A 122,571-nucleotide genomic window follows, 5' to 3' on the forward strand; every position below is an offset into this window, starting at 1 on the left:
GTATGCATTTTGAGTCCTACCCCCCGGTGTCTTAGTCGAAGCTTCATCACTGGTCATGTCACTTAAATCAAATTTACATATTTTAATAAGTAACAATTTATTTTCCTCTGTTTTTTATTCGATTATAGAAGTTTCATAATTCTTCTTTTTTCCTTTGACATTTATGCAAGTCAAATTAACTGTTTAGTCCTTTAGTTTACTTTCTGGTAAAAGGGAGGTCCACTTTTTAACTAGGCATTGCTTTTTAGGTTAAGAAACTATACATTTTGTTTTATATTAATAAAATATTGATTATCTTATATATTTTTAATTTGTAGTGTTGCTTATTAGTTATTAGTGCCACATATGATGTTGTTTTGCACTTTGATATCCTTTTCCACTTAAGAAAATAAAATATTGGGCTAATCAATGGATTAAAGACTGAAATTTAATGACAAGTTTGGCAATCCTTAGGCTGAGGGGTGTGGAGCGCTAGGAAGGGCGCAAGAGGCCAGACGCTCGCGCCCCGGGGCGCGAGCACCACACCACCGAGGCGCGAGAGGGGCGCGAGAGGGGCGCGAGAGCGGAAAACGAGGCAGGCGCCAGGGTGCTAGCGGCTGAGAATGGCGTGAAGTTTTCTTGGAAAGCGTGAATAGAGCCGTTGGGGGGGTGATTTATTAAAAAAAAAAAAAAGTTTTTTTTTCCTATATATAATAACAAACCCATATCAAACCCATATCAAACCTATATCAAACCCGATTTTGTTTCTCTGTATTAAACATATATCAAACCCAAACCAATATCACATACCACACCCAAAACCCGAAATCACCCCATCTTCCAAACCTTTTTTTAAAAACATGGCTGGAAATTGGTACCCAAACCTAGATTCAGATTACAGTTACGACGATTTATGGTCGGCACCGGACCAACCGATGTTTTATTCGGGGTCGCAACAATCATCCGGCTTTCAACCATCCAACATACAACCGTCTCCTAACTTTGTAGTTCCGGAGACACAAGAACCAGAACCAGAAGGTGAAGCTGCGGGACAAAGAAGACGCGTCCACCGGAAAAAACAAGTTGCAACGGACGGGTCGGGTTCGACTTCGACTGGAAGGGCGAAACGGAAAATCACTCCGTGGTCATCGGATGAGAAGGAAGCCCTGTGTCGGGCTTGGATAGCCATTTCTGAGGATCGGCGTTGCGGTAATTGTTTTAACGTTTTTAAAAATGATTTTAAAAAAAAGTTAAATAAAAAAGTTAAATGACTTACAAATTTATTTATGCATTTTGCAGCCGACTACCAAAAGAGCAAGGTCTTTTGGACAAAGGTTAGGGAGACGTTCTATTCGCTCGTTGGGAGTACAGAGCGGAACCCCGATATGATTTCGGGTCGGTGGACCGAAATCAGAAAATTTGTCGGCTTGTTTACTAATCTGTTCAACAGGAACGCCGGTCGTATGAGACCAAGTGGCAGTGACGATTTGGCGGTCTATAATTTCACTGTCGAAGATTGGAAGCAGGAGTGCCTGCGGAGGTATGGGACGGTGAAGACGTGGGACGGTGTAAAGGTGTGGGAGAGGTTGAGAAGGTGTTCCAAGTGGGTTGAGCTGGTGGCGCCGGACCTTGATGCGGAAGTAGGGCCGAAACGGACTAAAACTAGTTCGTCTGGAGCGTACAGCACTTCCGCCGGGTCGGATTGCCGGGTTGGATTCGACCTAAACGTTGCGGGGGAGGAAACGTCTTCACCGCCGAGGAGGCGGCCATTGGGAAGGGACGCCAGGGGGAAAAAACCTGCTGAGGGGGAAGCCGTAAACATCAACGATCTTGTTGAATCCCTCAATAAATTCAACAAAACCATGGAGGTGGTCTCTATTGACAAAAAGGAAAAAAAAAGAATGAGAGATTTGGACTTCCTTGTAAGAGACTTCAGCCACCTAAATCCGGTCGACCAAATGCTGATGGAAAAACAAAAGAAACGTATCCGGAAGAGGTTGATCGAAGAAGACGAAGCCGAATAATAAGAATAATGTTTTTCTTTAGTACTTTAATTTTTTTTTATATATTAATGTGTTTTTTTAATTAATGTGTGTTTTTTTAAATAATTTCTTGTTTTTTTAATAATACGTTTTTTTAATACATTTATAAAAAAATAAAAAAATAAACCGCTCGCGCCCCCTCTCGCGCCCCTCCACACCATGGCCCGGGGCGCTATCACCACTACCAACACCCATCTTATCAAGTTTCTCTCTCTGCCACACGTCACAATATTATTGGCTGGCGCCCCCACTCACGCCCCCTCTCGCGCCCCCACACCCCTCAGCCTTACTCTATAAACCAAATTATTATATTCTAAAATAATGTAAAGTCAATGTCAATGTTGTAGAAAGTTGGCTCAACCACAATTTGGTGGATGATAACTCAAATTAGGGACCAGCCTCAATTTCACTATTCACATGAACCCTTATCCTCAATTACATTCCCTTGTACCATACTTCAAGCTTGTCTCTACAAACAAAGTAAATGACCAAATCCAAAGACATTCCTCAAGGACTAAATCCAATGCCATAATGCTCTAATGATGTATACGTAACGCAATGGAAGTTGTACATTGTTCTTGAATATAGCATTTAGATATGGCAAAGCAAAGTTTGTGTTTGAATGGGAAGATAATTGGGTAGGTTTGTAACAGTTGGTTTGGTTTTTGTTAACAATCATCATGAATTGCCATAAATTGCCTTGGAATGTACTTTATATTTGCTAGCAACTTTTAGGTACAATGTCTAAGCTTACTTGATAGTACATGTTTATGATCATTTATTTCATAGTTTATTGAAACGTAGGCATCATTCATTTAATTTACGATTCAAGTAAAACCAAATTTGAAAAAGATTGTTTTATGAGAAATTCGGAAATTATACTACATATAAGAAAACCATACATAGAATTCCATCAAGAAGAAAACACAATGTCTGAAACCAGAGACAAGAGTATTGCAAAATCTCCAAGTCTAGAGCCGGAGGTCCGGATCAGAAAAATTGTAGGCGGGTATGGGTCTTGACAGGGTCAGGGCATATGTATAATCAATAATGTATGAGGGCCCTACAGTATTTAAATTACTAGTCCTGGACTGGACTGTAAGTTGGATCCAAAAACCATATATTTTGAGTTAACATTAAAATCTGAAAAGGCATTAATGATGTATACTTTACATTTTATAATAATCGTTTTCAAATGAATACCAACTCCTCTAGTTTGTAGACATCAATCCATTATTATTAATCAAAACTACATGGACTTAAATGTCCAATGTCCAGTGTCCCCCCAAAATAGTTGTATATTCAATAATAAAACAACAAAGAAAATCTAAACGTGTAATCTTGTCACAAGTTATACTTCAGGATCAAAGATGACAAGTTGAACAAAGTTTGTTTTATTTTCCTAATTAAATTATAATTGTTATGGTTGTGCATTGGCTACAAAGTTAGGTTAATATATATATATAAAACAATTATTGTAGGACATAACTTTTTTAAGTGATTTTTTTTGGTTAAGCGTTTGGGAGTTGCCCAATTTCACATTTTGTGTTCATATCAATTCTAGAATTGGATTGGTATCAGAGCCAAAATCAAAAGGAAGATCAAGATAACGAAGAACATGTTCAAGAAACTGAAGAACTCAAGAAGTCGATCGAGACTTGATCAAGAATTGTTCAAGAGGCCAATCAAGACTTGTTCAAAAAGCAATCAACATTTATTTAATAAACGACCAAGACTCGATAGGAAAACAATCAAGAAGCTTGGAGATCAAGAAGCCCATCCAGTGTTTAGCATCTAAGAATCCAATCCAAACTACAAGTCTACGACTGGAACAAGTTGATTCAAGTGGATGGATCAAGAACCGCTTACACCCGTTACTTAAAGTCAAAGAAATCGGACAAAGCATGGCAATCAACCTAAGAACCACGTCTCTTTGGGAGAGCTCTTGGATGGCTATTCACTTGGTAATGACTAAATGCAAATTTCAAGCATAAACTATATTATATAAAATTAACAAAATAATAATATTAGTAAAGTCAATTCAACCATTATATTTCGAAAGTGACATCTCTAATTACGGTTAGATGTTTCTTGAAAATCAAATTTCTTGTATTTATATTGACATCTCTACAAGTTTATTAACACCATCAAGAATTCAAAAGAAAAAATCTTCCTTTTTCTTCTCTTTTTATCTTCTTTTGGGCCATAATGTTGAAACAATGACCATAATGCAATCTTGATGAGTGTATGTGCAAAATCTTTAGAGAAATCTTGATAAAACCTAAAAGTTACTTGAAAAGACTAGAAATCTAACGAACATTTTGGCTTTCTTCATTTGATTTGATATCAATTTTCTGTGCTAAATGTTTTTCCAAGATTCTATCATTTTTTTGTGAGTGATATTTATTCAATAAAAATATATATGACAATACAGATTATAAGTTTTAGTTTACAACCATGCAATATGTGAAAATCGTAACGTACTCAGAAATATATCATAAAAAAATGCATTAAAATGTACAGACCACACTTCACCTTTTTACTTTAATTAAAAAAATTGAATTCTCGAAAAAGTTTCATAAACTCCACAAAACTTTTGAGTACTCAACAAAATAAAATATAAAGTAATACAGGATAGCATATTGGGCTTTTAAAAGAAATCTATCATTCAATAAAATAAAATAAATATATATAATTTGTTTACATTCATGGCTATCAGTTAAATGACTATATATGTTCCAAAAACACTAAAGTATTATTGTTTGTGTCTCAACTAAACTAAAAGAGAAATTTTATAGGATCACAGTCCAATCAACCACGTGCAACTATGTTATATGGTATATATAGTTGGGTCATTAAAAAGACACACGCACGTAAGACAGAGGTAACAAAGATGATGATGATGTTGAGGGCAGTGAGGTCGTTGTGTGGTCACACAAAGTTAGACCCGATAAAAAAAAAGGTTTGTTTAGGAAAATGCTAGGGGTGGCTAGTATATCAAGTGATATAAGAGAGAATATGTTGAGATGGTTTGAATATGTGAAATGGAGGTAGGAGATGACGCCGATTAGATAGTGTAAATCTTGAATATGGAGGAGAGATTGGTGGAGCCAGACCCAAACTCACTTGGGAATTAGACAGAATTTGGTAAAGTCACATCTCTTTGAGGACGTAGGATTATGGTTAAGGATGTTTCGGGAATGGTAACTTTAACTGGACTTTGCTTACTATTTTCTTATGCTTACATTGTATATTTGTTGTTTTATGATGTTCTATCTAGTATTTTTTTTAACTATTTCATGGCATCCGTTGCTAGTGGTAACTTCTAATTATTTAGTTTTGAAACCATCAGTCATCACCAACACATTAACACTATATATTGTCGTACTACGCTTTTTGATGCATGTATTTTTTAGAGTCAGCGTCTCACTAGAAACAACATCTCTATCAATTTGGATGGAGCTATGGTTTACCTATATTTCGTCATCCATACACTCTATCAATAACTTTGCTACATGTAAGATTTTTATTGGTATGGTGTTGTTTCTAATATTATGTGTACATTAATGTGAAATTATTCATTCATTGAGTTCTCAACTACAAGTGTTGGGATACCTAAAGTTAAATAGGTATAAGCAATGAAACAAAATTCTGAAATGATTCAATGAATCAAGAAACTTGATGATTAAATTTATCAAAATGGTAAGGAAAATATGAAGAAAAATAGGCTGAAGCAAACTAAGCTTCTTTTTATCTCTCATCAACCCTTACAAGATTTTCCTTACCATGTTACAACCTCTTACTATTAACTAATTTTACAATGCTGCCGCCACCAGATTCTCGAAATTAATCTAGAATTATACAATCAATTTTTGTAGAAGACATCAATGTATCTTCTATCTCTCTATACAGAATTACAGATGCCACTTTTACTTTGGGCCTCATTAATAATCCATCCATCATTTATGCGAAGTGATATGTTTCATAGCTCAACTTTCATTTGACCTGCAAAAAGTCCATAAATAAATAAAGTTGACTTTTTAACACACATGAAGTCAAACCTTAGAAAAAAAAAGTCAACTCACCATGAAAGCCTTCTGGCTGATCCTGGCTTAATGCCATCTTTACAACACTTTGAAGGTCATTTTCCCAAAATGTAGCCTGAATAAACAAAAAATAATCTTGATAAACACCTTGCAATACATTATCTTGGAATATATTATATTGATTGAATAAATCAATTTACCTCACCAAAGCCATCAATGTGAGATGGCTTAGTAACTGAGCTGCAGTGCATTGCTGCCACCAATGGGTTCATGGAATATTGATTCTTGGGTCTATCGAGAATCATCCCGTTTATTTGGGATTGCAATCCGTAAGGGAATGACTGTACCGAGGTATCGAAAGGATTCACATTGTCTGGTACAGAAACCTGAGGCCGAAACATCTGAAAATTTGCACAAAACCACACAAAATTACTCTCCAGATTTTAAATAAATACACCCATGAATATTTTTTTACGCAAACCAAAACTGACACCTTTTTAAAATGGCCCGTTTTTACCCGAACAAAAAAATGATAACCTTTTTAAAATGGCCCATTTTGACCAGAATTCATTTTTCTTATAACTCGTTTTGACCTGAATCCGTTTAAACGTTACCCGGCCCGCCGTTTAGACACGTGTTTAAACTTTAAACTGATTGGTCAAGGATTCAATAAAAAGCTTACATCTTTAGATAAAAGTGCTTCCATACTTTCATCCATCGTAGGATTAACAGTTGCGAGTTTCATAGACAAGAACTGCAAACGAAGAAAACCCGAAACAACATTTAAAAAAATAAATAAAATGATTTGTACTATAATTATTTAGTATTAGATCCTTCTTAATTACCTCAACTTGTCTCTGCAGTGACTGTACATAGTTTATAATCTCATCAAGCATAACAGCTTTACCTGTAACCTATAAAATCAAAATCCCACCTCAAATTACAACCTCAAAGTCCAAAATATTTAATTTTGAGTTAAAAATGTGAAGAAAAATGATAAAGCTTGAAACTTTATGCTTACCTTATTACAACCAGGAACAAGATCTTGAAGAAACTTCATCCTCTCACTAATTTTCTCTCTTCTGACCTGAATTTGTGAATTATGATTATAAATTTATAATCTTTTTCAATAATCTTGCTAATTTTGTAAAGTATATCTTACTCTTTCTGCAAGACTATGGCTATCAGTAGCTTGACCTCTTCTAGCTCTAACATGAATATAATCCTTTGGTGGTTCAGTTGACTTTTCTTTTGACTTTTTTTCATCATTTGACTTACTTCTTTTTGCATCTGATTCCTCTTTTTCCACTTCTGCCACAACCTGCAAAACATAAAGATTTTCTTAAACCATCTTGAACAAAAAGTAGCTGATACAGATAAACTGATGAAATGACTAAACTAACCTTGTCATCTTTAGTACTAGATTGTGTTTCTTTTCCTTTTCTCTTTCTTCCATTACTATTAGTATTATTATTAGTAGTACCTTGTCCTTTCACTTCAGTTTCAGATACTGATACTGATGATTCCTCTGGGATTCTTGTGAATTGAGATCCAACAGTTTTAAAAGACTGATTACTTGACACCCTTGATAGCTGCTTTCCTTCAATCTTGCCACCAAAAGCTGAAAACTTTGCTGCTCTTTCAACAAATCCAGGATCCAACACTCCATTAATCTTTGGTGGTGAGTTTAAAGGAGTGTTGTAGCAAGAATTGTTGGGACTAATGTTTCCATTAATATTATTATTATTGTTATGGCATATACTTCCTAGTCTACCAATTAATTCCTTGAGAACAATGTTCTCACCAGAACCCGAGATTCGGGTTCCGGAGTGGGAATTGGACTCAAAAAGATGTCTTTGGTCCATTGGGTTGTTAAGAAATGAATTGGTACAAGTCACTTCATTTTCTTGAATTCCCATTCCAAAGATGGGGTTCCAATTAAGGATTTCAGTTCCTTGATTAGTGAAAGGCTTCTCCTTTTCCATAATTGGAGTGAATTGCCAAATGGGTGTTGTGTTTCTTGGAGAATTGAGTTAGAAAGATTGGAACTTGAAGGGGATTTGATGGTGTTTTTTGGTTATTCGAATTCACTCTCAAGTGTGTGAAAGATAAAGGGGTAGTGTGTGTGTGAGAGAGAAGGGGTGTTGTGACTTGAAGTTGTGAGTTGAAGATATGTATGTATAGGTAATATAAGTATATAACATTATAACTAATCCTATAGAAGCATAAAGAAAAGACAGGGGAGATAGGAAAGTGTTGAGGAAGCAATGATAGAAAACATGAATAATTAGAAGGAATGTTCATTTGACCTCAATGGGTCTTCTTTATGTTAGATGTAACTTGCGTTGTGTTGCATAGACTTGATTTCCATGTTACCCATATACTCAGTGCTCTAAAAATTGTCAGTCGAGCAGTGGTGTGTGGACTAGCGATTAATCGAGATTAATTGAATCGGACTTTAATGTATAATTTTCAGGTTTTATATACACACACACATTTTTATATGTAATTTTCAGTTTTATACATACACAAGCATATTTTGGCTGGAATCTCGCTTGAACTGCTGGTTTTTGCTTGAATCTCTCGCGAAACAGTTGATTTTGGTCAGAATCTCGCCGGAAGCCGCTGATTTTGGTCGGAATCTTGTCGAAAACCGCCGATTTTGACCGGATTTGACCGGAAACCGCCGATTTTGGCCAGATTTGACCATTGACAGATTAATTGGCCAACGAGCCTAAAACTAATCAGTGAAATGATGACTAGAGATTAATTGGTGACTACCCGGGATTTTTGCAACACTGCCTATACCTTAAAATCTAATATCCCCCCCCCCCTCTTTATTTTTTTTATCTATCTTCCTACCAAGTATAAACGCCAATGTCTATGAGCGGAATTGTTTTAACAATCAATCTCGTATGCTACTCCTAAACTATCTTTGTTGGGTTGTCTATTTATGTTCGATGGTTGTTTTAACCTTATTTACCTATTTATTTATTTATTCAAACTCTTATCAACCGATTCATTTATATATATATTGTTTATGACTTCATTCGAAATTTTAAAGCATGCATGGTAAGTAGAATAATAAAACTTGTTTAATAATCGAGTTGGTTACGTTAAAAACAAGCCGGTCAAAATGGATAGAAGAATAACATTTCACACTTATTTCTTAATGATATTGTAACTTGGCATCTGAAGAAACACTAACCGGACCCCGGGCAGATTACGGATAACCTGGGGGTTAGATAGCTGTTTCCCACAAGGGGTTAGACCCTGAGAAGATGGTTCTTCTGATAACCTGCAAAACAGACACCGTGAGCTTGTCACTGAGAAGGGGGGGGGGTTCCTCCTTGTGACCACCCTCCGGCGTGAGAATCAGACTAGATTGCTCTTTAAATATAAACGTATATTAAGAGATTGCTAGAGCAGATATCAGGTATAATATAATGATATAAGATAGATATGATGGTCATACCATTTGTGGTATTTATAGCCGAAGGTAGGTTTCCAAGGAGGTATGGCCGGCTGCAACAGTGTTCCTGTTCTACCAACAGTAGCCTACGCACGTGCCCTGCTGGTAGTTGGTGGGTAGGTAGCGGCTGATAGCGACCAGGCCTGCTGTATACTATTCCTTTTCCACCAACTGCCGGCTACGCACGTGGTATGACAAGAGTTGGTGAGTAGGCAGCGGCTAATAGTGACATACAGTGTAGGAGCATGCTGCTCGCCATACTGTTGTCCATAAGCTGTCGTATCTTTAGTCAGATCTTTTTCCCATACCTCGTCAGGTACAGTACAGAAGATCTTCCCATATCGTACGGACTGGCTTATTTGGGCGGGAGTATTCCCCCTCCCGCCCTTGTGCGGGATTGTTCCCGGCTTCGCTCATTCCTTCAGGTGACACTGAATGAGAGCTAAGTGCCTTGTGCGTGTAGCCTTGCTGCGCGGGTGGCCTTCCCTAATGGCTTGTATCCGAGGCTGCGGGGACAGGCGGAGTCCTTCACCATTGGGAGGCATTTTTTGCGGGACCAGCTTGCGTACTGCGCGTAAGGACGTCACGTCTCTGAGCATGGTTGGTCCTGCGGATCCAGTTGGTTTCTGCGCAGACGTCCCTGTTTAAGGTGAGTCTTGCGGGTCCAACTGGGCTCTGCTGGGACCTACCTCTTCAAGTCCCCCCAGTCCAATGTTCTTCTCATGCGTGTTTAATAAAGTGAAGTGAACTTTTGGACTTAAGCAAAGGGTTTTGAAAAGGGTTTTTTAAGGTTTTCCATGGGGATTCTTCCCGCGGAAGTCCTTGTCACTTGCAGAAATTCCCGAGTTTCCTGCTTGGTCTTTAGGTATGATGCGGGTAGGTCTGTAACCTCCTCGCAAGTCAGGAGCGTTGAGTCCCACTTGTGTGGACTCTCCATGAGGTTTTGGTAGTTTTGAACATAGTGATCAATTATGTTAAAACCACCAATTCCATCCTGGAGCTTCAAACAACGTAGTTCTCGACGTTCCCGCTATGCGGGGATGTTATTTCCGTTTCCGCAAGCATTGCCCAGAAGATCCTTCTTGGTTTCAATTCCCAGCGGAGCGCTAGGTATGTGAAGGGTTTTGCCTTAACACTGTACCAGCGCTCGTCTTACGGTTACTTTACTTCCAAGGTATTCCTGGCGTCAATTCCCTGCGGGTGCTAGGTATGTGAAGGGTTTTGCCTTTACACTGTACCCGCACCCGTCTTATAGTTACTTGGTTGCCGAGGAATATTTGGCTTCAATTCCCTGCGGGTGCTAGGTATGTGAAGGGTTTTGCCTTTACACTGTACCCGCATCTGTCTTACGGTTACTTGTTCGCCAAAGTTAACTTGGCTTCAATTCCCTGCGGGTGCTAGGTATGTGAAGGGTTTTGCCTTTACATTGTACCCGCATCCGTCTTACGGTTACTTGTTTGCCAAGGTTTTACTTGGCTTCAATTCCCTGCGGGTGCTAGGTTCGTGAAGGGTTTTGCCTTTACACTGTACCCGCATCCGTCTTACGGTTACTTGTTTGCCAAGGTTTTACTTGGCTTCAATTCCCTGCGGGTGCTAGGTATGTGAAGGGTTTTGCCTTTACACTGTACCCGCATCCGTCTTACGGTTACTTGTTTGCCAATGTAAGGGGTATTTTCCCGCTTACTTATTAATATTTTTAAATTTTGAATTTCGAAATTCGAAAGGTTGGTGGAAAGATAGGAACAGTCCAAACCTCTGAAACGTCGTGCGACGGTTTCTTCTGACTGTGTCAGGACGTGCAGGAAGTTATGGTGACGTGACAGTTCATGGTCATTCCAGACGCTTTTTCAGGCGCGTGGGCGCGATTTTTCGGGCGCGTGGCCGCGAAATTAATGGTACGCGTCCTGTCAACAGCTGTTGCCAGCTTGCTTTTTGCCACGTGTCATAATTTCATTGCACCTTCGATTTCTCTCTCCTCCGCATTAAATTCATCGCATTAATTGCGATTAGTATATAAAGGGGGAGAGACCTCTTTGTAATCCACACTTTCACCCTTCTCTTCTTCTTCTTAGCGATTTCCGGCAAATACTCCCCTTTTCAGGCAAGCATTTTCCCGAAATCGCTTTCTTCTTTCTGCAAGATGTCTTCACGTGATCTCGAGTCTTCGGCCGATGACAAGAGTACTGCTGGCGAGTGCCAGTGTGCTCTGCCCGGCGATCTGTACCGGTATGTTGTCAGGAAGTTCATGCTCGATCATCTCGAGCCTGAGTTTCCTGAACCCCATCAGACCGTATACGATGCCCCCAGAGGCAAGATCGGGGTTTATGCAGCATTCTTTGTCTATGGGAATCTTAGGTTCCCATTGACAAAGTTTGTTTACCGTGTCCTTGAGAGGCACGGTGTTCATTTGACCGAGTTGCACCCCATGGCGATCGCCAAGATTCGCCATTTTGAGTGGGTGTGCCGGATACTGGGTGTTGAGCCCTACGTTGACCGCCTGATGACCTTCTACACTTGGAGGTGCATCCAGGGGTGGTACACGTTGACAACCCGGATTAAGGGTTTAAAGATCTGCGCGACGGAGCGCAGTCTTCGCGCATGGAAGAGGGAGTTTTTCTTTATCTCCGCCCGCGCCATTCCCCTTGCCATGAAGTTTAAAAATGGGCAAGCTCTCCCAAGCCTTCACGCCTCCAACTACCAGGAGGCGGAATGGTTTTCGAGGATATCTCGGATCCAATCTCCGGTTTACCGGTTTGCGGAGTCCGGGATGGTCATGTTGGGGATGAGCCGGGTCTGGAAGGCGGCGGACGCGCAGAAGGTTCCGATCGTCCTCGAATATGGTTCGAACTCTGTTCCTTACGGTATGCTTTCTTTCCCTTTGTTGATTTTAAATTTCTTCTAATTTTTTCTGTTTATTTCAGAGGGGAACGACCTGAAGTCGCTCCTCAACCCGCGGGAGGCTGACGGTCCCGTACGGATGGGTACTCGCGCTCTTGACGAGAACGAGTTGCCCATCCTCGAACAAACTGCGGATCGGTTCGTGGAGGTCTATCCGCAAGGCCATGAGATCCTTAGCGCCAGGCGGCCAGGTAAGGCGCTCTTCAACCCTCGACCCCTCAATGTTGAAACCTCTGCTGGAATTCCTCTAATCGTCTGTTCTGATGAGGAATCCGCAGATGGTCCTCCGTTGGTGCGGAAGAAGAAGGCTGCCGGCGGGAAGGTAAAGGAGAAGGTGGCCTCCACTGCCGATCCGGTGCCTCTGTCTGACTCGGAGACAGAGAGCGACGAGGTGGCGGGGAATCCCGTGGTGATAAGACCACGGCTCCGGAGGTTGCGACTGTCCCCTCCGGAGAGCCCAAGAAGACGACGGTGACCGGCGCAAAGAGGCCGGCTCCATCGGGTTCGTCCCCGCCCGTCCGTACTTTCAGGCTCAAGAAAACCCGTAAGTACAACTTCCTTCAGCTTTTATCTTCATAGTTCAATATTCTTTTAACACTTTTCTTCTTTACGCAGGCGTGGATGTTGACGCATTCCAGGGTGGAGTGCCGAGTACTATCTCCCCGCCGATGACGGTAGGCTTGGTCAGCCTACCAGAGGCGACGACCCAGGCGCCTGCGCCTGCTTCCGCTGGTCCAGTTGCTCACTCTGAGCCGACTGTTCCAGCCGAGTTGGCGTCTCCGCCGGCGGTGAGTGCGATTTTTACAGCATCCTTCACCGAGCCGGCGGTTACCATTGCTGCGGATTCTGCGGCAGTGACTGCGGCGGCTGCCACCATGCCCCCGCCACCGGCACCGACGGCCGGCCCATCAGGTACGCATGGGGGCTCTCGCCAATCTTTGCCACCTTCCCATCTGCCTGACCTTTTGTATGGATTTCCTTTGGGTTCAGGTGATGGGTTCGGCGGCTATCGGCCTGTTATAGACCCTACAGGTGCGTAGGGTTCCTTTGGCCCTTTTTCACTTATATTTTTTATCATCTTTTTCCAAACTGCTTTTTTGTTTTTTGCAGTGTCGGATTCCAATGAAGTGTATGTTCCGCGATGGAACATACGCCGAGGAACAACCCTTCGTACCCCTGTGGAGTGCGTGGAATGGGCTCGTCACGCTGCTCCCAGTGGTGCGTTGGGGGAAGCCATGGCTAGCTACCAGGAGGGTAGGCTAAGCAATGAGCTTCGGGTTCTCCTCGCCCGGATGCAGCCGCGCGTCGAGCTGCTTTGTCGTGAAAACGACAAGTTAAAAGCAGCTCGCGCTAAAGAAGTAGCTCAGGCGCGGGCTATCCGGGAGGAGAACCAAAAACTCTCCGCAGCGGCTGCGGAGAAGGAGAAGGCCTTCAAGGCCCTTGAGGTTGAAGTTCAGGCTCGACTCGAGGCCCGTTCCAAGGCTGCCCAAGCTGTTAATGAACAGCTTCGGCTGGCTAAGGAAACTGCGAGGAACGCAACCGAGAGGGCCACCAAGGCTGAAGCTGTTGCTGAGCCTCTACGCGTGGAGAATGAAGAGCTTAAAGCAAAATTAGAGGCTCTTCAGCAGGCTCATGATGCCTTGGCAATGGAGGATGCAAAGAAGCTTCAAGAAATCCTGGACCAGAGGGGGGTGCTTGACCATACCGAGCGTAAGCTAAAGGGCGTCGAAGAGGCTGCGGCTAAAGAGGTGTTGCTTGCCAACCTCAACAAGAGTGAAGCCGAACGCGCCCGTAACGAAGCTCAAGCTGCCCTCCAAGAAGCTCTGGCTGCCAAGGAATGGCTTCTTCGAGAAGCGTTGTCTCAGGTATGTTTTCACGTCTTCACGCTTTTCTTTGTAAATAGAAAAGGTTTTAACACTTGTATATTTTCTTTTGTAGGTTGTGCATCGGGTCTTCTCAGAGACATCCTACGACGATGCTATGAGCGCAGCCCTCAACGCTTCTCACGATGATGGGGAACGGGCCGGCTTCCTGCTTGGTCTAGGGTTCGTTGAGAAAGGCGTCCCGCCTTCCAACTTCCCTTTGTACAATGTTGATACTGAAGCCATATATGACCAAGCAGTAAATCAATACGCCGCCTTCCCGCATTCGGTGGTGGAGAAGGTAAACGAAGTTGCTGCTGCTGATGATGGGCTAGCTATCCTCAAAGCTTTCCTTGAACTGCCACGCTCTACTGATGGGGCTGGTCCAAGTGGAAGTGGCCCTGAAGCCTGATCCTGAAGATCCCTTCCCACTGCTATGATAGTTTTAGCTTGTATAGATTTATTTTCTTGTAGGCGGGTAGTTACCCGGCCATTTTTGTAACGAATATTTATGAAATATCTCGGTGACGCTTTTGGTGAGCGGCGTCCACCTGGAGTTCTTGGACTGTACGTTATCCCTTCCGCCTAACCGATGCTGCAAGCCGGATGAGTTGTCAAAGTTTACCCTTGACTGCCAAATGCCTAGCTTCCGCTTTTTGTTTAATCGGGCGGTGAGAACGTTGTCCTCTCTTGTTTTCTGGGTGTAGAGGTTTGTGCTCTGTGGGAGATCTCTACCCAGTTGCTTCTCCGTTTCCGCAAAGCGTTTAGCTGCTGTCATGATGGCATCCCATGTGGATGGCATGCCATCTTTACCTGTTAAGGTGCGGATGAGCTCTGGGTCGTTCGCGCCCTGTATGAAAGCAGCGCGAACAAGATCTTCGCTAATGTTACCCAGACTTAGCTTCTTCGAGTTGAAGCGAGTGATGAAGTCCAGCAAAGATTCATCTGTCTCTCGAACGCATTTGAGGATTGTCCATTGCTCCTCTGTATACTTTCTTTGCTGGCTGAAGTGCTGGCTAAACTTCTGTTGGAAGTCTGCCCAGTCGTAGATGTGGTTGACCGGTAGACGATCGAACCACGCTCTAGCAGCCCCAACCAATGTCATTTGGAACATGTAACACCACGTAGGTTCCGTCCAACTACTGACGGTTGCCCCCGCTATGAATCTGTTCAAATGATCATCGGGGTCAGATATACCATCATATGTGCCTATGCTTGACATTTGTTTGGCACTTTTTGGGGCGATTGCTTCCGCAATGTCCCTTGCAAATTTGGACGTTCCCGCATTTGCAACGTTTGGTCTGAACGTTTTGGAGAAGTCTCGTGGACTTCCACCTGTGCTTTTTGGTTTGAAGGCTTGTCCAAAATGCCTTTTCGGTTGGGATTCCGTTTCCTTACGCTTCCCTTTTGCCCTATGGCGAGGGTTCGCGTCGGAGTCGGATTCCTCCGAGTCATCCTCCCAGTATTCGAATTCGTCGGCCTGTTGTACGGAACGCAAGCGTTCGTCCAACTCAGCCTGGAATTCCTTTTGTCGTGCCTCCGCCCATGCCTTAACTTCATCGAGAGTTTGGCGGGGGAATCTTCGTTTCTCAAACTGGGTATCAGTGGATCCCAGTAGGCGATCATTTACTGCACTTGCCCCAGCATGAGTAACTGGGGTAGTGTTCGTAAAATTTACTTCACTTGCCCCGGCTTGGGTAACCGGGGTAGTGTTTGTAAAAACTGTGTTGCCGGTATTCCCCCCAGTAGCTGGGGTTGTGGTTACCGGAATTTCTCTAACCATCTTTGTAGAAGTTTGAAAAAACTGGAGAAAAATGTAGTTCTACCTTTATGCACGGATGGCGCCAATGAAGAAACACTAACCGGACCCCGGGCAGATTACGGATAACCTGGGGGTTAGATAGCTGTTTCCCACAAGGGGTTAGACCCTGAGAAGATGGTTCTTCTGATAACCTGCAAAACAGACACCGTGAGCTTGTCACTGAGAAGGGGGGGGGGGGTTCCTCCTTGTGACCACCCTCCGGCGTGAGAATCAGACTAGATTGCTCTTTGAATATAAACGTATATTAAGAGATTGCTAGAGCAGATATCAGGTATAATATAATGATATAAGATAGATATGATGGTCATACCATTTGTGGTATTTATAGCCGAATGTAGGTTTCCAAGGAGGTATGGCCGGCTGCAACAGTGTTCCTGTTCTACCAACAGTAGCCTACGCACGTGCCCTGCTGGTAGTTGGTGGGTAGGTAGCGGCTGATAGCGACCAGGCCTGCTGTATACTATTCCTTTTCCACCAACTGCCGGCTACGCACGTGGTATGACAAGAGTTGGTGAGTAGGCAGCGGCTAATAGTGACATACAGTGTAGGAGCATGCTGCTCGCCATACTGTTGTCCATAAGCTGTCGTATCTTTAGTCAGATCTTTTTCCCATACCTCGTCAGGTACAGTACAGAAGATCTTCCCATATCGTACGGACTGGCTTATTTGGGCGGGAGTATTCCCCCTCCCGCCCTTGTGCGGGATTGTTCCCGGCTTCGCTCATTCCTTCAGGTGACACTGAATGAGAGCTAAGTGCCTTGTGCGTGTAGCCTTGCTGCGCGGGTGGCCTTCCCTAATGGCTTGTATCCGAGGCTGCGGGGACAGGCGGAGTCCTTCACCATTGGGAGGCATTTCCTGCGGGGACCAGCTTGCGTACTGCGCGTAAGGACGTCACGTCTCTGAGCATGGTTGGTCCTGCGGATCCAGTTGGTTTCTGCGCAGACGTCCCTGTTTAAGGTGAGTCTTGTGGGTCCAACTGGGCTCTGCTGGGACCTACTTCTTCAGCATCTTTTGACAAAACTCAAACGTAAATAGAAAACAAAATCAATCAATTATTCGCCAAATGAAAGTTGATGCCTTTAGATCATTAGATGTACAAAGAACCTTCAATTGGAAAACCTTAATTAGCGTCGTGTAAAGTTACCGTTTAAAAGTAAAATAATTGTAATAATGAAACGAGAAAGTTACCATAGAAATAATCATAATGAAAGAGCAAGTAAAGAATATTTAGAAGTTGGTAAAGGAGTTAAGCGTCAACTGGCACATGACACTCTGTTAGTACTGGCACTATTTGTCATAATACGACTCAATCATTAAGGCTGAGGGGTGTGGGGGGCTCCAACGGGGGCGCGAGTGGGGCTCCAGCCAATAATATTGTGACGTGTGGCAGAGAGAGAAACTGGATAGGGTGGGTGTTGGAGCCCCCGCTGGAGTCCCTGGCCCTGGTGTGGAGGGGCTCCAGCGGATTTTTTTTTTTTATTTTTTTATAAATATATTCAAAAAAACGTATTATTAAAAAAACTCATAAATTATTAAAAAAAACACACATTAAAAAAAAACACATTAATATCTAAAAATAAAAAAAATTAAAGTACTAAAAAAACATTATTCTTATTCTTCGGCTTGGTCTTCTTCGATCAATTTCCAGACATGTTTTTAAAAAAAAGTTTGGAAGATGGGTTGATTTTGGGTTTTTTTTTGAAGTTGTGGTAATTGTTTTATGTGATTTTGGGTGTGGTAATTGTTTTATGTGATCTTGGGTTTATATATAGGAAGAACACTTTTTTTTTATTAAATTAAAGAGCCCAACGGCTCATTTCTCATCTCCCAATGTCCCTTTACGCCTACAGGTCCCGCGAACCGCCTAGCGCCTGCTTTGAATTCCGTGCTCGCGCCCCGGTGGTGTGGTGCTCGCGCCTGGAGGCGCGAGCGGAGGGGCTCTCGCGCCCCCGCTGAAGCCCCACACCCCTCAGCCTAACCCCCAGTTTCATAGGGTAAAGTGTCTGCTACTTGCAAATTACAATATTATTTACAAAAAAAAAAAGATTAATACACTTAAAAAATATAATAATATGGATCGAATAAATTATCTAAAGTTATTTTTTTTCTTGATTATTGTCCAACAAATTTAATATTTTTAACTTTATATTTATAAAACCTCTTAAACCTTTAAATCCATTATTTTATCCTTCTTAATAGTTTTTTTTTTTTTTTTTAATTTGATTTTGATAAACTCAACCAATGATATAATAAAACATTCCAACATTACGATTTAGTGTACGTTTGCCAAAATTTTTTTATCTTGAACCATTACATGACTTAACATAGTTTTGAAACTTAGTTATTAAGAAGCTTCATGAGTCGTCTTTTTAATAAACAAACAAGCTCTACCGCAGTACATCTATTGATTCAGAGGTAGCTTTTAATAGAATCATTAAGTGGCTACCAAACAAACCCTTTACAAGTTTACATGTATATGTGTTTCGTTGTAAATGCAAATAAAATAAAGATAGAGCATGTAAAATGAGACAAACCCGTACAAATAATATGGATTTTAAACTTTTTTTGTCTGTAAATATTTTGAAATAATCATTTTATACTTTAAGATTAACATGAATACATTATATGATACAAAAGGAATATAATTGCTTTTGATTGTCCAGTTTAAACACATTTGTTTTATATTGAAAGCGGTGTGGGAGAATTGTAATTTTATTGTTCTCTTGTTCTTTTCTTGTTTAAAATAAAATAAAAAATATTAGTGGAGATAGGAAAGATCAAAAGGGATAAAAACAAATCTAAAGGGTTCAAAAACGATAGGGAAAAGGAATCTTGGGATATAAACTAATGTTAATTTTATATTCATTCTTTTATTTTAGATTATTTTAAAATAAAAAAATATTGCTTTTTTATTATTTACAAGATTTTGTCAAAATACTCATAATCAATTCAAAATAAATAAAATATATATTTTTATAGAGTAAAAACATCATTTTATTTTAAATTGTATATGGCATTAATATTGTGGTGTAGACTGAATTGTTTGGTGTAATTTCTTTCGACTTAGTTTGTGTTAGTATTCCCTGTTTTTAATATAAAGTTGTTATTCCGGAAAAAAAAGATGTCTTAAGAAATATAGAAGTACTTACTACATTAGCTTCCATGGAGGTGAAAACACTTGGATTGTTGATGCTCTTATTAAACATATTAGATTTTTATTAGTAAAAAATACAAACAAACCTAACATAAGACAACATAGGACAAACTTCGCTATCCTCTTAAAAGATGAAATAAACTCTTAAAAGGAAATAAATACATGTTGAAAAAGTTTAAGAATGAATTCTAAAATAAGGACGGTTAAAACTCAACTATCTACAAAGCAATGACATGACGCTTTTACTAATATTTATTTGTCAAACCATAACATACAATCTTATAATGATAAAAATGAAGATATATATGTATCTTAAAATTCTAATATAAAACAGAAACATGAAATAAATAGTTATAACTTTGAAAATGTGATTTATACAGGAAATAATTCATATAATTTAAAGTTATATACGTACGTCATTTGAAAAAGAAAAACATATAAATAATAAAGTGAGAATAGTTTAAAAAGTAATAATAATATAATAATAATAAACTAATCTTATAGATCTGAAGGTGGCGTTAAGCTGTTAATCATTGAAGTATACCCTAATAATGTTTTGACTCAATAATTAACCCCCTTAAACACAATTAAATATTATTATAATTATCATTTTTATTAGACCGAACACGAATTACTATGCTTGTCCCCGATAAAATAATGATTTGTATTTTTAAAATAGTATTTAAATAAAAAATAAGCATATGATTTAATATATTATGTTTCTATGTGTGTAATTATAAATAAGTTTTAATAATAATGTACTTACAATGATCTGTTTTATGTGATTGCATTAAGGTCAGAACATCCAAAATGTTATGCATAAAAAAAATACAAGAAACAAAAAATAAAGTGGAACGACACGACATCAATCTTCCTCTTGCGTATGAATTTACGGGGTGTTTGGGATTCCTTATTTTAGCTCCTTACATCTTATAATTTATTGGTTATAAGTTATAAGGTGTTTGAGAAAGTTAGGTTTTATGAGTGTATAAGATATAAGGAGGTAAAATAAGGAATCTCAAACACCCCCTTAATCCAATTACGAAGTAAGACTATTAATTCGATTTAGATTGCTGATGAGAAATTTTTTATTAATAAAAAAATGCGAATGTGATTATTTACATCGAAATAGAAGGCAAACAACAAGCAACAAAGTATGCCCGTTTTAGAATTGATTTAGCCACCTTAAAAAAATAGACTTTTATATTATCTCTATAAACTTTTTATTTTGAAAAGTTTAATAATGTATTTCCTTTGTATTTTCTAATCTTAAATTTTATTAAATTGCTGCATGCTTTTAAATTTATTTTTCTAATATGGTTGGTTTTTATTGTGTGTGTTTGCCATATCAATTTGTTGCATTTTGATAATTTATTCGGTTTTCTTTATATTTTCGGAATTTGTTTACAATTTTTGAATTTGGTTGGTAAATGTGTGTATAAGGTTATAACCAAACTGTTGTTCATTCATTTAATCTTAATTCTTAACCGAACGTACACTAACAAATAAACAAACACTTATTCTTGTTCATTTATCAAGAAAATAAACGTTTTCGTGTTTGGTTATTTTCATTCTTTAGTAGTTTAAATGAACATAACAAAACTAAAATATGAATTCAACTAATGCGAACACGTGAAAACCGCATGAGCCTAGAGCCCAAGAGTTTGTAATGTAAACGCGAGATGGCTGATAAGTGATAGCTTAAAAACATTTGGACTATCGCTAGTTGAAATCGTCTAGTTGCTTTCAAAATGGTTTGTACCCGCTTTACTAGTACGTACTATCATGTAATTTATCTTCATGACATGTAAATGAACAGAAACTAACCAACCATAAAGGACAGATATATACGAATATCAATCAGTGAACGACACATGTAGTCATAAACATTAATGCATGAGCAAAAATAACCATCAGTTTATATTTGTTGATTTCACTATATGAATAACATATTTTGGTCATGTACGTTTATTTATTAAATAAAAAAAAACTCAACGAATTTTTCATCAAAGGTTTAATAAATGTTCGGTTACTGAAGAAACACTAAGTGACCCCGGCAGATTATGGATAATCTTAGGGTTAAGTAGATGTTTCCCACGAGGGTTAGGTCCGGCAAAGAAGGTTATTCTTCTTGACCTGCAAAACAGACACCGTGAGCTCGTCACTGAGAAGGGGGGGTTCCTCCTTGTGACCACCATCCGGCGTGAGAATCAGACTAGATTGCTCTGAATATAATTGTATATAGAGAGAAATAGCTAAAGATAAGATTATATGAGATGCCGATACCGTTCCAAGGTGTTGGAGTATTTATAGCCGAAGGTAGGTTTCCAAGCAGGTACGGCCAGCTGTATAATATTCATTTTCCACCAACTATGGGCTATGTACGTGCCACGATGGGAGTTGGTGGGTAGGCAGCGGCTGATAGTGACATTTTGTACTAGAGCGTGCTCCTCCTCGTACTATTGTCGGTGAGCTGTCACCCTGTGATTGGTTCATGGGCTGCTTTGGTCAGATCTTGTCTATTTTGTCCATACCTTGGCAGGTATAGTACAAAAGATCTTCCAGAAGCGTACGGACTGGCTCTTTTGGGCGGGAATATTCCCGCCTTGCTCATTCCTTCAGGTGACATTGCTGAAGTTAAGAGTTAGTGCCTTATGCGTGTAGCCTTACCGTTAGTGCGGGTAGCCTTCCTTCTTGGCTTGTACCCATAGCTGCGGGAACAGGCAGGGTACTGTACCAAGGGAGGCTTTCCTGCGGGAACAGCTGGCTTACTGCGTGTAAGGTCTTCATCTTTGAGCATGGTGGGTCATGCGGGACCAGTTAGTCTTTGCGCAGACGTACCTCTTCAAGGTGTGTCTTGCGGGTCCAACTGGGCTTTGCGGGGACCTACCTCTTCAAGTCCCCCCAGTCCATTGTTCTTCTCATGAATTATTAATAAGTGAGGTGAACTTTTGGACTTTAAGCAAGGGGTTTTAAAGAGATTTTTGTTTTTTAAGGTTTTCCGTGGGGATTCTTCCCGCGGTTTTCCTAATGTCACTTGCAGAAATTCCCGACTTTTCTGCCTGATCTTTGGTTATGATGCGGGTAGGTGTTTAACCTCTTCGCAAGTCGGGAGTGTTGAATTTCACTTGTATAGACTCTTCACGAGGTTTTGGTAGTTTTGGACATAGTGATCAGTTATGTTAAAACTACCAATTCCACCTTGAAGTTTCAAACAATCTAGTTCTCAACGTTCCCGTCATGCGGAGGTGTTATTTCCCTTTCCGCAAGCATGGCCCATAAGGTCCTTCTTGGCTTCAATTCACTGCAAGTGCTAAGTATGTGAAGGGTTTCGCCTTGACACTGTACCCGCATTTGTCTTATGGTTTTTTGCTTCCCAAGGTAAGGGGGTATATTCCCTCTTATTTTTGAATCTTTTTAAAATTTAAAGAGTTGGTGAAAGGATAAGAACAGTCCAAACTGTTGAAGGGACGTTAGCGTCTTCTGACGGTTTCTTCTGGCAGTTCAGGATGTGCAGGAAGTTATGGCGACGTGACAGTATATGGTCATTCCAGACGCTTTTTCAGGCGCGTGGGCGCAAGTTTTCGGGCGCGTGGGCGCGAATTTTACGGCACGCGTCTTGTCGACAGCCGTTGCCAGCTTGCTTTCCACGTGTCGTCATCTCATTGCACCTGCGCTCTTCTCTCTCCCCCGCATTAAATTCATTGCATTCATTGCGATGAGTATATAAAGGGGGGAGAGGATGCATCTTAACTCACACTTTCACTTATTCTTCTAAGCGATTTCCGGCGAATACTCTACTTTTATCGAGCATTCTCCTGAAATCTTTCTTTACATCTAAATCATGTCTTCCATTCACGATCCTGAAGTTACTGCTGAAGAGTCCGACGTGTATTCCGAGAACCCGACGTCCACGTCTGACAAGGACGATAAGAGTACTGCTGGCGAGTGCCAGTGTGCTCTTTCCGTCGACCTGTATCACTACATCGTGAAGAAGTTCATGCTCGAGCCCTTCGATCCTGAGTTTCTAGAGCCCCACCAAACGGTGTATGATGCCCACAAGGGCAAGATACGGTTGTGAGTTCACCTCAAGTGAGTTCACCTCCGATGGTTTCTACCGCGGTGGCTTCTACCGTGCCTCCTCCGGCACCGGCGACTACCTCGTCCATGGCCGGTTCCTCAGGTATGTCCAGGGTTGGGGCTTCTAGCCAATCTCTGCCTCCTTCCCATCTCCCCGACCTCTTGGATGGATATCCCTTAGGTTCGGGTGATGGGTTTGGCGGCTACCGGCCTGTTGTCGACCCTACAGGTGCGTAGGGTTATTTTGGCCTATTATCTTTTTATTTTTATCATTTTTTCCTAACTGTTTCTTGTTTTTGCAGTTTCAGATTCCAATGAGGTGTATGTTCCACGGTGGAACATCCGCCGGGGAACAACCCTTCGAACGGCTGTGGACTGCGTCGAATGGGCGCGCCACGCCGCCCCAAGCGGTGCGTTGGGGGAGGCCATGGCTAGCTACCAGGAGGGTAGGCTAACCAACGAGCTCCGAATCCTCCTTGCCCGGATGCAGCCGCGCGTCGAGTTGCTTTGTCGTGAAAACGACAAGTTAAAGACGGCGCGTAGCCTGGAAGTGGCTCAGGCGCGAGCTATCCGGGAGGAGAATAAGAGACTTGCCGCCATCGCTGCGGAAAAGGAGAAGGCCTTCAAGGACCTCGAGGTTGAGGTTCAGGCCCGGCACGAGGCCCGTTCCAAGGCTACCCAAGCTGTTAACGAACAGCTTAGGTTGGCTAAGGAAACTGCACGAACGCAACCGAGAGGGCCACCAAAGCTGAAGCCGTTGCTGAGCCTTTACGCACAGAGAACGAAGAGCTTAAAGCCGGATTAAAAGAGCTCCGACAGGCTCATGATGCTTTGGCCTTGGAAGATGCCAAGAAGCTCCAGGAGCTACTGGACCAGAGGGGTATGCTTGACCGTGCTGAGCGTAAGCTGAAGGGCGTTGAAGAGGCTGCAGCCAAAGATGTGTTGCTTGCTAACCTTAACAAAAACGAAGCCGAACGCGCCCGTGATCAAGCTCAAGCTGCCCTCCAGGAAACTCTGGTCACCAAAGAATGGCTTCTACGAGAAGCGTTGTCGCAGGTATGCGTAGTTCCGTAGTTTCTTTACGCTTTTCTTTATACTAAGAAAAGTTTGATATATTTCTATTTTGTAGGTTGTGCATCGGGTTCTTACGAACACATCTTATGACGATGCCATGAGCGCGGCCCTCAACGCTTCTCATGAGGATGGGGAAAGGGCTGGCTTCCTGCTTGGTCTAGGGTTTGTTGAGGAGGGCATCCCGCCTTCCAACTTCCCTCTTTATGACGTGGACACTGAAGCTGCTTATGACCAAGCAGTGAACTAGTATGCTGCCTTCCCGCATCCGGTGGTGGAGAAGGTGAACGAGATTGCTGCTGCTGATGATGGGCTAGCCATTCTCAAGGCTTTCCTTGAGCCGCCACACTCAACTGATGGTGCGGGTTCAAGTGGGTTTGGAGGGAGTGGTCCTGAAGCTTGAACCTTTAGATCCCTTCCCACCGTTAGAATAGATTTATATTTTTGTATGCGGGTATATGCCCAGCCATTCTTGTAATGTTTGAATTTTTATGAAATATTAATGTTTTGTTAATTTCTTTGCCTTGTAAACCTTATATGTTTTTCGCATGCATATTTTAGTTTAACTTATCAATTTCTTAAGTATTTTGGATAAGTTAACCTTTCAACGTGATAGATGATAAGTTAAAGTTGTTTCCTCCCTCATGATTGTGCGGGTAAGACCGTCACTTTCATATGGTAGGATGGCCAAACTTTACCTACATCTGACCTGCGTGAAGGTTTTTCTCATCTTCCTTAGAAATTTTTACCGTTTTTATGTTTATGCGGGTTTTGCCGCCTTCCACACGCAACGACTTACTTCTTTTCACACTTATTTAGGCGGTGAATACCGGCATATCAGTGTGGAAAGTTCATAAGTATAGAGGTAAGGCTATCAACACAATGTGATAAAGGAGAATCATTTCCATTAGAAGTGGCTCTGGGCCTTTTCTTTACAAGTTTGGAATTGATCTACATGTAACATTTGCGTAATTGAGCTCCATTCCATGTTCTTGGGATGGGGGCGCCATCGAGCCTTTCGAGCCGGTATGCGCCCTTTCCCAAAACTTCTTTAATAGGGTATGGCCCTTCCCAGACCGGGGCCAGCTTTCCTGGGCGCTCTTGGTTCGAAGCCTCGTTGTTACGCAGTATGTAGTCTCTGACATTGAAGTTGCAGAGTTTTACCCGCGTGTTGTAGTACTTTTGCATTTGTCGCTTATAATTTTCTTCGCGCGCTGCGGCTAAGTCTCTGCGTTCTTCGGTTAGCATAAGGTCTAATCGTCTTTCCGCATCATTGTCTTCTGGTTGAGTCAAGACCCTTGGTGAGGGTAAACCAATTTCGACCGGGACCATGGCTTCAGTGCCATAGGTGAGGCTGAACGGGGTTTCTCCCGTACTTGCCTTTTTTAGCGTTCTGTTCGCCCAAAGGACATGTGGAACTTCATCCACCCAGCCAGATCTATGCTCCAAGAGTCTTTTCTTTATGCCGTCGACGATGCTCTTATTTGCTCTTTCCACCTCACCATTACCCTGCGGGTGTGCCACTGAGGTAAAGGTGTGGATGATTTGAAGTTCTTCCAGCCACTTTTGTAGCTTCTTGTCAGCAAAGTTGGTGCCGTTATCGCTCACCAAATTCTGTGGAAGTCCAAAACGACAAATAATAAATTCCCAAATAAATGTTTTGATATGCTTTGCGGTTGTTTGGGCCAAGGGTTTTACTTCTATCCACTTGGTAAAGTAGTCGATGGCTACCACTAGAAACTGAACGTTTCCTGCTGCCGTGGGAAATGAGCCTGTCACATCGATGGCTCATTTCTGAAATGGCCATGAGGAGGTGACTGGAATAAGTTCATTTTTCGGGCGATGCGCGTTGGGTGCGTAGAGTTGGCAAGACCTACATTTTCTGACGTATGCCAGCGCATCCGTATGCATCCCCGGCCAAAAGTATCCCGTGTTGTTTAGCTTAGCCACAACAGCGCGTGGACCTGCGTGTATTCCGCAGACGCCTTCGTGTACTTCCCTTAGGAGGTAATCAGCATCTTGGTTGTCCACACATCTTAGGAGTGGGCCAAGAAAATTACGTCTGTAAAGGATGTCATCAACGAGTTGATAGTTCAGTGCTTTACAGCGTATCTTTCTTGCCTGTGTTTTTGACTCTGGTAGTATACCCGCCGCAAAGTAATTTATGATTGGTGTCATCCACGTTTCCGTGCCGGTTTGGATGACACAAATTTCCTTGTGCCGGACTGATGGTGCTCTAAGGAGTTCAACGCGAATATCCTTTCCCAAGTGGGTGAAGGCTAACGATGCAAACTTGCTTAACGCATCCGCAGATTTGTTTTCGCTACGCTTGACGTGTATGACTTTACAATCGTTAAAATCGCGCATAAGGGTTTTTGCTTGTGCGAGGTACAGGGCCATTGTGTCGTTCACGGCCGTGTACGTCCCGTTTATTTGGTTGGCTACTAACATGGAATCCACGTGGGCTTCCAAGTTTTTCACTCCCATCTTACGCGCAATTCTCAACCCGGCCAAGTGTGCTTCATACTCCGCTTCATTATTCGTACTTGGAAAATCCAGTCGAATAGCGTAAGTGTATTCTTGGCCTGCTGAGTTGGTTAGTTTCAACCCTGCGCCTGAACCCTCGTTGTTGGCTGCTCCATCAGTGTAGAGTCGCCAGACATCATCGATGTCCTGTGCTGGAGAGGGTTGAGCCTCCTCCTGGCACTCTTTCTCCTGCGAAGCGGGGACTTCTGTAATAAAGTCGGCCAAGACCTGGCCTTTTATGGCTGGTCTTGGATTGTACTTTATTGCGTACTCTCCCAATTCTATTGCCCATTTGGCTAGACGTCCTGACAACTCGGGTTTGCCTAGGACGTTTGCAAGTTTGAAATTGGTGAGAATGGTGATTGGGTGGCCTTGGAAATATCGTCTCAGCCTGTACAAGCGCTAAGACTAATTTTTCCAGGGTAGAGTACCGGGTTTCTACGTCTGTTAAGACGCGGCTAACGTAGTAGATTGGCATCTGGATGCCTTTCCGTTCTACTAGTAGAACTGCCCCGGTTGCTCTGTTTGTGGCGGAGAGGTATAGGATTAATTCCTCCCCCGCTTCTGGTGCTGTGAGCGTTGGGAGTTCGATAAAGCGTGACCGAATTTCCTGAAAAGCTTCTTCCGCTTCTGGTGTCCAGCGGAAGTGCGTTTTCTTTAAACAGTTTCTCAATGTTGATACGAATGGGAACGACCTATCCGCATGGTTCGCCAAAAAGCGATTAAGTGCGACTAGTCGTCCATTCAGTGTTTGAGCTTGTTTGATGGTAGTAGGTGATTCCATTTTGATAATGGCTTCGACCTTTTCAGGGTTCGCTCTGAAGCCATCTTTGGTAACAACGACTCCTAAGAACTTCCCTTCTTCCATCCCAAAAGAACACTTTCTCGGATTGAGCTTCATGTTTATTTTTCTGAGCGTGTTGAAAGTTTCTTCAATGTCTTTCAACATCGCTTCTGGCTAAAGGCTTTTGATGACCAAGTCATCCATGTAAACTTCCAAGTTCCTCCCAATTTGGGCATGAAACTCTTTGTCCATCAGGCGTTGGTATGTGGACCCGGCATTCTTAAGTCCGAATGGCATCATTTGATAACAAAATGTGCCATCGGGCGTCCGAAATGCGGTTTTGTCCTGATCGTCGACGACCATGTGGATTTGATGGTATCCCTTATACGCATCAAGGAAGCATTTAAGACGAAACGGTGCTAACGAATCTACCTTAAGGTCAATTTCGGGTAACGAGTAACAATCTTTGGGGCACGCTTTGTTTAGGTCTTTGAAATCTATGCACATGCGCCATTGTTTGTTAGATTTCGGTACCATGACGGGATTTGCAACCCATGTTTGATATCTGCTAACGCGTACGATGCCTGCGTCAAGGAGTTCCTTGACTTGGGTTCTACACCGCGTTAGCCTGTTCCGCCCCCATTACTCGACGCTTTTGTATGATTGGCGTAAAAGCCGGGTCGCACTTGAGCTTATGCTCTGCCTTACTTCGAGGTACACCAGACATGTCAGCTGGTGTCCATGCGAAGATGTCAGCGTTTTTCTGCAGTAAGCGTTTGAGTAAGGTGTGTGTAGGATCGGTGATTGTTGGGCCAATGGTAACAGCCTAGTCAGGGTATTTGCCATTGAAGGCCCATTCTTCTGGTTCAGTGATGGTTGGTTTAGCCATCTTTGGTTTGGGTTTAGATAAGACAGATGCGATGCATACCTGGGGAATACCGGTGATCATCGCTACACCCTCAGCTGTTGGCCACCCCATCATGCCGTGGACTGAAGACACCATGGCATTGAATCTTGCCATCCCATCTCTCCCAAAGAGAATGTCGTATGTGTGGTGTGGCTTCCTCATTACGACGAAGTCCACGTCTTCTGTGCGGGAGTGTTTCCCGTCCGTGAGAGTGACGGGGAAAGATAGGATACCCAGGGGGGTATTTGTGCTGCTATCGAACCCTTCCATCGAGGCGTATACCGTTTCCAGACGTTCCTTGTCTTCGTCGTCTAGCTTGTCGAAGAACTGCCTGTACATGACCGTTGACGAAGCACCGTTATCAGCAAGAGTGCGGGAAGTGATGTAGTGCCCTAGCTGGCTTTTGATAACTATAGGGCCTTCTTTGTTGGGCCCTCCTGGAACTCTCGGGAAGCGCACTTCAGCTTCCTTCCACGCACATGGTTCTGTCGTTCGTCGTTTTCTTCCTCTGACGTTACCATGAACCATGTGGATGCTGATGTCAACAGGCTTTCGTCCATTGCCCTTGTACCGATTGTCGTTCCTCCCTCCATTCTTGATTGATGCCACAAGGTGTGTAAGTTTTCCATCTTTGACGAATGTTTCGACAACATCCTTCAAAGATGTGCACTCCTCGGTGGTGTGGCCCTTTGTCCCGTGGAAGTCACAGGATTTGCTCTGATTCGCATTATGACGCTGCCGGATCATTGGAGCTTTTGGCCATGGGAGTTTCTCAGTGGCAAATATCTTCGTGACGCTTTTGGTGAGTGGCGTCCATCGGGGGTTTCGGTTTGATGGGTGCATGTTATCCCTTCTGCCTAATAGAGGGCTAGAGCTGGATGAGGTGTCAAAGTTTACCCTTGACTGCCAAATACCTAGCTTCCTCTTCTTGTTTTGTCGGGCGGTGCAGACATTATTCTCTCTGGTCCTTTGCGTGTAGAGGTTTGTACTCTGGGGAAGATTTCTACCCAGTTGCTTCTCCGTTTCGGCAAAGCGTTTAGCTGCCGTCATGATGGCATCCCATGTGGATGGCATGCCATCTTTACCCGTCAGTGTGCGGATAAGCTCTGGGTATTCGGCGCCCTGGATGAAAGCGGTGCGAACGAGATCTTCACTTTTGGTGCCCAGACTCAGCTTCTTTGAGTTGAAGCGAGTGATGAAGTCTAGCAAAGATTCATCCTCCTATCTAACGCATTTGAAGATCGTCCACTGCTCTTCAGTATATTTTCTCTGTTGACTGAAGTGTTGGCTGAACTTGTGCTAGAAGTCTGCCCAATCATAGATGTGGTGGACCGGTAGACGGTCAAACCATGCCCTGGCCACTCCGACCAGCGTCATCTGGAACACATAACACCACGTGGGTTCCGTCCAGTTGCTGACGGTTGCCCCCGCTATGAATCTGTTCAAGTGATCGTCTGGGTCGGATATGCCATCATAAGTGCCGGTGTTGGACATCTGTTTGGCACTCTTCGGGGCGATTGCTTCCGCAATGTCCCTCGCAAACTTGGACGTTCCCGCATTTGCAACAGTTGGCCTGAAAGTCTTGGAGAAGTCACGCGGGTTTCCCTCCGCGTTCCTTGGCTTAAAGGTTTCTCCAAAATTTCTTCTCGGCTGGAAGTCTGCTTCCTTACGCTTCCCTTTCGTCTTATGACGAGGGTTTGTGTCACTGTCAGATTCTTCCCACTCATCATCCGAATACTCGCAATCATTGCTCATGTTGAGCTGTTGTCGAGTGCTTCCGAGTTCGTCATTAGCCTGTTGGAGTGAACGTAAACGTTCATCCAACTCAGCTTGGAATTCTTTTTGACGTGCTTCCGCCCAAGCCTTAACTTGATCAAGTGTTTGGCGGGGGAGCCTCGTCTGTTGTTTCTCCAACTGGGTATCAATGAATCCCAGGGGAGGATTGTTTACTGCACTTGCCCCGACTTGAGTAACCGGGGTAGTGTTCGTAAAAATCGTGTACTCGCCGGTGTTCCCCCCAGTAGCTGGGGTTGTGGTTACCGGAGTTTCTTGGTCACTCGGCCTTGTCATTGGAGTAACCTTAACCATCTTTCCAGAGGTTTTGAAAAAACTGAAAAAGAATGTCCTAGCTTCTATGCACGGATGGCGCCAATGAAGAAACACTAAGTGACCCCGGCAGATTATGGATAATCTTAGGGTTAAGTAGATGTTTCCCACGAGGGTTAGGTCCGGAAAAGATGGTTATTCTTCTTGACCTGCAAAACAGACACCGTGAGCTCGTCACTGAGAAGGGGGGGGGGTTCCTCCTTGTGACCACCCTCCGGCGTGAGAATCAGACTAGATTGCTCTGAATATAAGTGTATATAGAGAGAAATAGCCAAAGATAAGATTATATGAGATGCCGATACCGTTCCAAGGTGTTGGAGTATTTATAGCCGAAGGTAGGTTTCCAAGCAGGTACGGCCAGCTGTATAATATTCCTTTTCCACCAACTATGGGCTATGTACGTGCCACGATGGGAGTTGGTGGGTAGGCAGCGGCTGATAGTGACATTTTGTACTAGAGCGTGCTCCTCCTCGTACTATTGTCGGTGAGCTATCACCCTGTGATTGGTTCATGGGCTGCTTTGGTCAGATCTTGTCTATTTTGTCCATACCTTGGCAGGTATAGTACAAAAGATCTTCCAGAAGCGTACGGACTGGCTCTTTTGGGCGGGAATATTCCCGCCTTGCTCATTCCTTCAGGTGACATTGCTGAAGTTAAGAGTTAGTGCCTTATGCGTGTAGCCTTACCGTTAGTGCGGGTAGCCTTCCTTCTTGGCTTGTACCCATAGCTGCGGGAACAGGCAGGGTACTGTACCAAGGGAGGCTTTCCTACGGGAACAGCTGGCTTACTGCGTGTAAGGTCTTCATCTTTGAGCATGGTGGGTCATGCGGGACCAGTTAGTCTTTGCGCAGACGTACCTCTTCAAGGTGTGTCTTGCGGGTCCAACTGGGCTTTGTGGGGACCTACCTCTTCAGTTACTTTATGATTCAAGGTTTTCGTATATTTGAACATCGTTAACCATGTACAATGTCTATCATTATTGGTCTTTGTTATACCTCAAAACGTTTATACTTAATAATTACACAAAACAAAAACTGATTAACAAGATCTTATAAACATCCTTGACACATTTTATTAATTTGCTAAGAAATATAAAAAAATGTAAAATGAAAATGATGAGAGTACTTGAAGCATTGAATTTCGCATTACTTCCATACGAATCAAAGAAAGAAAGAAATGAGTGGAAAGGGACATGATAGATCGTCCTTAAAATGTTTGTCGGAATATACAATCAATCATATTGAAGTGAATTTTCCGATATGTCCCATCGTACCAAAGCACAAGTACTAATAACATCAACATCGGTATCGTTTTTAGGAAGTAGAACGGTACATCAAACTGAACCATTGAAATCAGTATTTGATTTATAGATTTGTATATGATTGGTGTTCCCTTAAATGTTTTTCTTTTTGCAATTTAAGTCTACATGACCAAAGCCTAGATTGTGCATAAAAAATCTAAGCATATTACAAACATTATAATCAACAAACAAACATTATATATAAGTATAAATGAGTCAAACATTGAGCTTAGCTCGCGTGTCTCGTAACACGCTCGTAAGTTATATATAGGGGTGTAAACGAGTCAAGCTCAATTTCTAAACCTCATAAACGATCTATTTTTAACCCTCGTGAAAGAGTCAAACATTCAGCTAAGCTCGCGTCACAAGTTGTATTAGGGGTGTACGCGAGTCGCCTAGTCGAGCTCTCTTTTTAAATTTTAAACAATGAGCTTAGCTAGTGAGGGGTACATTGATGGGTTTAACGACCATAGTTAACGGGGTTAACGGATTTAATTGCAAGTGAAAACAAAACTATTCGAAAACCGCATATTTGAAACTCTTTGACTAAAACCGAATATTTGGTCAACCACGACGACGAAAACCGCAATTATCCTCAGAAGATATTAAATAGATCAAGATTCCATGGATAAATGATGAATTCTTTTGGGTTAAGCAACCCATTTAGAGATGAAGCCATTGTGCTTTCTTTTAGGCCTGTTTGCCTCGGTTTGTAGTGTAGACTATAGAGTAGCATTCTAGGCCCAATATATATCTATCAAAACCATTTTAGAAAAAATAGCTAGTCCAGTGTTCATTTATTTTCTTTCATATGCGTGTGTTCGTGTTCAATTCAAGTTCATTTAATACGTGTATGTGTTTAGTTCATTTATAGTGTGTTTGGAGGCTTGCATGAATTGATTCATTTCAAGTTCTTGATATACTCGAATTATTACACTTCCTACTTATTCTACAGAAATCAGAAACCACATCAAACCTGTAACTATGCATAATGATGTATGTAATCTTGATAAACTCGTGGCATCAGCATCTTTATTCTAAAACTGAGTTCTTGAAAAGATTTTAAACTGGCCAACATCAAACCTGTAACTATGCATAATGATGTATGTAATCTTGATAAACTCGTGGCATCAGCATCTTTATTCTAAAACTGAGTTCTTGAAAAGATTTTAAACTGGCCAACTTCAAACGAAAACCCTAGGAACAGATGGCGGTGGGTCGGAGGAAGGCTTGCAGTCAACCTCCCGTAACACAGTTTTGAGCCCGACCCCTGCTGCATTCGCTTTCGGGTGGATTCCGTGGGCTAAACCCTCCATGTACGCCCTGTTCTCCTTTTCCTTCTGGAAGGAGACACCATATTTAGACTCCACATCTGCAATCATTCAACACAATTAGTATGAATCGAAGTACGTAGCTGATTGAAGAAACACTAACCAGACCCCGGGCAGATTACTGGTAACCTGGGGGTTGGAGAGCTGTTTCCCACGAGGGGTTAGACCCTTGGAAGATGGTTCTTCTGATAACCTACAAAACAGACACCGTGAGCTCGTCACTGAGAAGGGGGGGGGTTCCTCCTTGTGACCACCCTCCGGCGTGAGAATCAGACTAGATTGCTCTTTAAATATAAAAGTATATTAAGAGATTGCTAGAGCAGATATCAGGTATATATGATAAGATAAGATGTTGTAAGATGATCATACCATTGGGGTATTTATAGCCGAAGGTAGGTTTCCAAGAGGTTTAGCCGGCCCAACACGCTACCAACTGTAACCTATGCACGTGCCCTGCCTGTGAGTGGTGGATAGGTAGCGGCTGACACAGAGCATGCGTGTCGTGCACTCTTCCTCTTCTGCCAACTACAGGCTAGGCACGTGGTATGGCAGGAGTTGGTGGGTAGGCGGCGGCTATTGGTCACAGTGCTGTGGCGTGCTGTCTGCCATGCTGCTGTCAGTGAGCTGTCGCATTCTTGGTCAGATCTTTTGTCTGTACCTCGTCAGGTACAGTAAAAGATCCTTCAGTATACGGACTGGCTTATTTGGGCGGGAGTATTCCCCCTCCCGCCTCTGTGCGGGATTGCTCCCGGCTTGGCTCATTCCTTCAGGTGACACTGAACGAGAGCTAAGTGCCTTGTGCGTGTAGCCATGCTGCGCGGGTGGCCTTCCCTAATGGCTTGTATCCGAGGCTGCGGGGACAGGCGGAGTCCTTCACCATTGGGAGGCATTTCCTGCGGGACCAGCTTGCGTACTGCGCGTAAGGACGTCACGTCTCTGAGCATGGTTGGTCCTGCGGATCCAGTTGGTCTCTGCGCAGACGTCCCTGTTTAAGGTGAGTCTTGCGGGTCCGACTGGGCTCTGCTGGGACCTACCTCTTCAAGTCCCCCCAGTCCAATGTTCTTCTCATGAGTGTTTAATAAAGTGAGGTGAACTTTTGGACTTGAGCAAAGGGTTTTGAAAAGGGGTTTTGTAAGGTTTTCCATGGGGATTCTTTCCGCGGAAGTCCTTGTCACTTGCAGAAATGCCCGAGTTTCCTGCTTGGTCTTTGGGTATGATGCGGGTAGGTCTGTAACCTCCTCGCAAGTCAGGAGCATTGAGTCCCAGTTGTATGTATTTTCCATGAGGTTTTGGTAGTTTTGAACATAGTGATCAATTATGTTAAGACCACCAATTCCATCTTGGAGCTTCAAACAACGTAGTTCTCGACGTTCCCGCTATGCGGGGATGTTATTTCCGTTTCCGCAAGCATTGCCCAGAAGATCCTTCTTGGTTTCAATTCCCAGCGGAGCGCTAGGTATGTGAAGGGTTTTGCCTTAACACTGTACCTGCGCTCGTCTTACGGTTACTTTACTTCCAAGGTATTCCTGGCGTCAATTCCCTGCGGGTGCTAGGTATGTGAAGGGTTTTGCCTTTACACTTTACCCGCACCCGTGTTATAGTTACTTGGTTGCCGAGGTACTTGGCTTCAATTCCCTGCGGGTGCTAGGTATGTGAAGGGTTTTGCCTGAACACTGTACCCGCATCCGTCTTACGGTTACTCGTTCACCAAGGTTTTCTTGGCTTCAATTCCCTGCGGGTGCTAGGTATGTGAAGGGTTTTGCCTTAACACTGTACCCGCATCCGTCTTACGGTTACTTGCTTGCCAAGGGGTAAGGGGTATTTTCCCGCTTACTTTTTAATATTTTCAAATTTTGAATTTTGAAATTCGAAGAGTTGGTGAAAAGATAACAGTCCAAACCTCTGAAACGTCGTGCGACGGTTTCTTCTGACTGTGTCAGGACGTGCAAGAAGTTATGGCGACATGACATTATGTGGTCATTCCAGTTGCTTTTTCAGGCGCGTGGGCACGGGATTTCGGGCGCGTAGCCGCGAAATCTCTGGCATACGTCCTTGTGACAGATGTTGCCAGCTTGCTTTTGCCACGCGTCATAGTTTCATTGCACCTTTGATTTCTCTTTCTTCCGTATTAAATTCATCGCATTAATTGCGATTACTATATAAACGGGGAGAGGGTTATTTGCAATTCACACTTTCCACTTTCATCTCTTCTTCTCAAGTAATTTCCGGCGAATTTTTCTGTTCAGTAAAGCATTACCCTGAAATCTCTTTTCATCTTTCTTCCACCATGTCTTCTCATGATGCTGATGACCAGAAGACTGCTGGCGAATGCCAGTGCTCTCTTCCTGTCGATCTGTACCAGTATATCGTCAGGAAGTTCATGCTCGAGTCTCTCGAGCCTGAGTTTCCTGAACCCCACCATACTGTGTACGATGCCCCTAGTGGCAAGATCGGGGTTTATGCTGCATTCTTTGTCTACGGAAACCTTAGGTTTCCGTTGACAAAGTTTGTGTACCGTGTCCTGGAGAGGCACGGTGTGCACCTGACAGAGGTGCACCCCATGGCCATTGCCAAGGTCCGGCACTTTGAGTGGGTGTGCCGGATACTGGGCCTTGAGCCCCTCGTTGACCGTCTGATGACCTTCTACACTTGGAGGTGCATCCAGGGGTGGTACACTCTTACAACCCGTATCAAGGGTTTAAAGATTTGTACCACCGAGCGGAGTCTTCGCTCATGGAGAAGAGAGTTCTTCTTCATATCCGCTCGCGCCATCCCCATCGCCATGAAGTTCAAGAATGGCCAGGCGCTTCCGAAGCTTCCCGCCCTCAACTACGAGGAGGCGGAATGGTTCTCGAAGATATCCCGGGTCCAGTCCCCGGTTTTCCGTTTTCCGGAGTCGGCGATGGTGATGCTGGGGATGAGCCGGGTGTGGAAGGCGGCGAATGCGGATAAGGTTCCGATCGTCCTTGAATATGGTTCGAACTCTGTCCCTTATGGTACGTCTTGTTTCATTTTGCTGACTTCGATTTTTTCTAACTTTCTTGTTGATTTCAGAGGGGAACGATCTTCAGTCGCTCCTGAACCCGCGGGAGGAAGATGGTCCCGCGCGGATGGGTACTCGTGCTCTGGACGAGAACGAGTTGCCCATCTTAGAGCAGACCGCGGGTCGGTTCGTGGAGGTTTACCCGCCAGGCCAAGAGATCCTGAGCCACCGACGGCCAGGTAAGCCGATCTTCTACCCTGAACCTCTCAATGCTGTGCCTGCTGCTGGAGTTGACATTTCTTCTTCTGAGGAATCCGCAGAAGGTCCTCCACTGGTGCGGAAGAAAAAGGCTGCCGTCGGGAAAGGCAAGGAGAAGGTGGCCTCTACGGCCGACCCGGTAGTCCTATCTGACTCGGAGTTAGATAGTGCAGAGGTGGCGGGGAAGCCCGGTGGTGAGGAGACCACCGCTCCGGAGGCTGTAGCTGTTACCTCCGGGGAGGCAGCGACGACGACGGTTACCGGTGTCAAGAGGCCGGCTCCATCGGTTTCGCCCCCGCTCGTCCGTACGTTCAAGCTCAAGAAACCCCGTAAGTACCCCCATAATTCTTGTCTAGATTTGTTGTTTCAAATAAATTTTTCTAACACTTTTGCTTGTGCAGGTGTGGATGTTGACGCATTCCCGGGTGTAGTTGGAGCAAGTATTCCCCCGCCAATGAGGGAAGGCTCGGTCAGCCTTCCCGAGGCGTCGACCCAGGCGTCTGCGCCTGCTTCCGTTGGTTCCAGCCTTCCTGAGGCTGTTCCAGCTGAGGTGTCTCCGCCGGCCGTGAGTGCAATTTTTACAGCATCTTTCACGGAGCCGGCGGTTACTGTTGCTGAGGAGGCGACGCCAACAATGGCTACCACAGCGGCTGCCACTATACCTGCGCCACCGGCACCGACGGCCGGACCATCAGGTACGCGCCGGGCTTCCCGCCGATCTATGCCACCTTCCCATCTGCCTGACCTGTTGGATGGATTTCCTTTAGGTTCAGGTGATGGGTTTGGCGGCTATCGGCCTGTTATTGACCCTACAGGTACGTAGGGTTCTTTTTCCTTTGTATATTTTTGTCTTCTTTTCCTAACTGCCTTTGTTTTTTTTTTTTTTTGCAGTGTCGGATTCCAATGAAGTGTATGTTCCAAGATGGAACATACGCCGAGGAACAACCCTTCGCACCCCTGTGGAGTGCGTGGATTGGGCTCGCCACGCTGCTCCTCATGGTGCGTTGGGGGAAGCCATGGCTAGCTACCAGGAGGGTAGGCTAACCAATGAGCTTCGGGTTCTCCAAGCCCGGATGCAGCCCCGCGTCGAGCTGCTTTGTCGTGAAAACGACAAGTTAAAAGCAGCTCGCGCCAAAGAAATATCTGAGACGCGGGCTCTGCGGGAGGAGAACCGGCAGTTGGCCGCTGCCGCCGCCGAGAAGGAGAGAGCATTCAAGGCCCTCGAGGTTGAAGTCCAGGCGCGACTCGAGGCCCGCTCCAAGGCTGCCCAAGCTGTGAATGAACAGCTTCGGCTGGCTAAGGAGACTGCGCGAAACTCAACTGAGAGGGCTGCCAAGGCTGAAGCTGTTGCTGAGCCGCTTCGCGAAGAGAATGAGCAGCTTAAATGCAAATTAAAGGCTCTTCAGCATGCTCATGACGCCTTGGCAATGGAAGATGCCAAGAAGCTGCAGGAGATCCTTGACCAGAGGGGGGTGCTTGACCGCACTGAAAGGAAACTCAAAAGCGTCGAAGAGGCTGCCGCCAAGGAAGTTCAACTTGCCAACCTTGATAAAAGCGGAGCCGAACGTGCTTACAAAGAAAGTCAAGCTACCCTCCAATGGCTGCTTCGAGAAGCGTTGCCTCAGGTATCTTTATCTTTTTCTTTACGCTTTCCGCTCGTAATTAGAAAATGTTCTAACTTGTATTCTTTTGTAGGTTGTGCGTCGGGTCCTTTCAGAGACCTCTTATGACGATGCGATGAGCGCAGCCCTCAACGCTTCTCATGAGGATGGGGAGAAGACTGGCTTCCTGCTTGGTCTAGGGTTTGCTGAGAGAGGCTTTCCGCCCTCCAACTTCCCTTTATTCAATGTTAATACTGAAGCTGCTTATGACCAAGCTGTGAACCAGTACGCTGCCTTCCCGCATCCAGTGGTGGAGAAGGTGAATGAAGCTGCTGCTGCTGATGATGGGCTAAACATCCTTAAGGCTTTCCTTGGGCAGCCGCTCTCTGACGGTGCTGGTCCAAGCGGAGGTGGCCCTGAAGCCTGATCCTGAAGATCCCTTCCCACTGCTAGGATAGACTTAGCTTTGTATAGATTTCTTTTAGGCGGGTAGTTACCCGGCCACTGTTGTAATATATCATTGAAATATACGATTGTTATTCCTTTCATTGGATTCTTTGCTTTATAAACTTATGACTTGCATACTTAGTTTAAAATAGCAATTTTCCAAGTGTTTAGAATAAGAACCTTTGAACGTGGTTGATAGTGGGTTAAAGTTTCGCTTCCTCCTTCGTGATTGTGCGGGTAGAACCGTCACTTGCACTTGGTAGGATGGCAAAACTTTACCCATACCTGACCTGCGTGTAGGTTTTTCTTATCTTTTTAAGAATTTTGTTTTGAACCGTTCGACGCGCGGTTGTCGATAGGTTAGTGTTCATTTTCCTTTCATGATTCATGCGGATAGACCGGCACTTTCATTTAATGGAATAATTGAACTCTTCTCCTTCAACTGACCTGCGTGAAGGTTTGCCTGTTGAGGATAAGTTAACCTTTGAACGTGGCTGATAATAGGTGTGAAGTTTTGCTTCCTCTTTCGTGATTGTGCGGGTAGACCCGTCACTTGCACTTAGTAGGATGGCATAACTTTACCCATATCTGACCTGCGTATAGGTTTACCTTTTCCTCTTAAGAATTTTGAACCGTCCCACGCGCGGTTGTTGATAGGTTGGTGCAGTTCCCTCGAATGATTCATGCGGATAGACCAGCACTTTCATATGGTAACTTTTTTCCCCTTCAACTGACCTGCGTGAAGGTTTATCATGCTTTTTGGGTTCGTGCGGGTAGGACCGCCTTCCCATGCAATGACGTTTTTTGTAATTATGCGGTGAAAACCGGCATGTTAGTGTGTACAAAAGTATAAATGTAAATCATCAGCTTCGACGTTTGAAAGAGAATCATTTCCATTAGAAGTGGCTCTTGGCCTTTTCTGTACAAATTGGAATTGATTACATGCAAACTGTGTAATTGAACTCCCTTCCATGTTGGGACAGGAGTGCCATCGAGCCGACACGCACCTGTTTCGGGATCTCGTTCTTTACGCAGCATGTAGTCTCCATATTGAAGCTGATTTTTTATTCGTGTTTACCCCAGCCATGGTTCCACACGCACCTGCCTGCCTGCTTAGCTTTTATTTCGCCACGAGGTGCGCGAGCGTCCCATCTCTGACGAATGTTTCGACCATGTCTTTTACGTCTATGCATTCTTCAGTGTTGTGGCCTTTTGTTCTGTGATAGTCACAGTACTTGCTCCGATCAGCATCGTGACGATGTCGGATTACTGGAGGCTTTGGCCATGGGAGCTCTTCAGTAGCAAATATGTCAGTGACGCTTTTGGTAAGTGGCGTCCATCTGGAGTTCCGGTGCAGCTTTACATTATCCCTTTCACCCAATCGGTGCTGTAAGCCGGATGAGGTGTCAAAGTTTACCCTTGACTGCCAAATGCCTTGCTTCCGTTTTTTGTTCAATCGGGCGGTGAGGACGTTGTCTTCTCTCGTCCTCTGGGTGTAAAGGTTTGTGCTCTGCGGAAGGTCTCTACCCAGTTGCTTCTCCGTTTCCGCATAGCGTTTGGCTGCTGTCATGATGCCATCCCATGTGGATGGCATTCCATCTTTACCCGTTAGGGTGCGGATAAGCTCTGGGTCCTGCGCACCCTGGATGAAGGCTGCGCGAACAAGATCCTCGCTGATATTGCCCAAACTTAACTTCTTTGAGTTGAAGCGAGTGATGAAGTTTGGCAGAGATTCATCTTCTTCCCGTATGCATTTGAGGATTGTCCATTGCTCCTCGGTATACTTTCGCTGCTGGCTGAAGTGTTGGCTAAACTTCTGCTGGAAGTCTGGCCAGTCGTAAATGTGGTTAACCGGTAAACGATCAAACCAAACCCTAGCAGCCCCCACCAGCGTCATTTGAAACATGTAACACCACGTGGGTTCCGTCCAGTTGCTGACGGTTGCCCCTGCTATGAACCTGTTCAAATGGTCGTCTGGGTCGGACATACCATCATAAGTGCCTATGTTGGGCATTTGTTTGGCACTTTTTGGGGCAATTGCTTCCGCAATGTCCCTTGCAAATTTGGACGTTCCCGCATTTGCAACGTTCGGTCTGAACGTTTTGGAGAAGTCTCGTGAACTTCCACCTGTGCTTTTTGGTTTGAAGGTTTGTCCAAAATGCCTTCTCGGTTGGGAGTCCGTTTCCTTACGCTTCCCTTTTGCCCTATGGCGAGGGTTCGCGTCGGAGTCGGATTCCTCCGAGTCATTGTCCAAGTATTCTTCGAATTCGTCGGCCTGTTGGACGGAACGCAAGCGTTCGTCCAACTCAGCTTGGAATTCCTTTTGTCGTGCCTCCGCCCATGCCTTAACTTCATCGAGAGTTTGGCGGGGGAGTCTTGTTCGTTTTTCAAACTGGGTATCGGTGAATCCCAGTGGGCGATTATTTACTGCACTTGCCCCAGCTTGGGTAACTGGGGTAGTGTTCGTAAAATTTACTTCACTTGCCCCGGCTTGGGTAACCGGGGTAGTGTTTGTAAAAACTGTGTTGCCGGTATTCCCTCCAGTAGCTGGGGTTGTGGTTACCGGAGTTTCTTTAACCATCTTTCTAGAAGTTTGAAAAAACTGGAGAAAAATGAAGTTCTAGCTTTATGCACGGATGGCGCCAATGAAGAAACACTAACCAGACCCCGGGCAGATTACTGGTAACCTGGGGGTTGGAGAGCTGTTTCCCACGAGGGGTTAGACCCTTGGAAGATGGTTCTTCTGATAACCTACAAAACAGACACCGTGAGCTCGTCACTGAGAAGGGGGGGGTTCCTCCTTGTGACCACCCTCCGGCGTGAGAATCAGACTAGATTGCTCTTTAAATATAAAAGTATATTAAGAGATTGCTAGAGCAGATATCAGGTATATATGATAAGATAAGATGTTGTAAGATGATCATACCATTGGGGTATTTATAGCCGAAGGTAGGTTTCCAAGAGGTTTAGCCGGCCCAACACGCTACCAACTGTAACCTATGCACGTGCCCTGCCTGTGAGTGGTGGATAGGTAGCGGCTGACACAGAGCATGCGTGTCGTGCACTCTTCCTCTTCTGCCAACTACAGGCTAGGCACGTGGTATGGCAGGAGTTGGTGGGTAGGCGGCGGCTATTGGTCACAGTGCTGTGGCGTGCTGTCTGCCATGCTGCTGTCAGTGAGCTGTCGCATTCTTGGTCAGATCTTTTGTCTGTACCTCGTCAGGTACAGTAAAAGATCCTTCAGTATACGGACTGGCTTATTTGGGCGGGAGTATTCCCCCTCCCGCCTCTGTGCGGGATTGCTCCCGGCTTGGCTCATTCCTTCAGGTGACACTGAACGAGAGCTAAGTGCCTTGTGCGTGTAGCCATGCTGCGCGGGTGGCCTTCCCTAATGGCTTGTATCCGAGGCTGCGGGGACAGGCGGAGTCCTTCACCATTGGGAGGCATTTCCTGCGGGACCAGCTTGCGTACTGCGCGTAAGGACGTCACGTCTCTGAGCATGGTTGGTCCTGCGGATCCAGTTGGTCTCTGCGCAGACGTCCCTGTTTAAGGTGAGTCTTGCGGGTCCGACTGGGCTCTGCTGGGACCTACCTCTTCACTGATACATTTGGATTTTCATAGGCTAAAATATTTATTTAACCTATAGTAGTCGGTAATGACAATGTGATTAACCGATAGTAGTCGGTAATGACAATGTGAACAACACCAATTAACCGACAATAATTCGTAACAATGTAACAGGATTTAAGTAACTTAACCCCAGGGGTTCCGGCGGAACCAGATGGGGTCAAGAGGGTCCACTGGCCTCCTCATGAGAATTTATTGGATTTTTATATATAAAAAAAATGAGATTTTTGTAGAAGAAAACATAATTATGACCCTCTAGTTTTCCTCATGAGAATTTATTGGATTTTTATATATAAAAAAAATGAGATTTTTGTAGAAGAAAACATAATTATGACCCTCTAGTTTAGCCCATAGAGAACATGACCTAATGATTGCGCCCCTGGTTAACATTTTTTGGTTCTGTCACGGTTAAACCCTAACCAATAACCGAAAATAATTCAAAACGACAATGTGAACAACAATTTAAACTTACATAATTTTAATAATCTAGATCATACCCAAGTAAACCGATAACAATTCATAATAACAATGTGAACCTCAGTCTAAGCTTCCACTTTCGCTGCAATCGAGTTATTGCAAATTCTTAAATGGGATTTTAATAATCTATATCCTTCATGGGTGGCTCGTGCGACAGCGAAAACAAGTTAGGGCTTTAGACCCCCACTCAGTTAAGGCATCCAAATAAAAAAAAACATTATATATAGATATATTATAATGGGTATGATAAACTCAAAGTAATGTATTGGTGTGGTAGGCTTGGTTGTTAATAAAGTATAGGTTATGAGTTCAAAACTTGTAATAATCAAAATTTTTTTCTTAACAACTGTTATAAAAAGGCCTCAAAATCTTGTTTTGATTTAGGCCTCCACATTCATTAAGCCGGCCATGATTTTCTTAACCCATTAATGGATAATGATTCAAAATGGCAATATGAATATCACTCACAACTTTCACCGACGTTACAAGGGCAACCCTACACTATCAAAGTATGCTCGTCCTTAACAAAGGTTGCCTTTGTAACAAAAACAAGTGTTTGGAGTGTCATTAGTCACTTTAAATTGTTAAAAAGTATATTCGGCCAATGGTCCTAGTTTAAATTACATATTATGAATAAAAGTTGTAAACATTAAAATGCATATTGTTAGGAAACAATACCTTTAGCAAGGTTAGGGTAGAGTTGTCCATCTCGCGTTAGAGCCATCATCACCTGCGGCAAACCAAGTGGTAATTCATCACCTCTATCCACCTGCCAAAAATGAATCGTCTTCCCGTACGTTTTCGCCACTTTCTCCAAGTCTTTTCGTTCAACCGGACCGGGAACACCAGGGAGGAAAAGCACACCACTCTTCACCTCATACTCGTGGCTATGCCACAACGGTTTCTCCTCATCAGGCAAAGTTAAAAACAATTCTTCAGTCACTAAATATTCCACTCCAATCAACCGTGCATCTGCATCGGGACTGTCGTAGATCAAACATTGCCTCACTTCGTCGTTCAGATGCCCGCAGTAGTGATGAGCTTCCACTTGTCGAGTCATGTCATCTGCGTAAAAGTGAAACCTGAACCAGAATTAATAAAATCAGTAATTACTAAATTAATTAAAGAGTAGCTTTTACGTCGAAAGACACAAAGACAAGAAGTTGCACCGCTAGCAATTTTTTGAATAGCAAAGCAAAGTCTCTTTCAAAAACTACGTTACGCATGGTGGTAAGCCGATTAGTCGTTAGTCGGTAGCCCACCAACTAGTCACCCATGGATCACTATTTGATCATAATTGAAAATCTTACATATAAAATTTGATACATATAAATTTCAATACAACTCCTATTAATCCTAGTCTTTTCGATCAAGGCCTAGCGAGTTCTATAACACTGGGGTCACGTGATAAGTAATACGATTGATAACGTAAATTTGGACGTACGCAGTTTTTAAACATATGATAAGTAATAAATTGATTTCTTACTTATCATAATCTCAAATCTCATAGAATATCGCTGATTATAGCCAAATTTCATCAAACGTAATTAATCATTTTGACGATCTGTTTTTACATAAATTATAAGTAGAAAAACAATAAGAATTAAAATGAGCATGAACACAGTAGGAGCAATAAATGCAAGAATATTTTTACTTCCATAATCTTGTCGTTTTTTTTCTTTAATTTCAAAATAACTGTCAATTCAATGAATTCATTACCTATCGATGATCTTAAATAACAATATTTGTCTTACATTCATACATCTTGGGGTCACACTAATAATAATATAAATAAATTTAGACTTACGCGCATAGGTGTTGATGGATCTGTTTGGTTGGACCAAACGATTGGATGGTGGACGCGGCGGTGTCGACGATAGAGGTACCGATTTTGGTCTTCTCTCCGGGGACGTCTTTGACGACATTTGCGTGAACAGGGTCCATTTTATTAGTCTAAAGATCGGATCAGATGAACAAAGATTATTGATAAGTGAGGTTGATGGATGGGTTCTTAAAGCTCGAAGAATGTAAATGACTAGCTGACGTTTGTAGTTTTGGTTTCACAGGTGGCGTTGGGGTGGACATAGGTGGCGTGTTGTGTTCGCCACGTGGTATGGGACGTGTCTTGTATTACCTTAAATGCTTATATGGTCAAACAACTGTTTTTTGTTGACTGTTTCTTCGGGAATTGTCGGAAGAGGTGGACACGTGGAAAAGAGTGTGACACGTGGAAGCCGGTTTACTTGGACAAATTGTTCGAATCTCATGGGTGTTAGTGCAGTACAGTTAATTATCCAATAATTATTAATTTATTATCTACATAACCGAGAATATTACTTTTACTCTTTTGGTAATGTAGATATTAATATCTTACTCTATTTGAGTGTTTTCATTCATTCACCTTCTTCATTTCCCTACTAGTTGTAGGGTGTAAAATAAATAACTTTGAAAACCATTATTACATCATCATCATCATCTAAGGATTTCACTAATTCAAGATCGAGTTATTAACAATGGAGTTGAGTTATACAATAAACTTACCTTATCATAATATTCTTTTAAATGTGTTATTGTGTTTAAACTTAGGATTTGTGAAGTTTTGGGTTTGAGCTTAAATAGGCAATAAGGAGAACAGGCTTGGGCCATTATTTGTTGATTGTTTGTTAAAGTAATGGTTCATGGGCTGATCCGTTAACTTTATACCTTTTTAAAGTATGATTTATGTCATAATAAACTAAAATGAATTGAGTTTTTTTTATGACATGTTTTAAAAAGAAATCAACATTAAATTTGTAGTTATGTGTTTTTTTTTTGTTATAAATTTACAATTTTAGATTATAAAACTTAAAAAAACATTAATAAATAATAAAAACAATTGGAAACCATGAAACATAACGTGTTTGTGTAAACACGTGAAAACTCGTGTGTGTTCTAGTCTATGGATTTATCAGTGACACAATTTTGGGTTGGTGTCGTGTTCAAACTTGTGTTAATGACCTAGAAACCTTATATGTTACAATTAAAAAAGTAATAAAGATATGTATTTATATGATTTTTATAATATTTTATTAAATTGGTTCGTATTAGGTCACCTCAAGTTTCTTTGGAGTCACAAAACGCATCATAAAATTATTAACTTAATGAAAGTTAATCTTGAAACAAGTTAAAAAGAAAGTTGAAGGGACCAAGTGAAATAACTAAATTAATTAATATTAAATTAATAGTTTAAGTGTATAGAGTCATCGATTAGTAAGGTTGTGTATCTTATTAGTTTGTTTTTCCTATAAAGTAGGAGTTCGAGTCATCGTATGTTTAGGAAGTTAATTAGTATAAATAGATGATTAGGGTATGAAATAACAATGTCAAGAACTATAATAAAAAATTAGTCGATCCGTGTTGAGATCAAATTTCATTCGTGTTATTGGGCTGATACTCAACCGTCATTTTCTTAAGAAAAACTGATTTCGATCTTGTGACTATATGTATTTAATTATATACCACAAACATTTTCGTCAAACATTTTTAAAACCAAACTCACACCCTTTCGTATTAAATTCCTTTACATTGACGTAAAACAAAACTTAAAATCAACGACGTGCAATTAAATTAAGTTTAATAATAGCCAACCTACCTTTCCAAAAAACTTTTAGACAAACCTTTTGATCTATACTAATACTACAAACAACAACAATAAAAATAATATAAACTTGACCATAAGTCACAAAATATATAATTTAATATTACTTAAAATAATACACACACGTTGACTATTCAGTCTATTCTGTTTCATTTCGGCTTGGCCGGTCCTGGTCGGTAGGCGGAGATTGCGAAAAAGTCTTCACAACGCCGTGCAGTTACAACTGTCGCTAAATCCACTCTTTTTCGTCGCTATAAGTAATAATTATAAAATATTAATAATAATAATAAAAATAAAAACGTCTAACCTACCTCCAATTTCTGCTTCATTTAGTAAAATCAGCTTAAACGTCCTTATCAATTATCATCAATATAATCAACCAATTCACACTTCATTATATCAATCAATCAATCAATCAATCAATCATGCCTAGTAAAATCTCACCGACAGCAAAGCTATAAGTAGGGTCTGGGGAGGGTGGGATGTAGGCACACCGTACCTCCATCCAAAGGAATGAAGAGGTGGCTTCCAGAGAGACCCTCGGCTCTAAGTACATGTGTATGAAGCAAAATAAAGGAAATCAAAGTTTAACAGTTATATACAAACTACTACTAATTATAATAATATTAATAATAAGATCACAGTTTAACAGCTATATAAAAGCTAATAATAATTATAATAATAATAATAATATATGTAAGGGAAATACCATTATGGTATGCGACCTAAATAAGTTAAGTCTAAGCCCTAAGGTATTCAATTCTCTCTAAAAATCCTTAACTTTAATTCTACTTCTCCACGAATTCCTATCCTCAACCATGTCCTCGGAGAGGTTTAGGTCTATCAAATCATGCCTAATCCTCTCATCCCAAGTCAATTTCGGTCGTCCTCTACCCCTCCTCCCCTCTATAGTAATGTATTCTACGGATCTAACAGGATTCGTCGTCTGTCTTCTCTTTACATGTCCAAACTATCTCAATCTCCACTCTCTTATCTTGTCTGCTGTGTTCGCCACCCCTAATCTCTCGCGAAACACAACGTTTCTTATTCGGTCTAGCCTTGTGTGCCCACACATCCAACGTAGCATTCTCATTTCTGCTACCTCCATCTTCCGCACTTGTGCCTTCTTGATGGCCCAGCACTCTGATCCATATAGCATTGCAGGTCTAACTGCCACCCTATAGAATTTTCCCTTTAGTTTAGTCGGGAAACTCTTGTCGCACAATATACCTGTGGCTGCTTTCTATCTACACCATCCTACCTGAACTCGGTGGGTGACATCACTGTCTAATTCCCCATCGCCCTGTACAAATGATCCTAAATACTTGAACTTCGTTACCTGCGGGACCACCTGCCCTTCAATTGCGATCTGTGCGTCTTCATTGTCGTTTATCCCACCAAAATCACAGTGGAGGTACTCCGTCTTAGATCGGCTAATCTTTAAACCTTTTGTCTCTAAGGTTGTTCGCCACTCCTCAAGCCTTATGTTTAGATCTTGTTTTTTCTCAGCAAGTAACACAATATCGTCTGCGAACATCATGCACCACGGGAGAGTCCCCTGAATCGACTTTGACAACTCATCCAAGACTACTGCAAAAAGAAACGGGCTCAACGCTGACCCCTGGTGAAGACCTACCTCTACAGGAAAGAAATCAGTATCCCTCACTGGCGCACGGACACTTGTTTCACCCCTGGTATACATATCTATAATTATCTCTATGTATTTCCTGGACACTCTTCTACCCTCCAAACATTCCCAAAGCACGTGGCACATCTGTTGATCATAGATCACACTTCATTATATAATATATCATTATTATTATTATTATTATTATTATTATATACATATACACCAATTCAACCAATTCAACACTTTGTTCACTGTTTTATGGCTGTTAATCCTGTTCATTAATCAGTAAACCTATAATTTGATGGATTATTGTAATCAGCCGATGGAGGTTAGGGCTTTGGAGTCGTTAGGGTTAGGGTTTGACCTGGCGAGTGATTTCCGATTGAAGTTTGCGAAGCGGTGTCCTGACGGCGGCCGGCTGGTGGAGCTGGATGAATGACGGACGAGAGACATTGTGTTTCCGGGAGGTGGTCCCACTGTTTCTGGTGTTTGTGAAGATATTCGGTGCGATAAAGGCGATCGGGTCCGGTTCAAATCGGATGTTTTGGAGTTCAATAAGGTATCGAATCGTTTCGTTGCGTAATTGAGTTTGTTTTGTATAATTAGGGTTTTAATTTACTGATTGGACTTTAATTTTGGAAGTAGTTATTAGAATATGTTGTGTATTATCAATTATGATCAGTTGTGTTTTGGTAAAAGTTTTGTTTTTGGAAGCTTGTGAAGTGTTATAAACTTATAATTATAAAGTAAGGCAAGTTGCAATATGACTTACTCAACTGTTGATGAACTTTAACTTTTGACAAATAAAAAGAGTATGGAGTATTATAATTATAGGGACCTGCTTATACTTTTGTTTCATAATACTGCTTAGGCAACTAGGGGTGTGCAAAGTCAGTTTGGTTCGGTCCCCGGTTATGGGTCACCTCTAATACTAGATTACTAGTGTTACTTGTAATATTTTTTTGTCCAGTGTATTTTTTTAATAGTCCAGTGTATTTTTTTATTATTTTTTTGTTCCTTTGTTCTATTTGAAATTGGTTCGGTTATTGTGTTCCAAGCTCAATTATGAAGTTTTGAAGCTGAAATATGCCGGCAATAGCTTGGTAATGTTAATTGGTGTTCCAAGCTCGGTTATAGACACTTGCAGCATGAATTTAACGAAGACACATTAACCATAACCGAATGGTCGGTTGATTCACTTAACTATAACCAATTGGTTTTGTCGTTTATGGTTAATTTTGGTTAACGATTCGATTTTCGGTTATGGTTTGGTTTGGCTTTTGCTCACCTCTAATACTAGATTACTAGTTCTACTTGTATCTTCTATCATCATGTTGATAATCAAACTTTCATATTTTGTTTTTATCATGATCACTGTAGTAATTGCTGATGTTTATCTTTCAGATGTCAGAACTACTCAATCAAAAATCATCAATACAAGGAAAAGTGCCATCAGGATACTTCAATGCATTATTTGATTTAAGCGGATCATGGTTAAATGATGCAACTGGTGCCAAATATCTTGCTTTTGATGGTTATTTTATCTCTCTGTATTACTTGCACCTAACAGCGTCACCACTAGTACTTCAAGAAAGTGTGAAGAATGCTGTTCCAACAAGTTGGAACCCGTTACTGCTCGCTAGGTAAGTATGCTTTACATTGTGAGTCTCAGTTACCATATAACCCGTTTGACCCGTCTGTTCATTCAGGTTTATTCAGACTTATGGCACACACATTATTGTGGGAATGGCTGTTGGTGGCCAAGATTTAATATGTGTTAAACAGAAACCGTCGTCCACTATTTCTACTGCAGACCTTAGAGGATATTTGGATGATATTGGAGATACCTTGTTTTCAGATGGGAGGAGTCCTTCTCTAATCGATATGAAATCAAGAGACGGCAAACAAAACGTAATCTCATCTTTATAATTTGATAATGTTTATTATTATTATTATTATTATTATTATTATTATCATTATTATTATTTTTTTAATATGTGGAACTATCTTCTAAGTTTTGTATTGATATTTTCGACTCTTTTTTAGGTGCCAGAAGTCTTCAGTCGTATGTTGCAGCCACACACCAAGCAGTTCACCAACATTACAGAAACTTCAAGCAAGGATGTAAGTTAGAAAATGTAGTTAGTTTTTTTTTAGAGTTAATTAGTCAAATGGTGCCAGTGGTTTGGCAAAAGTTTTTGGTTTGGGGCCTAACTTTGAGAAGTAACAAGCTTGAGATTTATGGTTTCAGTTTTGTAACACTTATAGGTACTAACAGTAACATTTGTATTATTTTAATCTTTGTAGAATGAGATGAGGGTTGATCGAGATAGTTGTGAGATAATTTTTTGAGATAAGTAGTATTATAATAAATGTCTTTTAATTTATCTTTTATTAATTTTTTAATTTCTAAAAAATGAATAGGAGTAATATTAAGAATGACCAAAATACCCTCTTGTGCAAGGGTCTTTTCTGTTAAAAATAAAAGTAAACAGAAGTTAGTGTTACAAAACTAAAACTAAAAACTGTTACAAAACTAAAACCGCAGTTCCCAAACTTGTTACTTCTCAAAGAGTCAAAGGTAGGCGACAACCTTGTTCCTTTTGGCAAAGCACCGGGACCATTTGCATAATTAATTATTTTTTTAAAAGTAACAGTTTTGACCCTTTTATGGACCGGTGATGTTTGGTTTATGTGAAAACAGGGCATTACAGTAATTGAGTGTAAAAGAGGCGGTGATGTATTTTCAGACAGTTATTCAAAGTGGCTTCAAACAGTTGGTACTAATCCTGAAGCAATGCTTTTCAAGTTTGTTCCACTTACTTCTCTTCTTAACGGGTGGAAGTGGTTTTCTCAGCCATGCTATAAACTTGTATTTACGGTGTAAGTTATTTAAATAATAATTTTGCCGGTTCAAGTTTATGATTTATACTGACGTAACCTTTTAATCTTTTGTTTTTAATAATGCAGATAAGCCTGCTCTAGAAGACTTGCAGTATTTCTTGGAGTATCAAGTTCCTAGACAGTGGGCCCCTTTGTTTTGTGAATTAACCCTTAGGCATCAAAGGAAAAAAACTTCGTGTCCTTGGCTTCAGTTTAGTTTCTTGGGCCCCAAGATATACGTAAGCACGACCCAGGTATGTTATATGCAGACATATCGAATGATTTGCGTTGCTTGTTGTGTCAAGTGACTCCGCTTGTTTTCACAACTGAACTTTAACCCAAACTCTTCTAACGTGTTTTTTTTTCAGGTTTCATGTGATGAAAAACCAGTGATTGGTCTCCGTTTATTTTTGGAAGGGAAAAAAAGCAATCGATTAGCAATGCATTTACAACATCTCTCAAGTCCTCCAGATACCATAGCACACGCCCTTTCAAAATCCACCACAACCCGTAGACCATCTCAATGGCGATGTTCTGATGAATATGAGCCTCGGGCCCAAATTCTTGAACCAGTCAGATGGAAACGATACTCAAACGTGTGCTCATCGGTAGTCAAACATGACCCAAACTGGTTAAAACAAGACCCAACCGGAGGCGTGTATATTGTAACCGGCGCCCAGCTCATCATCAAAGGAAAGTGGCCTAAAACCGTACTACACCTTCGGTTTCTATACACCCACCTGCCTAACTGCACCGTTCGTAAAACTGAATGGGCCAGTGCACCAGCAGTGTCTCGGAAATCTAGTATTTTTGCCAACCTAAGCTCGACTTTTAGTTTCACACAGCGGTCGGTTGCTAATGCACAGAAGCAACAGAAGCAGTCTGCAACTGTTAACTCAGGTGTGTTTGCTGATAGCCTGCCGGTGCCGGTTCGGTCCACAAAACTGTGTAAGTTTGTGGATATGGATGAGGTGGCGCGGGGCCCACACGACTTGCCAGGTCATTGGTTGGTTGTTGCGGGTAAGTTGGTTATGGATGGCAGTAAGATTGGGTTGCATGTCAAGTTCGCGTTACTAGATTTTGCTCAAGAATTGTAAGCGCGGTTTTGGTATATAGAGTGCAGGAGGTTTGCCATTCTTGTTATTTTGCGCAATGCTTTAATGCAAAACTGGTTAGATTGAATTATTTAATGGGTGACCGATGGTTCGGTGTAGATAACCGGCTTCCAATTTTGGTTTCCTGAAATCGATTGTGAACGTGTAATCGGTTTGTGAATTCGCTAAAGTTGGGCTCGAAATCAAAGATAACAGTATTCATGATAGTTTTAACAGTTTTAACGAACTAAAGACAACAAACTTCATCATAACATCACATGAAAGAACATTATTCAGCTCCATGCGATCACACGGATTCCAACAAACGAAAGATAACAGAGTCCATCATAACATAACACAGAAACAACATTATTAAACACCATGCGATAACTCGGGTTTCCATGATGACAAAGGTGAACTTTCAATGCTCTTGTCTATCCAAAATCTGTTTGCACATTCTAGGACCCTTGAACGAAGCCGAGGATTCAAGCTCAGCCATCTCATCAGCCGTGAGATGTTCTGGTTCCAATGTTCCGGTTCAGGTATCGATCTTGGTTGTGCCAGGGATTGGGCATACATCATCCCTTGGTGTAGGACACAAGCCAGTGCTAGTTGAGCCAGGGTGCACCCCTTTCTTTCTGCCATTTCACTGACTCGCTCAAATACACGTATGCTGTGATCAAAGTTCTCTCCTTGTAGCCTTGGTTGAGTCTTAAGAAACAAAAAAAACTTAAAAAGGTTATGCTCAAAAACAATTATACTATTATTATCATATTAATACAGTTTTTGTATAATGATATTAATCAAACCTTTCTGTAGAAATTAAGCAGCGTATAGGGTATGATATCAGTAAAATATCCCTCCTTAGCTTTTTAAATACTCATATAACAGACCATCTGAAATTGATAGGGGTGTTCACGGTCCGGTTTTCGCGGTTTTAGGGTCAAACCGCGAACCAAACCATTAGTAACGGTTTTTAGTTTTTGCAAACCATAACCAAACCGTAGAACATTTAAACCGAACCGAACCAAACCGTTACTAACGGTTTGGTTTAACGGTTTGGGCCTTTCGGGTTTTTATACAAATTGTTCGACATATGGTATGATATATTTATAGTAAAGTTGTCAATAATTTGCAAATATCAAACATGTTTAAACACGATATGTTCATGGTTTAAGTGTAAACACAACTTGTTCGAAACACACATCAAAATAATCATGTGAACAAACTTTAATATGCCAAAATACATCAAAAAGTTAACGGTTTGACTTATCATATTTTCTAATTCATTGCAAGTCTGCAGTTAATATATATTATATACATTACTAGTTCTAATTAAACAAATATATTCATATAATCTAAGATATTTTAAGAAATTAAACATAATTAAATTATACAATACGGTCCGGTTTTATATGGTTGGTTTTCGGTATAAACCGTAAACCAAACCGTTCACTACGGTTTGAAATTTTTGAAACCAACCGACCGAAACTTAAGAAAAAAAACCAACCATGAAACCGAACCGATGACCGGTTTGGGCGGTTTCATGGTTTCGAACCGAACCGTGAACACCCCTAGAAATTGAGATTGATCATTACAACAATCAAGATGTTTCATCATATTATTGTATATGTAACTGTTGATGATTGAAAAATGATCTTTTAACTGGACCCCCTTACTTTTCTTTGTATTTCCTGCTGAAACCAACCTAAGAGAAAGAGACCCGGGTGATATGGATTCGCTAGGACGGAGTTGCTGTCGATTGAGGATTGGCCGAGGGGAGTGCCATCATGTAGCTAGAGTTAAACGACATGGCCAAACATAACATTCATAGGTTTGGGTTTAATCTAAACAAGTTTGGGTTAGTTAAACAGGTCGAGATCTTGACATGCACATTGAGATCTCACGATGATGGATCATGAAACAACTATGAAACAATGTACAATATTAAATGTTATTGAAACAAGTGAAGAGAAGAGAAACACGAACTGTGACTTCTATGGGGACTTTCGGATCAATGCGATGAGCATAGTAGAGATCGATGTAATCAACACCAAGCCGCTTCAAACTCGCTTCACACGAAGCCCTCACGAATTCCGGTTCCCCACAGACTATCACTTCATTATAACCATCCTTTAATCGGAGATCGAATTTCGTAGCTATCTCAACTTTCTCTCTCGGTATTCCCTTCAACGCCTACACATACTGAGCTGATATTTGAGTTGAATTCATAACCTGATAACATAAAATTACGACGATTAATTAACTGACCTTCCCGATGAGGATTTCGTTGGTGAATGGTTCTTAGCCGTCCTAGGTGTTGAGGAGAGTGACTCCGGAGTTAATGGCATGGTGGATGACTTGGATCATCTCTGCTTCGGGTTTGGGAGGGCCGTAAGCGAAAGACATGCCCATGCATCCTAATCCGAGAGCGGATACTTCGAGTCCCTGTGATCCCAGCTTGACTCGCTTCACATGTGACATATTTGCTTTGTGTTTAGAAAACAGTTTTGATTCAGTTGATCAAAGTAGATGTTGAGTTTGAAGATTTTATATGACAAACAAATACATAATATATTTTTATCCAATTTAATGCAAAGATATCATAGGACAAAACGACGTTGTTGATAATTGTTAGCATGAAAAAGTGGAAGCCAAGTGTAAGCAACCAATTCTTCACTAATAGTAACGGTGGTAGGAAGACGGAGGTTGTGTTTTACAAGTTGTAACGGTGGACACGAGTAGCTAGAACCTTTTCGGAATATAAAGTCAAACTAGTTTTGACGTTATTTTCTTAGTACTTTTGGACTTTGGTATTGTATATATTTTTATTTTTTTATCGGGTAAAGTTAAATTACATATTGAGACGAAAACGAGAAGTGTGAGAAAACTTTTGGTCACACAAACCTCTTAAAAATTTTAATAAAAAAATCAAAACTCAAAATATAAATAAAAAATAAAAGAAATTTAAAAACCAAAATGTTTCCCTATCATTAATGTTCCAAAATCATTCATGTTCCAAAAAAAATTAACGAAAAGACACAATACCGAGCTAAAAGACACGATGATGAAAATTAACAAAAGACACAACTATAAATAAAAAAAATAAAAAAATAGATCACAAAATATAACACAATGTTGAGTAATATAACACTATAAAAAAAGACACAATACCAAAGAAAAAATAAAGAATTAATGACAATTTTTTTTCTATATATAACGATAGACAACTGACCCCTCAAAACTTCCAATAAAAATTCCAAGGGTTCACCGCTATGATCGTTAACAACGTTGAAAATTTAGTTTGCTGGTAATTGATTTCATCCTAACGAAACACTTAAACAACAATGAAGGTTCATGATAAAAAAATGGATGATCTAATAACATTACAACTATTGATTTGTAGTCCTCCATGGCAATTTTTGGTTAGTGGAGGTCCACACAGTCCTTCATTTCTAGTGTAACTTGAAGGCTCAAAGGATTGGAGTTGAGTGCTAGATGGAATTCTCTCTGACAAGTTATTATACGACACGTCTAGATAATTTAATAAAGTCATCTCAGACATGCTCAATGGTAATTGTCCTGTAAGATTGTTGTTAGACAAATCTAAAATCTGAAGTTCTTTCATCAAACCAATTTTAGATGGAATCTCTCCATAGAGATTGTTCATTGACAAATTTATTGCAATAAGTTTATGAAGATCGGATAGTTCATCTGGGATTTTTCCAGCTAGATTGTTTATGGATAAGCATAATCCAACCTCAAGCATTACTGAAAACCTACCCATTTTTACCCGTTCGTTTGCCATCCAAACCCAGAATTTGGAAATTGTTAAAACTGATGAACACATGAAAAACACCCAACAAAATCAACAATCTTTAAAGCATATTATTAAATCCCAATGCAAGTAATTAACCAAGCATATGACTTGTATCAGTCAACTTATTTCGATTTAAATACCATTCCAAGATGACAATGACGGAGTATCTGAATTTATCCAAGTATATCGCATGTATCCATATCTTTCACCCTTCACTACATCACTTGAAGCATAAGATTCAAGTTCCGCCATCTCCATTGGCGTTAACTTTACAGACAAAGCTCCAACATTTTGTTTCAAGTTTTCAAGCTTAGTAGTTCCTGGAATCGGAACCACATCTGTTCCTTGGTGATGCACCCACGCCAGCACTAGTTGAGCCGTGGTGCACCCTTTCCTTGTAGCCATCTCATTCACTCGCTCGAATACAACCCTGTTGTGCTCAGCGTTTTGAAACCTTGGATTGAGCTGCATAAATTTTAGTACAACTTAAAAAGTATGTAGAAAGTTTGCTGAACATACTAAGAGTATCATAACCATTCTGGATAACGTACGTATCATACCATTCTTGCATCGCTCTTTGTCAAGCTTTCCACCAATTTAGGACCACTAGCCAAGAATCCCCTGCCAATAGGACCGTAAGAAACAATCCCAATACCAAGTTCTCTGCAAAACAGACCATAAAAATTAGAATCAAAGTGTTGATTTTGATTGTGTACACACATATACTTCTCTAGAGTGCATGAAAACATCTTAAGATTTAGATGCTTTTTAAATGGCAACACACACACTCTCCAACTCTACTTAGAATTTAGATGTGTTTTGCCATTGTTGATATAAATTTTATCAAAAATTGAGTCATATTGTATATAAAATATTTTTTAGCCTTGTAAATAAAAAAAGAACTTTATTTTGAATATACCTGTTGCCCGAAACTAGGTCTTTGATATTCAATTGATAAAGATAATAGATGAACAAGAAGATAATATGAACAACAATATTTGTTAGAGTAATTTGAAATTGGATTGAATAATTAAACGTATAATTGTTGGCCCTATTTATAGATTACATAGACCAATCATAACTTGACATGTGTACATGGTAGTTAAAATCTTCCAATTTGACACATCTACACCCTAGACTTTACAACATCTATTAAATCATAACTAAACATAGTTTCAACTATTTACAACACTACCCCTATACTTCTGATGATGCGTGACTAATACTACAATACCTTGGTTTTTGATAAAATTTATATCAACCAACGGCAACAGAAGCACCTTAAAAAAAGTTCAACTGATAATGATCACCTGCAAGTAGGCACAATTTCATCCTCCAAATCGCGCGCCCACTCGGCCTGTATTGCTGTTATTGGATGAACAACATGAGCCCTTCTAATTGTTGAAGCACAAGCTTCTGATAATCCTATGTACTTCACTTTTCCTTCCTCTACCAATTTCTTCAGTTCTCCCATCTTTTCATTACAGTTTCACATATAAATTGTTAGTTTGTTACTAAGAAACACCATTTGTAAAATAACATAAAACAGCTAAGAACAAGACAAACCGTGACTTCGATTGGGATACGAGTGTCAATCCTATGAGCATAGTACAGATCAATACAGTCAACATCGAGTCTTTTCAAGCTAGCTTCACAAGCTGACCGAACATACGCCGGATCACCACAAACATCAGGCTTTCCATCGATCCATCGTATGCCAAATTTGGTAGCGATTTGTACTTTCTCTCTATATCCTCCTTTTAAAGCCTACGAAAAGTATATCATTCCTTAAATTGAAATAAAAAATAAGCAACTATAAAGTACAATAATAAGAACTTGGCTACGGAGCTTGCCGATGAGGATTTCATTGGTGTGAGGGCCGTAGGAGTCGGAGGTGTCAAGGGAGGTGACGCCTGAATCGATGGCGTGGTGGATGAGGCTGATCATATCTGGCTCGGGTTTTGGTGATCCGTAGTTGGCGGACAAGCCCATACAAACCAGTCCTTGTGCTGAAACAACAAGACCTTGTGAACCTAATTTCAATTGTGGCACTTCCATTGTTGTTTCCATTGTGTCATTTGCTGTGACTTTTATATTGAAACAATGAAGATGAACACACTGACAGAAATCATTGCCGTACTGAGAATATTCTATTAACATAGCTATCATGAAACATATTTAAATTGACTAAAATACAAAATAAAACAGCTTTATGTATAAAGATCTTGAAAATTCTTAGATGCTTTTTTTCACCTAATATTGTCCAATGTAAATTTTAAAATGCTGATTGCACAAAAGTATGATGACAACAGAAACACTCAAAAAACAACATTATTAAAGGCACGCCTTAACTAGGATCATGGCCAACAAAAAGTGACAATACAAAAAGGCAATGCTCTTATTTGGATTTCCATGAGGATAAAGGCGGAGTATCCGAGTTCTTGTAACTATGCACCAAAATCCGTTCGGGCATTCTCGCACCTTTGAACGAAGCCATAGATTCAAGCTCGGCCATGTCCTGAACCGTGAGCTTAACACCTAGTGCACCAAGGTTCTGATTTAGGTTTTCAATCTTGGTGGTACCAGGGATCGGACCTACATCATCCCCTTGGTGCAGGACCCAAGCCAGTGCCAACCGTGATGGGGTGCACCCTTTTCTTTGTGCCATTTCATTGACTCGTTCGTATACAAGTTTATTATGGTCAAAGTTCTCGCCTTGCAGCCTTGGTATTATCTTCAAAATACGAAAAATATAATGATTACGATGAACAAAGCTTACAAAAGGTTATTGAGTATAATAACTAATAACTAGTACCTTTCTTAAATCATTATCAGCCAAATTGTCCATCAACTTTGGACCGGATGCAAAGAACCCGCTACCCAGTGGAGCAAAAGGAACGATTCCAATTCCTAATTCTCTGTAATTGATACATATTTTATAAACATTACAATAGCTTCTTGTTTTCTAATTGCTTTAGTAACCAAATGTAGCTAATTATGTGTTACCTGCAAGTAGGAATAACCTCTTCTTCTGCATCTCTTGTCCACAAAGACCACTCCAGCTGTACGGCTGTGATTGGATGAACGGCGTGTGCTCTTCTAATGGTTGCTGGACCAGCTTCAGATAAACCAATGTATTTATCTTACCTTCTTCAACTAGTTTCTTCAGTTCTCCCATCTATCAAACAAAATTGTATTGAAAATTGAAGGACATACAGGATGAAAATTGTTGCAGTATGTATACTGTTTAAAGTCCATTTATCTTCATCCTAAATAATCAGAAATTTGGAATCATCAAATCCAAATATGTTAAAATAACCGGCTCTGCACGACTGCACGCGTAACCAACACTTAACCTTTGTTGTGCATAGCCGCTTAAAGCAAAGCCGAAATGTACAGTAATTTTTATTTTTTTTAACCATTTTTTTGACCCGAAACCCGTTCTGACCCGACCCCTTTTAACCCGAAGCCTGTTCTGGCCCACCAACCCATTTCAACCCGAAACTGATCTAACCTGACCACATTTGACCTTAACCAAATTAACCCTTTCTTGAATCGACCCTGTTCCGACCCTAACCATTTCTAACCCACGACCCGAACCCGCCCAACACGTTTGCCCGTCCTAATAAAAAGAATCGAGTGAAATAGACGACTAACTGTGATTTCAATAGGGACTTTCGTATCGATGCGATGAACATAGTAAAGATCAATATAATCAACACCAAGCCGCTTCAAGCTCGCTTCACAACACGCCCTCACATACTCGGGTTCACCATGGATTTCCACCTGACCAAAACTCTCCCCAAACTTGATCCCAAACTTGGTAGCCAATTGAACATCTTCTCTCTTCACTCCCTTCAATGCCTGAAGTGATCACACACTCAATATTAATTAGTCACATGAAAAAACAAACAAATCACATTAAATTAAATTAAATAACGAAAAATAAACAACCTTGCCGATGAGAATTTCATTGGTGTGAGGTCCGTAGGCGTCGGATGTATCGAGGTGAGTGACACCGGAGTTAACGGCGTGGTGGATGAGTTTGATCATGTCCTCTTCAGGTTTTGCTGGTCCGTAGCCTCCGGACATGCCCATGCATCCTAGTCCGATAGCAGATACTGAAGAAACACTAAGTGAACCCTGGACAGATTATAGATAATCTGGGGGTTAAGTAATGTTTCCCACGAGAATGAGGTCCAACAGAGACGGTCGTTCTTCAGGGGACCTGCAAAACAAACACCGTAAGCTCGTCACTGAGAAGGGGGGGTTCCTCCTTGTGACCACCCTCCGGCGTGAGAATCAGACTAGATTGCTCTGAATATAAGTGTATATTAAGAGATTGCTAGATAACAGGATAGCAGATGATCTTACCATTCCAAGATGTTGGAGTATTTATAGCCGAAGGTAGGTTTCCTAGAAGGTACAGCCGGCTGAATAGTATTCCTATTTTACCAACAGTGGACTATGCACAGGCCATACTGGTTGGTGGATAGGGTACGGCCAACAGTAACAAAGTCGGCTGCACTATTCCACCAACTGTAGATTATGCACGTCCCACCTACTGTGGATTATACGCAGGCCATGCTGGTTGGTGAATAGGTTACGGCCAATAGTAACAGTATTCTACCAACTGTAGGCTGCGCACGCCCCTCAGTAAGAGTTGGTGAGTAGGCAGCGGCTAATAGTGACAAACAGTACTAGAGGGTGCTCCTCCTCGTAATGTTGTCGGTGAGCTGTCACCCTGTGATTGGCTCATGGGCTGTTCTGGTCAGATTGTATGTCCTATCCATACCTTGGTAGGTATAGTACAAAAGATCTTTCAGAATCATACGGACTGGCTCATTTTGGCGGGATTGTTCCCGTTTTACTCATTCCTTCATGTGACTACTGAAGTATCTATTATCTTGTGCGTGTAGCCCTGCTGTCTGCGGGTAGCCTTCCCTGATGGCTTGTATCCGCAACTGCGGGTACAGGCGGGGTACTTCACCATTGGGAGGCTTTCCCTGCGTGTACAGCTTGCGTACTGCGCGTAAGGTTCTCTGAGCATGGTGGGTCCTGCGGGAGCAGATGGCCTTTGCGCAGACGTCCCTGTTCAAGGTGAGTCTTGCGGGACCGATCTGGGCTCTGCTGGGACCTACCTCTTCAAGTCCCCCCAGTCCAATGTTCTTCTCATGAATGTTCAATAAAGTGAGGTGAACTCTTGGACTTTAAGCAAGGGGTTTTGAAAAAGGTTTTTAGTTTTAAGGTTCTCCGTGGGGATTTTTCCCGCGGGTTTCCTAATGTCACTTGCAAAAATTCCCGATTTTTTTGCTTGATCTTTGGGTATGATGCGGGTAGGTATGTAACCTTCTCGCAAGTCAGGAGCGTTGAGTCTTACTTGTATATAGTCTCCATGGGGTTCTGGTGGTTTTCAACATAGTGATCAATTATGCTAAAACCACCAATTCCATCACGGAGTTTCAAACAATATAATTCTCGACGTTCCCGTTATGCGGGGGTGTTATTCCTCTATCCGCAAGCATTGCCCAGAAGATCCTTCTTGGTTTCAATTCTCTGCGGGGCGCTAGGTATGTGAAGGGTTTTGCCTTAACACTACCCGCGCTCGTCTTACGGTTACTTTACTTGCAAGGTACTGGGGTCCATTCCCTGCGGGTGTTAGGTATGTGAAGGGTTTTGCCTTAACACTGTACCCACACCTGCCTTATAGTTGGTTGCCCAGGTATTCTTGGCTTCAATTCCCTGCGGGTGCTAGGTATGTGAAGGGTTTTGCCTTAACACTGTACCCGCACCTGGCTTATGGTTACTTGGTTGCCAAGGTATTCTTGGCTTCAATTCCCTGCGGGTGCTAGGTATGTGAAGGGTTTTGCCTTAACACTGTACCCGCACCTGGCTTATGGTTACTTGGTTGCCAAGGTATTCTTGGCTTCAATTCCCTGCGGGTGCTAGGTATGTGAAGGGTTTTGCCTTAACACTGTACCCGCACCTGGCTTATGGTTACTTGTTTGCCAAGGTAAGGGGTGTTTTCCCGCTTACTTTTGAATCTTTTTTTTTTTTTTTTTTTTTGAATTTTGAATTTCGAAATTCGAAGAGTTGGTGGAAAGATAGGAACAGTCCAAACATCTGAAACGTCGTGCGACGGTTTCTTCTGACTGTCAGGACGTGCAGGAAGTTATGGTGACGTGACAGTACATGGTCATTCCAGACGCTTTTTCAGGCGCGTGGGCGCGATTTTTCTGGCGCGTGGCTGCGAAATTAATGGTACACGTCCTGTCAACAGCTGTTGCCAGCCTGCTTTTTGCCACGTGTCATAGTTTCATTGCACCTTCGATTTCTCTCTCCTCCGCATTAAATTCATCACATTAATTGCGATTAGTATATAAAGGGGGAGAGGGCTCTTTGCAATCCACACTTTCACCCTTCTCTTCTTCTTCTTAGCGATTTCCGGCAAATACTCCCCTTTTCAGGCAAGCATTTTCCCGAAATCGCTTTCTTTCTGCAAAATGTCTTCTCGTGATCTTGAGTCTTCGGCCGATGATAAGAGTACTGCTGGTGAGTGCCAGTGTGCTCTGCCCGGCGATCAGTACCGGTATGTTGTTAGAAAGTTCATGCTCGATCCTTTCGAGCCTGAGTTTCCTGAACCCCATCAGACCGTGTACGATGCCCCCAGAGGCAAGATCGGGGTATATGCAGCATTCTTTGTCTATGGGAATCTTAGGTTCCCATTGACAAAGTTTGTTTACCGTGTCCTTGAGAGGCATGGTGTTCATCTGACCGAGTTGCACCACATGGCGGTCGCCAAGATTCGCCATTTCGAGTGGGTGTGCTGGATTCTGGGCATTGAGCCCTATGTGGACCGCCTGATGACCTTCTATACTTGGAGGTGCATCCAGGGGTGGTACACCCTGACAACCCGGATCAAGGGTTTGAAGATTTGCACGACTGAGCGCAGTCTCCGATCGTGGAAGCGGGAGTTCTTCTACATTTCTGCCCGTGCCATCCCCATTGCCATGAAGTTTAAAAATGGCCAAGCCATTCTGAGCCACCACGCCACCAACTACCAGGAGGCGGAATGGTTTGCGAAGATATCCCGGGTCCAATCTCCGGTTTACCGGTTTGCGGAGTCCGGGATGGTGATGCTGGGAATGAGCCGGGTATGGAAGGAGGCGTCTCAGGTTCCCATCCTTCTCGAATACGGTTTGAACTCTACTCCTTATGGTATGTCTTGTCTTTCTTGCTGATATGAGTTTGTCTTCTAACTGTTTCTTTTCTTTCAGAGGGGAACGATTTGGAGTCGCTCCTGTACCCGCGGGAAGCTGACGGTCCCGTGCGAGTGGGTACTCGTGCTCTTGACGAGAACGAGTTGCCCATCCTGGAGCAAACAGCGGATCGGTTTGTGGAGGTCTATCCGCTGGGCCACGAGATCCTGAGCCACCGGCGGCCAGGTAAGGCGTTATTCTCTCCTCCCCCCTCAGTGCTGTACCCGCTGCGGGAATTCCTGACATCCTGTCTTCTGAGGAATCCACAGATGGTCCTCCGTTAGTGCGGAAGAAGAGGGCTGCCGGCGGGAAAGGGAAGGAGAAGGCGGCCTCCACAGCCGATCCAGTGCTCCTATCTGACACTGAGTCAAATAGTGAAGAGGTGGCGGGGAACCTCGGTGGTGAGAAGACCACTGTTCCGGAGGCTACGACTGTTACCTCCGGAGAACCAATGACGACGACGGTGACCGGCATCAAGAGACCGGCTCCATCGGGTTCGTCCCCGCCCGTCCGTACGTTCAAGCTCAAGAAAACCCGTAAGTACAACTTTCTCTTAGCTTTTATCTTCGTAGTTTATTCCTTCTGTTAACACTTTTCTTCTTTACGCAGGCGTGGATGTTGGCGCATTCCAGGGTCAGGGGCCGAGTATTACCTCTCCGCCGATGACGGTAGGCTTGGTCAGCCTACCTGAGGCGTCGACCCAGGCGCCTGCGCATGCTTCCGCTGGTTCAGTTGCTCACTCCTTTGAGCCGACTGTTCCAGCCGAGATGACGTCGCCGCCGGTGGTAAGTGCGATTTTTACAGCATCTTTCACCGAGCCGGCGGTTACGATTGCCGCAGATTCTGCGGCGGCGACCGCGACGGCGACCACGGCGGCCGCTACTATGCCTCCGCCACCGGTAACGACGGCCGGCCCATCAGGTACGCGTGGGGCATCTCGCATCTCTCCGCCACCTTCCCATCTGCCTGACCTCTTGGATGGATTTCCATTGGGTTCAGGTGATGGGTTCGGCGGCTATCGGCCTGTAATTGACCCTACAGGTGCGTAGGGTTCTTTTGGCCCATTTTTCTACATATTTTTTATCATCTTTTCCTAACTGCTTTTTGTTTTCTGCAGTGTCGGATTCCAATGAAGTGTATGTTCCGCGATGGAACATACGCCGAGGAACAACCCTTCGTACCCCTGTGGAGTGCGTGGAATGGGCTCGCCACGCTGCTCCCCATGGTGCGTTGGGGGAAGCCATGGCTAGCTACCAGGAGGGTAGGCTAACCAACGAGCTTCGGGTTCTCCAAGCCCGGATGCAGCCGCGCGTCGAGCTGCTTTGTCGTGAAAACGACAAGTTGAAAGCAGCTCGCGCCAAGGAAGTATCTCAAGCGCGGGCTCTTCGGGAGGAGAACCAAAAGCTGTCCGCAGCTGCTGCGGAGAAGGAGAAGGCCTTCAAGGCCCTCGAGGTTGAGGTTCAAGCGCGACTCGAGGCCCGCTCCAAGGCTGCCCAAGCTGTTAACGAACAGCTTCGGCTGGCTAAGGAGACTGCGAGGAACGCAACCGAGAGGGCCACCAAGGCTGAAGCCGTTGCTGAGCCTTTACGCGTGGAGAATGAAGAACTCAAGGCCAAATTAGAGGCTCTCCAACGTGCTCATGATGCCTTGGCGATGGAAGATGCCAAGAAGCTCCAGGAGATCTTGGACCAGAGGGGCGTGCTTGACCATACCGAGCGGAAGCTTAAGGGCGTCGAAGAGGCTGCCGCAAAGGAAGTGCTACTTGCCAACCTTAACAAAAGCGAAGCCGAACGCGCCTGCACCCAAGCTCAAGCCGCCCTTAAAGAAGCTCTGGTTGCCAAGGAATGGCTTCTTCGAGAAGCGTTGTCTCAGGTAAGTCTACCTTCATGTCTTCACGCTTTTCTTTGTAAATAGGGTGTTGACACTTGTATATTTTCTTATGTAGGTTGTGCATCGGGTCTTCTCAGAGACATCTTACGACGATGCAATGAGTGCAGCCCTCAACGCTTCTCACGAGGATGGGGAACGGGTCGGCTTCCTGCTTGGTCTAGGGTTTGTTGAGAAAGGCGTCCCGCTATCCAACTTCCCTTTGTACAATGTAGATACCGAAGCCATATATGACCAAGCAGTAAATCAATACGCCGCCTTCCCGCATCCGGTGGTGGAGAAGGTGAATGAAATTGCTGCTGCTGATGATGGGCTACCTATCCTTAAGGCTTACCTTGAACAGCCACGCTCTACTGACGGCGCTGGTCCAAGTGGAAGTGGCCCTGAAGCCTGATCCTGAAGATCCCTTCCCACTGCTATGATAGATTTAGTTTATATAGATTTACTTTCTTGTAGGCTGTAACGAATATTTATGAAATGTAAATCTTTGCGCGGCTAAGACCGCTTGATTCATTGGATTCCTTGCTTTATAAACGTTATATGACTCACATGCTTTAGTTTAAATTAGCAATTTTCCAAGTGTCTTGAATAAGTTAACCTTTGAACGTGGTAGATAGGTGTGAAGTTTTGCTTCCTCTTTCGTGATTGTGCGGGTATGACCGTCACTTGCACTTAGTAGGATGGCTAAACTTTACCCATATCTGACCTGCGTGTAGGTTTTTCTCATCTTTGAAGATAAGTTAACCTTTGAACGTGGTAGATAATAGGTGTGAAGTTTTACTTCCTCTTTCGTGATTGTGCGGGTAAGACCGTCACTTGCACTTACAAGGATGGCTAAACTTTACTTACATCTGACCTGCGTGTAGGTTTCCCTTATTTTTAACGTTGTGTTTATGCGGGTTTTGCCGCCTTCCACACGTAACGACTTACTTCTTCCCGTTGATGCGGTAAATACCGGCACCAGTCGGAAGTTCATAAGTATAAAGGTAAACACATTATGAAAGGAGAATCATTTCCATTAGAAGTGGCTCTAGGCCTTTTCTTTACAAGTTTTGGAATTGATCTACATATAACATTTGCGTAATTGAGCTCCATTCCATGTTCTTGGGATGGGAGTGCCGTCGAGCCTTTCGAGCCGGTATGCGCCCTTTCCCAGGACTTCTTTGATAATGTATGGCCCTTCCCAAACCGGGGCCAGTTTTCCAGGGCGTTCTTGGTTCGAAGCCTCGTTGTTACGCAGTATGTAGTCTCCTGTATTGAAGTTGCAGAGTTTTACCCGCGTGTTGTAGTACTTTTGCATTTGTCGTTTGTAGTTCTCTTCACGCACTGCGGCTAAGTCTCTGCGTTCCTCGGTTAGCATAAGATCCAACCGTCTTTCCGCATCATTGTCTTCTGGCTGAATCAAGACCCTTGGTGAGGGTAAACCAATTTCGACCGGGACCATGGCTTCAGTGCCATAAGTGAGGCTGAACGGGGTTTCTCCCGTACTGGCCTTCTTCAACGTTCTGTTTGCCCAAAGGACGTGCGGAAGCTCGTCCACCCAGCCGGATCTGTGTTCCAATAGTCTTTTCTTGATGCCTTCGACGATGCTCTTGTTTGCTCTTTCCACCTCACCATTACCTTGCGGGTGTGCCACTGAGGTAAAGGTGTGGGTGATTTGAAGTTCTTTCAGCCACTGTTGTAGCTTCCTGTCAGCAAAGTTGGTGCCGTTATCGCTCACCAAATTCTGTGGAAGTCCAAAACGACAAATAATAAATTCCCAAATAAATTTTTTGATATGTTTCGCGGTTGTTTGGGCTAAAGGTTTTGCTTCTATCCACTTGGTGAAGTAGTCGATGGCTACCACTAGGAACTGAACATTTCCTGCTGCCGTAGGAAATGGGCCTGTCACGTCGATGGCCCACTTCTGAAATGGCCATGAAGAAGTGACTGGAACAAGTTCGTTTTTCGGGCGGTGCGTGTTGGGTGCGTAAAGCTGGCAAGATCTGCATTTTCTGATGTATGCCAGTGCATCCGTATGCATCCCCGGCCAAAAGTATCCCGCGTTGTTTAGCTTGGCTACAACAGCGCGGGGTCCTGCGTGTACTCCACAAATGCCTTCGTGTACTTCCCTTAAGAAGTAGTCAGCATCTTGGTTGTCCACGCATCTTAAGAGTGGGCCAAGAAAGTTACGTCTGTAAAGGATGTCATTGACGAGTTGATAATTCATTGCTTTACAGCGTAGTTTTCTTGCCTGCGTTTTTGACTCTGGTAGTGTTCCTGCTGCAAGGTAATTTATTATTGGTGTCATCCACGTTTCTGTACCGGTTTGGATGACACAAATTTCCTTGTGCGGGACTGATGGTGCTTCGATGAGTTCAATGCGGATGTCCTTTCCCAAGTGGGTGAAGGCTAGTGATGCAAGCTTGCTTAACGCATCCGCAGATTTGTTTTCGCTGCGCTTGACGTGTATGACTTTACAATCATTAAAATCACGCATAAGGGTTTTTGCTTGTGCGAGGTACAGGGCCATTGTGTCGTTCACGGCCGTGTACACCCCGTTGATTTGGTTGGCCACCAGCATGGAATCCACGTGGGCTTCCAAGTTTTTCACTCCCATCTTACGCGCAATTCTCAATCCGGCCAAGAATGCTTCATATTCGGCTTCGTTATTCGTACTTGGAAAATCCAACCGAATAGCGTAAGTATATTCTTGGCCTGCTGGGTTGGTTAATTTTAACCCTGCGCCTGAACCCTCGTTACTGGCTGCTCCATCAGTGTAGAGTCGCCAGACATCATTGATGTCTTGTGCTGGGGAGGGTTGAGCCTCCTCCTGGCACTCTTTCTCCCGCGAAGCGGGGACTTCTGCAATAAAATCGGCCAGGACCTGGCCTTTTATGGCTGGTCTTGGCTTGTATTTAATTGCATATTCTCCCAATTCAATTGCCCATTTGGCTAGACGTCCCGATAATTCGGGTTTGCCTAGAACGTTTGAGAGTTTGAAGTTGGTGAGAATGGTGATTGGGTGGCCCTGGAAATATCGTCTTAACCTGCGTGAAGCGTGTATAAGTGCTAAGACTAATTTTTCGAGGGTAGAGTACCGGGTTTCTACGTCTGTTAGGACACGGCTAACATAGTAGATTGGCATCTGGATGCCTTTTCGTTCTACTAACAGGACTGCCCCGGTTGCTCTATCTGTTGCGGAAAGGTATAGAATTAACTCCTCTCCCGCTTGTGGTGCTGTAAGTGTTGGGAGTTCGATCAGGCGTGACCGAATCTCTTGAAAAGCTGCTTCCGCTTCTGGTGTCCAGCGGAAGTGTGTTTTCTTTAAGCAGTTTCTCAATGTTGACACGAAAGGAAACGACTTATCCGCATGGTTTGCCAAAAAGCGATTAAATGCGACTAGTCGTCCATTCAGTGCCTGAGCCTGTTTGATGGTGGTAGGTGATTCCATTTTAATAATGGCTTCGACCTTTGCAGGGTTCGCTCTGAAGCCATCTTTAGTTACAATGACTCCCAAGAACTTCCCTTCTTCCATCCCAAATGAACACTTGCTCGGGTTGAGCTTCATGTTTATCTTTCTGAGCGTGTTGAAAGTTTCTTCAATGTCTTTCAACATCGCTTCTGGCTCCGGGCTTTTGATGACCAAATCATCCATATAGACCTCCAAGTTTCTCCCAATTTGGGTATGAAACTCTTTGTCCATCAGTCGTTGGTACGTGGACCCTGCATTCTTAAGTCCGAATGGCATCATTTTATAACAAAATGTTCCATCGGGCGTCCGAAATGCGGTTTTGTCCTGGTCATCTACGGCCATGTGGATTTGATGGTACCCCTTATACGCATCCAAGAAGCATTTAAGGCGAAATGGTGCCAACGAATCCACCTTAAAATCAATTTCTGGTAACGGATAACAATCTTTGGGGCATGCTTTGTTCAAATCTTTGAAATCTATGCACATGCGCCATTGTTTGTCATTCTTCGGTACCATTACGGGATTTGCAACCCATGTTTGATATCTACTAACGTGTACGATGCCCGCGTCAAGGAGTTCCTTGACTTGGGTTCTACACGCGTTAGTTTGTTCAGGCCCCATTACTCTGCGCTTTTGTACGACTGGCGTAACAGCCGGATCGCACTTGAGATTATGCTCCGCTTTACTTCGTGGTACACCAGTCATGTCAGCTGGTGCCCACGCAAAGATGTCAGCGTTTTTCTGCAGTAAGCGTTTGAGTAGGGTGCGGGTGGGATCAACGATTGTTGGTCCAATGGTAACGGCCTGGTCGGGGTATTTGCCATTGAAGGCCCATTTTTCCGGTTCGGTGATGGTTGGTTTAGCCATTTTCGGTTTGGGTTTAGATGAGACAGATGCGATGCATACCTGGGGAATGCCAGTGATCATCGCTACACCCTCAGCTGTTGGCCATCCCATCATGCCGTGGACTGAAGATACCACGGCGTTGAATCTTGCCATCCCGTCTCTTCCGAATAGGATGTTGTACGTGTGGTGTGGCTTTCTCATCACGACAAAATCCACGTCTTCTGTGCGTGAATGATTCCCATCGGTAAGAGTAACGGGGAAAGATAGGATACCCAGGGGGGTTTCTGTACTGCCGTCAAACCCTTCCATTGAAGCGTAGACCGTTTCCAAGCGTTCTTTGTCTTCATCATCCAGCTTGTCAAAGAACTGCCTGTACATCACTGTCGACGAAGCGCCGTTGTCAGCAAGAGTGCTGGAAGTGATGTAATGCCCCAGCTGGCTTTTGATGACGATGGGGCCTTCTTTGCTGGGGCCTCCTGGCACTCGCGGGAAACGCACCTCAGCTTCCTTCCACGCGCATGGTTCTGTCACTCGTCTTTTTCTTCCTCTGACCTTGCCGTGAACCATGTTGATGCTGATGTCGACGGGCTTTCGTCCGTTACCTCTTTACCGGTTGTCATTCCTTCCTCCCTTCTTGATTGATGCCACGAGATGTGCAAGTCTTCCATCCTTGACAAATGTCTCAACAATATCCTTCAAGGATGTGCACTCTTCAGTACCATGACCCTTTGTCCCATGGAAATCACAGGATTTGCTTTGATCCGCATTGGGTTTCTGCCGGATCAATGGGGCTTTTGGCCATGGCAATTTTTCCGTTGCAAATATCTCCGTGACGCTCTTGGTGAGTGGCGTCCACCGGTGTTTTCGGTTTGAAGGGTGTGTGTTGTCCCTTCCGCCAACAAGAGGGCGAGAGCTGGATGAGGTGTCAAAGTTTATCCTTGACTGCCAAATACCTAGCCGCCTCTTTTTGTTCTGCCGGGCGGTTCTAACGTTGTTCTCCCTTGTCCTCTGCGTGTAGAGGTGTGTACTCTGGGGAAGATCTCTTCCCAGCTGCTTCTCCGTCTCGGCAAAGCGCTTGGCTACCGTCATGATGGCATCCCATGTGGATGGCATGCCGTCCTTACCCGTCAATGTGCGGATAAGCTCTGGGTATTCGGCGCCCTGGATGAAAGCGGCGCGAACAAGATCTTCACTTATGTTGCCCAGACTCAGCTTCTTGGAGTTGAAGCGGGTGATGAAGTCTAGTAAAGATTCATCCTCCTCTCTAACGCAGTTGAGGATCGTCCACTGCTCTTCAGTATACTTCCTCTGCTGGCTGAAGTGCTGGCTGAACTTGTTCTGAAAGTCCGCCCAGTCATATATGTGGTGGACCGGTAAACGATCGAACCATGCCCTGGCTGCTCCGACCAGAGTCATCTGGAACATGTAACACCACGTGGGTTCCGTCCAGTTACTGACGGTAGCCCCCGCAATGAACCTGTTCAAATGGTCGTCCGGGTCGGATAGACCATCATAAGTGCCAATGTTGGACATTTGTTTGGCACTTCTCGGGGCGATTGCTTCCGCAATGTCCCTTGCAAATTTTGACTTTCCTGCATTCGTAGCAGTTGGTCTAAAGGTTTTGGAGAAGTCACGCGGGTTTCTCTCCGCATTTGTTAGTTTAAAGGCTTCCCCAAAATTCCTTTTTGGCTGGGAGTCCGTTTCCTTACGCTTCCCTTTCGCCTTATGGCGAGGGTTTGCGTCGATATCGGACTCCTCCCTTTCGTCGTCTGAGTACTCGCCCTCACTGTTCATAATGAGGTGTTGGCGAGTACTGTCGAATTCGTCAGCCTGTTGAACTGAACGCAAGCGTTCGTCCAATTCAGCTTGGAACTCTTTCTGACGTGCTTCTGCCCACGCCTTCACTTGATCTAGTATTTGGCGAGGGACCCTCGTTCGTTTTTCCAGCTGGGTATCGGTGAACCCCAGTGGAATATTTACTGCACTTGCCCCGGCTTGGGTAGTCGGGGTAGTGTTCGTAAGGATTGTATAACCACCGGTGTTCCCCCCTGTTGCTGGGGTTGTTACCGGGGTTTCTTGGTCGGTTACTGGCCTTTGGACCGGAGTAACGTTAACCATTTCTTCAGAAGATTTGAAAAAACTGAATTAGTTCTAGCTTTTATGCACGGATGGCGCCAATGAAGAAACACTAAGTGAACCCTGGACAGATTATAGATAATCTGGGGGTTAAGTAATGTTTCCCACGAGAATGAGGTCCAACAGAGACGGTCGTTCTTCAGGGGACCTGCAAAACAAACACCGTAAGCTCGTCACTGAGAAGGGGGGGTTCCTCCTTGTGACCACCCTCCGGCGTGAGAATCAGACTAGATTGCTCTGAATATAAGTGTATATTAAGAGATTGCTAGATAACAGGATAGCAGATGATCTTACCATTCCAAGATGTTGGAGTATTTATAGCCGAAGGTAGGTTTCCTAGAAGGTACAGCCGGCTGAATAGTATTCATGTTTTACCAACAGTGGACTATGCACAGGCCATACTGGTTGGTGGATAGGGTACGGCCAACAGTAACAAAGTCGGCTGCACTATTCCACCAACTGTAGATTATGCACGTCCCACCTACTGTGGATTATACGCAGGCCATGCTGGTTGGTGAATAGGTTACGGCCAATAGTAACAGTATTCTACCAACTGTAGGCTGCGCACGCCCCTCAGTAAGAGTTGGTGAGTAGGCAGCGGCTAATAGTGACAAACAGTACTAGAGGGTGCTCCTCCTCGTAATGTTGTCGGTGAGCTGTCACCCTGTGATTGGCTCATGGGCTGTTCTGGTCAGATTGTCTGTCCTATCCATACCTTGGTAGGTATAGTACAAAAGATCTTTCAGAATCATACGGACTGGCTCATTTTGGCGGGATTGTTCCCGCTTTGCTCATTCCTTCATGTGACTACTGAAGTATCTATTATCTTGTGCGTGTAGCCCTGCTGTCTGCGGGTAGCCTTCCCTGATGGCTTGTATCCGCAACTGCGGGAACAGGCGGGGTACTTCACCATTGGGAGGCTTTCCCTGCGTGTACAGCTTGCGTACTGCGCGTAAGGTTCTCTGAGCATGGTGGGTCCTGCGGGAGCAGATGGCCTTTGCGCAGACGTCCCTGTTCAAGGTGAGTCTTGCGGGACCGATCTTGGCTCTGCTGGGACCTACCTCTTCAGATACCTCTAGTCCTTGTGATCCCAGCTTAATCTTCTTAACAATATCCGACATGTTTGGTTTCCTGTTTGTTTGTTTGTTTGTTTGTTTGTTTATTGAATCAAACGCTAGCTAGAAAATGTTTTGATTCTTTGGATTTCAGAGAAAGTGAATTTAGCACTTAATTATTCGCATGTCAACGGTCGTCGTTGAAAAGCAGAATAATATATATTATTATATTCTTCAATATATGTGGCCGACCACGACAGACACTTGCTTTTTTTCTTTTTCTTTTTCAATCCCATTTTCTCATGTTCTAGAAAAAAATTGTTTTATTTTACTGGTATAATTACTAGTATTTTAAGTAAATTACACGTATGATTATGTGGTTTGGGCCAAATTTTGAACATCGTTTCTAATGTTTAAAAGTTGTATGTTTAGTCACGCTTACAACAAACCTGTGAAGTTATATGACCCGAACGAAACCCATTGTTTAAAAGGATTTTAACCTGGAATTTGACCCGATTAGGATCCAAGAGAATACGGATTAACTCTTTTGAAACGAGATACTTATTGTTTCGAAACTGTTTGTTTCAAAAGAGTTCGATTGTATGGTAGACTAACAACATAACACTCAGGCTATAAGTGCACGTAAACCAGATCCATAATTTGCACGCCTTGTGAAGGGCAACGTGGCTAGTACATTCAGTTGTAGGCATACACAAAAATAGTAAAACCTATGGGTGATATGACTGACTAGTGTGTAATGTGTATCAAATTTGGTTACTCAAATTTGATTACTTCATTTAAACTATTTCCAGCATGATCGATAACTATATTAACCATATTTTGCTAGTGTATTATTTTCAAAGATTTTCCACAGGTGGTCAAAAGGATGGAAAGGATTGGGTTTATGGGCTTAAGGAAAGACAATTAGAGTGAGCATAGACTTTTCGACACCTAATCCTTGCAGTCCGATAATTTTGTGAAACGATGGTGGGTTTTTCTGTGAAATGTTTAACAAGTTATGATACTTGTAAAATATTATTTTTGGTACTTGTAATGAAACAAATGTTTGGTTTTAGTTTTTGTTGCGTATATTGTGTTCGATGACAGTCTCGCCTCAAGCACCCGTCCCTTAAGTTATGGGGTGTGACACTAATCATCTTTAGATGTTGGATTGGGCACTCTCTGCGGGTTTTGTATAAGCGGATGGACAAAAACCAGAAGAATAAAGTATAGTTGAATATGTATACGATTAGGCAATAGGCATGATCAAGAATAATTCACCTCAATTCTTGAATATGAGTAAAATGTAACTTGCGGTTCACAAATTATTAGAGTTTATCTGGATCATTAATCTCATGTTAGAAAACTGATTCAAGATGACTGGATCAATCTTACATAAGGTAAAGTCATCAGCTTTGTAAAGATACCCAATATTAATAGCAGCATAAAACCTCAAAATTTTAATGACTTGTAATTAGTTAAACCCAATTCAAGAATTTGCATTCATTTGCTCACATTGTATCTTTCTATGATGGCCAACCAAAAGTCCTTTGGTCCAGCGATACTAAGAGAGCATGGGTTCAAGTCCCGTCGTAATGAAAATAAGATATAATTTAGAGGTAGTTTTAGAGAGTTTAGGAGTTGGTTAGAGATCCCTAAGTTGTATGATAGAATGATGACGCGAACCAGGGGTGCGCATCTCGGGCGGACCGACCCGACCCGAAACCCGAAAATCATATATACAAGAACCGAAGACCGACCCGCTTGACTCACTTCGGTTATCGGTTAACATCGGTTTTGGCGCTCCAGGTAGACCGAAACGGACTGACCCGATGGTGGAAAACATCTTCAAGCTAGCTTTTAATGGAGGTGTGATAGAAGCCAGAAGATGGGGTGGAACAATACGAAGACCTCATGTCATCTTTGTGATATATGGACTATTAAGTTAAATTGAAAGAAGATACTTTGTTGAGAACACAACTCTATAATCTGAAAAGGTAAAAGACTCTTTCACTATTATTTTAAGTTATACGCATGCATTTTTGTAATTCCCAAAGCACTGTAATGTTATATTTATTACCAATTATATTTTACTACTTTTTTAATTTTATGGGTAAAGAGATGCAACTTACTTCACTCTCTCTTTCTTTATTATTGCTTATAATATATAATATATTTTTTCTTTCACTTTTCAAAACACAAAAACCATATCTCCTCTGTTCATGGACTCATACCCTTTTCAGAATTCTGATGGTCATGGAGCAAAGTGACAATTGAAAACTGGAAGCTTGTGATTTGCATCTAAGGTCACTCATGTTGCCCATGTAAGGTGAAAGTATGAACCCATTGGAGCAAAACTTCACCAACGCCGTCACCGAAAACCATGAAACCATATCCGACTTTCTATTATCGGTCTCTTTTGGTTAGTTGGGTTTTCACCGGTTCTGGACCCGAACCCGACCCGAGACCGAGTGCTTGCAAATATCAAGACCGAAAAAAACAGGGAAGTATAGGGTCGGTTCGGGTTCGGTTATTTTAGGGTCGGTTATGTCGGGTTTTTCGGTCCGGGCCAAATTCTGCACACCCCTAACGCGAACTGTGAACCTAATTAGGTTCAATGGGTCAACCCATACTTCTAATTTTTAGACATAAATATAATCAGTTTTAAAAGACCTTATAAAAGCTGATCACTAACAAACCCTAAACTAATAAATTATAAGCCTTAATTACTATGAACATGCATGAACTCCATAACTTAAAACTAGAAAATCAGTAAAAAGTTCATTTTAAATAGGTATCATAACACAATACAAGCAAGAATAACACAATACACACAAGAATAAAGCTTAAACAAATTAAAAGTGCAATATACATAACAACTTTATATGACGATCATATTGATAAAGGCGATTAAGTTGTCGCATGACCTCTTGGTTTACTGGTATAGTGTCCCCCTCACAAATGTGAGGTTGAGAGTTCAAATACTTACATATGCAAGGTAAAGGTAGACAATTTTGTTGACTAGGAAAAAAAAAAGTTGCTCCATGTAAAATTTAATAAGCATCGATAAATTATCATAAACTGAAAGTGGTGAAAACTAAGAACTAATTTTTTAAAACTATTAAACAATACTGATTCCATCAAGACAATTACTAGAAAGTAAAAATAAAATAAAATCAGTATAAAAATGTTGACAGCATCAAAATGGTCCTCTTGGATCTCAATCCTCCCTCATTAACTGAAAAAAAAAAATTGCAAGTGAATGTCAATATAGTATGGAACAAGTGAAAAGATCACTGTTAGATAATATACTAGAAAGTGTTGGAAGATAGATTCATACCAACCTGACATGGGGAGATACAAGACTTTGCACAAATATAAGGTAGTCATAATCAACCCTGAAACGATAATCCGAAGCATCGGAAAACCATGATTCATTTTGTTTGAAGAAACTTTCATCCTTGGGTAAGCTCAAGCAGTGTACAATATCACGATCTTGATTATTAATATAACCATGATCACGTGGTAACATTTCCCACGACTGTTTTACGTTGTACTTTTTCATCAACCATGCATCGGAATATTTAAATTCACCATATACGCACAAACATTCTTTCATAACTGACAGACGAGTATAATTAGAATAAGAATAATAGTCCATACACTTTTTATATCTTGCATCATCAGGTTGTGGGATTTCTCTAAATTCTTCTTTAGCTAAATCATAACAAACAATTAATTTCTTCTTGTTTTTATTATCCATCATAAGTCAGTGAAGTGCACCATTGCATAAGATACCAAACCTAGTACTAAATGCATATTTCAGTTCTCCGACGACTCTCCAAACATTTGATTTCAAACTCAACACTTGAAACCATGTTTTAGAATTACAAGGGACATCCTGGCCCCCTACGATGACCTTGTAATCATCTGTGGATGAATCATAACCAAAACCAAAAGCCCAATAAAATGATCTACCTATCCCATTGGGAAGTCTGCGTTGTCTTGACTCTCGGGTCAACGGATTTCCTACTACAACTGTACAACTCTCTCTAGAATAGATGCAAACGAGGCCATTGGAAGAACCAACAAGACAATGATGATCGGAGGAACCACAATATGTCGATGAAGTAATTATCCTCCTGCCAAGATTATTGTTGTAGCGATCTTTGTTACAACTATGGGTCAGATGACATTTAATGAAACCAGAACTAGTGAGTAAAGAATACCATGACTTACACACGCTCTTGTAACGGATCAGATCCTTCACGTCTAATTCGATCAGTATCTGCTCAAGAACATCGTCATGAACAACGTCTGCCATTGAAACTTGAAACCCTAGTTAACAACCGAATCAGAAAAGAGAGTAATATTTATTCCCGTGGTTAATTGGGGTCAAGTAACATGCATATTTGATCCACCATAAATAAAAAAATATTTATAGGTTTAGTCCATCGTTATGGGCCTTAGGGCTTGATATACATGTTGCATCTCTCTTTAATTTCAAACTAAGAGATTGTATTTTTCGACCGCGAATCTAATTTTACTAACCTTTTTAATTAGATGTAACGAGAACTGTTGGCGGGTTTGGCCTTCCCCTATGAAAAGAAAAAGAAACAAGTATTATATATGTGTTGAAATCCCGAGCGATCTCATGAAATTGTAACGTCGACCCATTTGAAAATATATTCTGGGTCCATCACTAACGAGAACTGGAGAAGAAATTTATGGACCGAAAAAAATCACAAATACTTTTTCTTTACAATTTCATAACACTTTTGTTTCAAAGTGGTAGATCAACAATGACATTTATAGTAAAAAAGAAACACTTAAACTGGATTATTGGAAGAAATAAAGAATATGACACATAAACGCTTACGGGAAAATGTTACTAAAGATTTACAAAAATTGTAACTAATGTGACATATACAACCATTCATACTTTGTTCAATGCTAGAAAAATAGTATAATCGACTGAAATAAGTTGATGGATTACATCTATCACCAATTACTATTCTTCAAAGCTCTGTTCATATAAGTCCATACGTAATTATAAACGATTATTGTTGCCCGTGAAATGGATGTATATAACGTATAAGAGCGTGAAATGCCACTACAGTTGCCTAGAAAAGAAAGACTCGGTGGCATGTTATGTTGAAAGATGTTTGGCATGTCTTCAAGCTAAAAATAAACTCCCAAAGCCATTTGAATACTTGCAAGAGATGGAAATACAAGTATGAAAGTGGGATAAAGTAACAATGGACATAACCACTAAACTTCCAAGGACACGGAGAGGACACGACAATGTATAAGTTATAGTGGATCGGTTGACCAAATTAGTACACTTCCTATCGATTGGAAAGAGTTACTTCATGGATAAACTAGCATGTATGTATGTGAATGTAATAGTGGTAAGACAGACATGTGGTCCACTATCCTTAGTGCGCCAAAGTTAGATAAGACTAAATGTCTAAATCCCATGGGTAATTAAGATTGTTAAGGTTCAGGCTAACTCTCTTTCTTTCCGTGTGTACTTGTCATATCCCTTCTTGAGACTTTCAATACATTTTATAATTTTATTTGATGTATTAATACCCTCTAATATTTGTTATTGTTTCTAGTCTCTCTTTAAAATATCAAATAAAAAATCTTACAGTTTATTTTTTTTTATTTTTTTATTTCTCTTTTTGTGATTATTGTTCTTTATCATAATAATAATAACAATTATTATTAAATGCTTTATAAAATGTATTCAAAGAATAATGATATAACATCTTTATAAGAACAATAAAACGTTTTGTATATTTTTATCTTATCATATCTTATCATATGTCTTTCATGAACAAAAAAAATCATTTGAATATTTTTTTGTTATGTTTGGGTGCGTAAGATAAATGTGACATGACATGAATAATGAATAACTTGTTGATCAATTCGTATGTTGTTTAATCTCTTTTATTGATTGCAAAAATGTGATTTTTATTAACAAAAAAAGGTACCTAAAAATTATTTTTTAAAAACACTAAAATAGAACAAAAAATATTCTTTTTAATTAAAGAAACATTTTTTTCATAAACAATTATTTTTGTTATTTTTAAAAACTAAATAAACTGTTTTATAATATGCAAATAATAATAATAATAATAAATAAAAGAAAAACTCTTTAAAGTATAAAAAACTATTTTTAAATAATAATGATAATAAAAGATAACAAAATGGCAAAGGAAAAACAAAAATGTTTAAATCGTATTAATGTAAACTTTAAGGAGGGGGTATGTTTAGTAAAACCGAAAGGGAGGAGGTACGTTTAACAGCACCCATTGTTAATTATGTTGTTAATTAAGATTGATAGCCCGCACATAACTTGAACAATACATAAAAAGATTTATAGATCTATGTAATATATGTTTAGATCAAAATCCCTTGATTTGCAATAGGGCCACATGTGCTGTGCATATATTTGTTTGCTTGAAACTTACACACAACCATGTGCTATGTGCATTATTTTGTCTCAGTTGATCATCATCAGGACAATTTGGTCACGTGGTAAACTTGTGGTGGCTTGTGTTTTACGGTGTTTAGACTTGTATTTTGGAACTCTTGTCTGATCAGTTTTACATGAATTCGGGCTAATACTTTTAACATTTGGAGCTATTTTTTTTTTACTTTGTAAGTTTTTATAATTTTGAAGTTAAATTTGAATTCGTATGAGATACAAAAACCCAATCAAATAAGAATTTAACTCGGTTTATTTAATGCGAATTAATAAAAAATAAAAAGTATAATCCAATTTAAAAGCATTTATTGCTTATATTTTATACATTAAATGAAAATGAAAATGAAAAGTTATTCATAAGGGTCGTTATATTCACACATCACCTCCATGGTTTGTTAACAACTCTATACGGTTCGTATAGACGCATACGATGTCCAAATAATTTATATGGTGTTTAAATAACCTATACCTATTCATAATTCAAAATCGAATTTGATTCTAAAATATTTAAATCATTTTAAAATTGAAAACCAAAATCGAATCTTTACGCCTCTAAATTTACCTTTTTTTTCTAAAAAGCAACATGCAATCATTTGTAACAAATCTATAACGTATGCCAATATTCGATTGAGGCATTTTTTAATTAAAACGACACTTGTTTTACCAAATCAAACCACAAATCAAATTAAAATACGTAATTAAACTCTGTACAGATCATCAAAACCAACCAAAGATAACAAGCTGGAAATTTTTATTTCAAGAGATTTATTACCCAAAGCTACAAATGAATTCATCATACAACTATCAATTTAGTTCATCAAAACTCATTACAATTATACTTTCTTTTCTTCAAATCCCAACCCCTCATCGATTATCCATCTCCGGATCAAGAATTCGAAAACCACCCGTCGCCCTCCACCACGCAATCACCGTCGGATTTCCACCCATATGTCCATATTTCATGATCAAGATTCAAAATTTACGCCTCGAGTTGATGCATAAATCAAGAAATTTTGTTAATTGCATAGTTTAACAGTGCAAGCTACTGCTTGTGCCCAATATTTGAGCCTTGCTTTCACTTCCTCAGGATGATCACCTACAAAAATTAAATTAAATCAAATCAAATTAGAAACCAGATCTTGCACACTTCATGAACATTTATAAAACTCGAATAATAAATTAAAAAATACACATTATATTTAATAAAATCAATAAATATAATCCACTTTTTAAACCACTTATTTATTATTTTTATGCATAAATACAATTAATAAAAAAAATTACCTATATAATTCGAATTCAAGTTTCGACAATAATAATCAGACTAAACCCGGATCTTGCCCACTTAATGTACATTTGTGGTGTTTGACTACGCGTTTAGATCGCAATAACTTTCTAAACGCGCATTCAAACACGATTAATAAATTACATTAATTTCACTTCTATACATTAATAAATTTAAAACTTTAACATATTATTCGAATTCGAATTTCAAACAATAATCAATAATGATCCGATTAAACCCGGATCTCGAACACTTAATGTACATTTGACCATTTGGGGTGTTTGCGTCAGCGTTTAGATCTCAATAACTTTCTAAACGTGCATGCAAACACCCTAAATAAAAATAAAAAAATAAAAAATTAAAGAAAAACTCACCAGGACTAGAGATCTTCCAATTAGCAATAGGAGCCGGAGGCGGGGACACAGTTTCATTAACCGACTCCGCCTCCTGCTTCTGCTGCTCATCAAGAAACTTCTGACTCATCGAATAACACAATTCGAGGGCCGGGAGCGTATTACAAAGCTCCGGAATCTCATCATAACTAAACCCAAAGCCCAAATCAAAACACCCTTTAAGCTCATCAAGATCTTCATCAGTCAAACTCTTGGCTCTCACAAGATCATCTTCATCTGATGCCTCAACATACCCTTCAAGAAACACTTGTTTCTTCTTCTTCCGGAACCCAGATCGAGGTTCTTGATCAATTGATGATCGGTTTGAGAATTCAACATCTGGGTATTGTTCCTCGTGGAAGATTCTTTCGGAAATTGATTCCATTGATTCGTATGAACAGCTACCCATTGTGGATTTGATGATGATTAAATCCCCTGTTTTTTATGGGATTCTGTTGTTTGGGGTTTGTAAAGTGGTTATGTAAGAGGAATGAGTCAGGTTTTAAAGACTTTGGAGGGTATAATTGTCATGTATGATGAATGATGAATGATGGATGATGGATGGATGTATGCATGTCATGTATGATGTATGTATCATATATAAATGAACCAAAATTTCCATAAATACCCCATATTTCATCAATTTGGTTTTTGTAATATTTATTTTATTTCATAATTTCGTGTTTAGCTATAAAATATCTCGAATGAAAATAAGCGCATTTGTTTTGTTTATAGAAAAACGCACGATATGGTAGATGAGTAACTATGGTATTAGTTTTAGTACTGTTTTTTTTTACTTAAGTACAAAAAAAACCCAAAATTTAATTTTATTTTAAAGATTTAGCTTGACATTTGAACTAAGTGGAGCTGCGATAAAATAAACTAGTCGATCTAAACTAGTTAAACTTTGAGATGGAGCCTGAGTTTAAATCAATCTAGACAACTGAGTTTGTTAAGCATCGTGTATCCTTATGTCAAATACATAGTCGTCCCCATCAATTATCCAAAAAAGAAATAACACGTCAAATGAATTGGTCCTTTTATAATGTACAAATTACCCTGCATCTTTTTTATCTCTTCCGCATTTTTTTGTATGTATAAGTATTTCAAATTTTCGATAAAATTTCTGAAGATTGAGCCACAACTTTTTATTCTTATAATGTTAAGAAAGTATTTTAGGGTTTTAATCTATGCAATTTGACAATGATTATAATATTGGTATGAACACATTTAGCTGAAGATAAATGAATTGAAACTATAAAACTTAATCTAGAGATATTACTAGTTAAAAATTCATAATAAAAACTGCTAAGTTGTAAATTATATATATATAATTTAATTTTCTCAAGACTTGCTAATTTCTTGAGTGTAGGGAGATAGTAATTTTGACTTGCTAACGGCATAATTCGATTAAAAATATGTATATCCCATTAAAAACACCTAAGGTCACTAAGTTACAAACTTACAATAGTAAATTGAAATTACACCAATTAGCTCATACTAATACATTATTTTCATTCTATTGTTTATCCATAAAACCTTCAAAACTTTGATCTCTTTTAAAAACCATGGATGGACATGCTCATCTTGCCTCTTTTTAGTTTTTCAAATGCTCCATAGCGTGACAAGAAAAATAGGATGTAGTAGCTTTTTTTTCTTATCAGGTGAAGACACCAAATAAGAAAACTCCATAAGGCCCGTCAATGTGGTTAAGAGAATTGAATTAAACTTGCACCATTGTTGGATTCTAATACAAATAAGTTTAGCCAAATTAGAATGCAAGAAGATACGTTCAATGGTTTCCAATAAATTGTGACGCATTAAGCAATCAATCGAGTTTATCATAACGCCACGCCTTCATAGTGTCTCCCTAGTTGGAAGCTGATTCAAGAAATCTTCAACTAAAGAAATTCACCTAAATTGACACCAAATTGCTCCACTTATAGTTTGTAGTCGGCACCAAACTATTGAAGCCATTAATAAGCAATCGTGTTGATGAGATGGAGAATCTCTGGAGCATCAAACTAATAATAGTTGATGGAAATTCTGTCTCAGAACTTGAACTCGAATATTGATGATTGGTAGAACCTGGGACCTATTACGAAGTCATAATGTTGTTAAGAAAATTTTACAAATGGATACCATGTGTCATATAAAAGATGGGATGTTCTAGAAAAGTAATTAATACGCGAAGATGATTTCATTTAGTACCAAAACAATTTAATCAATGTTTCTTGCCCGTTTCAAATCAATGTGAACATGAGTAATAAATAGACACGTTTCAAAGGAGGTAGTTGATTAATTAAATTGTCAATAACATTCAAATCAGTTTAGTCAAAGGCCAATACCTACTAATTTAATGTAATTTAATTTGCCACGTAACTCTAATTTGTTATTTTATCTTAGTTAAGACCGAAGGTAAATAGAATATGGGTATAATCTCTAAATTGGCATTAGAGAAAACGTGAAGACTTGGGCTAAAGACGGTAAGGTCTTAAGCTCAAATTTGATTCCAACCAGGTTTTATTGCAATGGACCTTGGAACAAGATATCATTGGCTTGGTCTACCCAAGGTTGTATGCAATAACGGGCGTATGGATCGCCTTTTTCCACTGGGTCACCCCAAACAACAGAGTTATATCCGTTTGTCGTTTAAAAGGGAAGAAAAATCTCATACGACCAGATTAGTAATTAAACGAATCTTTTGATGCCCTCTTAGGGTTGTATATTTGTTTGGATTTTTAGTCATTGGCTATTTACTAGTTTCTTTGTTATATAATATATATCCATATTGGTAAACCCACCAACCTGTCCCACATAACTTTCATTAGATAGGTCAAGTTCCTGAAAAATCATTCCTCATGGTTCTTGTTCGGGTACCATTGTACTCATTGGCTGCTACCAAAATCCGCTAACCCGTTTCATGTGTATTCACTCTAGTTTTTTTAGACGTTGGTTATTTTATTTAAACATGATCGTTCACACACAAATATAAAGGGGTGGCAGGTTTCATGGGATCGATCATATAGTTCTTCCTGATAAAGTAGTTGACATGAATTATCATTATCATCACAAAACACAACATGTTCTTTAATTAGTTCTTCCACGATTTTAGTCACGCTTGTAATCAAGTTCAGTTAGTAATCTTCGTTGATAATATGATAGTATACGATTTCAGTGTTAATATCGATACCGAATTAGATTTATGATAGTGAAGACAGAAAATAACAGTTATGGAATGAAAATGAGCTATTAAGTGTATCAAAATTTGGTTTAAATGTATGTTATCAATATATTTTTAAGGTTGTGAAATTAACTTTTTTTTCACAAAAACAATACATTTTTGAGCATTTGTTTTGATAAATCCTAGAAAAAAATGCACACATTTGATTTGGTTTTTTAGGGTGTGTTTGTTTACGTCTGGATGAGATCTGAATGGGCCAAAACTCTGATTCGCTCAGACATACGTATGTTTGGTTCCTCACAACGCCATATCTGAATGGCTGAATGAAGCTCTTAGCCATTCAGAGAAAAAATATCGCTGAATGGAAAATTTCCATAGTTACCCTCTTCTCTCTCGCGGCTTCATTACGCTCGCCATCTTCTCCTCTTCACCTGCTCCGGTAAGTTTTGTTTCTATCGATCTGATTCATCTACACTTGAACCACTGAATTCGATTATGCCAAAAAATATTGATTGATTGTGATATGGACGAAGGAGAATCGTGGAGGCGGTGGTAATGCGGTAAAGAAGGTAGCAGAGTCTGATTCAGAGTATTGAGAAATTAAAATGGTTTGTTTTGAAACCCTAGCTCATTGTTTTGCCCTACTTTTTAAAATTAATTAAATTCAGCAAATTTTTTTTGCAATTAGTGTTGATTTGTGAGTGTTCAAATTTGATGCATACTTTTGTTTGCAATTGGCTCGAGTTGAGATTCAGGGACATTCAGGTATATTGTTAATTAGTTTTAATGTGCGAATTTACAATTGGCCTTTATTTATCCGGTTAATATGTTTAGATTTGTTCACTATGCAGGGTTTTTTTGGGTAATAAGTGTATTTCCATCTCATCACGATAGAGCTGCAAGTTCCTTCATGGATCTCATCACGTAATCGAGTTGAGGTTCAGGGACATTCAGGTATATTCTCTCTCTTTTTTTGGAATCAATCAAGATTCAATTCAAGTGCTTATAATTTTGTTTCAGAATTCAGATACATGAATCACTGATTCACTGCAATTATGACACTTGAGCCAACAAAAATTACATGTTTTGAGTAATTGTAATATGCGTATTTACTTTGTGATTAAAAACCCATACAACGTGACAGTTATGACCTCGAATGTCTTATAATAAATTTTTGACCGATGGAAACAAGGGTTCTTTAATCCAGCGAAGAGAAGAGACCAATACCGGTTGTCTTATAATATGCTTTTGCATTTATAGCACCGATGTCTTTCTGTTTCGTGTATGCAAATAGAATTATGGCATGAGATTGGTAGTAGAAAGACAAGGTGTTCAATATGCTTGTGATGATGACAATGCCTTTTTTCTATTCTCAATGATCAACTTGCAAGTAGCAAATGGAATTTACATGTTTTCATTTTGTAATATTTTGTTTGTTTGTGACATGGTAAGGCTTAAATTGTAACTTTTTGTTTGTTTGTGATAGTGTGAAGGCTCAAAAAATCAAATATCTGTTTGTTGTTTGCTAGCTGCAAAATATTGGAGTTGTCAAGTTATATGTTGCTGAGATTCACGAGCTTAACCGGAGTTGGTGGTATTTTGTTAATGGGGCGCATGGTACTCAATCATGTGGACAACTTGCTTAGAAATACATTAGGGACCTGTTCTTTTTAGATGTTGTATAGTTTTTTCTACTTTTTTTTTGGTTTCTTTACATGGAATTAATTCCAAGTCTACTATGCATGTTGTTTTTGAATAGCTAATGTTACCAAGTAGATTGACATTGTATCTATGTTTGAGGTTTGCTAACAGTTTGGGATGTAAATTTCTATAGCAGATGTTAGCCTTCTACAACAATAGAGCTCTATTACAATTCAGTTAAACACATCCAAATTAAATTTTGTTTCTAAAGTCTAAATTGCCCGCGCAACGAGCGGGTTGAAAAAACTAGTTATATATATTTTTTTTTCATAAATGGCGTTATGTTTATTTGGTCAAGTTTTGTTCTTTGTAGGGATTACCCTTTATACAAACGAGTCATGTCAAAATTTTCTAAAATATGTTGTTACGAGCTCTGACTAAACAGATATATTTCATTCAGCACAAAATAGTTAAGAGGGGTAAAATAGTCATTCTGCACATTCATTCAGATGTCTAGCCAAACACACCCTTACTGGTTCAGCACTTACTGGCTCAGACTCTTTTAATCATTCAGACCTCTTACTGGTTCAGCACTTGCCAAACAGCCCCTTAGTCTCTGAGTTAGGAATTGAATTCTGGATGGAGATTCTGATAATTCTCCTAAGAGTTAATTACACGGTTAGTCTCTATAGTTTCTCAAAAGTAATATGTTTGAGTACTAAGGTTTTCAAGTAACATTGACTTCTTGCATTAATTTTATAACACACTTAGATACTCACACTACGATCATTAAAACTTAACAAAGAAGTCCCTCATATGTCTAACACGTAACGATATTTCATCTCTTTTGAATTAAATGATCCTTATAATTATAAATTTTGACCTTGTTTTCCCCATTTCCCAACTTCAAAACTGTCGGTCTTCCTCATTTCCCACCTGCAAATTCGTTATTGTCGACAATGGTTTTTTATAGATGTGGAAGTCTGGAAATAATCAAAACATCATGGACTGAAAGTAATCGTCGACATCTACTTTGTAGCTACCGCCAACTAGTAAATATATAAACCCTAAATTTGTCCACGACTAAACTGCAATCAACGCTCGTTCAATGGCATCTAATTCAGTAACAATAATTGTTTTATATTCACCAAATCAACATATCAACCTTACACTTTTCATAAACCCGATTAAAAAACTCTGAAAAGCTTCCTCCATGGTAACCTTTGAGACAAATAAAAAACACTAGATAATTCTCTGAAACAAATAATCGATATCGTCGTCATCCTTAACGAGATCGCACAAAAATCGAAGAACATAATAAAAACAATAAACTTTTTTCATCGCCTTATAAGAGACCGATAATACTTATGAATATATAACATAACCGAAATCGAGATCATCCTTTATAATTGCCCACATTGCGATAACTTTAGCCGCCCTAGTTTGGATTAGGAACAGGTTTGGGTATTTGAGGGTAGCACCCCTCTCTACCTTAGGTATACAAGGGACATTTCAGTTAAGTTTTAATGATCATTAATGTTAGTACCTAGGTTGTTATAAAAGATAAAGCATAGAACTCAACCCTCTTACTTAAAAACTTAAATACCTAAACTTGTTACTTATGAGAAACCAACTAGACTAATCATATAATTAACTCTTCTCACAATTAAAATGAATTGATGAACTTTGTTCCATAATTTTCAGCAATATAAAACATTATTTCAAAAAAAAATACAGTCAATCATTAATATATTTATGATTTTGTATATATTAAATATACCCTGCCAAATTAAATTTTTGGATCACCTACTAACTGAAAATAAAAATGATTGGAGTAGTATTTTATTCTATCTTTTATATACATTATTGATCGTGGAATCTTTTGATCCAATATCTAAGGGAAAATATAAGCATCAAACACATCTTGAAGTTAAATATTACAAAACATATAATAAAGTATAAAGTCAGTAACTCAAATATATGTTGTTATAAGCTATCACCTCATTTATTTCAATATATATTGTATTTTTAATTGTAAATAGGTAATAATGGGAATAAAAGATTTAAGGCCAACTGCCATGCCAGCAAACTTGTGCTGTCCTTTCTTCATCAACTTGATATTGTTATTTCACCAATAAAATTTAATTTTATTCATTTTCGTGAATTTATTCAAATTTGATTTCATAGCTTATAATATAATTATATATTTAATGTTATATGTTTAATTATATAATTAAGTAGTTCATTATAAATTGTATATCACGAATAACTATGTGTTATACCAAACTTTGCCTTATCATTAATATTGATTCATACGATGAGACTTTTAGTTGGTGATTTTCATATATCATTTGGTTGTTGTTTTATAAATAGTCTCTATTTATAGAACCCTCACAAACTTCGTTTCCTAGTCTAAACCATAGCAAAATCCACAGTCTCGAAGTTGTCTTACCGAGCTCATCTAACGTCTTCATAACTAGACAGACATATACATTCGACTATGCACCAAGAGACTAACTACAAACATCATTGATGAAATAGGTGTGTTTGATTTATTGATTACATTAATATTTAATCAATAATAGGTTTAATTTTCTTCGAAAAGAATAAAACATATTCAATAACACTAAGACCATGTGTAGTCATAAAGCTCCACTACCAGGGGTTATGCGTCACGTGGCGCCCAGTCAGATTTTATGGTTTTGTACAAAAACAGGCTGTAGTCATAACTCTCAACTACCAGGGGTTATGCGCCATGTGACGCCCAGTCATTATTAATTTTATTTGTTTTTTTAAAAACTAAATCATTTAAATAAATTAACATAAAATTAAAAATTACATTAAACTTTCAAATAAAAAATACATTAAACTAAATTAAAAAAAAAAATACATCAAATTAAAATAAAAAACATAAATAATACTAATAAAACTAAAACTCATTTATATTTTTCTAAAATTTTCGCTCGTCGATTGGCTTTAGAGATTGGACTATCGGGTCGTCTTCGGATAGCTCGTTTGATAAAATCTCGATGTCTTGACGGGCATATTGGCCGAAACCGAGAATATTTTGGTTGTTGTTTGGAAACATTTTGGTAGAAATATTTGTGTAACAAATATAAATTGGTATAGAAGTAGAAGGAGTGTGTTAAAAAAATGAGTTTGGTTTGTTTATATAGTATAAATATAATTAATATATATATATATATATATATATATATATATATAAATCTCAACGGCTCCAACGTCTAGTTTTCTTGATTTATGTGCCACCATGCGCGTTTTGTATACAACGCACCAAAAAAAATTATCATAACGCAGGGGGGCGGTGTACCCCTTCGTTTTCACCCAAAACGCTAGCCACAACGCTAGCAGTACACATGGTCTAAAACCAAAAAGATAACTTTGTGAACTAAATTGAAAGTTGTAAATCATGATTAGTGTACAAAAAAGTTTTTAGTGTGTAAAAAAGATCATTATATTTTCCGAAACTCTAGAAAGTTTAGTACAATATTTTAAGAAACAATATTAAAACATGGCATAAAAAGAATATTCTTTTCTATTTTTAATTAGAAAAGGTCAACCGCCGAATATGGGGCTTTTAAGTTGAATTTGGTAAAATTTATTAAGTGAGCCAATCCAACAGAGGTTTACCTGTCTACGTAGGTGACAAGTGTCCTCCAACACCTTTTACAACCGGGTCGGGTCATTTGAAGTGGTCCAAAGTGACAGCTCATCACATACAGCTGGAATAATATTGATGCTACATCATACATCATGCATGTATGTTTATTACATTCATATCATGATGGCCATCAAATACACATATCATATTCTACTCCACTCTCAAATTATGAACTCTTAAATCTCTCTTAAATTTAAGTAAATTTTACATTTTTCACGACGACCAAACTTTAGTACTTTACACTCGCTCTTTTAAATGAAAAAGTTTTACCTAGTACCTTGATAATTGACATGTTATTAAATACACGAGTAAGTTATGCAAATTATACTTCAAATTATACTTGCGAACTTGTAGTGTATATTTCACCTTTAATTCTTAAATATGGAAACTTACGCCTCTAGTTACTACTGTTCACTTTAGTTGCACGAGTTTAGTTGTTGACATGGATACCGTAAGATAAGATATTTATGTTAACTTCATGTGAAATTATAAGAATCGTCTAACAGCATTGTGTTTTATTTCACACCTTTAACATATATAGTCACACTGAATCTGTCTTATAAGATTTTAAAGTACGCGTTCTTGATTAAATATAATCCTTTCATGTAGCAATTACCTTCTTTGTATGCTCATATTTTTTATAAATAAAGTTTATAATAATATATTTTGTTACTTATATCTAAAACGACTCATTTCAACCAAAAGTAAACCAAAATTATAGCGGTGAACCTATTTGGGACCCCCCCCCCCCTCTCCCCAACAGTTAAACTTTTTTTAGAATAACACATTTTGACCCAACCTCGTTTAGCTCTAACCCTATATTAACCCAAACTCATCGCCCAAATTTGCATGACACTCAATTTGCCAAACTTCTAAAATCATCATTAGATAAGATCATAAACTCCTGAAAACTACATTCTCTTTGTAAATCATGAAAAAGAACAAAATAAATATAATTTTATAATGTTCAAAAGAAAGAAACCATAATATTCGATGTTTTGTTTGATATAGAAGAAGAGACATAGTGATGGTAATTGACTAGAGTTATGACCATAGAAAATGGATGGGGGCTATATAATGAAGAAGAGACAATGTAAGATCCAACATAGCACATGGAGGGTCACCATCGGACACCGGTCATAACCATTCGGGTGAACCATGTATTTCCCTTAGTCCCCACCACACCAAACCACATATTCATTGCACCCATCACCAATACAAACCACATGATACTACTCGTGTGGTAACTTGTGGTTTGGTTTAGTTTAACTTGTTGCTGACCCGTAATTTATAATCGATTTGATTTGTTTTGATTGGTGATTTGATTTCGGGTTATAGATATAGTAAAAGAGACTATTCTCGAGCTAGCCTGACCCTTATAGGGTCCATATTTTGTACTTTTCTGAAAGATAAAACGATAATAAGGACGATTAAAATAATTTTGTCGATTTAAGATGTACATGTTATTTAGTTTTCACTATTTTTAAAAGATTCAAAGTTTATCACATTAATTAAGCTAGGGAACAACTAGTAAAAACGTTGATGGTGTGCACCGAACTGGCCGCTTTACTAATTTATTTATTAGACGGTTTCAACAATCGAATAACTAAATAAATAACCTAATAATTAAAAAATATATAATTATATAAAAACTATACTTAAGAGACAGTAAATAGAATCAAAAGCATAAAAATATATAGTTTTGTTATCATTATGTCATTATGCAACCAATTAAATTATAAGAATTATCTTTTTAAGAATTAAAAATAAACGTCTATCAAATCTACTTCTAATTCTACTCAACATTAGGGCCGTCCAAACCGCTCGTCGCTCGAACTCGTTCGGAAATTGCTCGGAAAATGGTCGCTCGTTTTTTCGCTCGATTGTAAACGAGCCGCTCTGCTCGGTTCGGTTTGCAAACGAGCCAAGCAACGAACAAAGGTCTGCTCGGTTCGGTTCGGCTCGAATATTTATAATTTATTTTTATATTTAATTATATATGAACAAATATATAAATATATAGACAGAACATATAAATATAAGCTTACAATTTTTTTATTCCCTTTAAATTTTTCCTATTTCGTCAATTTTAAAGTTTTATTTGTTCCCTTCAAGTTTTTTGAATACTAGAAGTACGTTTACATGATCAATTTTTCTCACTTTAAACTTGCTTTTAATAAAACTTGCAATCTATTACACGTTTATTTAAACACTACTAATTTATTTATAAAATATATAATTTACAATCTTTAAACTTGTTTTTTATTGAAAATTTTAAAGTAAAAAAGAAATAAATAATGCTCGAAATTGCTCGATGTTTGATCGAAAAATGATCGATTCGATTTTGGCTCGTTTCGGTTTTTGCTTGGTTCAAATTTCAGCCGTTCGGTTCAGTTCGGTTGTAAACGAGCCAAGCAACGAGCAAGCGTCCGCTCGGCTCGGTACGGTTCGGCTCGTGAACAGCCCTACTCAACATTAACAAGACTTGAATCGTTACCTTTAAAGAGGGGACACCATTTAACTCACCAAGTTATCATTGAGTCTTTTATACACACACACAATCACGCTCAATTCATGTGTTCAATCGCAAAATAAATAAACTTGCTAGTTCACCCTATTGTTGTCCGTCAAATCCATACGAACCGAAGCGGCGAGTTCTTCGGTCCGCTCCATGTGTAAAAGCATTCTAAAATCATTGACTTGCAGGGGTGTTCCTTACACCTACTCCCCTTTTGGATATTTAGGTTTGAATGAATGTCCACATGTTCTAAATGTGCTCTAATGGTTTAAACTTTAAAGATATGACTGATCACATTTGTTACTTCATGGATCTTGGTTTAGTGTTTCATGTGTTAGGCTTCTTTTCAGATTTGTTAGGATTGTTACACCTAATTGAAAAGACAACCCTATAAATATCCATTAAAAGAGTTTTTAAGTTTAGGTCACGTTTTTTAGTAATTTAATACTTTGCTCCGAACAACTGTTTGTGGGCACGAACGACCTCACGAAAGAGACCATGGGCTCCTTTCAGTTTTAATTCCTTTACTTTCCTATCTAAAAGTATTAAACATATAGGCTATAGTACAAAAAAGAAATGAAATGGTGTCAGGACCAGCCCAGATCTCACTCTGGGCTTGACGAACGTTCAGAGCACGGTTTCAATGGGGTACATCCGTACATAAATTTTAATTATTTTAAATCGAGACATTAATTTTTAAATGTATTCTCTATGATCAGAATATTAATATGAATTGTTTTTTTTTTTACCATAATCCTTTTATATATGCACGTGTTACACACACACTAGTAGGAAACTCGTGCGATGTGGCGGCAACGGCAATTTATAGCACGGTACTTGCTTTTTCTTAGTTTATCAATCCTCTCGTGATATTTTGTATGGTATTTCTGTTAGTTTTCTTTTTTGTAACATTATTGTGGTCTACCGATTCCATGAGACTTTCTTGTATATTCTCCTCTTTATGTGCTATGTGTTTAGTATAGATAGATAAGGTAAATCACAATTGTCAGATGTTAAATTGATACATGAATTTGGCCAAAGAAAATTTTTTAAAACATTAGCAAGTGAATTTGGAAAAAAAATAAAAATAGAAAAAAATGGCCAAGTAAATTAGCAACTAGTCTGCTTATTTTTAGTTGGTTCAATTTTTATTATTATTATTATTTTGTTGTAAAGAGAGCCTAATAATTTAGCAATTAGTTTGTTTATGTTTAGTTGGACTAAACAAATCTGAAAAAAAAAACCTAGTAAGTTATGTTTAGTTAGGGCAAAAAATAAGAATTTTTTTTTATATATAACTCATTTTTTTAGCTGTCTTGAGCACTAGACATATAGATGACCCTAAATGATGCTATGTGTTGTGTATATTGCGCTATGAAATTTATATAAGAAGCAAAACATTTATTTTCTTTCTAGTGTATAGATCATTATGTTGTCTTTTGTTTTTGGAACAACAATAGATTGGCTTCAAGGAAGAAGAGAAACCATTAATTAATTCCTACCTATTTTCCTTTTATTATATATCTTTTCAAATTTTAAGTACGTGATATAGTTTCTATTTATTTATATGTATGAAAAACTGAAAAGAATTTTATAATAGCCTATATATTTTGGTTATGAAAAGTATATGCGAAAAAATATAACGTTTTTTATTTGGATAGATGGTGCAGGAAAAAGTTTGTAGTTACAATTGTCGGTTGACTAGGCACATTTTTTTCATGTTTTTTATCTATATTTATCTACCAACTTCGGCTTAATGAAGTAAACCATGAATTGGTTTAACATAAAAGAGAGATATTTAGCATCTTTAAGAATTTAATAACTACACAGTTTTAAATAAATAATCATATGATCATCTGTTAGTAATGAGTATGGGTGTCAGTCGTGTCGGGTTGGTAGGTTAGTGTGTTGAAATTCTTCAACCTAACCCGACACATACTTTATTCGTGTTGTGTGAATCTATTTAAATTCCTTTCATGTTCGGGGTGTGTTTCGGGTCAACCCATTTTACATTCATATATGAATATGAGTAATATCTATTGACTTAGTAAAATATCAGTTAATACTTGTATTCATATAAAAATTGATACTAATTTTTGATAAATCTAATTGTTTTTGTGTCTTTTGTCTCTCATTTCAAATTAACAAGCTTAGGTTCACATATTTAACTCAAGAAAAGTAAAGAAATGAAATAACTAGAATAGACAGTTAGAACTAACAAAAATGAAAATGTTAGGAACAAAAAGTAGATAAATGTAGTATAAAAAGAAATTAGATTTACTTTTAAAAGATTATTGATATATGAAAATTAAAAAACTAAGTATTTAACTTTAAAATTAAAATTTTTTTTCTCTCTAAAATCAAAATATTAACTTCTTTAAAATTGTTAAACGGGTTAACAGGTCAACCCACTTTTTAGTGTGTGAGGTTCGGGTTGACATGTTTAAAAAACGGGCTGTGTCTTCCAACCCAGAGCCTATATTTTTTCTTATCGGATTCGTGTCATGTCAGAAATTGACACCCCTAGTTAGAGGTGCACAAATCGGGTTCACCTTGAAAACCCGAACCGGTTCGGAACCGGTTTTTTTCACACCGGGTAGAAAATGAAACCGGTTCCAGTCAGCAACCGGTTCGGTTCCCGACCCGAACCGATGCCCAGAAATGCAAACTTTTAGGAACCGGGTAGGTTGGAACCGGAACCGGTTTTTACGTAAAAACCGGTTCCACCGGTTTTTTTTGAAATTTAAACATTATAGCCGTTAGGAACCGGTTCCAACGGCTATATAGCCGTTTTTGACCGTTGGAACCGGTTTTTTAACTATAAATAGGTTATCTTCTTTCTATAAATAGCAAGGTTTGTTTGTGTACTTGTTAAACCACTCCCAAAACTATAAAACACACTCCAAACCACGATTAACCTTAAACCGACAACAAATGGCAACCAATGATGACGTTGTTATGGTGATCGAAACAACAAGATGCCCCGATGTTTGGGTTCATTACGATTTGTGTCTCATGACCGACTCACATGAGTTGGCACGTTGCAAATATTGCTCGAAGTTTCTTAAAGCAGCGTCCAACTCGACATTACGAAAACATACGAATAAGTATTGTCGAGAGAAAAGAAAAATGGAAGCTAAAAAAACGGAAGAGGGAGAGTCGTCCGGCTCTACAACCCAAAAATAAGTATTCCCGGATTAAAACGATGGACTTTGTTTTTTATGTTTTAGTTGTTATGTTTAGTATCGTTTATGTTTTAATAATGTTTGTAATAGTTATTTTTTAGATGAATAAAATGTTCGTCGTTATTAAAAAAGTAACAAACAATTAATCATGAGTAACAAAAGTAATTATAATAAAACAAATCAAAACTAAATATTAGTTGAACAAGTTACAAATAATTTTACCAAAACAAATAATTACAACTCTTCTTCGTCTTCATTCTCGTCTTCACCCTCGTCTTCGTTATCGGAAGAAACCCCGTCCTCTGCCTCCTCATCATGAATATGACGCTCTATTGGTATTTCGTCTTCAAAGTTCGCCTTGTGTTGTACACGATCCACCGCATCCAAATGGTCCTTTAGGCAAATGCAAACCTCTAGAGACTCGGGAGTTAGTTTTGTTCTTCGCATAGATAACACCCTCCCACTAAGAGAAAAAACCGATTCGGAAGCAACCGTTGAGGCTTGTACGGCAAGCAAATCACGAGCCATGGCAGATAGAATGGGAAATTCGTTTTGTTTACATTTCCACCAAGCCAACAAATCAATATTGCGAATTTCGTCGACCGTTGCGCCCTCAACATAGTTTGCTCTACTATATCGACCAAGTTCGCTACTTGGTGTGTTTCCTCTTTGCCTCTTAGATGCCGATTCACGAATCCCATTCATCAAGTTTATAAGTGGGTCATTGCACGGCCTACCAGTTGTTGTTTTTTTCACAAAAGACGATCTCGTGCTTGGACCATACATTTGAAAATAATGGTCATAAAGGTCTTGAAGGTTTTTGTTGAACTTGTCCTTCGCTTCCGTCGACAACTTCGGGTCAATCTCGTGCATACCTAAGTTGTCGAATATTTCCTCAATCGTTGTTTCAACCCCATTAACATTCCAATAGGGGTTTAATGCGGCGGCACAAGTAAAGACCGGCGGTATGATTTCAAAATATTTTATGAACTTTTCTTTCATCACCGCAACAATATTTTCGAAGAGTTTGTTCTTCTCCGCAAAGCTTTTAAAAACACAAGACATATAGTACAATTCTTGCAAAACCCAACAACTAGTAGGGTAATAGACTCCCGATAATTTTGTTGTTGACTTTTTGAACACATCAAGATACTCCAACAAATAACCGACTTGGACCCAAACACTTTCCGGAAACATATCGGCCTCGCGTTCTTCAACAAGATTGTTATGAAAAGCTTGTAAAGTTTGGCGTTGGGCAAAAGCACACTTTAACATATGACAAGTTGAGTTCCAACGGGTTGGAACGTCCCAATTCGGCCCCAAATACTTTCTTTCAACCGACTTGCAATAGTTCTTATATTCAAGATGTCTTCTTTTACCACTTTTGAAGACATCTTGTAACATAAGTCTAAAGTATTTTAAATCATCACAAATGTGTTCATTGTCAATACCTATTTGGACAACCAAGTTGATGATATGTGCAACACATCGGACATGAAAAAAATCCCCAAAACAAGGTGGTGAATATTTAATGATAAATTTTTCAGCCGCCTTAGTATTGTTTGAAGCGTTGTCAAACGAAATCGAAAATATTTTATTTCTCAAGTTGTAAGTCGTTATAACTTCATCAAGTAGTTCAAACAATTTTTCGGCGGTATGTGGGAACGGGAAGTTTTCAAAAGCGATGGTGCGTTTCATCAATTGCCATGTCACCGGATCAACCCAATGAGCGGTGACACATATGTATGATTCGGGCAACCCGTGTGGTGCCGACCAAACATCGGTAGTTAAACTAACCATGGCTTCTAAAGAATGAAAAGACTCGATTAACTCTTTTTTAGCACACTCCCACAACCTGATACAATGACGTCTTAAGGTAGTACGACTTACATGTGTGTATCTCGGTTGTAGAGTTTCGCGAATCAACGACGTCAACTCCGGGTCATCAAAGTGGTTAAACGGCAAACCTCGTTGAATAACGAACTTTGCCATTCTATCTTGAACTTGAGTCGTGTTGTAACGAAATAGTGTACCATCTTTACCCAAGTCAATTTGATCGGTCGCGCCAATCCCTTTCAACGCCTTGCAATATGGCTTCTCGATGTGCTTTCTCAAAGTAGAGTTGGAATCGTGCTTTAATATTGAACCACATAATTTGCAACGAGCCTTTTGATAACCTTCGTCATCCACAATCAAATCTCAATTCTTCCATACGTCTTGGTTGCGGTTATGGTTGACTACCGTAACAACCCTTGGGTCCTCCGTAACAGGAACGGGGGCAACAAAAACACTCTTCTTAGCCTTGTTGTTAGTTTTTTTGATGGGTGCCATAATAATATTTAGTTGGATGGTCGGGTAAAGGAACGGGTTTGCTAAAGGAGTAGTATTGTAGTTTGTTTTTGAGTTTGGTGGTGAAACAAGTAATGGAAACAACTTATATATAGGTTTGGCCCAAAAACCGGTTCCAACGGCTATATTACCGTTGGAACCGGTTCCAACGGATCTATTGTCTTAAAAACCGGTTCCAACGGCTATATTACCGTTGGAACCGGTTCCAACGGCTAATTGGTGTCTAAAAAAACCGGTTCCAACGGCTATATTACCGTTGGAACCGGTTCCAACGGCTAGTTTGGCTTTTGTTTGACCCTTCAAAAAAACCCGTCGGAACCGGTTATTCCGGGTACGAACCAAACCGGTTCCAATTAAGAACCGGGTAGGAACCGGTTTGGAACCGGTACTGACATATAAATATGAGAACCGGGTACGATTTTCGGGTACAAAAATACCCAAACCGGGTATTGTTCCAACCGGGTTGGAACTGGAACCGGTTCCGGTTCGGTTCCACCAGTTAGGTTTCGGAACCGGTTTTTTTGTGAACGTCTACCCCTAGTACCGAGTGTGATGTACATTAGTGAGATAGAAAGGTAGTTTACATATATATCAAAGTTATATACATAATTGTGTAATGTGCTCCATAACCATTTTATCTATTATAATCTTTACTTGAAATTCTTATAATTAAAATGAATTTTATATTGAGCGAGCTTTACTTAAAATCTTTTACATGGAGGGAACTCTAAATAATATCACTCTTTAAATCATATGATTCTTCACAAAATACAAACTAAAGTCCTTTATTAAATTTGGCACTAATCTTGCTGCACCTTCTGTACAAACCTCAAAACATATAAAACACAAGCAACAATATATCTTACATTCAAATTTTTAAGCATACAAACCACACATATATACATCTTTGCAACCAAACTACCACTACAAACCGGGTACCAGCCACCCGACCAACCCCCGTTCCACCACGGTCCCACCTCACACCTCACGACTCGACCCCCTTCTCAAGAAGTCCCGAGCCAAGGTCACTACCCCAAGCCCTCTCCTTCCAAATCCTCTCAACCTCATCAAAAGTCAACCCTTTGGTCTCCGGCACAAACACGTAAACAAACACGAATGCCGCCACCGCAATACCGGCCAATATTAAAAAGGTTGAACCGGTCCCGACCGCATCCGCAACCGAAAGAAAACTCTGAGCCACAATCAAATTCGAAATCCAGTTCACGGTAGCCGACATCCCACTGCAAGTCCCCCTATATGATTCGGGATATATTTCCGAGTTCACGGTCCATGGGACTGGGCCCATACCAGGGGCAAAAAAGGCAATGTAAAGTGTTAGCCCTAGAACAGCGATCCAGCCCACATTAGCATAACCCGATGATGAAAGGAAGAAGGCGACGGAGAGGAGGATTAAGGAGAATATTACGCCCGATAAGCTGCTTAGAGCTAACTTCCGGCGGCCCGAGTGGTCGATGAGGTGGATGCCGACAACAGTACCGGCAGCGTTCATTAATGCTACTATTAGGGAGAGTAATAGGGCTAACTGATTTGACTGGAAACCCGCCATTTGAACTATGGTTGGACTATAATACATCACGGTGTTGATCCCGGTGAATTGTTGAAACGCCTGCAACCCGGAAAAACAAATCACAACCGAATTTATGGATTTACATGTATAAATTTTTGTTGCAACTTATAGGAATTTGATAAATAACGTATTAGCGTAACCCAAATGTATAATAATCAACTGATTATTAATTAACAAAAAGATTTAGGCTCAAACACATTATTATGGCCTTCTTTTTCAGCCAAAAAAATTCAAGCCTGAAGGTAAAAAAACAAAATAACTAAAATGAACAGTTTTCAAAAACTTAAAAGTTAAAACCGAATTTTGGTTTGAGCCCAGAAGTAAACCCGTAAACCCGGCCCATGCAGACCCTTACTAGACAGTCGACTAATTAGATAAAATACATAGTCTTAACCTGTTTACGTATCAATTTGATCAATTCGGATTGTACTTTTTCTCAAGTGAGTCAAACGAGTCGTAATTTTATGGACCAATTCTAAATTAGGCCCATAACAAAAGCAAACTCACATTTTATAACAAATGTTAGCAATCACATTAATTTAACTGTATCAACAAATGACATATTCAATGTGTGTACTGCCGTATTTTTGCTGATATTCAAAAGATGTTGCATGTAACATGTTATTTGTCATTTCAGTACACAATGTACATCCATGTCACATGTCATCTGACCTAACAAATTGAATAATTATTTTTTAGAATATATTTATATTTAAGAACGTCATGTTTTCAAACTTGCACTTACTTTATTATTTTAAAATTCATACATAAATACATTTAGAAAATGTGGCTTAATATGGTTCATACGTTAGGCCTAATGTAAAACCGGTTAACAAAGTCAACAAAAAGCTTTAATTTTCATACAATACGTGGCTTTTAAATGGTTCATATGTCCGGCCTAATGTAAAACCTGATGACAAAAGTCAATAAAAAGGCAACATTCTAATCATTTTACAGAACCCATTTCGACTCAGCCCAACCTAACCAGTTTCAGCATGCGTCAATAAACTGACCCATTTGACACGAACCATTTTGGCCCATGGCTTTTGTAATCATATTTACACACTCAACTATTTATAAATAAATAAAACTTGGACAAAATCCATTTCAAGTAAGCCCGGTCCAGCCCATTTCAACAGCCCATTTCAACATGTGCCAAAAAAAGCCCATTTTGACCCACAACCCATTTTTACCTGTTGCTTTTGTAATATCATTTACACAAAAAGCATTTAGGGTCAGCCCAACCCAACCCATTTCAACACATGCCAAAGAATTACCCATCTTGACCCGTTACCCAATCAGTCAACATACCTGAAGACCGGCTCCAGCAAAAAACGCGAGTCTGATTTCTTTAACTCTGAAAACATCCATATAACTGATGGCATTTTTTCTCTGCTTTTCTTCCTCTAAAGCAGTAGAAAGCTGATCAAGTTCTTCCTCTAACCGAAACGGATCATAGATCTTTGACATCACAACAATTGCCTCAGATTTGCTCTTCTATATAACATAAAAGAATAATAAATTGTAAACTGATTTCTATTTTAAGTAATAAGAATTTAGATGTAATTTCTTTAATTTGTACCTTCATGTAAAGCCAGCGTGGAGACTCGGGCAAAAACAACATTAAAACAAATTGAATAATCGCTGGCACAGCAGCTACTCCAAGCATCCATCTCCATGTCCCGGGAACCTGTTTCACAAAACCGTTTATTAAAATACGATAGGAAATATTATATAAAATGTATCATCATATTGTTTGGGGAAAGATATGAAATCATATGATTATTATAAAAAAAAATTTAGTCTAAAACTGTATCATGTTGAAAAGTATTAAAAAAATATTATGGAAATATATAATGGTGGTCTAAATAAAACTATAACTAGTAAAAACGAAAAATATAAAATGGTGATGCACAAAAAACCACCTCCGTTATGGTGTAAGCCAAAGATCTAGCAGCAAATTAGTATTCCATGCAGGCTGCCTTTGTAAAAGAAAGCAAGATGTAACAGGGAACACATGTTATGATTTCATATGACCTAAAACAAATTCCACAATCTTTGTATTCAACGTTAATTTAAGTAAACATTCATCTCAAAATAAATGCACCATTTCCCTTTTTACCCTTTAGGCAAAGTTTCATTCATGAACTAGTTTGCATATTTGGATTAAACAGTAAATAAGTGAACAGTTTTATATAAAATGTCGATAGTTATTTTGAGATTTAAGGAGACATTTGATTGCAAAAATTATGAGGTGAGATATTAGAGAGTGATTTTGCCTCTTTGAGCAAACTTATTAAGCGGGCTCCGCCCCTAACTCAACCTTGAAGCTGCTTCCTTGAAAGTTGAAGCTGCACAACCACAATCTTTCATGTTTATCAAAACACCGTTGATCATACTTTGAGATTAAAACTTACTAAAACTATCTTTTTTTAAAGGTTTATTAGTTTATACATCATACAAATCTTGAATTGTAAGCATATGCTTTGAATATAGAAGAGTAAAATAGATGAATATTCTTAAACATTAGCATTTTACTAGTCCTGTATCAATGTAAAGAGTAAAAGTGTTATCAATAATCTAATATTATTGAAACTATAAATCTTTGAATAAAAAGATGTGTGAGGTCGTATGCAGTAAAACATTATTGAACTACATTCAATTTTATGATTTTTTTTTATCAATTTAAGATAAAACCACAAGCCAATGTGAGCTGCTCATAATTTATTTTTATTTAAGCGAGTACGAAAAAGCAAAAAGAATTAACCTGAGTGAAAGCAAGATTAACAAGGTATGAAAGAAACTGTCCACCAGTGATCATAAGCACATTGGTGCTCACAAGACCGCCCCGTATTTCAGATGGGGCTGCCTCCGCAATATACATCGGTGCGGTAACCGAGGCTACACCCACACCTAACCCAACCAAGAACCGACCCAATATAAGCACGTACGGGTCGGGTGCACCTGCCATCACAAACGAACCAAGTGCAAAAACCACATCAGCAAGAAGTGTTGCACGCTTACGCCCGTACGCATCGTTTATCCAACCTCCAGCAGCAGCCCCTATCATTGCACCCACTAAAGCCATACTAACAATTGTCTCCTGTGAATAGAAACAATTAAAATAAAGTCTCCTTAAAAATAGGATGCGTTTGGATGCGGATTATAAAACCGATTATCTGATTTGTCTTTAATTGTAGAGTTAATTTTTGATTATGATCATTCAACTGCGGAAATAATTAGTTTCATACATGTTAAGAACAAAAGTCATTATTTAAAAAATCTGACAATTACTTAAAAAACATGATAATTGGAATAACATATACCAGTAACAGTGGCCCACGAATAGTTTTAACACATAATGAAGTTGATAAGAGTTATATTTTCATATTTTATATTGTACACGTCATTACGCCAATAATATATAAAAATATAAGTTTTGGTCATTTTAATTGTTAGTTTCTTAAATAATCATAATTTGCCAAACACTCTAACACCATAATCCGACCATCAAATTTTAGGGGAAAGGCACTGGCCCACAAATGCCTTATTTTAGTTGATAAGGCATACTTTCATATTATATACTGACCACTTCAATAACATATAAATGCATGTTTTGGTCATTTGGTCTGTTACTTTCTTAATTAATAATCATAATTTTCAAATAGTTGATAAGACAAGCTTTCATATTATATATTGAACAGATAACTCTAAGGCTGAGGGGTGTGGGGGGCTCTAATGGGGGCGCGAGTAGGGGCTCCAGCCAATAATATTATGACGTGTGGCAGAGAGAGAAACTGGATAAGGGGGGTGTTGGAGCCCCCGGTGGAGCCCCTGGCCTTGGTGTGGAAGGGCTCCAGCAGGGGCTCCAGCGGATTTTTTTTTTATTTTTTATAAATACATTCAAAAAACGTATTATTAAAAAAACTCATAAATTATTTAAAAAAACACACATTAATGAAAAAACACATTAATATCTAAAAATAAAAAAAAAATAAAAGTACTAAAAAAAACATTATTCTTATTCTTCGGCTTGGTCTTCTTCGATCAACCTCTTTCGGATACGTTCCTTTTGCTTTTCCATTAGCATTTGATCGACCTAAATCCTTGGTGTGGAAGGGCTCCAGCAGGGGCTCCAGCGGATTTTTTTTTTATTTTTTATAAATATATTCAAAAAACGTATTATTAAAAAAACTCATAAATTATTTAAAAAAACACACATTAATGAAAAAACACATTAATATCTAAAAATAAAATAAAAGTACTAAAAAAAACATTATTCTTATTCTTCGGCTTGGTCTTCTTCGATCAACCTCTTTCGGATACGTTCCTTTTGCTTTTCCATTAGCATTTGATCGACCTAAATCCTTGGTGTGGAAGGGCTCCAGCAGGGGCTCCAGCGGATTTTTTTTTTATTTTTTATAAATATATTCAAAAAACGTATTATTAAAAAAACTCATAAATTATTTAAAAAAACACACATTAATGAAAAAACACATTAATATCTAAAAATAAAATAAAAATAAAAGTACTAAAAAAAACATTATTCTTATTCTTCGGCTTGGTCTTCTTCGATCAACCTCTTTCGGATACGTTCCTTTTGCTTTTCCATTAGCATTTGATCGACCGGATTTAGGTTACTGAAGTCTCTAGTAAGGAAGTCCAAATCTCTCATTCGACTTTTTTCCTTTTTGTCATTAGAGACCACCTCCATGGATTTGTTGAATTTATTGAGGGATTCAACAAGATTGGCGATGTTTACGGCTTCCCCCTCAGCCGGTTTTTTCCCCTTGGCGTCCCGTCCCAATGGCCGCCTCCTCGGCGGTGAAGACGTTTCCTCCCCCGCAATGTTTAGGTCGAATCCAACGCGGCAATCCGACCCGATTGAAGTGCTATACGCTCCGGACGAACTTGTTTTAGTCCGTTTCGGCCGTACTTCCGCATCAACGTCCGGCGCCACCGGCTCAACCCACTTGGAACACCTTTTCAACCTCTCCCACAACTTTACATCGTCCCACGTCTTCACCGTCCCATACCTCCGCAAACACTCCTGCTTCCACTCTTCGACAGTGAAATTGTAAACCGCCAAATCATCACGGCCACTTGGTCTCATACGACCGCTGTTCCTGTTGAAAAGATTAGTAAACAAGCCGACAAATTTTCTGATTTCGGACCACCGACCCGAAATCATATCGGGGTTCCGCTCTGTACTCCCAACGAGCGTATAGAACGTCTCCCTAACCTTTGTCCAAAAAATCTTGCTCTTTTGGTAGTCGGCTGCAAAATGAATAAATAAATTTGTAAGTCATTTAACTTTTTTATTAAAAATCATTTTTAAAAACGTTAAAACAATTACCGCAACGCCGATCCTCAGAAATGACTATCCAAGCCCGACACAAGGCTTCCTTCTCATCCGATGACCACGGAGTGGTTTTCCGTTTCGTCCTCGGAGTCGGAGCCGGTCCCGACCCGTCCGTTGCAACTTGTTTTTTCCGGTGGGCGCGTCTTCTTTGTCCCGTAGCTTCACCGTGTGATTCTTGTGTCTCCGGAACAACAAAGTTAGGAGACGGTTGTATGTTGGATGGTTGAAAGCCGGATGATTGTTGCGGCTCCGAATAAAACATCGGTTGGTGCGGTGACGACCATAAATCGTCGTCAATATAATCTTGAATCTAGGTTTGGGTACCAATTTCCAGCCATGTTTTTAAAAAAAAGTTTGGAAGATGGGTTGATGGCTGAGGGGTGTGGGGCTTTAACGGGGGCGCGAGAGCCCCTCCGCTCGCGCCCCCAGGCGCGAGCACCACACCACCGGGGCACGAGAGGGGCGCGAGCACGAAAAACAAAGCAGGCGCAAGGTGGTTCGCGGGACCAATATGGCGTAAAGGTGCATGGGATTGTGTGAAAGAGCCGTTGGACATTTAAAATGAGTCGTTGGGCTCTTAATAAAAAAAAAAAAAAAATTTCTTCCTATATATAACTCATTTCACATAAAACAATTACCACAACTTCAAAAAAAAACCCAAAATCAACCCATCTTCCAAACTTTTTTTTAAAAACATGCCTGGAAATTGGTACCCAAACCTAGATTCAGATTATATTGACGACGATTTATGGTCGTCACCGCACCAACCGATGTTTTATTCGGAGCCGCAACAATCATCCGGCTTTCAACCATCCAACATACAACCGTCTCCTAACTTCGTTGTTCCGGAGACACAAGAATCACACGGTGAAGCTACGGGACAAAGAAGACGCGCCCACCGGAAAAAACAAGTTGCAACGGACGGGTCGGGACCGGCTTCGACTCCGAGGACGAAACGGAAAACCACTCCGTGGTCATCGGATGAGAAGGAAGCCTTGTGTCGGGCTTGGATAGTCATTTCTGAGGATCGGCGTTGCGGTAATTGTTTTAACGTTTTTAAAAATGATTTTTAATAAAAAAGTTAAATGACTTACAAATTTATTTATTCATTTTGCAGCCGACTACCAAAAGAGCAAGATTTTTTGGACAAAGGTTAGGGAGACGTTCTATACGCTCGTTGGGAGTACAGAGCGGAACCCCGATATGATTTCGGGTCGGTGGTCCGAAATCAGAAAATTTGTCGGCTTGTTTACTAATCTTTTCAACAGGAACAGCGGTCGTATGAGACCAAGTGGCAGTGATGATTTGGCGGTTTACAATTTCACTGTCGAAGAGTGGAAGCAGGAGTGTTTGCGGAGGTATGGGACGGTGAAGACGTGGGACGATGTAAAGTTGTGGGAGAGGTTGAAAAGGTGTTCCAAGTGGGTTGAGCCGGTGGCGCCGGACGTTGATGCGGAAGTACGGCCGAAACGGACTAAAACAAGTTCGTCCGGAGCGTATAGCACTTCAATCGGGTCAGATTGCCGCGTTGGATTCGACCTAAACATTGCGGGGGAGGAAACGTCTTCACCGCCGAGGAGGCGGCCATTGGGACGGGACGCCAAGGGGAAAAAACCGGCTGAGGGGGAAGCCGTAAACATCGGCAATCTTGTTGAATCCCTCAATAAATTCAACAAAACCATGGAGGTGGTCTCTAATGACAAAAAAGAAAAAAGTCGAATGAGAGATTTGGACTTCCTTACTAGAGACTTCAGTAACCTAAATCCGGTCGATCAAATGCTAATGGAAAAGCAAAAGGAACGTATCCGAAAGAGGTTGATCGAAGAAGACCAAGCCGAAGAATAAGAATAATGTTTTTTTTAGTACTTTTATTTTTATTTTATTTTTAGATATTAATGTGTTTTTTCATTAATGTGTGTTTTTTTAAATAATTTATGAGTTTTTTTAATAATACGTTTTTTTGAATATATTTATAAAAAAATAAAAAAAAAATCCGCTAGAGCCCCTGCTGGAGCCCCTCCACATCAGGGCCAGGGGCTCCACCGGCGGCTCCAACACCCCCCTTATCCAGTTTCTCTCTCTGCCACACGTCATAATATTATTGGCTGGAGCCCCCACTCGCGCCCCCATTAGAGCCCCCACACCCCTCAGCCTAATATATACTATTACAAATGATAAGATATACTATTGTAGTTGATAAGACATACTTTCATATTATATAAATTGAACACTTCAATAAGATATAAAAATGTAATTTTTGGTCATTTTACTTGTTACTTGCTTAGAGCATTCTCAACCCATTCTCTAAAGTTGTCAAAACCCATATAATTTAGGGTAAATTTTAAGAAAACCATCAAAATCACCTCTCCAATCCATTCCCTATTATATGGATGAGTTATATGGCAACTAAAGTAAATCCCTAAATATAGGGACTCATTTTTGATCCATACCATATAATATATCACATATCTCCCAATCACCATAGTAATATACTATATAAGACAAAAGAGAAAAAAATAATAAAGAATTAATTTATGGATATGAAAAGGGAATAGAATGTGAAAGAATTTTAAAAAATAATAGATAAATTTATGGAATGATGTTTTTTAGCTAAATTATACGGAAAATATATGGAATGGGACGTGAACGCTCTTAATTAATCATAATTTGGTAAACACTCAAAACATCATATCCGGCAGCATGTTTTATCATAATTCATTATATGATTATCCGACAAGATAAAATTACTTTGAAAACGCGCATCGAAACACTCCCAAACTAACGAAACTTCCAAAATCCAAAGGTACCTGTAAAAGACTACTTTGATCAACGGCCTCAAATTCATCTCGGATGTACAGAAGTGCACCAGATATAACTCCTGAAACATATATTCAGCTTCAAATATTAATAAGAATCTTTGGTAAATTCATCTTAACAAATCCACCTAAAGTATCTGATTAGCCATATAATAACACGTAAATCAGTCACCAACAGAAATTCACCAGTTACCATCATCCAAATTTTTTACAATATTCTTTTCAATGAACAAAATTTGTTTTTGATTTTTTTATTAATAACCAGTCCAATACATCCTACATGAAAAGCTCTAGCACAGTACAAATTTCGTAACAACCAACAACTAATAAGACAATAACATCAAAATCAACTTATATCATTATGTAGAGTTACAGGAACAAAATCTTAAAAGAAAGGTGCTTAACAAATAGACCTGATACAGTTTTGAAATGAAAGATAACAAAAGATCAAATATTGATATTTTTTATTATTATTATTATTATTATTATTATTATATAACACCCTCTTGATCCTTTTGTTAATGATGATCAAAATTATAACTAATTAGAACCAACTAGAACAAATCTGCATATGAACACATATATCAATCAAAGACAAAAACTTTTTCATCAGATCTGGCAAAAATGATATTATGGGCATCAAATAAGTTAAAACAAACAAAAACCCATGAAGAAAATGAATCAAATTAATACCCGTATCGTATCCGAAAAGAAGACCACCAATTCCAGCAACAACAGTCAAACCCAACACATATGTGTTACTAAAATACGTTATCTTCTTATCGATACCCGCATCTATATACCCCGAACTACCCGGTAACGATTCGATCGTCATCTCTTCACCCGATTATTAATTTTTCAAAATTTTCACTCACGCAATTTATCGAACACCTGGCGTGCAACCGTAAAAACCCGATAAAAGTTGGGGCTTTTTACATCAATTAAAAGCAACCGAGTAACAGGTTACTTAAATCAATAATAAAGTTGATTGATTATCAAAATATACAAACTTTAACGGTAGAAATGATGATTAAATGAGGCGTTTTTTGGGTGTTTTAAAAGTTTGGTAGGCGGAGAATTCAGCGACGAATATTATTAATATTATTGTTGACTACAAATTGATGAAATTTTGGAGTAACGTGTGACAATTGCCTGTATCGGATGCTGAGAACTGATTATTATTTATAAAGCGGTGTGTGAAGAAAACTGTGATAAAGTTACAGGCAGGTGAGTCACCTGACTTGTACTTTATCGACTTTTTAATATTATTATTTCAGTATACCGAAAGTACCCACATTATACTCGATTTATATAGTCACGTGATTAGGAAGTTTCCTAAAAGATGAAGTAACGTAGGGGTGTTTTGGTAATTGAAGAGCTTATTTTGGTTATTAATTGATTATTTAATGGGTATAAATATAATAATAATCATGTAATATACGGTGTGAAAAGACAAATACCGGATAACCATGTGATGGTTGTTGATCAAAGGTGTATGATAGATATGGTTGTACTCTGTGGCTTCTTATCTACAATCTACATTACATGTCATGTATGCATGCATGTATGTATGTATCTATAATGTGTTATCTACATTACAATTTACAATCTAAGTTATCTATTTCAGTCATTTTAAACTCGTGGTTTTACTTAACGTATTAATTATTTCTTTTCTTGATTTAAAACAAATCAATCATGGAAATATTAGTAAAGTTGTTTGCAGCTTTTGTTAATTACAGAAAAGTTAAATATTGATATGATTTTACCATAGTGAAAAGACTGAAATACCTTTATACTAGACAGAACTGTGTTTAATGAGACGGAGTTAAATTTTTTTTTTAAAAGGCCAGTTTTATTTAAACCAAAAAAAGAACAACTTACAAGATAAAGTAGCTCAAAAACAAACAAAAGCAAAAACAAAAACAAGAAACAAAATCAAAACATACATCATATCTAATTAAATTGAAAAACTCACGAAGTTGAGTCAGCTTCATTTTTCCCACTCTAAGCACGTTCTTTTGCTTCTTTGCTTCACCCACATAAAGGATAACGATTTGATGTTGTTCAAACTTTGATAGTATTAAACTATTTGACTAAAAAGGTAATTTTAAATTAACCACATGGACCACAATATACACTTTCCAATTTTACAATTATTAGTATACTAAATCTGCCAACACTAAAAGATGAAAGTAAGGCAAGGACATTTTGGTAATAAATCATCAATTTTGGTTATAACTTGATCTTTTTACGTATATAATATAACTAGTTTTTATCTCCCGTATTACGGGGGTTGTTTTATATTGTTTGTTTTAATATTTATTTATTTTTTGAATTTATATTTTTTTTATTATATCAAAGTTAATAATATACTTATGGTTTGATGATAATTGTTTCACAAATAAATGAGATGTTATAACACGTTTTAAAAGTTATATGGTTTTGATGAGACCCAAAACCCGTTTATTTTTTTTACTATAAAATGGGTTTTTTTTAATTTAAATAATATATATATCTTTTTTAAAATAAGTAAGATATTAATTTTTAGTATATCCTATTTTATAAGATTTTTACATCAATAATTTGGTGAGAATAATTTTTTATTTAATGAGATGTTATAACCCGTTTAAGGAATATCTGGGTTTGGTAAAATCCATACCCATGAATTCGAGTCAAATGCATAAGAAGCCTATATTTAAAAATCAAGCAAATCTGGTGACTCCAAAAAAGGGGGGAGCGACCACATCGCGACACCTAGAATTTTTGTATCTTCGTTTATATATATTATTATAGATAGATATATACGATGTAACATCTGCCCCGATCCGACCCGACCCAGGTACCCGTTTCTCTGACCCGATCTCTTTCTTTTATGATTTAGTAGTTATTTATGCTTATATTTTACTAATAATAATATATTTTCATTCCCGCCTCTTTCTCTCTCTTTCTTTCCGCCGTCCCGTCCCTCTTCTTCTCTCTTTCCGCCTTCTTTTCCCTCTTGTCGCCGTCCCGCCCTTACGCCTGGTTTCCCTCTTTTTCTTCTAACTCTTTGCTTATCCTTTGTTCCTTCCCGCCTAAGGTTGTCTGCGCAGCTCCACGCGCCAGACTCCTTACAAGGAAGCCTGCGTGAAGACCACCTGTTACTGCGATACGCGAGACGAACTGTCCCCGCAGCGCGCTAAGGATTTTAGTTCTTCCCGCGGCACGCTATGGATACCGTTCTTCCCGCGACGCGCTAAGGAATATAGTTCTTCTCGCGACGCGCTTAGAATTGAAGTTCTTCCCGCGGCGCGCTTAGAAATGTAGTTCTTCCCGCGACGCGTTAAGGTTGGTTTTGTCTGCCTTCGCGCTCGCGCACCTTTGCCTTCGCGCTCGAAGCTTTCTCGCGCTGTCTTGAGTCTTTTCTTCTGTTTAATCTAGCCGTTTGCTTTTGTGATGTCTTATCTTTTGAGCCGTTGACCTAATCTGCTTTATGTCTGAAAAGTTACTTTCGGCGCAGCATGCGCACCAACCCCATTGATTGGCAGAAAAAGTGACTGACATTATCTTTGGAGATCTGCTTTTTCCATGCTTGACCAGTACCTTTATCTGACCCTCCCATGCCTGTTTACTGTTCCCTGTCAGCTTTTCCTTGTTTCCTGCAGCTGCCATATCTTTTGATATCTTTTGCTTTTGGAATCTTTTACTTTTTAGAGATCTTTTCCCCTTTTCTAGGGATTGTGTTCCCTAGGGTTTCCCTATAAATAATAATCTTATTTTTCCTAACACATCACACACAAACACTTAATTTAACCTCCTCCTTGCTCTCTCTGCCGTCTTCCTCTCTGCCTCCGTCTTCCTCCCTGTTCTGCCCTGCTTTTCCGGTAATATATATTATATATAATAATTTACTTATTAATTATGCTAACTTATAATCAAGACTTAAAACAAATCATTAAAACAATAATCTTATTTATAGGTTAACTTGTACTTGTTTAAAGTTGGTTCTTGCTTTATCTTACACCGCATCGTTTATCAAGTGAGTAATCTCGTACCTAATCCCTTTTTGCTTTTAATGTTTTGGGATGTTCATGTGTTCATACCAACTTAGAGTCTTAAACTTGTTTATGAACTTTAGTCGCGCAGTATCCCATGTGTTGAGGACGTAGACTTGGCTGTTTATTTGTATGTGTGGATCATTAACCGTCTTGTCGGTCTATTCCGCAGTTCTCATGGTACCATTAGATGAACACGGGAGAACTATCGTTTATGATTTTCTCTTTTGTTTACACTTGCACAGTTTGTCTTGTTTGTGAGCTCAATTGTGAGCACTGGCAGTCTATGAATCTTAGAGTTGGTCCCGATCAGATTACACCCCTGTTGAAAACCAGACATACACATGTTGCGCGCAGATTTATTGTTATCTATGTATTGTATTAAACTTGATTTCTCACCAACACGCAAGTGTTTGACGTTTTATTTTAACACATGTTCAGGTTTGCAGTAGCTGTTTTGGAGCTTGTGGACACGTAGGAAGTTTTCTTTATTTTGGACCTAGATTAAAATGTATCAAGACAAGTTTTTGCTGTTCGAATATTATGATTTATAATATATTGATTTATGATGATTTATGTTATCTTGTGTTTACCCTGCGCGTGCGCGAATGAATGTATTTATTAAATATTGACACCCAATAGTGTCACGAGTAATGAAACAATATGTGGCGCCCCAATGTATAATCCGCCTTTGGTCGGGGTGTTACAGATTGGTATCAGAGCTCGTTGACTTTAGGATAGGTGGTTAGACGTAACGGCCTAGAATACCTAAGAGTCCCTTCTCGCGCATGAGAGAAATCTCATGTTTGCACGCTTATTGTTAATTACTCGTTATTTATGAATATGCTCGCGCTTGCGCAGTATATGATTTTATGTTTTATTTCGCGATATTTCGATTTTTGTTGAATTTCGATTTTTATTGATTTTACTTACATGTTCGTTTGTTGGATTTGAAAATCCGAAAAGTCATGGTGATACATGAATAGTTGATTTTCAATTTCCATTTACGATTATGTTCTGAGGTTGGAGACTTGAAAAGTCATGGTGATACATGAATTGTCAACCTCCAATACTCATTTTCTTGTATGTTTTATATTGAAGATTGAAAAGTCATGGTGATACATGAATCGTCAATCTCCAATACTCGTTTGCTCTTATATTTTAAATTGGGAATTCGGAAAGTCATGGTGATACATGAATTGTCGATTCTTGATTCGAATTTGTTACCTTTATTAAGTCTGCAATTAAAGTCATTTAATCTACTTTAACTTTTGATAGTATCTAACTCTGCGAAACCAAGCTTTATAAAGTTATACTTTGCGATAAAACCAAGATATTAACTAAAATTAAAACTTTTATAGAATGCCTCCGCTATCTCGCCAATTTCAGAGAAGAGAAGCCTCGCGCATGCGTAGACAGCAACGTTCCCAGGAAATGGCCGCCGCAATAGCCCAAGCTTTGAGCCAAAACAATACCAACACCTCTGGTTACAACATTAAGTCCTTTAACGCGGGTAACCCTCCAAAGTTCACAGGTCTTGAAGGAGCCACCGTGATGCTCCAGTGGCTTGAGAAGATAGAAAACACTTTCCTCCACACCCAATGCCCCTCAGACAGACGAACCCTATATGCTTCCAGTGTCCTGGAATCCAGAGCGCTTACATGGTGGAATGGAGTAGCTTATGCGCGTGGCGCAGAGGCTGCTTCTAGCATGACATGGGAGGAATTCAAGGAAATTCTTACGCGAGAATTCTGCCCTCCCAACGAAGTTAAGCGCCTGGAGGAGGAATTTTGGAATCTTAAGCAGTACAGTGGTGAAGCGCGCGAGTACGCGACGCGTTTCCATGAACTAAGCCTGCTTGTCCCTCACCTTGTTACCCCTTCCCGCCGAGCCATAGAGAAATTCCTTGGGGGTCTCCCCATGGAAATTCAAGATTCTGTATGGGCCAGAAACCCAGTAACCCTCTCTGACGCCATCGAGTTGGCCGCGGTACTCAGCGACAACCATGTCAGAGCAGGAACCCTGTTCCTGCGGGGAACAGAAAAGACCAAACTCACCAAGACTGCCCCTGAACCAACAGAAACCAAACCTAAACCCTCAAACCGTAACAACCTCAAGCGCAGGCGCAAGGCCTATGCGCTTACCAACCCGCCCATTGTCCAGCAACCCATCTACCAACCCCCAGTTTATGCGCCTAACCCTCTGTCAGCCTACCCAACACCTCCTGTAGCCCACAACTATACCCTAACCAATTCAGCACTCCCGGCCCCGCCAACTAAGAAACCTTACACAGGAAACCACCCCTTTTGCCCAACCTGTAGACTCCACCACCCACCTCAAGTCCCATGTCGACTTTGTACCCGATGTGGCCGCGCTGGTCACCTTGCAGAAAACTGTAGAGTCCTTCCCGCCAATCCAATTGCGCCAACACCACCAGTCTACCCGCAGAACCCACAACCAACCTACCAAAACCCACGACCCAGATCGTGCTTTAACTGCGGTGATCCCAGTCATTTCCGGAACGCGTGCCCGAGACTACAAGTGCAAATCACACAAGCGAATCCGGTGAACCAGATTTCAAACCAAGTGACGCGTGGACGAGCCTTTAACATAACCGCGCACCAAGCGCAAGCGAATAATGACGTAGTTAATGGTACATTTTTGCTTAACGGATTTTATGCTTCTGTACTTTTTGATACTGGCGCCGATCGAAGTTTTATCTCTCGCGCCTTTGAGCAGAAGCTTGCGCGACCGCGCGATAACTTAAAAGAAGATTTTTCAGTTGAATTGGCTAATGGTGAAATTATTTTAATAAACTTAGTGATTAAAGATTGCACGCTTAACCTTAACGAAAACGATTTTCTGATTGACCTCATCCCTATGCCTCTTGGAAGCTTTGATGTTATCATTGGTATGGACTGGCTTACGCATAATCGCGCCGAAGTTATTTGCGCCAAGATGATTCGCATACCTCGAGAAAATGGTGATCTTCATATCTACGGCGAGAAACCCTCCCGCGGTCTTAAACTTATGTCTTGCGCCGAAGCCCGAAGGCTCATGCGGAAAAGGTGTATTGCATTCTTAGCCCATGTGGTCAAACCTGCTGAAGAAAAGAAGAAGCTTCGCGATATCCCTGTTGTGCGTGATTTCCCTGAAGTTTTTCCTGATGATCTTCCTGGTATCCCTCCCGCTCGTGAAGTCGAGTTCCGTATTGATCTTGTCCCTGGTGCTTCCCCCGTAGCTAAATCTCCTTACCGTCTTGCGCCCGCTGAGATGCAAGAATTGGCAAGCCAACTTCAAGAGTTGACTGCTAAAGGATTCATCCGCCCTAGCTCTTCGCCCTGGGGTGCTCCGGTGTTGTTCGTTAAAAAGAAAGATGGATCGTTTCGCATGTGTATTGATTACCGCGAGTTGAACAAACTCACCATTAAGAACCGGTATCCCTTACCGCGCATTGACGACCTCTTTGATCAACTCCAAGGTGCCTCTTGTTTTTCCAAGATTGATCTCCGCTCTGGCTATCACCAGTTGCGCATCCGCGATGAAGATGTTCCGAAGACTGCTTTTCGAACTCGTTATGGCCATTTTGAATTCTTGGTCATGTCCTTCGGTTTAACCAACGCACCCGCCGTTTTCATGGATCTAATGAATCGGGTGTGTAGGCCTTTCTTGGATAAATTCGTGATTGTGTTTATCGATGATGTTCTGGTGTATTCTAAGACCAAGGCCGAGCATGAGCAACATCTTCGGTTGGTGTTGCAAAAGCTTCGAACTGAGCAGCTTTATGCTAAGCTTTCCAAGTGTGAATTTTGGTCGGATGAAGTACAGTTTCTTGGCCATGTTGTTAACAAGATGGGTATTCATGTCGACCCATCCAAAATTGAAGCAATCAAGAACTGGATTACGCCATCCTCTCCTTCTGAGATCCGTTCCTTTCTGGGCTTAGCTGGTTACTACCGGCGATTTATTTCGAACTTCTCAAAGATCGCTTTGCCTTTAACAGCTCTAACGCACAAAGGTAAACCGTATATTTGGGGCTCGAAGCAAGAAGAAGCCTTTCTGACGCTCAAGCGTTTGTTGTGTGAAGCTCCTGTTCTTGCGCTACCTGAGGGTAATGAAGATTTTGTCGTGTATTGCGATGCATCCAACCAAGGTCTCGGTTGTGTTCTTATGCAACGAGGCAAGGTTATCGCTTACGCATCAAGGCAACTCAAGGTTCATGAAAAGAATTATACGACTCACGACCTCGAACTTGGTGCAGTTGTATTTGCCTTGAAGATCTGGAGACACTACCTTTATGGTACCAAGTGTATCCTCTACACTGACCATAAAAGCCTTCAGCATATCTTTGATCAGAAGGAACTTAACATGAGGCAACGCCGATGGAACGAACTCTTCAGCGATTACGATTGTGAGATCCGGTATCATCCTGGTAAGGCTAATGTGGTAGCCGATGCGCTCAGCCGAAAACCCTGACAGCTTAACTGTATTTTGCCGCGCACCCAGCTTCACTTTGCGCCGATTCAGAGCAACCTTGAATCGCGTATTCGTGACGCGCAGCGCGCATCCATCAGTAATGCTAATCTTCGCGCCGAGTTAGCGTGTGGCGCGGAAGCGCATTTTGTACCCAATCTGAGTGGAATTCTTTGTTATCTAAATCGCATCTGGATTCCCTTTGATGAGAATCTTCGCGCTGATATCCTGAGTGAAGCACACAAATCTCGATATTCCGTTCATCCTGGCGCTGATAAGATGTACAAGGATTTGCGCATTACTTATTGGTGGCCCGGTATGAAAAAGGATATTGCTGTGTTCGTAGCTAGATGCCTGACTTGTTCTAAAGTAAAAGCTGAACACCAACGCCCATCCGGTTTGCTCGAACAACCAGAAATTCCTACGTGGAAATGAGAATGTGTAGCGATGGACTTTATTACCAAGTTACCTTTGACAGCAAGCAAACATGATAGCATTTGGGTAATAGTGGATCGTTTGACTAAGTCTGCTCACTTTCTGCCCATTCGTGAAAACTACCGTGTTGAGCAACTCGCGCAGCTTTATGTCAAGGAAATTGTCTGCCGCCATGGTACTCCTTTGAGCATCATATCCGATCGCGATGGCCGTTTTATATCTCGCTTTTGGAAATCTCTCCAATCTGCGCTAGGAACTCGCTTGGACATGAGTACGACATATCATCCTCAGACTGACGGTCAGTCTGAGCGAACTATTCAAACTCTTGAGGATATGCTCCGATCTTGTGTTCTTGATTTTGGAGGTAATTGGGATTCACACCTGCCTTTGATTGAGTTCTCTTATAATAACAGCTATCATTCCAGTATTGGTATGGCCCCATTTGAAGCACTTTACGGTCGTAAGTGCCGCTCCCCGATCTGTTGGAGCGAAGTGGGTGAAGCTCAAATCACAGGACCCGAACTTGTTCAAGAGACAACCGATAAAATCGCCAAGATCCGTGATCATCTGCTGACTGCCAGAAGCCGACAGAAGAGTTACGCAGATCGTAGGCGGAAGCCTCTAGAATTTCAAGTTGGTGATCTTGTTCTCCTCAAAGTGTCGCCCTGGAAGGGTGTTGTCCGCTTTGGGAAGAAAGGTAAGCTTGCTCCTCGATATGTTGGACCATTTAAGATTCTCGCGCGTGTAGGAAAAGTTGCCTACAGACTTGACCTACCGCCCGCGCTCAGTAATGTGCATCCAACGTTCCATGTATCCAATCTCAAGAAGTGTTTAGCTGACGAGAACCTTCACATTCCACTTGATGAAGTTCAAGTTGATGAATCTATGCATTTCGTTGAGAATCCTGTTGAGATTATGGATCGCGAGGTTAAGCAAACCAAGCGCAGTCGCATCCCCATCGTGAAAGTTCGCTGGGAGTCCAAGCGCGGAGCCGAGTTTACATGGGAAAGGGAAGATCAAATGAAGATCAAGTACCCGCACCTGTTCTCTGCGCAACCTACTTCGAGATAAATTTCGGGACGAAATTTCTTAAAGTAGGGGAGACTGTAACATCTGCCCCGATCCGACCCGACCCAGGTACCCGTTTCTCTGACCCGATCTCTTTCTTTTATGATTTAGTAGTTATTTATGCTTATATTTTACTAATAATAATATATTTTCCTTCCCGCCTCTTTCTCTCTCTTTCTTTCCGCCGTCCCGTCCCTCTTCTTCTCTCTTTCCGCCTTCTTTTCCCTCTTGTCGCCGTCCCGCCCTTACGCCTGGTTTCCCTCTTTTTCTTCTAACTCTTTGCTTATCCTTTGTTCCTTCCCGCCTAAGGTTGTCTGCGCAGCTCCACGCGCCAGACTCCTTACAAGGAAGCCTGCGTGAAGACCACCTGTTACTGCGATACGCGAGACGAACTGTCCCCGCAGCGCGCTAAGGATTTTAGTTCTTCCCGCGGCACGCTATGGATACCGTTCTTCCCGCGACGCGCTAAGGAATATAGTTCTTCTCGCGACGCGCTTAGAATTGAAGTTCTTCCCGCGGCGCGCTTAGAAATGTAGTTCTTCCCGCGACGCGTTAAGGTTGGTTTTGTCTGCCTTCGCGCTCGCGCACCTTTGCCTTCGCGCTCGAAGCTTTCTCGCGCTGTCTTGAGTCTTTTCTTCTGTTTAATCTAGCCGTTTGCTTTTGTGATGTCTTATCTTTTGAGCCGTTGACCTAATCTGCTTTATGTCTGAAAAGTTACTTTCGGCGCAGCATGCGCACCAACCCCATTGGTTGGCAGAAAAAGTGACTGACATTATCTTTGGAGATCTGCTTTTTCCATGCTTGACCAGTACCTTTATCTGACCCTCCCATGCCTGTTTACTGTTCCCTGTCAGCTTTTCCTTGTTTCCTGCAGCTGCCATATCTTTTGATATCTTTTGCTTTTGGAATCTTTTACTTTTTGGAGATCTTTTCCCCTTTTCTAGGGATTGTGTTCCCTAGGGTTTCCCTATAAATAATAATCTTATTTTTCCTAACACATCACACACAAACACTTAATTTAACCTCCTCCTTGCTCTCTCTGCCGTCTTCCTCTCTGCCTCCGTCTTCCTCCCTGTTCTGCCCTGCTTTTCCGGTAATATATATTATATATAATAATTTACTTATTAATTATGCTAACTTATAATCAAGACTTAAAACAAATCATTAAAACAATAATCTTATTTATAGGTTAACTTGTGCTTGTTTAAAGTTGGTTCTTGCTTTATCTTACACCGCATCGTTTATCAAGTGAGTAATCTCGTACCTAATCCCTTTTTGCTTTTAATGTTTTGGGATGTTCATGTGTTCATACCAACTTAGAGTCTTAAACTTGTTTATGAACTTTAGTCGCGCAGTATCCCATGTGTTGAGGACGTAGACTTGGCTGTTTATTTGTATGTGTGGATCATTAACCGTCTTGTCGGTCTATTCCGCAGTTCTCATGGTACCATTAGATGAACACGGGAGAACTATCGTTTATGATTTTCTCTTTTGTTTACACTTGCACAGTTTGTCTTGTTTGTGAGCTCAATTGTGAGCACTGGCAGTCTATGAATCTTAGAGTTGGTCCCGATCAGATTACACCCCTGTTGAAAACCAGACATACACATGTTGCGCGCAGATTTATTGTTATCTATGTATTGTATTAAACTTGATTTCTCACCAACACGCAAGTGTTTGACGTTTTATTTTAACACATGTTCAGGTTTGCAGTAGCTGTTTTGGAGCTTGTGGACACGTAGGAAGTTTTCTTTATTTTGGACCCAGATTAAAATGTATCAAGACAAGTTTTTGCTGTTCGAATATTATGATTTATAATATATTGATTTATGATGATTTATGTTATCTTGTGTTTACCCTGCGCGTGCGCGAATGAATGTATTTATTAAATATTGACACCCAATAGTGTCACGAGTAATGAAACAATATGTGGCGCCCCGATGTATCATCCGCCTTTGGTCGGGGTGTTACATACGATGTAATAGAAACAAATACCAGATAAGCTGTGGTAGTTCTTGATCAAGAGTAGATAATAAGATATGGATGTAACGTATAGCTTCTTATCTAATATCTTCGATACATGGCTTGTATGTTTGTGTGTACATATATGTTTTGTATCATTAATTCATTCATTACATACAATTTTACCATTAAAAGGTTGTGTTTGTTGAGATCTTGAAATTGTGAACACATCGTTTTAAGACTACTCCCATTCACAATCTCAGAATCTCAATTCTACATTATAAAATTAATTTCTCTCTCTTCAATCTACAAAATTTAACTCACTCCAATCTTTTACTCCCATTAACAACCCAATCTCATCCTTTTTTTTATTAAATAAATTCAATTTATAATTAGTTTTGATTAACTATATAAATATAATTAAGTAATTAGATTTTTTTTAAAAGTCAAAGATAATAAGTTATAAAACAAAAACCAAAATATATATATAAATAATTGTTATGAATTAAAAATAAATAATAAAATGTGGGATATGTGGGATAAACAAAATCTAAGCTTCCAGTAACATGGTGACACGTGGAAACAAAGATAATGTTTGGATATCTAGTTGATAACGCCAGATAATGTTATCTAAACAAAATCCAAGCAATTAGTAAAACCGTGACATGTGGTAACGAAGATAATGTTAATATTTAATTTGTATTAAAAATGCAAATTTTGAAACGAACTCCGTTTTAATAAAATTTATACCGGAATGTTCACAAAAAAAAACTAAACAAGATTGTGTTTTTAAATTTTTTTAAAATTTTAAATATTATAAGTTATTTAAGAAAAATCAAATTATAATTAAAATTAATTATGTTAAGAGGAAAATCAAAACAAAAATAAAAACCAACCAACCCAAGTGTGACACTTGGATTCCATTATCTTCAAACATGGTTGCAATCTTGATCGTGGTTGCAATCTTCTCATGGCTTTTTTAATTTTTTTTTGTCCGATCTTGTAGGCATTGGATCACCAATGGGCATAGTCTAAGATCTTCGGCTCTCCGCAAATATGTTGATATTGATGTCTCGCAATCTCAATGGTTACATCACATCCTTTTGTTTTTCCTTTCTTGAACGGCCAACAAAGATATATTAATATTAAAAAAACAAGTCTAACAGGTAACTAGACGAATACACCCAAAAAAAAAAGCAAAAAATAAAAGCTATACAAGACGTCCACGACAAATGAAACCTCAAATTCTAAAACCTTCCCAATCCTTTCAAGACAAAGCAACCATTTTCGCCTTATTCTTCACCCAAATAAACCCGAGAACTTTAATCTCGTTTACCAAGTTCGCTAGTAAGACTGGCTTTCCTTTAAACACCAAAGCATTCCGTCTTTTCCCATCACTATAACAAATCAAACAAATAGCCTGAAAAGTTTTTCTCACTTTTTCGAGAGATTGAAGAACTCATACAACTCAACCAAGTTCCAGATTCCAAAAGCAAAAACCGCAGGGACCTTTCTCCTTTGTGAGATATTCCGCCGATATCACATCTTTGATTGCTATATAGGTATATTTTTTATACATCATTGGTATAATATTAATGACTGTAGAGATTTTCATGATGAATTTGTTTTAAAGTCTAAAACTTACTTTCATTATTCAATTTTAGCATTAGCAACCACAACTTAGCTGACACGATTACATCAAAAATATATTGCCCGAGCATAAACAACGATGCATTCGATTTGGCATATGTTTCAGGATGTGACGTTACTATTTATTTTTTCAATTAATTTGTGGGAGGTGCATCTGGTTTTGTTGACTTGGTTATGTGGGAGGTGCATGACGTTGGGATAAATGGTTATGTGGGAGGTGCATGACGTTGCATGCCCTTAGCAGGGGGTGCAAGCATGCTGATGGTGTCTATTCTTTTTCTGTGGATTCTGGAGATGCTGGATAATTCATCGTTGGGATCCAGAAACCTAATCGTGTGTCTGTGGATAGGGACCAGGTCCATCTGTAGGAGTAGTTGGGGATGTATCCCTTTTGGAACGGGTTTTCTCTCTTCCCATTCAAACGGTTAAGAGCATCCCCCAAGTTGTCGTTTGGCGTTTGCTCAGACTTTGGCATGCGCTTTGCGCAAGGTAGTGGATTCACCAGGCTCGATTGAGAATTGGGTCAAATTACTATTGTTGTCACGTTGTACTTTAAGGGTGGTGAAACCTTCCACTAGGCAAGAACGTAGGTCATGGAATCGAAAGTCTTTGCAATGTAGTAGCATTCAGCAAGCACTTGCGGTGTGGAAAGATGGATCTGGTTTTGCTGACTTGGTTCTTTCTCTCTTTGATAACGTGGGGGGGAAACACTTTTTCTAAAAGAGAGGTGGGAGGGGAGGAGGGTTCTGAAAACAGCCTCAATATTAAACAATGTCTCAGGAAAGTCAGGGATGGTCATTTCACAGCTGCAGTCAAGGTATTATGCTCAAGTGGGGTTGCCCCTCTCGGAGATTCAACCATGAAAGCCCTCATTGATAAACACCCGGTGGTACCGCCTCCGTCCTTGCTTTCTAGCTCTGTCGCCCTGCCTACTCTCTCTGTGGATGGGGACTGTGTGCTTCGATGTATCCGATCATTTCCTAAAGGGACCTCATGCGGGAGAGACGGGATGCGGGCGCAACACTTGTTGGACGCTCTTAGTGGTGAGGGATCAGTGACTTCCATGGGTCTGCTCTCAGCCATCACTGAAGTCGTCAACTTATGGCTAGGGGGTCTGTGCCCCAAGGTGCTCGCTGATTTTATTGCTTCGGCCCCTCTTATGGATAATGGAATTCGGCCCATTGTTGTGGGGGCTATCTGGCGTAGGTTGGTTTCTAAAGTGGCTATGAAGATGGTTGGGAAGGAAATGACTCAGTATTTAGGGGACTTTCAGTTTGGGGTAGGGACCCCTAATGGGGCAGAGGCGGTGCTTCACAGCGCGAACCGGTTTCTTAACTCCTTTCACCCGGACGGTTCTTTAGCTATGCTTACCGTGGACTTCTCCAACGCCTTCAATATGGTCGATCGCACAGCCCTTCTCCGGGAGGTTCATCATCATTGCCCGTCTATCTATCTATGGGTCCAGTTCCTTTATGCCCAGCAGGCTAGGTTGTACGTTGGTGATGACTGTATAGGGGCTACTACTGGGGTTCAGCAGGGAGACCCCCTTGGGCCCCTCCTCTTTGCCTTAGCATTACACCCTCTTGTTCTCCCGGTACAAAATGACTGTAACTTCCCATTTCATGCTTGGTACTTGGATGATGGGACTATTATTGGTGGTGCCAACGAAGTCGCTAAAGCCCTAGACATTATTAGCTCGGAAGGGCCATCATTGGGGCTGCAACTTAATATTAAGAAAACCGAGGTTTTTTAGCCAGCGTGTAATGGGGTGAAAGTCAAAGATGGGCTTTTCCCTAGTGGGATTGGTAGACCAGGGATAGGGGTAAAGCTCCTTGGAGGGGCTGTTAGTCGAGATCCCTACTTTATTAAGGAGTTGGCGAGGCGGAGAGCATCTTGTGCGGTTGATCTTATGAAACTCTTACCTTGCCTTAGGGATCCCCAGATCGAACTCCTCCTGCTTAGGTCTTGCATGGGGGT

At 40.3% G+C, this 122,571-nt stretch overlaps 6 protein-coding genes and 2 pseudogenes across 8 annotated transcripts; 1 reads left to right on the plus strand and 7 right to left on the minus strand.

The window, feature by feature from the left end:
* Nucleotides 1-5,490: 5,490 nt before the first annotated feature.
* On the minus strand, nt 5,491-8,395 carry LOC143534193 (transcription factor bHLH62-like). Its single transcript, XM_077028747.1, has 8 exons — nt 7,471-8,395; nt 7,230-7,388; nt 7,089-7,154; nt 6,913-6,981; nt 6,750-6,821; nt 6,268-6,468; nt 6,107-6,182; nt 5,491-6,026 (listed from the first exon to the last, which is right to left on the minus strand). The coding sequence occupies exons 1-8, from the start codon at nt 8,050-8,052 to the stop codon at nt 6,004-6,006; spliced, it is 1,248 nt and encodes a 415-aa protein (XP_076884862.1). The 5' UTR covers nt 8,053-8,395; the 3' UTR covers nt 5,491-6,003.
* Nucleotides 8,396-33,185: 24,790 nt separating this feature from the next.
* LOC143534226 (oil body-associated protein 1A-like) lies at nt 33,186-45,032 on the minus strand. The gene is made up of 3 exons (XM_077028765.1): nt 44,581-45,032; nt 43,452-43,855; nt 33,186-33,421 (listed from the first exon to the last, which is right to left on the minus strand). Exons 1-3 carry the CDS (start codon nt 44,715-44,717, stop codon nt 33,234-33,236), a joined length of 729 nt encoding a protein of 242 aa, XP_076884880.1. The 5' UTR covers nt 44,718-45,032; the 3' UTR covers nt 33,186-33,233.
* A 3,231-nt stretch (nt 45,033-48,263) lies between these two features.
* Nucleotides 48,264-52,415, plus strand: LOC143534225 (MACPF domain-containing protein At1g14780-like; annotated as a pseudogene). The gene is made up of 7 exons (XR_013135510.1): nt 48,264-48,599; nt 49,445-49,683; nt 49,750-49,951; nt 50,087-50,164; nt 50,745-50,923; nt 51,011-51,177; nt 51,292-52,415. The product of XR_013135510.1 is annotated as an MACPF domain-containing protein At1g14780-like (transcript).
* A 3,237-nt stretch (nt 52,416-55,652) lies between these two features.
* LOC143534227 (putative aldo-keto reductase 3) lies at nt 55,653-58,049 on the minus strand. Its single transcript, XM_077028766.1, has 5 exons — nt 57,674-58,049; nt 57,404-57,604; nt 57,148-57,311; nt 56,398-56,500; nt 55,653-56,302 (listed from the first exon to the last, which is right to left on the minus strand). Exons 1-5 carry the CDS (start codon nt 58,004-58,006, stop codon nt 55,970-55,972), a joined length of 1,134 nt encoding a protein of 377 aa, XP_076884881.1. The 5' UTR covers nt 58,007-58,049; the 3' UTR covers nt 55,653-55,969.
* Nucleotides 58,050-58,109: 60 nt separating this feature from the next.
* LOC143534229 (putative aldo-keto reductase 3) lies at nt 58,110-59,953 on the minus strand (annotated as a pseudogene). The gene is made up of 5 exons (XR_013135511.1): nt 59,792-59,953; nt 59,495-59,701; nt 58,844-59,015; nt 58,653-58,755; nt 58,110-58,571 (listed from the first exon to the last, which is right to left on the minus strand). The product of XR_013135511.1 is annotated as a putative aldo-keto reductase 3 (transcript).
* Nucleotides 59,954-76,243: 16,290 nt separating this feature from the next.
* On the minus strand, nt 76,244-76,798 carry LOC143534257 (F-box/kelch-repeat protein At3g23880-like). Its single transcript, XM_077028789.1, has one exon. It carries the CDS (start codon nt 76,796-76,798, stop codon nt 76,244-76,246), a length of 555 nt encoding a protein of 184 aa, XP_076884904.1.
* A 2,826-nt stretch (nt 76,799-79,624) lies between these two features.
* Nucleotides 79,625-81,202, minus strand: LOC143534194 (uncharacterized). The gene is made up of 2 exons (XM_077028748.1): nt 80,630-81,202; nt 79,625-80,066 (listed from the first exon to the last, which is right to left on the minus strand). Exons 1-2 carry the CDS (start codon nt 81,054-81,056, stop codon nt 79,987-79,989), a joined length of 507 nt encoding a protein of 168 aa, XP_076884863.1. The 5' UTR covers nt 81,057-81,202; the 3' UTR covers nt 79,625-79,986.
* Nucleotides 81,203-98,154: 16,952 nt separating this feature from the next.
* On the minus strand, nt 98,155-108,171 carry LOC143534228 (inositol transporter 1-like). Its single transcript, XM_077028767.1, has 6 exons — nt 107,666-108,171; nt 106,964-107,034; nt 101,562-101,897; nt 100,377-100,484; nt 100,106-100,291; nt 98,155-98,833 (listed from the first exon to the last, which is right to left on the minus strand). Exons 1-6 carry the CDS (start codon nt 107,805-107,807, stop codon nt 98,192-98,194), a joined length of 1,485 nt encoding a protein of 494 aa, XP_076884882.1. The 5' UTR covers nt 107,808-108,171; the 3' UTR covers nt 98,155-98,191.
* Between the last annotated feature and the right edge of the window lie 14,400 nt (nt 108,172-122,571).

Source organism: Bidens hawaiensis, unplaced genomic scaffold (genome assembly GCF_021521415.1).
Source record: "Bidens hawaiensis isolate Kalapana, Puna unplaced genomic scaffold, B.hawaiensis_p1.1 tig00010124_1, whole genome shotgun sequence".
Lineage (NCBI taxonomy): Eukaryota > Viridiplantae > Streptophyta > Magnoliopsida > Asterales > Asteraceae > Bidens > Bidens hawaiensis.

Excerpts from the sequence above, each read along its gene's own strand:
- LOC143534193 (XM_077028747.1), bottom strand. The coding sequence starts at position 8,052 with ATGGAAAAGGAGAAGCCTTTCACTAATCAAGGAACTGAAATCCTTAAT. Across the intron at positions 6,469-6,749 it reads AAGCACTTTTATCTAAAGAT|ATGTTTCGGCCTCAGGTTTC; the intron begins GTAAGCTTTTTA and ends GCAAATTTTCAG. Across the intron at positions 6,027-6,106 it reads TCAGCCAGAAGGCTTTCATG|GTCAAATGAAAGTTGAGCTA; the intron begins GTGAGTTGACTT and ends GACTTTTTGCAG.
- LOC143534226 (XM_077028765.1), bottom strand. The coding sequence starts at position 44,717 with ATGGACCCTGTTCACGCAAATGTCGTCAAAGACGTCCCCGGAGAGAAG. Across the intron at positions 43,856-44,580 it reads ATCCATCAACACCTATGCGC|GTTTCACTTTTACGCAGATG; the intron begins GTAAGTCTAAAT and ends ATTCTGGTTCAG. Across the intron at positions 33,422-43,451 it reads CTACCCTAACCTTGCTAAAG|ATGTGGAGTCTAAATATGGT; the intron begins GTATTGTTTCCT and ends GAATGATTGCAG.
- LOC143534227 (XM_077028766.1), bottom strand. The coding sequence starts at position 58,006 with ATGATAGCTATGTTAATAGAATATTCTCAGTACGGCAATGATTTCTGT. Across the intron at positions 57,605-57,673 it reads TCGGCAAGCTCCGTAGCCAA|GCTTTAAAAGGAGGATATAG; the intron begins GTTCTTATTATT and ends TACTTTTCGTAG. Across the intron at positions 56,501-57,147 it reads GAAATTGTGCCTACTTGCAG|AGAACTTGGTATTGGGATTG; the intron begins GTGATCATTATC and ends TCTGTTTTGCAG.
- LOC143534257 (XM_077028789.1), bottom strand. The coding sequence starts at position 76,798 with ATGGCAGACGTTGTTCATGACGATGTTCTTGAGCAGATACTGATCGAA.
- LOC143534194 (XM_077028748.1), bottom strand. The coding sequence starts at position 81,056 with ATGGGTAGCTGTTCATACGAATCAATGGAATCAATTTCCGAAAGAATC. Across the intron at positions 80,067-80,629 it reads TTGGAAGATCTCTAGTCCTG|GTGATCATCCTGAGGAAGTG; the intron begins GTGAGTTTTTCT and ends TAATTTTTGTAG.
- LOC143534228 (XM_077028767.1), bottom strand. The coding sequence starts at position 107,807 with ATGACGATCGAATCGTTACCGGGTAGTTCGGGGTATATAGATGCGGGT. Across the intron at positions 107,035-107,665 it reads TCTTTTCGGATACGATACGG|GAGTTATATCTGGTGCACTT; the intron begins GTATTAATTTGA and ends TATATGTTTCAG. Across the intron at positions 101,898-106,963 it reads ATCAAAGTAGTCTTTTACAG|GAGACAATTGTTAGTATGGC; the intron begins GTACCTTTGGAT and ends TTCTATTCACAG.